This window comes from Polypterus senegalus, chromosome 8 (assembly GCF_016835505.1).
Source record: "Polypterus senegalus isolate Bchr_013 chromosome 8, ASM1683550v1, whole genome shotgun sequence".
Classification (NCBI taxonomy): domain Eukaryota; kingdom Metazoa; phylum Chordata; class Cladistia; order Polypteriformes; family Polypteridae; genus Polypterus; species Polypterus senegalus.
The window spans coordinates 45,492,664-45,636,842 of record NC_053161.1 but is presented as its reverse complement, the minus strand read 5'-3'; the positions used below and the strand labels follow the sequence as shown (position 1 = coordinate 45,636,842).

Sequence of the window (144,179 nt, the reverse complement as noted above, 5' to 3'; positions counted from 1 at the left end):
AGTTAGAAAAAATGTTACAAGCAGAAGCGCAGGCTTAAACAGAGAATCTTTTCATTTCAACTATGAGTGCCACAGAAGAGGTGAGAAATGGCTTTAGGCAAATATAACAAACAGTCAAAATGACTGAACTTGACATTGCAGAATTACTCAAGTCTGCGAAGTTACTGCTTTGTATTCCAAAACTCACAATATGCTTATTGGGGAGCAGCGCATTGCTGCACCCACCACACGAATTATCGGTGGCCTTATTTTAGGATTTTGCTAAAACTTGTATTGCTCTTGATACAATTGTTACTATATTTTAAAGTTAGAAACAAAATAAATAAATTCTCTGAAGCAACACTTCCAACCTTTGAACTGACTTACTCAGCTATGTTTCTTTATGACTATGACAACTCCACCCATGGAGGAATGTGTGAACAGAATTACTGTATGTTAAGCTATATAACCTAATTCCATAAACAAAAAGTATCTTGAGGTGATCCCATGAGGCCTTGTCAGTTATAGCAGTGCTTCAGCTACAACCATCCCATTTTTTTCAATCAGTCCAGTTTTATACTATCATTGCTAACTAAACTGCTCAAAAAATGTAAAGGAAAACTTTGAAAACACATCAGATCTCAATTGGAAAACAAATCCTGCTGGATATCTATACTGGTATGGACTGGGTAATGTGTTAGGAATGAATGGATGCCACATCGTTTGATGGAAATGAAAATTATCAACCTACAGAGTGCTGAATTTAAAGACACCCTGAAAATCAAAGTGAAAAAATGATGTGGCAGGCTAGGACATTTTGCCGAAATTTCATTGTAGCAGCTCCAAATTGTACTCAGTAACTTGAATGGTCCCCACGTGCTTGTGTGCATGCACGACAACGGTGGGGCATGCTCCTAATGAGATGATGGTGTCCTGGGGGTTATCCTCCCAGATCTGGAGCAGGGCATCACTGAGCTCCTGGAAAGTCTGAGGTGCAACCTGGCGGTGTTGGATGGACAGAAACATAATGTCCCAGAGGTGTTCTATTGGATTTAGGTCAGGCGAGCATGGGGGCCAGTCAATGATATCAATTCCTTCATCCTCCAGGAACTGCCTACATACTCTTGTCTCATGAGGCTGGCATTGTTGTACATCAGGAGGAACCTAGGACCCACTGCACCAACATAGGGTCTGACATTGGGTCCAAGGATTTCATCCTGATACCCAATAGCAGTCAAGGTGCTGTTGTCTAGCCTGTAGAGGTCTGTGCGTCCCTCCATGGATATGCCTCCCCAGACCATCATTCACCCACCACCAAACCGGTCATGCTGAACGATGTTACAGGCAGCATAACATTCTCCACGTCTTCTCCAGACCTTTTCACATCTGTCACATGTGCTCAGGGTGAACCTGCTCTCATCTGTGAAAAGCAAAGGGCACCAGTGGTGGACCTGCCAATTCTGGTATTCTATGACAATGCCAATTGTGCTCCGTAGTGCCGGGCAGTGAGCACAGGACCCATTAGAGGACATCAGGTCCTCAGGCCACCCTCATGAATGTTTCTGATTGTTTAGTCAGAGACATTCACAACAGTGGCCTGCAGGAGGTCATTTTGTAGTGCTCTGTCAGAGCTCATCTTGTTTCTCCTTGCCCAAAGGAGCAGGTACCAGTCCTGCTGATGGGTTAAGGACCTTCTACAACCCTGTCCAGCTTTCCTAGAGTAACTGCCTATCTCCTGGAATCTCCTCCATACCCTTGAGACTGTGCTTGGAGACACAGCAAACCTTCTGGCAATGGCATGCATTGATGTGCCATCCTGGAGAAGTTGGACTACCTGTGCAACCTCTGTAGGGTCCCGGTATCATGCTACCAGTAGTGACACTTACCATCGGCAAATGCAAAACTAGTGAAAAAACAGTCACAAAAGATGAAGAGGAAAAATGTCAGTGGCCTCCACCTTTTAAACCATTCCTGTTTTGGGAGTCATCTCATTGTTGCCCTGCCTTGTGCTCTGCGTGGAGTTGAGTCTGTTGATTCTTTTAAAAAACAACTAAAAACATTTCTTTTTAAGCAAGCTTTTAATCAGTGCTGAATAGTTCCAGTTTGTTTATTTATTGTTTTTATTGGTTTTGTTTATGGTTTTGTTTCAACTGTTTGTATTTGTTCTGTATTTGCTGTTCAGCGCTCTGTGACCTTTTGTCTGTGAAGGGCGCTATATAAATAAACTACTACTACTACTACTGACCAGATCATCCCACAGATTTCATTGACTTGGTGCTATACCCTGATTAAAAAGTGTTCCTTTAATTTTTGTGCAGTATGTCTGGGTGTTCTTAGATATTACTTACCTAGAGGACGGACAGGATATCTCAATCAGGCTGTACAACCTGTTGAAATGTCTTAGGGATGCCAAACCTATCCTACAGGCTTGCAGCAGATGCTTGAGAATCTGAATTATGGCATTGGGAAATGATGAAGGGTCCTCTTATGTAACAAACAACAAAACAATCCCAAAATGTGGGCTCATTTTACAAAATTAAGAGTGATGTCAGGGTGATCCCAAATTAAAAAAGATTTACACTTCCTTTCATCTGTTTTCCATTTTGTATCAATGAAATTGAAGCCTTGGAAGTTAAACTGCAGCATTTAAACTGAAACTGCCAGACCAGAAGGACGGGGGTCCTAGATATGTTTATAAACTGTGGGTTTTCTGGAAAACTTAGAAAATAAGATGATACGGTTACTGTAGTGTATAGCCAAGATGGTTTCCGGCATTGAATTCCAACATTTTGGAGACTGAGAGTGAACAAAGAATCTTTTCAAAACAAATTGTTTCAATCAAGGCCCATGCTCCCATTGTGCATTTCTTAAGATATGCAATACAAAACATGTGCTGGTCAAGGCCTATAACATGTCAGAGACTCTAAAGATGATTAGATTAGATAAACATTATTAATCCAATGGGGGAATTCAAAGGAAATTCAAGGGAGTCCATATTAATTTTTCCTGACTACAGCAGAGAAAGTGATATCCCAAAACGAAAATGCAAATAATTTAGATATCAAGAATGTGAAAGAGTGTTGACTGCAACTATTCTTGCCATTCCAGTTGCTCATTTTGTATTGCCCAGGAATTGAGAGGCTCTGTACCAGGAAATCTTGTACTGATGGTACTTTATAATCAGGGCACTCTATTCTGCTCTGGGTTCACAGGTTCAGTCTTTTATCTCCTGATTCATTTGTAATGGCAGAGGCCTTAGTGGAATCACTCTGTTCTATTCTGCTACGGGTATGACCCAGGAGTGTCACTTCCAGATTTGCAAGAGTATAATGAGGTCGAAGAGCTCATCCACTCTGGAACTGGGCAATTGTCTCTGGTGTCTGGATTTTCATCAAGCCTTCCCTGTAAATTAAATGTAATTATTTGTGCCAATGTGAATTAGAAAATCAACAAGCTTCAACTAGGACACATTAAAGTATATGTCATCCTAATTAAATTCAAACAGAAAAAGCAGCTTGGCTCTATTCCCAAACAGCACAGGCATTAATTAATATTTAGTAATAATGCATTAATGATAGGTTGCCATCCAAATATGTTATCAGCCCAGATGTAGTTTGGCACCAAACACAATGGATGATGAACTCAAATCATTTAAAAACCTTCAGTATCACTTTAGTATTCCTTCTTCTTCCTTTTCTTGTATCTGCAACTGTGCTCAGCACTACGCACACCATCAATAGCACATTAGACAAAACAGTACAGACAAACTAGTGCAGTGACAAATGTGTACAGGTAATGGGCTGCTCTTTTTGTCTCTGAAAAAACAGCACAAATTAAGTTTAGTTGACACAACAGATTTCTTATAAGAAGACAAATACAAAATGTCTGCTATGTAGTCCAGTTAAATAACAGAGTGTTAACAATCATTTCAACAGATAAAGAGGTGCACATGTGCGTTATGAATCATTAATACATGTTTTATTTGCTAAAAAGCATATTTTAGTCCAAATTTGTAATTATAATCTAACATGGATTTTTGACCAATCTGCCCACTTTTACATCCAAATCAAAAAATGTTTAGCATATGGGCAGGTGCTTTTTTTAGACTTGTTGCAAAGGACTATATAGTACAGATAATACTTTATTTTGGTGGATTTGTGGCCCCTCTTCATTTGTGTTATGTGTTGTGGTGAATGGCTGGGACATTTGCCCAACCCAGAACACCTCCAGATTAGAAGGACTGGGGGAGCAAGTGTGGCCAGAGCCTTATCTCCCCTGAAGTGCTAGATGGCAGCACCCCTTGATTTTAGCGGTGCCTAAGACTCCTGCAGGGCTTCATGGGATTTGAAGTTTGGTGCAGCCCTGTTGGTATCCGTGGGCGCCAACAGGAGGTGGTACAGCTACTGCTGCTGAGCCCTACAGAGCAGCTCTTCTGCCACAGCTTGAAGTGCTGCCAGAATGATTTTGACGAGCACCTGGAGCACTTCAGGTGCCTTATAAAAGGAGCCAGCAACCACTACTCAGGGAGCCAGAGTCAGGAGGATGGAGATGAAGCTTGCCAGGAGGAGTGGAGGAGAAAAGGAAAAGAAGGAAAGAGGATTGTGTTGTGCTTGGGACTGTGTTGAGCTTCTGGGAATTGGAAGGGCGTTGCCCAAAAGGTAAAAAAGAAAATAAAAAATTAAATGTGCTTAAACTTGTGTCCTAAGCCTGTCTGTGTTGGCCTTTACAGTGGGTATTGTTTCTTCTCGTGTTATACTGTACTGTACATAGATAGATAAATAGTACTGTATTTGTCCTAGGGGGAAATTTAAGTAATTTGTTGGCTGAGCATACTTAATGATAGCATGTCAGAGAAAGAATGCAACATTGTCCATAATGGCACAAACATTTAATTTCTTTCTCTCCTCTACTACTAGGGTTTTAAGCAGAGGCACCAATGGGGAAATTGGAACACTTGCTCTGGGACCTGGGCTTGTGCGGGGTCCAGGATGGTCTGTGCAGAAATAAGTTGTTTTGGTAATAATACCATCAGTAATAATATTGGCAAGAGTAGTGATGACTTGAAGGCAACAATAAATAACGACTTGAACCAAGCAAGTAATTATGCAAATCAGCTCACTAGCTTCTAGTGTCCCTTTGTCCCTCACAGGACAAAAGCAGCCTCCTACCTTAGCCAGATTATTTCACAGTGAATGACTGAACTGTCCTTTGGAAGATAGTGACCTGAAATCCATGAGAAGTTACTTACTCATTCACAATGATGTACCAATAAAGCCTGTACAATCTGTCCATCGAACAGGAGCTTATGCATCAAATGAGTTTTGTGAATGTCATTAATGAGGTAAGATGTACTTAAAAATTAATTTAAGGGAATAACTTTGTCAATGTTCCCTTCCAGCCCCTGAGCACTGGATTGTTTGTATCCAGTAAATATGCCCATTCAGGAGACTTTTTAGATCCTTAATAATCCGTGGTTTGTTGTTTTTAAATTTGCACACCATTTGTAAGGGTTCAATATGTTATGATGTGGAGTCTCAAAAATGACAAAATGGATGTGAGACCTCCTGAAAGGACCATAAAGACAGGACAATAACCTAACCAAGCCTGGTCGAGGAGATTCACCAACCACTCATTGTACTCTTCTGGCAACTCAGGGCAATTCAGGCCACAAACATGAAGAGCTGGATAAAAATTATTAGTAATGTCCCAACATACAGCAAAAAGTCCCATAAGAGGAAGGATGACTGTATACCCCTGCTTTATGCACAGAAGGGCAAACAAGGAATTAGAAATGTGTGCTTTTTCACAAAATATAACTGTGGTCTACTAGACAGATAGTCCATTACCCAGGACACCATAGGATTATCCTCCTGCATATTCATGAGCTTATCCTTTAACAGGGTAGACTGGATGGTATTTAAGGAACTGGAGAAATCAAAAACTATAAACCTCAATGTACTGCCAGTTTTGCCCAGATGGGAATAAGCCTTGTGGTGCAGTTAGATAACTGAATCTTCCACTCCTATCTTTGTCCAAAAGAGAAACTGTAGTGGATCCACTTTTACTTTCATTAGAGGACTCATATAGCACAGAACCAGCTTCTTGTAGGTCTTTATGATGTGGAACAAAAGGGACATTGGTCTGTAATCTTTAGGTGAAGAGGGGTCTTCCTTCTTTGGAATTGTTAACAATAAAAGGTGTTTTCCACAGTGTTTCCGCTGGCTTTCTGGAGCCTTAGGGCCAGACTGAACCGAGAATGAGACAAAGTTGGTCTGCACAGGAATTTAATTTCATTTATATTTATATTATTTATATTTATGTGTGTGTATTTTTTTTGTAAATACAAATAGCTCCTCTGGTTGCTAGCTATTCATATTTGTCACTGCATATATATATATATATTTTCTTTTTGCATGCCTTAATTGCCCTAACAGCTCCAAGAAGGACTTGATGCAGTGAGTAAACAGTTATTAAAAATTCATCCTCCTAAAGCTTATGATTGTGCTGTACATTTACTTTCAGAGGCACCATACATAAGGGCAGGATTAGGCAATCTCAAAACCCAAAAAGAATGGAAGATGAGATATAAGATAACTTGAAATAAGGCCTGATAAGACTTTTTTTATAGATCTATTGGGACTTTTATTTGGTAAAAACAAGGATGGCTGCTTGAAACCATGCATTGAATAGCAGGGAATAAATAAAATTACCATAAACAAGTATTATCCATGTCATTTTATTTAATCAATTTTGAATCAAGTAACATGATCCACTATTTTTATAATTTAAGAAGTACTTACAACCTGACTCAAATAAAAGAGGGGAAGGAGTGGAAAACTGCTTTAATTCATTTTTTTTAAAGAAGTTTAGACAAATTTATGTTGTAGTATATATACATTATATTCTGATACCTGGGGCCTCATGTATAAACGGTGCGTACGCACAGAAATGTTGCGTAAGAACTTTTCCACGTTCAAATCGTGATGTATAAAACCTACACTTGGCGTAAAGCCACGCACTTTTCCACGGTACCTCATGCCTTGTCGTACGCAAGTTCTCCGCTCGGTTTTGCAAACTGGTGGCACCCAGCGTCAAAGCAATGGTACTGTTCTTGTGTGATTACTCATTATTTTCATGACGCGGCTTTATAAATACACAGAAACTAACCGCATATTGTTTATTAGTGTAATGCATCTGATTGTAATTAACTCGTAACAATATAATGGTCCAGGGAACAGCCATAGTATTCCAAATCCCATAACTGCTTTAGCGTTGTTACTCTCACTTCTTCTTCTTCTTCTTTCAGCTCCTCCCGTTAGGAGTTGCCACAGCGGATCATCTTTTTCCATATTACTCTCACTGCACGACTCGGAGTATTTATATCACTGTATCTGAGTGTGAATCACAGCAGCAGCTGATCGGAAAGAGAATTATCGGTATACAGCTTTAAGGACACGCTGTCTCAGCCACTGCAAAATGTTTTAAAGCCTTTCCTGTACGGACCTCATGGTTCAGAAACAGTTTAATCCCAAGAACTTTAAATGCACTCAATCAATTGCTCCTTGTAGAACGGTTTGTACTTATAAGTACAATCACCCCACTGTAAACTTGCACTACAGTTATAATATCACACAACCTGGGCCACTTTATAAAGCGCATATTTACATATGATGGCGATATCATTTTTAAGGTGAAATGCAGCAAAATATGTTTGTTAAATTATACACATAAAACTTTAACTTCATTTAAATAATCTATATTCTTCACTGGGAGTGTCGTGAAGGATCGAATAATTAAACATGTACTACGAAGATATTTCAATGTTCTTTAAACGTTTTGAAGAATCAGCGCTAAGCTTACAGATGGCTTAACTTCTATTACAGAGCTGATTGTGTGGCGATCGGTTACTTGGGGAAAGAAAAGCAAGGACTCTTGGGGTGGCCACGCCAATATATATTGAATATAAAACAGAAAGAGAAAATAACAACACAGCTAAAAAGCAGCGACAAATTTCGACAAAAGATAAATGCTTGTCATGAGCACGAGGCTCATGAAACACATGTTTAATAATGTGCTTTAGCTCCTATCATCATGAAAATGACATCACGTATACATCTCAGTATTTTAGTTATTCAGAGAGCTGTAATATCACGAATGTAATGGGCTCTGTGTCCAGTTGGAGGAAGAGAGCCAGTTTAAGAAGCAAGTAGTGATTCACACACATAGATCACATACGAGTAGAAGATCAAATACAAAACAAAGCATTTAACGTGCTACTTTAATTACGATGTAGTTTTGAGAAACTGGTTAATTAAACGATTTTAAGATGAAGTTTATAATGTTCTACTAAATGACAAAATAAACTACGTGATTAAAGTGGAAAATTCGAGATTAAAGTTGACATTTCGTGCTTTTCCCCACCTTGTGCCTTTTTTCTCTGTACCCTAATAAGCTTTCATATGACACTCAGACAGTGGGCTTACAACTCTTCTTTTCACGGCAACTTTGATATGTGACTTCTTTTTTATTTCCGGCACTGTGCGATTTTGTGAATGTGAGCTTTCAAGTTTCTCCAACACGCTATGTCACTCGATCAACTTCATTTTGTTGATTATACCACGGTTTATTTGAACAAATAGTATGTTTTTCCTTTGCCTCCACTTGGTATTCGCTGAAATTCTTATATTTTCCCCGTGCTTTTCCCATTGTCTTTTCACAGAAGGCTGCGCTTAAGGGCAATTTATATTGATTTGCATATTCAAATAGGCGTAATTCTGGGAGGATTGGGGTGTTACAAAATGCGCGTGCACGAGCGTTAGTTTTCACGCTGATCGGGATTTATGTAACGAAAGAACGTGGAAGTTGGAGTACGCACAGATTCCTGCATCTGGATTTTTCTGTGCGTAAGCACATTTCGGCTTTTGTGCTTACGCTATGTTATAGTGCGAGTTCTACGCACGGCATTATACATGAGGCCCCTGGTCTCTGTAAAAATGCTTATGTGTTAAACTAGGAAAATGTTTATTTCATCAGTTTTTAGTATAAACAAAGCAAAAGTCCAAATCATTTTAAATTAGAAAGCATTTTAGCAGAGCTTTTATTGCCTTAAAAATTTTATTCTCTTCTGCTCGTATTTTTTGACATCCTGATTGTTCTAGGCCTGCAACACTGCCCTGGATAAGCAGGTTAGAAAGACGGGTGAATGTACAGTATGTGTGGAAGGATGGATGATTGTTCTAGGTTATTTCAATTAGAGCTAGATGTGTCATGGTGTTTCATATTTAAACTATTGATGGCAGTATAGGACTAGAGTATTGGAGTAAGGGAAACATCTAATGTGTGAGGCACTAATGTCTCCACTGTTGTGCTATCCACCATTTGAAAAAAAATGTATTTGGACCGTAATTATACATCCTTTTCCTTTCTCAGCCACTTTCTGTTTATGTTTTAATTACAATTTTTATGCATGTATGTATGTATGTGTGGAAGAAATTAAATTAGTAACTTTTAATTTTTTTTTTTTTTTAAAAAAGGAGTCTATTTAAAATCATGCCCTTGGTTTACTGTTAGTTATTATTGTATTAGGGCTTACTATGCTTATCCAGGGCCACTTTTTAACACCAATTCCTGGGTTTACTATCTACTATTTCAAGACTGTTAAAGACTATATTTTATGCTTATAGTATTTGGACTGTATTGGCAATAGATATCTCAATTTTAATCTTCAAACGCCACTACTGGGGGGCTTGTTTTGTTTTGGACATGTTCTGTCTCTAGGTATGTCAGAGGACTGGGACTTTGTGAAATGTGGTCCAGCCACAAGTGAGGAGGCAAAATGGGGAGGGAAGGGGAGGTGGGGTGCGGTGGGGTTGGTTCGGGATTGCGAGAGAGCAAGCTATATCTAATCTATTCTTTTAATCCTTATAATGATACGTGCCAACGTAAAAATAGGCTTCATGGCAATAACTCCTGGAAAGGTCAAAGCTGTCTCACTTTCAGTTAAGACTACAAAATTACATTAAAAATTCAGAATCAATGTTTCCATGACGGGGCAGTTAACTTTGTGAACTAGAATGTTAAAGGCCTGAATCATGAATTAAAGAGAAAGTATTCTCTCACCTAACAGGTCTAAACGTTAAAATAGTATTTTTACAGGAGATAACTTATTAAGTAAGGATCCGTTCCGGCTGCAAAAAGACTGGACTGGCCAAATGTTCCATTCCAGCTTTACAAAGAAAACTAGAGGTGTGGGAATTCTTATACATAGAACAGTCTCATTTGTAGTGTTAGATGTAGTGTCTGATCCTGAAAGGAGATATGTGATTGTCATGGGTAATTTATCTAGCTATAAAGTGATTTTGATTAATGTTTATGCACCCAATGTGGATGCTAGGGAATTCATGCAAAATGTATTTGCATCCATTCCCAATGTGAACACTCATAAAATTATAATGGCTGGGGACTTTAATTGTGTTTTAAATCCTGGCTTAGATAGGTCTCCTGTCACAGGGGTGATGACATCTAACACTGCAAAGACAATTACACAGTTTGTAACTGATCACAACCTATCAGACCCCAGGAGATTTCTAAACCCAAACTCAAGAGCTTATTCCTTCTACTCACCAGTGCATCATTGCTACTAAAGAATTGATTATTTTTTGTAGATAACAATTTTTTGCCTACAATTAAATCTTGTAAGTACGACGCTATTGTTATTTCCGACCATGCCCCTTTGATTTTGGAGCTAAAATCATTATGTCACACATACTCAGCTCGCAGATGGCGTCTTAACCCGTTTTTATTAGCAGACGAGAACTGTACAAAATTTATATCCAAACAAGTTATCTTTTTTCTAGAGACAACTACATCCTCAGGGGTCTCTGCAGGAATATTCTGGGAAACCCTGAAGGCCTACTTAACAGGACAGATTATCTAATATTTTTTCCACATAAATAAATTGGAAACCAAAAAGGTATCAGAGCTAATCAACGAAATTACTAGAATAGACCAAGAACATGCCAGGTTTCCAAGTGAGGCTCTTCATAGGAAAAGCCAGGCTTTGAATTCAGAACTCAACCTCTTGACAACTAAAGAAACAGAACAACAAATTTTGAAATCAAGACATCATTACTATGAAAATGGAGAGAAAGCTAATAAAATCTTAGCTCATCAGATCCACAAGCAAATTAGTTTGCAATGCAATCCTAGCAATCACCAACACAAATGGAGACAAAATCATCTATATATATTAAATTCTTTTTGCGTTTGAAATGGAAATTACATATGACCACAGAACATATTATAATACAGGAACTAATCACTTTGTTTGTAGACGCCATTTTTATATCGTCTTTACAAATTGTTATTATTTGTGTGAGAGTTATTTTACTAATATTGAAAAGAAGTAAACACAAACACGCCGATCTATCCTATAGAAGTGCGCCCCGCGTCGCCCTCTCTCAGCCGTCGTCTCTGGACTCCAGCGCTGAGCCCTCCGCTGCCAGGCACATTCTAACAGAAAAGTTTTATTTATTCGTCCACGTGACTGTTGCAAAAACTGCCACATTATAACTTTTTTTTAATTGGCAGTACTTGATAGTAGAAGAGATGAGGAAAACAGCTTTGCGTCTTTCTACTTTTTAACTGTGCCGCAGCGAGGGGTCGTGAGAACCAAGTGGATGCTGGGAGCCGTGGAATGTCGGGCTGCTTCGTCGGGTCGAGTGCTTCGCAGTTTCAGGTGCTGTCCTCTCTTCTCGTACTGTTTGTAACATTTTGAGTCCCCCTCGGCTCCTGAGAGAGTGGAAATCTTTGCCAATGAGTGTGATCAGTGCCATCGAAGCAAAACTCTCTTTATAAATTACGTTGCACGACTACTTACTGACCCTTAAGGTGAGTTCAGGTCACTAAAACCCTGCAACATTCAAGGTTGCTTTTGTGATGAATTCTTTTAAGAAGATGGAGGGTTTACATCTAAGAAGATGTACTGACCTCTTCATGTTAAGCTTTGGACTTGGGAATTGTTTGGACCTTCTGCCCGTTAAGCACGGAAAAAATCCACATTTCTCAGAATCATTTTTCTCTTAAATCACAGGCATGTAGTGCAAGGTTGTCAGGCAGAAATTTGCAGGATCGCATAGAAAATGTAATTTCTATACCACAGCGGTCGTGTAGCGCCTTTCACAAGGGATCTTCTACCGCAAGATGATCCAAATACATTTCAGCTGCTGTTAGTGCTACTTACTTGTGTTAAAGTGCCTTTAAAGTGTACTTTACCCAAAAGCACTCCAGTACTGCTCAATATGTATCTTTACTTCTTACATGTTAATGTTTTACTGTTTAATAATTTATATACATTTTTTTTCCCTTGCACTCAGTGTGCAAAGCCACTGGGTAATCAGCTAGTTGACCATAAAAATATAATGCACACATTTAGAGACTATTATAAATCCTTATATTCTACTGGGTTTAAAGAAGACAAGATACAATCTAATGCATTTCAGATGCCACAAATAGATACTCAGTGCAGAAGAATTGGATAAACCTCTGGTGCTAATAGAATTACTAGATGCTATAAAGTCACTTCAGAGGGGGAAAGCAGCAGGCCCTGATGGCCAATAAAATTCTACATCAAACTTTTCGCCAAGCATTAATCACCGTCTTTCCAAAACAAAATAAGGACTTATTACAATGTGCATCATACAGACCAATTTCACTTCTGAATAATGATGTTAATATACTCTCCAAAGTCATAGCTAGAAGGATTTAGAAAGTGCTGCCTTCGGTAATATCACAAGATCAAACTGGATTTATTAAAGGCTGACACTTAGCTTTCAGTCTTCGATGCCTGTTTAACCCTAGAATTACCAGAGTCTACGAAAAAACTCGTAGATCCAGACCACCTTAAAACCGGTCACACCTCTCCACCATCGTCTTTTGTCATCTAAATGTGCCGATAAAGACAAGCTGCAAGCAGCCAGCTATTACATCCCCCACCAATTTAGAACGTGCACAAACTTCTCCCATTGATTATCTGGGAGTGAAGTGGAGTTTTAGAGTAGAAATAACAGATCGTTATTTGGAACACACGCATTTCATGTGTGTTCCGTTTCTACGGTAATCTGTGTAAACACATTGTTAAAACAGAAACTTTTTCATATTTTAGTAATAAATGTTAGAAAATGTAGGCATAAACTATAAAATGTGTGAAGCCTGAAGTCCAAAGATCAAATAAAAACTTTCACAAAAGGTTCAAGGATGATACAGCAGCTTCTGTGGTGTACTGTTAAGATTTGCTGTCTCAGAGCATTGCAGGCATGAAATGTGTGTGTTCCAAATAACGATCTATTATTTCCACTCTAAAACTCCACTTCACTTCCAGATAATCAATCAAGGCATGAGGTGGGAGAAGTTTGTGCACGTTCTAAGTCGGTGGGGGGATGGAATAGCCGGCTGCTTTTAGCTTGTCTTTATCGGCACATTTATATTACAAAAGACGCTGGTGGAGAAGTGTGAACAGTTTTAAGGTAAGAGTTTTTTTATAGACTCTGGTAATTCTAGTGTTAATGTAATATATTCACCAGCAAAATCAAACACCCCAGAGATATTATTATTGTTGGATGCAGAAAAAGCATTTGATATGATTGAATGGAACTACCTTTTCACTACATTGGAGAAATTTGGGTTTGGCCCGAACATTTGTGCATTGATCAAACTACTGTATACCAATCCAGAAGCCTTAGTTTGTATTAACAATGTTAATTCAGACTACTTTAAACTAGAACATGGTACCAGACAAGGATGCCCCTTGTCACCACTACTTTTTGCAATCGCGATTGAGCCACTGGCAGTTCACTGTTAAAATGCTTATGAGACGAAGGAGATTATCAGAGAAGGACTGATATTTGGTAAAAAAGAGTGGCATTATCCTCTTTCTAATCCTAATTCCATCCTTTTCCAGTAGACTGCCTAACATGTTTTGAACATGTTGATTCACACTGGATCTTGTTCTGTGGGCTTTTTTTTTTTTTGGATTTTATTGATTTTATTAAAATCAAATAACATTTCATACAAATAAGTCAAGTTTTAAAAAAAATAGGTTAGAAACAAATCAACCCCCACCCATTAGAAAGAGAGCTAGGCCAGCAGATTAGAACTTTAAGGTAGTAAAAATAAGTTAATAGATAAATTATTAAATGAATAAAGATAAATAGAGTGAAAAAAGAGGGGAGAGAATCTGCTTCCTCAATTTAATTGCTTATTCTAAAATGTTATTGATTAGATCCTGCCAGTTTTTGAAAAAGTTTTGTACAGATCCTCTAAGTGCGAATTTGATTTTTTTCAATTTTAAATAGTAGAGAGTTCTTCCAGTTCTATGACCCCATGAACCCACCTCCAGGTTCATGAATACCATAAAAAAGAGGGACCTTCCTTTGATAGATAGATACTTTATTAATCCCAAGGGGAAATTCACATAATCCAGCAACAGTATACTGATACAAAAAAAAAAATATATATATATATATATATATATATATATATATATATATATATATATATATATATATATATATTAAATTAAAGAGTAATAAAATTGCATGTAAAAACAGACAATAACAGATCTCCTCAGTCTGTCAGTGGAGCAAAACAGTGACAAGTCTGTCACTGAAGCTACTCCTCTGCCTGGAGATGACACTGTTCAGTGGATGCAGTAGATTCTTCATGACTGACAGGAGTTTGCTTAATGCCTGTCGCTCTGCTACAGATGTTAAACTGTCCAACTTTACTCCTACAATAGAGCCTGCCTTCTTAACAAGTTTGTCCAGGCGTGAGGCGTCTTTCATCTTTATGCTGCCACCCCAGCACACCACCGCATAGAAGAGGGCACTCGCCACAACCGTCTGGTAGAACATCTGTAGCATCTTACTGCAGATGTTGAAGGATGCTAACCTTCTCAGAAAGTATAGTCTGCTCTGACCTTTCTTACATAGAGCATCAGTATTGGCAGTCCAGTCCAATTTGTCATCCAGCTGCACTCCCAGGTATTTATAGGTCTGTACCCTCTGCACACAGTCACCTCCGATGATCATGGGGTCCATGAGGGGCCTGGGCCTCCTAAAATCCACCACCAGTTCCTTGGTCTTGCTGGTGTTCAGGTGTAAGTGGTTTGAGTCACACCATTTAACAAAGTCTTTGATTAGCTTCCTGTACTCCTTCTCCTGCCCACTCCTGATGCAGCCCACGATAGCAGTGTCATCAGCGAACATTTGCATGTGGCAGGACTCCGAATCATATTGGAAATCTGATGTATATAGTCTGAACACGACTGGAGAAAGTACAGTCCCCTGCAGCGCTCCTGTGTTGCTGACCACAATGTCAGACCTGCAGTTTCCAAGACTCCTGGTGTCCTTGAAGTCTAGAGCCTCAATCTATATTTAAATGTCCAGACAAAGCTGCACAGGCCTGATTATTAGAGCAGGGGGTCACATGTAAGAAAACATGCTTCTCTGCTGTCATCTAACGTTGTGGGATCTGATATTCTATTATGTTCTTTATTCTAATTTTATTACAGTATCTTCCCCAGATTAATTATTTCTGTCTGGTCTTTTCACAGCAACCCAGAGTACATGCTAGTACATATTACTGTTGGTCTCATTCTATAACTATATAGCATATAACTATATGTATTTAGTTGTGATTTTTTTTCACAACCAGAGTTAACTGAGCGGCGTTAACAAAAATAACTTAATTTTTGTTCCGATTACCAATAACACGCATAAAATTCAGCTCTGCCCTTCAGAAACATTAAATATGGCACTATTAAATGTTAGAGCTTTAACTAACAAGACATTTTTTATAAACGATCTTATTAGTGATAGAAAGATTGATTTTATTGCACTAAATGAAACGTGGCTTAGCTCAAATGGCGCGGTTGTTTTAATTTGAATCTGCGCCTCCGGATTACAGTTTTACTCGTGCAGACCGCCAGGGGAAAAAGGGGGCGGATTGGCAAACATTTACTCGAGCCGGTTAAAATGTAAAGATGTTAGTTTTGGTACATTTAAGTCCTTTGAGTATCTCGCCATTGTTATTCATGGAGATTCTCACGTTCTAGTATTATCCGTGTATAGACCTCCTAAATATAACGCGTCTTTCCTTGAGGAATTATCTGACTTAATGTCAATTTTAGTTACAAACTATGACACACTCTTAATAGTTGGCGACTTTAACTTTCACATAAAGCAGGTCATACGTTAGACTTAGTGATTGCTAAAGGACTTAAAGTCGATTTAAAGCATGTCATTGATATTGGTCTATCAGACCATTTCCTTCTACTATTTAATATTGAAATAAAGATAGAAAACACTCATGAGAAGCATTTTGTTAAAAAACGATTCTTTGACTCATCAGCAGCTTTTAATCTTACAACTATTCTAAACAATCAGTCCGTTTATAGTGCCAACTATAATAGCGAGGATAATGTAAATAGTAAAGTGGAAAACTTTAATTCTAAAGTAAGAGCTGCTGTTGACATAGTTGCACCTGAAAAGACAGTTAAAAAATCTTTTAGTATTGTTATTCCATGGAAGACCCAAAGAGTGTCTGATTTAAAAAGAACATGTCGTAGAGCTGAGCGTAAATGGAGGAAAACTAATCTAACTATCCATTATGAGATATTGAAGGCTAAAATAACAGAATACAATAACACAGTCTGCATTGAGAGGCGCTGCTATTTCTCTAATATTATAAATAACAATGCTAGTAATCCCAGAGTCTTATTTTCTACAATTGATCGTCTGTTAAACCCAGGTAACTCAAAGGAATGCCCCCAGAATACTTCCAGTGAAACCTGTGAGAACATTGCTGTATTTTTCAATCAAAAAATTAATGATATTAGAGATAACATAGTATATCTCCCCAACACTGAAGAACCTCCAAAGCACCAGTACTCCATTATAAACAAATTAAATGCTTTTACCAGGATAGATTTACCTGAATTAAATAGTATAATCTCTCAACTGAAACCCTCCACCTGCGTCCTTGACCCAATACCAACCAGGTTTTTCAAAGAAGTATCAGGCGTGCTAATTGACAATATTCTGGACATAGTTAATTCGTCATTAGATACGGGGGTCTTTCCAGACTGTCTTAAGACTGCTGTAGTTAAACCCCTGCTCAAGAAAAATAATCTTGACCCCTCTGCCTTTGAAAATTTTAGACCCATCTCCAACCTGCCCTTCTTAAGTAAAATTCTAGAGAAGGCAGTCATTTTGCAATTAAATGACCACCTCAATAAACATGCTATTCTTGATAAATTTCAGTCCGGTTTCAGAACAAATCACAGCACAGAAACTGCACTCGTTAAACTAGTAAATGACTTGCAGGTAAATGCAGACAGAGGCCATTTATCTGTTCTCATCCTCTTAGATCTGAGTGCTGCATTTGATACCATTGATCATAATATTTTTAGTCTTAGTCAATGGGTGGGCCTCTCTGGCAGTGTCTTAAATTGGTTTGAATCCTACCTGGCAGGGAGAAAATTCTTTGTGAGTTGTGGTAATCACATCTCAAAGACACATGATATCCGATATGGTGTTCCACAAGGCTCTATCCTGGGTCCACTGCTCTTCTCAATCTACATGCTTCCGTTAGGTCAGATTATCTCAGGTTACAACGTGAGTTACCACAGCTATGCTGATGACACACAGCTGTACTTATCAATAGCACCTGATGACTCCGACTCTTTCGATACACTAACACAATGTCTTACTGGTATTTCTGAATGGATGAATAGTAATTTTCTGAAACTAAATAATGAGAAAACTGAAATCTTAGTAATTGGCAATAATGGATTCAATGAGGTTATCAGAAATAAACTTGATGCACTAGGATTAAAAGTTAAGACGGAAGTAAAAAACTTAGGGGTAACCGTTGACTGTAATCTGAATTTTAAATCGCATATTCATCAGACCACTAGGACAGCATTTTTCACTTAGAAACATAGCAAAAGTTAGACCTCTTATATCATTGAAAGATGCTGAGAAATTAATTCACGCTTTTGTTTTCAGTAGACTAGATTACTGTAATGCACTCCTCTCAGGACTACCCAAAAAAGACATCAATCATTTGCAACAAGTGCAGAATGCAGCTGCTAGAATCCTAACTGGGAAAAGAAAATCCGAACACATTTCTCCAGTTTTGATGTCACTACACTGGTTGCCTGTGTCATTCAGGATTGACTTTAAAATACTGCTTATGGTTTATAAAGCCTTAAATAATCGCGCTCCATCTTATATATCGGAATGCCTGACACATTATATCCCAAATCGTAACCTTAGATCCTCAAATGAGAGTCTCCTTATAATTCCAAAAGCTAAACTTAAAAGAAGTGGTGAGGCGGCCTTCTGCTGTTATGCACCTAAAATCTGGAATAGCCTGCCAATAGGAATTCGCCAGGCAAATACAGTAGAGCACTTTAAAACACTGCTGAAAACATATTACTTTAACATGGCCTTCTCATAACTTCACTTTAACTTAATCCTGATACTCTGTATGTTCAATTCATCACAATAACTATTCATGGTGGCTCTAAAATCCGTACTGACCCCTACTCTCTCTTCTGTTTCTTTTTCCGGTTTCTTTGTGGTGGTGGCCTGCACCACCACCACCTACTCAAAGCATCATGATGCACCAACATTGATGGACTGAAAGCCAGAAGTCTACGTGACCATCATCATTAGGTCCTTCCATGAAAACCCTAAATACAAAGAGGACTGTTTGACTTATGTTAGGTAGATTGCCCAGAGGGGACTGGGCGGTCTCATGGTCTGGAACCCCTACAGATTTTATTTTTTTTCTCCAGCTTTTGGAGTTTTTTTTTTTCTGTCCACCCTGGCCATCGGACCTTACTTATTCTATGTTAATTAATGTTGACTTATGTTTATTTTTTATTGTGTCTTCTATTTTTCTATTCATTTTGTAAAGCACTTTGAGCTACATTGTTTTGTATATATATGTGCTATATAAATAAATGCTGATTGATTGATTGATTGATTGATTGAACTTTACAAGATGCATTGAAGCAATGACATCGTACTTTAAATAGAATGGATGGATTATGTAGAATGGATTTTTTTTCTGTTGTCTTCTTAAATCCTATATAATTCCTCTGAGTTTTCCCAAAAACAGTACAGTAGCCAAAACTGAGGTTAACTTGTTAATAGGACCACCAAAACACATTTCCAAAGTACTGAAACGGTCAACGGGACAAATCAAATAAACATTTTGCAATGGATACGTTTTTCCTGCTTACCCAACTCAGAAATCTCAGTTCTGGGATTTTTCCAACCCTCCTCCAACTCAGTACAAGCAAAATCAATTACTTCTCATGCAGGTACTTCTCATTGCAGGTGAGCAACTCAAGACCATTGACGCCTTCTGCTAAACCTTAATTTTTGCATGTGTCCTCTTCACTTGTGATTAGGAGACATACTTAAAAATAGTCTAAACAATAAACTCACATCTCTGCTATAGTGAAACTTTATTTTATCATCTGTGAAATGTTGCTAGAGGCTAACGCTAATTCTCTGGATTGGCTACTGAAGTTCTTTGCCATTTATTTACTTCTTCTCCATTATACTTCTGCAGTTCTCTTTCTTGTTATCTCCTGTGCATGGTATCAACAGGTTTTTACTCTATTAAGTGCTCTGTGACTGGACATACTACTAATAGAACTATATAAAATAATGCTATCTTCTAAGACCATTTCAGTCAAGCAGTATTACCTGCACTTGAAGGTTTTTTTGCTCAATACAGTCTTGACTCTTTTTGTTCCCCAGATAATGCTCTTCACATTATTTCATCATGTGTTCTACTTACAAACTTTGTACATGCAGGTGTGATATACAAATATTTACATTTACATTCACTTATTTAGCTGACGCCTGTATCCAAGGCCACTTACAACATTTATGATATAATTGTTTACATTTCTTTTGGCTTCCCAATTGGACTGCAGGCATGATGGCAATTCAACTACTGAGCTTTCCATCACTACCTATTACAGGGGTTCTTTATGCATTAAACAACTCTTTATCTATGTGGGGCACAACAGTACTCCTGAAATCAAATTAACTTCCATGCATTTCTATTTTATTAGTGATTAACTGAGGATTTCCAGGATACAAATCAAAAAGTACATGATCAATATAAATAAAATTATGCTAAAAGTCCTCATTTAAAACTTTATAGGACCAATTTTATGAAGATGTATAATTAATTGTGTCACCAAATTAGACCATCATAAAATAAATATTTTATAGTAATTATATCAGGCACAAAGTGGGAAAAAATGAGTTTGGACCTCATTAATTAGAATATTTCTTTAAAATGCATATACAGTGTAAACATCGGCATTAAACGAGCAGTTCTGGAATTTGAATTCTAAGAAATACACCACAAATAATGTGCTAAATAAAATCTGCTGCATCCACTGCAGATATTGTCAAGATCTGTTAGTTTAGGAATGTGGGGTTTGGATTTTCCTTGGATTTCTTTTTTCGATTTTTTTTTCTTGTGGTAATTTTGTTGTCAAGGCAATTTTGAAAGCATATCCTGTCTGTACTGCATAAAGTGCCAAGTTTATACATTAATTGCCACAAGGTGTGTATAGACAATTTTCTAAAACCAAAGTACCCAATGTGAATGTTTGCAAATTCATAATAAGCTGCATATATTAGTTTAAAGAATATACTTCTACATTTCATTCTCTTTTATTATCCCTTGTGCAAGTTATCAACAGGGACCAAGCCTGAATGGGGAATTATATTATCACAGGAAGCACTCACCCAGTTAGGCGGTGCTGGTATATTTATGGAATTTGGGAGGATTCAGACAAAAACCAACACAGAGATTAGTACATTAAAATATTAGAAAAATTCAGAGGAGGACAGGCCATTCAGCCCAACAAAGCTTGACAGCCCTATCACCTTAATTATTTCAAAATAATATCCAGTCCAGTTTTGAAGGTCCCTAAAGTCCTACTGTCTACCACAATGCTTAGGTATCTTATTCCATGTTCCTTTGGTTCTCTGTGTGAAGAAAAACCTTTTAATGTTTGTGCTATACTTTCCCTTAACAAGTTTCCAAATGTGTACCTGTGTTCTTGCTAAACTCATTTTAAAGTATACTAACTCCCATCATAATTTTAAACACTTCAATCAGGTCTCCTTTAACACTAGAATTACCAAAGCCTACAAAAAAACTCATAAATATGGTCCACCTTAAATCCCTTCGCACCTTTCCGTCAGTGTCTTTTGTCTTGTAAATGTGCCGATCAAGACAAGCAGCAAGCAGCCTACTATTCCATCCCCCCACCGCCATAGAACGTGCACAATGTTCTCCCAGGTCATGCCTTGATTATCTGGGAGTGAAGTGCTGGAGTTTTGGGGTGGAAATAATAGATCATTATTTGGAATACATGCATTTCATGTGTATTCCGTTTCTACAATAATCTGTGTAAACACATTGTTAAAACAGAAACGTTTTTAATACTTTAGAAATAAATCACAAAATTTAGGCATAAACTATATAATGTGTGAAGCCTGAAGTCCAAAGATCAAATAAACACTTTCACAAAAGGTTCAAGGATGATGTAACAGTTTCTGTGGCACAGCGGTAAGAAATGCTGACTTGTAATCAAGAGTGGCCAATTCGATCCTGACTGTCTCCTATATTTCCTGTTTTGAGTAGTGAGCTGCTCATATTGTTAATATTATACAGTAAACACATACATTTGGTTTGCATCTGTAACAGCCAGTGTACATTTATAGTACTTGTAAAAGTTAGCGTTTTTTGGGTCTCGTCCGTTGCGAGAGATGGATGTCTGAAGCGGAGCTCCATTAGCAACGTTGTTATTTTTTATATTATTTCTTTATTATCCTGAGATATCCTGTATTTATCCAACCCAAAGGTTCTACTCTGGGCCGGTCCTAGACAGACATATAGAAGGGGGCACATGGTGGTGACGGAGGCGGAAAAGGGGTGGGGTGGGGGTGCTCTGGATAACTGTTTTTGTAATGTAATTGGATAGCACTTTGTCAGGCATCTACCCTAAGACCTGTCCAACTTGGGTGTCCCACCTGAAGGCTAAGCTTCTGCTGGTGTAGCTCTAAGGTGGCAATCCCTCATGAGGAAAACTGAAAAATAAAACAACAAAAAATAAAATAAAATATTCCTCATCAGATTATAACAACTAAAAATATGACATTTACCTTAATTGGATGGCCTATAACAAATATATTCAAACCCAACAATAACACTTCTCATTTTTGCCAATATTAACAAAACTAAAAAGGGTAGGCCAAGTTATTAAAAAAAAAACGATTCACCAAGTCTTGCAAAATAAAACTGAAAAATAGAATAAAAAAATAAAATAAAGAATAAAATAAATATCCATCCAGATCTTTACAACCAACAACATAAAATTTATCTTAATTGGATGGCCTAATTCTCAAATAAATTTGCAAAATAAAGTAAGAATAAAATAAGACCTCTCAATATAGCCAATATTTACAAAACTAAAAAGGGTTGGTATATTAATTTAAAAAAAAAACAATTCACCATGTATTTTCCTACAATTCTCAAACTAATTTGTAGAACACAACAGATTTAGAACAGAATATTTTAACTTTTTTCTTCTTTTTTTGTCTTTTTTTAAGCTTGTTTGTTTTGCAAGCAACTGTACTCTGTGTTTGCAACTGAACAGCTCCGCTCTTCTTTCTCCTCAATCCACTCTACAACAACAGTCTCCTGTTTCCCTTTGAAACACTTACAAATTCATCCATATTCAAGTTATTTGTTATGGACTTCTCATGGGCCAAGATCATCAAATTCCTCTTTCTTTTATGTAACATGGTGCGACGATAGGGAGTTAGGACCCGTGACAAAGTGGAGAAGGAACTCTCACACAATGATGAAGACACACCAATTACCAGGGCTGTTACATACAATTTATGCAACTCAGGAAAGGCTTCCTTGTACTCCTGCAGGAGTTTACACACAGTGGACAGGTCTGTTTCCTTTGAACATTTTTTCAGCAGCATCTGTTTTGCCACAAGAACTTCATTTTTCAGACTTACAACATCTGCTACAGTGCCAGCCATCACAGCCATAGGGTGCAACAGGGTGGGATCTAGACATGCGCTAGATTTGGTTGCAAGACTAGATATGGCTCTCATCAGGTCAATATTTTTGTGTTAAAATCTAGTTTCCATTTCTGAAATGGCCCTGTCAAGGATGTTGAGCAGGGATCTTTTCAGAGACTGATGGGGGGTAATGGAAGGGTCACTAGAGTCTGTATGGCCCAAAGTTGTGAGCACAAAACTTTGACCCAGGTGTTTGCTCATTGTTCTCCTTCTCTTTGTTGGATGTGACTCATCTTCAGCAGAAGATGTCACTCCCCAACAGTCATCCTCACCTATGTGTTTAAGGAGTTCAGTGCTGCACTAACAACCTCAGAAGCACTGCACAGATCAACTGACTGAGACTGTAGAATAGCATTTGCTGGTTTCAAGACACCAAGCACCCACACTGGGAACTTTCCAATCTCAAACAAGTGATGCCTATTAATTTGGCATAGCAGGCCTGATGCATCAATGCACAGGTCAACTGCAGCATCATCATCCTCTGTCATTTCAGATAGGATACTAAGGATTTATTCTTGATTGTCCACAGTGCACCTTGTCACCTCACCTCATAGTGACTTGTCCATCTGATCTCAAGCAGCCTTTTTAGACAAGGTGCATCATGTTTATTCAACACATTGTGGTGGTGAAAAAAGTTGTAGAGTGAACTAAATAGGCTAAAAAATCTTTTTTGCACACGACTCACTTTGCATGGCATGCACAACCATTAAGTGCAGTTGGTGGTTGTAGCAGTGGATGTATGGGGCATATCTGTCAAGCCTCTTTTGGAGCAGAGCTTGTACACCACCGCTAACCCTACTCATTACAGAAGCCCCATCATAACACTGGCTAAGTATACTGTCAGCACTGTGGCCAGCATCAGAAAGGTGTAACAGTATCTCAGAGGTGATGTACTCTGCATCAAGTTCTTGCAAGTCAAGCAACACAATAAGATGCTTCTTTGGCATGGAATTTCTGACAAACCGTATTATCACAGACACATTTTCCACATTGCACCTATCCCTGGTCCCATCACTTTTGAGGCAAAACCCTGCAGAATCAGCACTTTCATATTTTTTCCTGACCTCTCCAAGCACCATGTAGGCTTGCTAGCTTCTGATCCTTCTCCTAGGTATATTCCATCAGTTTTAGAAAAATACCTGAAGCAATGTCATCATCATTACCTGCTGCATCATGTATCTAGGTTTCTTAAGTCCCACGGAGCCCCAACTCATTTACACAGAGAAACCTTATAGCACTACCAATACTCTTGACATAGTAATGTTTTTTTTAAAGTTGTGTTTTACCAACCAAAATTGAATCCACAGCCCCCCCTGTGGCCTCTCTGTTTTTATGCTCAGTCCAGATGGTTGGAGCATGCACATGGTTGTGGCTGGACACATGCCTCTGTAGACCCTTGTGCCGCTTTCCAGTTGGTAAAACCAGTTAATGTAAAAACTACATCCCTCTCATTAACAGTGCTGCTATATTTCCAACAGGGGAAACAGATGCATGCATCCCGCACAACAGAGTACTCCATCCATGAGCGTGTGTGGTACCAGGCAGGATAGAACGATCTTAATGTTTTACCACTAAATACACATTTGGGGTAACTACCCAGTATAAGCTGGGATGGTGTATTGCCATTTAAGTCACTGGGTAGCTGCGTGGGTTGCTTTGGGGCAGCAATTGTTGGCAGAGGTACAGGAGAAGCAGTGCCTGTTGATGCCACAGGAGTAGGCATGCTAGTTGCTATCTCTGATGTACCAGCAGCAGCATCAATGCATCTCACAGCATTAACTGGGATGGAAAGTGAATAAGCTTTACTAAAATCACTGTGATTACATTAGTATATGAAACGAGAAAACTGTTGAGTGCCGAGTTGAAAGCTGGGGCGGTGCTTTGTGTCTGGGTCTGACAGACCTAGGTCCTCCAGTCAACTCTATGCAGCAGACAGGCTCACAGTGGTGCTTGTGGGATTGAGAAAGAAACACTTCTCTACCAGACTAAAACTGTCAGAGACTGACCTGGAACAGACGGGCGAAAGCCCAGACTCCTTGCGACCACAGCCCGCTGCATCATCTCCAGTTGAGAGCGAAATGGGGTGCGATTGTGCAAGTGACGCAGGTCATGATTGCTTACCGATTGGACAAGATCATTTGAAACTGGAAAAGGCCTTGCAATACGCGCTTTCAGATACTCCATGCGAGCTGGGTACATCGGCTGTAATAGAGCCCACCGCTTCGCCTGCGGTGCACGAAAGCAGAAATGATCTGTCCGAACTGAAGGTGATGATCGCTGAGCTCAAGCAAGAGATAAAGAAAAGTGAGAAGGCAAGTGAGAAGCTGCTGCAAGAGCTGCGGCAGGATAATAAAGACTCGGAGGAACGCATATATATTTGCTTTGAGGCGGCCTTTAAATGTATGCTGGAAAAAATTGAGGAGCACATTCAGGAAAACGTGTCTAAACTGAGCACACTTGCCGATCAGCTGGAGGATGTTAAGCAGTCATTCACGATTCTCATTGATTTAGCCGAAAATCTAGCATCCATTGCTGATGGAAAAGCAACAGCTGCCAATTCTGAATGCAAAAAACTCGGAGACAGACTTGCTGCTCTGGAAGATGGAAGCAGAAGGAATAATATTAGAATTAAAGGTCTACCAAACCCAGTGAAATTCTCAGTTGAACTATTCTCTAAAATAACTGGAGAGGATTTTAAATTGGATACTGAGATAGCACCAGCTTATCGCATATGTGGATCAAATACCTTTATATCTAGGTATTTTATTTTATTATGTAAGCTAGATGTGATGGCACTCCTCAGACACAAGCAAGAGGTTATATCTGAAAATAACCATATTCCTATTTTCCCTGATTTCTCTCCCGCAACAGCTGCTAAACATGCAGCCTTCTGCAACGTTAAACAGCGGTTATGGCAAGCCAATATCAAATACAGCCTCTTGTATCCTGCCAAACTGAAAGTGGATTTTCAAGGCCAATACTACGTTTTCTCCAGCAAGGAGGTAGCAGAAGAAGAATTAAGAAAGTTGATCCCGACACTATTCTGAAACACAATAGTGAGTCGCATCCTGTCATGGCATGGCAAGGAGATATCACCTGCTGTCTGATCCACTTGTAATGATACGGGTATTATAATTATACATTCTTTTCATTACTCGGACGCTTTCTGTTTATATCTTAATTACAGTTATAGACGTGTATGTGGAAGAAATTACATTTTTTTTTTACTACCCTAAAGGGGATTGTTTGACATCTTACCCTTGGTTTATTGTTATTGTTATTATTGCATTAGGATTTACTATGCTTATCCTGGACCACTTTCTAACACCATTCCCTGGGTTTATTATCTTAATACTTTAAAATTCCTGAAGATTATATATTTTACGCTTATAGTTTGTCAATGATTATATTTTAGGCATATAGTATTTATACTATATTGGCAATAGATATCTCTACTTTTTAATCCTCAAACGCATTGCGTGGGGGCTTGTTTTGCTTTGGACGTGCTCTGTCTTTAGGTATGTCAGAGGACCGGGACTTTGTCAAGTGGGGTCCAGCCTCATGTTGGAAGGCAAAATGAGGGGGTTGGATAAGGGGGGAAGAGAAAGAGAGCAGGCTATATCTAATCTATCCTTTTAATCCTTATAATTATAACTACCAACGTAACAATAGGCTGCATGGCAATAACCCGTGGAGAAATAGGAAATTAAGGTTAAAGCTGTCTCACTTCCAGTTAAGACTATAAAATGACATAAAAAATTCAGAATCAATGTCTCCATGATGGGACAGTTAACTTTGTAAGCTGGAATGTTAAAGGTCTGAATCACGAATTAAAGAGAAAGAAAGTATTCTCTCACCTAACAGGTTTAAATGCTAAAATAGTATTTTTACAGGAGACTCACTTACAAAGCAAGGATCAGTTCCGGCTGCAAAAGGACTGGACTGGCCAAATGTTCCATTCTAGTTTTACAAAGAAAACTAGAGGTGTGGGAGTCCTCATACATAGAACAGTTTCATTTGTAGCATCAGATGTAATATCTGATCCTGAAGGAAGATATGTGATGGTCATGGGGAAACTTATTTAACTGTAAATGATTTTGATAAATGTTTATGCACCTAATGTCGATGATAAGGAATTTATGCAAAATGTATTTGCATCCATTCCAAATGTGAACAGTCATAAAATTATAATGACTGGGGACTTTAATTGTATTTTAAATCCACTCTTAGATAGGACTCCTGTCACAGGGGGGATGACATCTAACATTGCAAAGACAATTACACAGCTTGTAACAGACTACAACTTATCAGATCCCTGGAGATTTCTAAACCCAAACTCAAGAACATATTCTTTCTACTCACCAGTACATCATTGCTACTCAAGAACTGATTATTTCTTTATAGATAATAATTTATTGCTTACGATTAAATCTTGCAAGTACGATGCTATTGTTATTTCCGACCATGCACCTTTGATCTTGGAGCTAAAGTCACTATGCTCCACACACTCACCTCGCAGATGGCGTCTTCACCCGCTTCTATTAGCAGACGAGAACTTTACTGGATTTATATCCAAACAAATTTAGTTTCTTCCTAGAGACAAATACATCCTAAGAGGTTTATGCAGGAATACTGTGGGAAACCTCTGGCACTATCAGAATTACTAGATGCTATGAAGTCACTTTAAGGCAGGAAAGCAGCAGGCCCTGATGGCTACCCTGCAGAATTTTATAATAAATTCTCTGTTCAGCTAGCTCCCCTCCTATTAGCAACATTTACAGAAGCTAGAGACAATCAAATTTTACCTGAAACTTTTCACCAAGCATTAATCACCGTCTTTTCAAAACAAAATAAGGACTTATTGCAATGTGCATCATATACAGTGGTGTGAAAAACTATTTGCCCCCTTCCTGATTTCTTATGCTTTTGCATGTTTGTCACACAAAATGTTTCTGATCATCAAACACATTTAACCATTAGTCAAATATAACACAAGTAAACACAAAGTGCAGGTTTTAAATGATGGTTTTTATTATTTAGGGAGAAAAAAAATCCAAACTTACATGGCCCTGTGTGAAAAAGTGATTGCCCCCTGAACCTAATAACTGGTTGGGCCACCCTTAGCAGCAATAACTGCAATCAAGCATTTGCGATAACTTGCAATGAGTCTTTTACGGCGCTCTGGAGGAATTTTGGCCCACTCATCTTTGCAGAATTGTTGTAATTCAGCTTTATTTGAGGGTTTTCTAGCATGAACCGCCTTTTTAAGGTCATGCCATAGCATCTCAATTGGATTCAGGTCAGGACTTTGACTAGGCCACTCCAAAGTCTTCATTTTGTTTTCTTCAGCCATTCAGAGGTGGATTTGCTGGTGTGTTTTGGATCATTGTCCTGTTGCAGCACCCAAGATCGCTTCAGCTTGAGTTGACGAACAGATGGCCGGACATTCTCCTTCAGGATTTTTTGGTAGACAGTAGAATTCATGGTTCCATCTATCACAGCAAGCCTTCCAGGTCCTGAAGCAGCAAAACAACCCCAGACCATCACACTACCACCACCATATTTTACTGTTGGTATGATGTTCTTTTTCTGAAATGCTGTGTTCCTTTTACGCCAGATGTAACGGGACATTTGCCTTCCAAAAAGTTCAACTTTTGTCTCATCAGTCCACAAAAGTATTTTCCCAAAAGTCTTGGCAATCATTGAGATGTTTCTTAGCAAAATTGAGACGAGTCCTAATGTTCTTTTTGCTTAACAGTGGTTTGCGTCTTGGAAATCTGCCATGCAGGCCGTTTTTACCCAGTCTCTTTCTTATGGTGGAGTCGTGAACACTGACCTTAATTGAGGCAAGTGAGGCCTGCAGTTCTTTATACGTTGTCCTGGGGTCTTTTGTGACCTCTCGGATGAGTCGTCTCTGCGCTCTTGGGGTAATTTTGGTCGGCCGGCCACTCCTGGGAAGGTTCACCACTGTTCCATGTTTTTGCCATTTGTGGATAATGGCTCTCACTGTGGTTCGCTGGAGTCCCAAAGCTTTAGAAATGGCTTTATAACCTTTACCAGACTGATAGATCTTAATTACTTCTGTTCTCATTTGTTCCTGAATTTCTTTGGATCTTGGCATGATGTCTAGCTTTTGAGGTGCTTTTGGTCTACTTCTCTGTGTCAGGCAGCTCCTATTTAAGTGATTTCTTGATTGAAACAGGTGTGGCAGTAATCAGGCCTGGGGGTGGCTACGGAAATTGAACTCAGGTGTGATACACCACAGTTAGGTGATTTTTGAACAAGGGGGCAATTACTTTTTCACACAGGGCCATGTAGGTTTGGATTTTTTTTCTCAATAATTAATAAAAACCATCATTTAAAAACTGCATTTTGTGTTTACTTGTGTTATATTTGACTAATGGTTAAATGTGTTTGATGATCAGAAACATTTTGTGTGACAAACATGCAAAAGAATAAGAAATCAGGAAGGGGGCAAATAGTTTTTCACACCACTGTAGATCAATTTCACTTCTGAATAATGATGTTAAGATACTCTCAAAAATCATAGCTAGAAGGATGGAGAAAGTGTCTTCGGTAATATCACAAGATCAAACTGGATTTATCAAGGGTTGACACTTATCTTCCAATCTTCGATGCCTATTTAATGTAATATACAACAAAGTCAAACATCCCAGAAATATTATTATCATTGAATGCAGAAAAAGCATTTGACATGATTGAATGGAAATAACTTTTCACTACATTAGAGAAATTTGGATTTGGCCCAAACATTTGTGAATGGATCAAACTACTGTATACCAATCCAGAAGCTTCAGTTTGTATTAACAACATTTGTTCAGACTACTTTAAACTAGAATGTGGTTCCAGACAAGGATGTCCCTTGTCACCACTGCTATTTGCAATCGCCATTGAACCACTGGTGGTTCACTATCGAAATTCTTATCAGATAAAGGGGTTTTTAAGAAAAGGACTGGAACAGAAAATTTCTCTATATGCAGATGATATGGTACTGTATATATCAGACCCACAAAATTCTGTGCCTACAGTCTTAACAGCACTTACAGAATTTCAAAAGATCTCTCGCCTCAGAATTAATTAGAATAAAAGTGTACTCTTTCCAGTGAATTCTCAAGCACACAATATTAGATTGGACACCTTCCCTTTTATCATTGCAGATCAGTTTAAATTCCTAGGGGTTAACATCACAAGTAAGCATAAAGATCTTTATCAATAAAGTTTCGCCGTCTGTATAGAAAAAAATTAAGCAAGACTTGCATAGATGGTCAACCCTTCATCTCAGAATTAACGTTATTAGGATGAATATTCTTCCTAAGCTTTTTTATTTCAAAACATTCCAATATACATTGTCACACACGTGCGAGTTGGAGGCAGTCAAAGAGCCCAAAGGTGAGTGAAATCTCGCGAGACAAGAATTTATCACGTGGTACTTACCTGAATCTCTTTCTACCTACAGAAAACTGGAAGAAAAATAAACCCATCCATTTTCAGTTCCAAAATGGCCACGATGACATCACTTCCGGTTCCCATCCAATGACATCACTTCCGGTTCCACACTCAACTACTCCTGTCTGCTCACGATGACGTTGGTTCCGTGGTCCTGCCTCCAATCGTCACTTCCTGCCAACCATTTCCTCTCCCATCATCCCATCTGTTATTTAAACGCCATTTTGTTACCATGTATTCATTCATTCTGTACTGAAAAGTCATTCTGAATCAACCATTTTTCACTTTGTCTGGACGACAATATATGGGGACGATCCCCAAATCTTTTTCTATTTTTGAAAGACTCTTTATTACATTGGCGTAGCCGGCAGGATACTTGTTCAACATGACAGAAGAACAGGACCTCAACGCTGTACTAAGTACAATTGTGGGAGATCTACAAACTCTGAAAATTCAGATGGGGGAAACCAGGACCCAATTGGCGGAAGCCGAGGCTCGTTCCCGTGCTGGTGTACGGACGGAGGTAGCTTGGTCACAGCCAATTCAGTTAACCCCCTTGACTGAATCTGATGACATTGAGTCTTATTTTTGATTTTTGAGCGTACGCTAAGCGGAGCAGCGTGGCGGTCGGAGTGGGCGTACCTACTGGCTCCCTATTTGAAGGAACGCGCAGAGGGCTTACTACGACTTAACTGAGGAGCAGGCGGCCAATTATGATGCGCTAAAATTGGAGGTGTTCAAGCGCTACGGCGTTTCACCAGAACAACAGGCGAGAGTGGAGGGAGTGGCAATTCGATCCAGAAAGGCCGTTAAGATCGCAGGGCTTTGAAGCCTGGGGCAAGGTGTGTGCTGGCTACGGCCCGACATCAACTCCTCCCACAAAATGGCTGAGCTCCTTGCCTGCGAGACATTTGTACATGCCCTCCCTGACCACATCGCCCAACAAGTAAGAAAGCACAGTTACGAAGATATGGACACCTTAATCCAAATAGCGGAACGTCATTGGGCAGCCTGTAAATCAGGGCGGTCGGAAAGGTCCTCTCGCCGAACCCAACAGATACGTGGGGCAGCTCCTGAGCCCCCTCGACAAACTCCCGAACCTGCCGTTCGTAGAAGGGACAGACTAGCCGGTCCCCTCGCTGTTTCAAGTGTGGGGAGATCGGACATCTGTCCCGAACTGTGCCTCGAGCCTATGGATTGCTTTCGGTAGTAAGGGGAGAAAGGTACTGTGCCACAGTGATTAATCCTCTGTCTCTTCCATATACAGGTGCAGTTATTATAAATGGCAGAAAGGTAAGGGCAATGTTTGATTCCGGGAGTAACATTTCGATTGTTGCTACCCGATCGTATTACGCAACAGTGGACTCAAGGGAAAACCAGTCTAAAATGTATACATGGGGATATTAAATATTATAATACAGCCAGGTGTGTAATATCAGTAGCTCATAAATTAACCAGTATGGCTATGGCTGTATTACCCGATCCCCCTTTTCCAGTCATATTAGGAAGAGATTGGAATAAAATTAACAGCGGTAATAACGTAACTGCATCTAATAAGAATTTGGGCTTAGTGATGGAGAATAATGCTCCGACTGCCTCCACGCCGTGTCCCTCAGTAGCACGGATCCATACGGGTACCCAGTGCGAAAGTTTTGATGTCCCATCGTCCTCTGCGGGAGCTGATACAGTCGACGCAGAAGGCGTAGAGACAATAGCCCCTCCCATTGAACTCGAAAGAGATCCTATACAAAACTTAACGTCCCAGTTCCTATTAACTCCATCGTCATTTAAAGAGAACAATGGAATGACGATTCATTAAAAAATGCTAGAAATGCAGTAGTATCTACTGACGGTTATACAAACCTAGATCCCATGCCACCGATGCCGTTCTTTGTAATTAAAAATGATTTATTATATAGAGTGGCAGAACACGAGGGTGAAGTGCGGGCTTTGTTGTTAATTCCACGTACTTTTGTAAAGGTATGTGAATTAGCACATGCCCACCTTCTAGGAGCCCATTTAGGCTCCGAAAAAACTTTGGAGAGGATAAAACTCCGATTTTATTGGCCGGGAGTTAATGAGGAGGTCAGGCGATTTTGCACTTCATGCCGGTGTCAACTTCGCCAGATACCCAGAAGGTCTAAAGCTCCTCTTATTCCCCTTCCCTGATTGACATCCCGTTTGAGCGAGTTGGTATTGATCTCGTTGGTCCATTAGAACCCTCGTTAAAAGGTTTTAAATATATTCTAGTTCTAGTAGATTATGCCACTCGCTTTCCAGAAGCTGTTCCGTTGCGCTCAGCTAATTCAAAAAATATCGCACGGGAATTAGTAGGGATATTCGCGCGTGTTGGGATCCCCAAGGAGGTCTTAACAGATCAAGGGACTCCTTTCACTTCAGAAACGTTCAGGAAGTGGCCAAATTACTCAGGATAAAACATCTGAAAACATCGGTTTATCATCCCCAAACTGATGGATTGGTTGAACGTTTTAATCAGACGTTAAAACAGATGTTACGCATGGTAGTTAACGAGGACGGAAGAAACTGGGATCAGTTGCTTCCTCTCGTTTTGTTTGCCTATCGGGAAGTCCCTCAAACCTCAACAGGATTTTCTCCTTTTGAATTATTATACGGAAGGCAACCCAGGGGGCTTTTGGACATGTTAAAAGAAGGATGGGAGGAGGAGGTACTCCCTACTTCAAATATTCTTGAATATATCGCAATTACGCGATAGACTAGAGAAGATCAGACCTATCCTAAAAGAGAATTTAGAAAAGCACAAGCAGCACAGTCACGTTATTATAATAGAAACACCACCATTCGAATTTGTCCCGGGTGATCGTGTTATGGTATTAGTCCCAACCTCTCATTATAAATTATTAGCTCATTGGCAAGGACCGTATGAAATTAAAGAAAGAAAAGGTCTCGTCGACTATTTAGTTAAACAACCTAATCGTCGACCGACCGAAAGAGTATACCATATCAATTTGCTGAAACCGTGGAAGGAAAGGGAACCCGATCCCTCCTCCGGACAGCCTAGTTCACTTTTTATGTCCTGTGCCAAACTTAATTTTGGTTCCAATTTGACTCCAGAACAGCGACAAGATCTCGAAAAGGCTATCTTGTCTGTACCGAGGTGGTGGATGAATTACCTGGGCGTACTGCGTTGATTGCACGATATTATTACGGACCCTGGAGTGATTGTCAGGAGAGACCTTACAGACTCCGGAGGCAAAGCGGAAGTGGAATTGGAAATTAGGCGAATGCTGGATTTAGGGGTTATCGAAGAAAGCTATAGCCCTTGGTCTAGTCCAATTGTTCTAGTTTCTAAGCCCGATGGGTCTTGGAGGTTCTGTAATGACTTTCGACGACTCAATCGGTCTCCAAATTTGATGCATTATCCGATGCGCGAGTGGATGATCTGCTCGATCGGCTAGGAAGCGCTCAATTCTAACTACCCTTGACATGACAAAGGGTATTGGCAAATTCCTTTAACGGATTCTGCAAAAGAAAAAACCGCATTTAGCACTCCCAGCGGACATTGGCAATACCGGGTCCTTCCTTTTGGTTTGCAGGGCCAGCTACTTTCAGCGTCTGGTAGACCCACTGCTACGGTCCCACAATTCCTATTGTGCGCCTACCTAGATGAGCGTTGTCATCTATTCCAGCACGTGGAAGGATCATGTATGGCAGGTGAAAACGGTACTTTCCACACTGGCAGCTGCAGGACTTCGTATTAACCCAAAGAAATGTTTCTTTGGATTAAGAGAAGCCAAATATTTGGGCTACCTAGTGGGGGTGTCGTGAAACCACAATGTCTTAAAATTGATGCCATCATAAATTGGCCCGTCCGATAAATAAGCGGCAAGTACAGGCATTTTGGGATTAGCTGGTTACTATCGCGCTTTGTGCCACATTTCTCAGAAATTGCTGCCCTTATCTAATTTGACAAAGAAACGGGCACCTATAAAAGTGGTATGGGATGATACAGTAGATAAAGCATTTTGTGACTTGAAATTGGCCCTTACATCAGCACCTTTATTAAAATCCCCTGATTTTTCTCTTCCTTTTATTCTCCAGACCGATGCATCGGCCACAGGATTGGGTGCCGTGTTGAGCCAATGTGTCGAGGGTGCTGAACACCCCGTTATGTATCTGAGCAGAAACTGCTGGACCGTGAGATGAAGTATGCTGCGGTGGAGCGAGAGGCCCTGGCGATTAAGTGGGCTATTACATCGTTGAGGTACTACCTATTGGGGCGGGAATTCACTCTGGTGACAGACCATGCCGCTTTACAGTGGATGTCCCTTCATCGGGAGTCGAATCCTCGTGTCACTAGGTGGTTTTTGGATCTCCAACCATATCGTTTTAGCGTTACTTATCGTAAGGGTTCCTTGCAGGCCAACGCAGATGCTCTCTCCGGATTCACGACCTCTCGGTGCAGGTCGCCCGACCGGATGGGTCTGGGCTGAGGGGGGGGTCATGTCACACACGTGCGAGTTGGAGGCAGTCAAAGAGCCCAAAGGTGAGTGAAATCTCGCGAGACAAGAATTTATCACGTGGTACTTACCTGAATCTCTTTCTACCTACAGAAAACTGGAAGAAAAATAAACCCATCCATTTTCAGTTCCAAAATGGCCGCGATGACATCACTTCCGGTTCCCATCCAATGACATCACTTCCAGTTCCACACTCAACTACTCCTGTCTGCTCACGATGACGTTGGTTCCGTGGTCCCGCCTCCAATCGTCACTTCCTGCCAACCATTTCCTCTCCCATCATCCCATCTGTTATTTAAACGCCATTTTGTTACCATGTATTCATTCATTCTGTACTGAAAAGTCATTCTGAATCAACCATTTTTCACTTTGTCTGGACGACAATATATGGGGACGATCCCCAAATCTTTTTCTATTTTTGAAAGACTCTTTATTTATTACAACATCAATAAATCATTTTTTAAGCAATTAGATTCAACAATAACCTCACTTATTTGGAACTCAAAACATCTATGTATCCAAAGAGCGATCCTACAAAGGCCTAAGGCAGAATGTGGCATGGCTTTACCCAACTTTCACTTTTATTACTGGGCAGCAAACATACAAGCTATAAAAACCTGGACACAAATAGATGAACATACACAGGCTTGGTCCACAATAGAAGTAAAATCCTGCAGTACTTCTTTATATTCCCTACTTTGTGCCACAATAAATGCAAGTTATCTGCAATATACTAATAACTCAATTGTGCTCCACTCACTCAGAATATGGAATCAATGTAGAAAGCATTTTAAGATGGAGAATCTTTTATCTGTGGTACCTCTGCAAGAGAACCACCACTTTCAAGCCTCGCAAACATATACAGTTTTTAATATCTGGAAAAATTTTGGGATTAAATTGCTTACAGATCTTTATATAGACAACATCTTTGTATCCTATGAATGATTACATTCCAAATTTAACATTCCAGCTACACATTTCTTTCACTATCTTCAAATTAGGAACTTTGTTAAACAGAACCTGCCCGATTTACCTCATCTTGCACCCTCCTCCATACCGGAAAAAATATTGCTCAATTTCAAGGACTTAGACTCCATCTCTGCAATATATAAAATTATTTTGAAGTCCTCTCTTTTAAAGGAGGACAATGGGGAAAAAGATCTCTTAATCAATATATCAGAAAAGGAGTGGAAAGTAGCAATGCAGAGACTTCCCTTGAGCTCCATATGAGCAAAGCATACAATTATTCAACTCAAAATTATATATCGAGCACATCGGTCTTGCCTAAAACTCTCTAAAATGTTTCCAGGGCATGATCCAACCTGCGAACGCTGCAATCAAGTCCCAGCCTCACTAGGTCACATGTTCTGGGCCTGCACCAAATTAACATCATTCTAGACCAAAAATTTTAAGTGCCTTTCAGACAGCCTTGGTGTCACAATCCCTCCTAACCCATTAACAGCTGTGTTTGGGGTTCTTCCAGATGGGTTTAAAGTGGAGAAGGACAAACAAACTGTGATTGCATCCACTACACTTTTGGCACGCAGACTTATTTTGCTAAACTGGAAGAATCCTAACTCTCCTCTTTTATGTCAGTGGGAAACCGATGTTTTATACTGTTTGAAATTGAAAAAAATCAAATATAGTGGATCTGTACAGAATTCTTTCAAAACCTGGCAGGATCTAATCAATAATATTTTAGAATAAGCTCTTAATGTACCTAGGAAGCAATTATCTCCGCATTTTTTTTTTTTCTTCTCCATTCATCACTATTGCCCTATTAAACTCATCAATTTAGGTTTGTTTACAAGCCTTAAGTTTTACTCCGTTGGCCATGCTGTCTCTCTCAGGGGTGGGGGGCGACATGTTCTCAATCCTATTTTTTGTAAAAATTGGTCAATTTGTATGGAATGATACCAATAAAACGAATAAAATAAAAAAAAAAAAAGTTAGCTTTTTTTTTTCATTTTTATTGTCTCAGTCACGATCAAGATACATACTACCGCCCCCCCAGGGATCTGACGCTGTTAGTTTTTATTTGAAACTGGGAATAACTGTAGATGTGAGTGGTGTTTTGAGTCAATGGAACTGGACATTCTCTGATCTGGAGGGATAAAAGCTGACACACAAACGCTGGTGAACCTGCCTTCTTTGTATCTCACTGTCACTTTATTTTTTTTTTTATTCAGTTTTATTGACTGTTACTGCTCACACTGAATTAGTATGCATCTTATGGTATATGATGTCAAAGCTGCACTGACAAAAAAAAACAGAGACATACAGCAGGTATGTATGATATTTGGAATTATATATTTTATGACCTGTATAGTACATTTTGGAAAACATTGTGGCACGGATGCAACATTATTCATATTATTCATATTCATTTGCATAACATCTTGTATCTATCTAATATTTTACAATTATTTACAATAAATTTTATCTACCACAAATCTGCCCTAGCTGTCCAAGTCCCTCCATAATGGTTCAATAGATTCTATCTACCATCCACCTAGCTTGGTATCATCTGCAGGCTTAACTAGCTTGTTATAGGGAGAATGGGCTAATACCATCCAATAATGGCAAGCTTAGAATTCAAACGCAAAACTCTAGAGGTGTGAGGTCATTGTAAACGCTGTAATTAGAGAAAACGTCTTTCCTAGAATGCAATGTATGATCCTGCATTTAAGGAGCAACATTATTTATGTTTTTAAGGCAACACAGTGTACAGTAATAGATATGGCCACAGAGTATAGCAAAATATCACATTAGCCGTATTCTTCCATATGTGGGAGGAGGTATGTATGATTGAGCACCTTCTTAGCACATTAGATACATTTAAAGGCTTTATCTAAAGGCTTTGTGTTTGTCTTAAAAGATATTTAGCTCCTTATATAACACAAATAGCTTTTCTCTGAAAATCTGCTGGCCATCTCATAATTGTACTGAGAAGCAAAGAGTTTAACATGCACAAGTGTCACAGACAAGTACATTTTGGTTCAAAAAATATAAATTTACTTGTACATATCCGTTTTGCATAAACTACTAGATTCTTCCTGATGGTTAAATTAGATGATTAAAAAAACTTTAATTATTTATCTATTTATGAATTTATTCATTTAAAGAGATCTATCTATCTACTGACCACTTTGCTACAGTTCTTGACTAAACAAGCCTCATATTTATTCATAAATATTGTGCATGCATATTTTAATGGCATCAGAAGAAGGTTACTTACAGACAAAAAATATTTAGGAAGCTCACAAACATGATACCCACACAAGGAAATATTTTATACATTTTTGCAATGTAAAAATGTAGGAAATGTAGAACATCTGATGGATCTGATGGATTTGTCCTCACAGGTGGCGCAGTGGTAGTGCTGCTGCTTTGTAATAAGGAGACTGTGGAAGATTGTAGGTTTGCTTCCCGGTTCCTCCCTGTGTGGATAGCGCTTTGAGTACTGAGAAAAGCGCTATATAAATGCAATGAATTATTATTAAATTGTGTGTGTGTGTGTGCCCTGCATTGGGCCGGCGCCCTGCCCGGGATTTGTTCCTGCCTTGTGCCCTGTGTTAGGTGGGATTGGCTCCAGCAGACCCCCATGACTCTGTATTAGGATATAGCATTTTGGATAATGAATGGATGGATGGATGTATTTTACACATATACTATAACAGTGAATAGAATTTGTTTAAAAAGTACTAAAGTCATGTTATTTTCTAACCCATTTTATCTAGACCAAGGTGATGGGGGTGCTGGAGCCGTTCCTAGGTAGCATAGGGTGCAAGGCAGTAACAAACCTGGATAGGGTGCCAGTCCATCACAGGGCGAACACACACCCAACACAAATGAGGGCTAGTTTAGCATTGCCAGTCCACCTAACCTGCATCTATTTAGAGAGTGGGGAGGAAGTCCATGCAGACACAAGGTGAACATGCAAACTCCAGGTAGAGAGGATCCAGGGTCACAAAACCTGGTCTCCTTACTGCGAGGCAGCAGCACTACCACTACACCCATAGAGTTGGTAATGGTAATGATAATGTTAATAAAATAGCTTTTAACAAATTAATGAGTATGCTATCCTGTAATTCTGTATTTTTATTTCATAATTGCTGAATAATATATAATATTTATATAGCTTTTATTCCTCATGACACAAGAAACCTGATTATAAGTTATGACCTAAAAATAGTTGTTAAAGGTAAAAAAACATGGCTTTATAGATTGTTATGTTATGCTATGATTCGATTCATATCTCTTGGGTCGGTTTAGCTATTAAATGATTCACATTGTGATTATTAGGTGCTATAAATTATAGCCAAGGTCAGATTTCGTTTGTAGTGAAAAGCAGTGTTTGAAGTGGGCAGAACAGTTGTAAAAACAATTTTGCTACTTCTAAAATTTTACTTTATGTGTTCCCTTATTGTAGTGGTATGTGGCCTACTGGTCAGTCACCTTGCATACCATCATCATAGTATTGTTGTAGAAAATTCTGAAAGCAGCAGCAAAGACAACACCACATCTGAACAGGATGACTGACCCAAATGCTGGATAAAGAAGCAGTTTTAGTTCTAAAAATATCACTGGCTAGTAGTTTGTAATGGTAAACTAAGACACAGTATATTAATCAGTGAATGCGCTCGGCCCACCTACAAGCCAAAGACTTTCAAATGAATGGAAGAATTGTACAGTCTCCTGAGCTAGTCGGCAAACGTCACTAAGAAATATTCGCAAACAATCAAAAAACACGCAAAAAAGCTGTAACAAATCTCCATGATAAAACACAAGTATTATGAATCTGACTTTGTTCTGTTTGCTTCTGGCATTACAATAATGATTGGTTGAGGTTTTTTAGAACTTTCACTCTAAAAAAGAAACAAGGCAGGGAAGTTGTGCAGATAAATTGCAGTGCCCCATGATGACGTTTTGCTTCTTCAAGCACTGGTCAAAAGTCCAAGTGAACACAATAAACAATGACCACACAAAAAGTATATTGCAGCAATACGTGTCAGTTTTTCCAAAAGTCATAAATCCTAAAACATTGTATACCTGCAGCCAAATGTGCAAACATATCATGTTTTTTTTAGTGATAAATAGAATGATTCTGCCAAAAACAATTTTCTTTCTAAGTCTTAATTTCTTGATATTGATTACACAGGTTATACTGCATTATTTGAAATCTTGCAAACATACAACTATAATTGAGTGTAATCTCTGCCTTCAAAAATGATCCGGAGTGTTTTTTTTTAAATATCATAAATATCAAAACTTTGCAAGGAGCTTCCTTTTCCAGGTAAGATATCAATTCTTATATCCATGCAGGGGCTGGGAAAAAAAAAAGTTTGAAGCTTGTATGGAAGCTACAAGCCTCAAACTGACTTGCATAAGTGCATTGTTTGTTTCCATTGGCATTTATGACATTAAAATTCTTCTGGGAATGGAATTTCCTTAATATGTAAGCGGACTACTGTAATATTAACAATATTAACAACAAATAAAACCTCAAGTTTTATTTGACATTCCAGCCATATCTAAAATACAGTGGGATGTAATTGCGTTACTCAAGAGCAGAAAATGTGCAAAAAGGGAAAGAACAAAAAGGTAAACCAAGACAGTGCTAAATTCAAAAAGTCCAACCAATACTTAGCCTACTAATCACTATCTGACTAGAGAAACATGCAAGTTCATGCACCTTTCATGTCAAAAATAAATAAACAGTGGCATTCCTAGTGCCTGGTCTGTTTTTACTGCCATTAGATCATTGTCATATCTTCTGACATCATTATTGTCTGACAAAACACTCTAAATCAAGTGAAAACCTCACAACCAATATTGGGTTTGAACTTTCTAAGTTGAAGCAACAACACCTTAAGTTTAGAATCGAGGGTGTTTGAGGTGTAAAAGGATAAGCAACAATAACATGGGAAAAATGCGCTGAGTCGATATACTGCACAACTCAAACTGCAAACTGTACATTTGGTAGCAGTTTTGAAAAAACATTTCAGCATCGGGATTCTGCACTTCTCTGAGATGAGAATATCACACTTCTTTTCCACAAAGTGGAAGGAACACATGTAGGCTTCCTATGTTAGTGAAAATAAGGATGCAGAATAATGCCTTGTGAATGATGTATTCCTGATATTGACCTATTACAGAGGGAAGTCTGGGCTTCTCTGCTTAAGTTGCTACCCCCGCGACCCGACCTTGGATAAGCGGAAGAGGATGGATGGATGGATGGATGGACCTATTACAGATTTCTTTTCCTTTTTTCCTCTTCCAGACTATTGTGGCTACATTTAAGGGAGTAAATAGTACTAGACTTTTTGTACCTCTTTGCTGATTTGTGCAGCAAGACCTATAGTGGGAGGACTTCAAACCAGAACCAAAGACATGGTTAAAATCGACAAGAAAAATAACAACAGGTGATCCTCAATTTAATAAGGACGATGCCCTTAAAGACCATCACCATCACCAAACTGTTCAGCTTTCATAAGCACACACATCCCCAAAAGTATAGAGAACACTGCAGAGCCAATTGGTTCAGCCATTAAGTGAAAACCAGGCTTGTACCACCTGGAACAAAGATAATTTTTAATACTACAAAAAGTATTATTTTTTTTAAATTATTTTAGTAATTACATTAACAGAGAACAGGGAAAAAATTCTCAGGGAAACTAAGTTGAGGATTGTTATAAACATTTTAATAATACCTTAAGCAATACGCTTCCCGTAGTGATTTATCTTGCGCAACACCTTGTGGGTCCATGTCTCACTGCTCCTTAATGCAGTTTGCATCATATTGCTTTGTGCCAGGACCCCTTCACAATGTGCTGTATCTCTACATATGTCATAAAAAAAACAACCTAGAAAGAAAAAGGAAACAATGATGAGGAAATAGCAAGTAATTCAAATAAATATTTCACAAAGGGTTGTACAGACAGATTGACAAAGAGATGAGTTAAAAGTTATTTGAGTTTATATCTATGTTGAACTTAAAATTCATGAGTTTTAGAGGTTGTGTTAAAAACAGACATTATATATATATACCATTGTCACAAAAACAACACAAACACGACGTGTGCTGACGTGTGCTTTGCAAACGCTAGAGTCTGTTGAGAGTGTTGGTTTGTTCTGTGGTGTGAGATTTACATTAAAAAAATACATTTTGCTCTTAAAAACTTGGGTTTTGGTTGCCTCTAAGGAACCGTGTGGGAATTTTAAAGCTTTTTCCCTTTAGAAGGGTTTTTTGCTTTTTTCGCCCGCACAAGAGCAAAAGTAGCTGGGTGTTTGGAAGTGCGCTTGGAAAAGTTATTTGTACTTGTTCTTTTTCTTGTTATCTGTATTTGAATTAGCATCGAGGCGGCAGGGTAGAAAGCAGCAGTAACTGATATCGGCATTTGTAAATAAATAACCGCGTCGTCGTAACAGCGATTCCTTAGTTTAAAGGAAAGAAAAAAGGCCGCGGCTGACTTCAAAGCAGTAAAAGGTGGAAACTCAGTAGTGCGCAGGTAAGCGGCCTGCGTTAAGACACCGTTCAGGCACAAGGAACAAATAAGGTAGTAAAGTTTGATTTATTTGTTTATTTTAGAATAAACAGTCCTTAGCGTCCAGAGGCAGAACAGTTAAGTGGGCGACAGCGTATTGGTTCATTAATACGGGGGAATACAAACAGTGCGAGTGAAGAGCTTATAAGTAAGAAGAGCGCAAAGCTAGAAGAGACAGAGAAAAGTAAAGTTAACCTCATAGAAAGGCAAACAGCAGGCAGCTGAGAGGGAGAACAGTACAGGAGCTTAAGGGGAAAAGGTGTAAAATATCTGTAGCAGATCTTAGTGTTACCATTTAAGTTAAGAAGAAATTTAATTTTAAGAAAAAAAAAATATATAGTTAAGGCAGCTTAGTAATCCCAAATCAAATTTTAATAATGAGGCCAGTGCAATGCAAGTCCTGTTGGATGTTGGACTTTTAGATGATGGTTTGGAAGAGCCAGTTGTCTATGAGGACTACATCTGCAAGAGATGCCAGCTGATCCAGCACCTCGAGCTCAGGGTCGCTGAACTGGAGGAGGAGTTGGCTGACCTGCGTTGTAATAGAGAATTGGCGGACTTGGCCCAGGTGTCCTTTAGAGATAGTGTGCACCCCTAAGGTGGGCGGGAGGAGATTCCAGACCAGACAGGTAGGAATAGGTGGGTCACGGTCGCAAGGCGTAAGGTAAAGGGTGCACACTGTCCGGGGGCATCAACCCCAGAATTAGAAGTGTCTAACCGTTATCATGTCCTGGCGGAGCTGGACGGTGACTCTGATAATTCTGAGGTGGTAGGCAGGGTTGAGGAGCCCCAACGGGCCACCTCAAAACCAGTTCCCAAAAAGAGAGGTAGTGATAGTTGGGGACTCAATCATTAGGGGGATTGAAGCGCAGGTGTGCTCCAGAGAGAGAGAGTCTCTCACGGTGTGTTGCCTTCCGGGAGCACAGGTGGGAGACCTCCCTGGAAGGGTGGATAGGCTCTTGGCCAGAGCGGGGGTGGATCCAGTTGTCATTGTCCACGTTGGAACAAATGACATACATAAGGGTAGTCTGTCAGTTCTGCGATCCAAATTCAAAGAGTTAGGTACCAAGCTGAGGAGCAGAACTGACAAGGTAGTCTTCTCCGAAGTTCTGCCTGTGCCACGCCAGTCCAGGTAAGATTGAGGAGATTAGAAGGCTTAACGCGTGGCTCAAATCTTGGTGCAGGGTAGAAGGGTATAGGTTTATGGGGCATTGGGACTCCTTTTGGAACAGATGGGACCTGTTCGCCGTGGACGGGTTACATCTGAACCTGGGAGGGGCACCAATGTATTGGGGAGGCGTATGTGTAGGCTAGTCGAGGATTGTTTAAACTAGGGAATGGTGGGCAGGGAGTTTAGGACAGGCCAGATTTAGATCTATACATGGAAGAACAAACAATGGTATAGAAATAAAAATGCATAGTAATGTAAATTTTAAGCAATACACGTAAAGATAGAAGGATTAACACATTAAAAATAGCTTGCCTTAATGCTAGAAGTATCAAAAATAAGGTAAGTGAGATGGAGTTGTATGTAGCAAAGCACAATTATGATATTATAGCAATAACGGAAACCTGGCTAAATAACAAAGATGGGGATGAGTGTAACATAGAGGGATACACATTTTTAGGAAGGATAGACAGAACAGAAAAGGAGGTGGGGTTGCTGTTTATGCCAAACAGGAATTAAATGTAAGTCATCTTCAGTTGGATGATGAGCCCCATCTTAGTGAGGACATGTGGCTTCGCCTGGAAAATATTAGGGAAAAGGTCTCATTTTAGGAGTGTGTTATAGACCACCCAATTCAGACAGTAATTTCAACACACATCTTTTAGTAATATCAAAAGGCAAGTTTACAGGGGATATTATAGTCATGGGGACTTTAATTATCCAAATATTAACTGGGATAACCTTACAGATGGAGGAGCACAAGAGCAGGAGTTTTTAGAAGTAATCGCGACTGTTTTTAACACAGCATGTTAAAGCACCAACAAGGGGTGAAGCCTATCTGGATTTAGTATTCTGTAATAATCAGGATAGAATTGAGGGTGTAGAGGTGATTGAACCACTAGGGTCAAGTGACCATAATGTAATACAATTCTCAGTATTTTGTAAGAGTACAGATGCAAAGACTAAAATTGTTAAGTTGAACTTTAGTAGGGCTAATTTTGAGCAGATGCGACAAAGTCTAAGTAGGATAGACTGGGATAAGCTTTTAAATGTGGAGACAGTCGAGGAGCAGTGGAACAGGTTTAAAATGTTTTACATGTAATGCAGGACAGATACATACCTAAATTTGGAAGTAATAGGAAACTAAAAAATCTCCACGATGGATTAATAAAGATTTAAAAAGAAGTTGCAAAGGAAAAACTGCTGTATAAGGCATATAAGACTAATGACTGCAAAGAGAACCGTAGCGTATGAGAAAATGAGGGCAACCATTAAGAAGGATATCAGAGAGGCTAAAAGACAGTTGGAGAGGAATATAGCAGATAAGGCGAAAGAAGACCCCAAGAGATTCTTTCAGTATTTTAGTAGTAAAAGAACAGTTAAGGAGGAGGTCAAGTTCATCAGGAATAGTAAAGGGAATTAAAAGATACAGACAATGAAATAGCAGATGCCCTAAACTTACATTTTTCTGAGGTGTTTACAAGTGAGCAAGTGGATAACCTGCCAGAGGTAAACACAACTACTAAGGAGGTACTGAGGGATTTGGAAATTGTAGAGGGAGAAGTGCTGCTCAGATTAAATAAGATGAAATCAAACAAATCACCAGGCCCAGATAATATTTATCCTCGTGTTCTTAAGGAGGCTAGTGAGTACATATATAAACCCTTGACACATATTTTTAGGAAGTCACTGTGCACTGGAGAGATTCCAAAGGACTGGAAAATGGCAAATATCATCCCATTATATAAAAAGGGTGACAGGGCAGATCCAAGCAACTATAGGCCAGTAAGCTTAACAAGCATCACAGGAAAATTAATGGAAGGAATTATTAAGGATAAGATTGAGCAACACATGACAAGGACAGGAGTTATTCTGAACAGTCAGCATGGGTTCAGAAGGGGAGGTCGTGTTTTACTAACATGTTGGAATTCTATGAGGAGGCAACAAAAGGATACGATCAAAGTGGAGCTTATGATATTATTTATCTGGACTTTCAGAAAGCATTTGATAAGGTGCCACATGAGAGGTTGGGCATCAAGTTAAAAGAAGTGGGAATTCAGGGTGATGTTTTTAGATGGGTGCAGAATTGGCTCAGACACAGGAAGCAGAGGGTGATGGTGCGAGGAACCTCATCAGAACTGGCGATGTTAAGAGTGGTGTTCCACAGGGGTCAGTGCTAGGGCCGCTGCTATTTTTAATATATATAAATGATTTAGATAGGAATATAAGTAACAAGCTGGTTAAGTTTGCAGATGATACCAAGATAGGTGGATTAGCAGATAATTTGGAATCCGTTATATCATTACAGAAGGACTTGGATAGCATACAGGCTTGGGCAGATTTGTGGCAGATGAAATTTAATGTCAGTAAATGTAAAGTATTACACATAGGAAGTAAAAATATTAGGTTTGAATACACAATGGGCGGTCGAAAAATCGAGAGTACACCTTATGAGAAGGATTTAGGAGTCATAGTGGACTCCAAGCTATCAACTTCCAAACAGTGTTCAGAAGCCATTAAGAAGGCTAACAGAATGTTAGGTTATATAGCACGATCTGTGGAGTACAAGTCCAAGGAGGTTATGCTCAACCTTTATAATGCACTGGTGAGGCCTCATCTTGAGTACTGTGTGCAGTTTTGGTCTCCAGGCTACAAAAAGGACATAGCAGCACTAGAAAAGGTCCAGAGAAGAGCGACTAGGCTGATTCCAGGTCTACAGGGGTTGAATTATGAGGAAAGATTAAAAGAGCTGGGCCTTTACAGTTTAAGCAAAAGAAGATTAAGAGGTGACATGATTGAAGTGTTTAAAATTATGAAGGGAATTAGTACAGTGGATCGAGACTTGTATTTTAAAATGAGCTCATCAAGAACACGGGGACACAGTTGGAAACTTGTTAAGGGTAAATTTCGCACAAACATTAGGAAGTTTTTCTTTACACAAAGAACGATAGACACTTGGAATAAGTTACCAAGTAGTGTGGTAGACAGTAAGACGTTAGGGACTTTCAAAACTCGACTTGATGTTTTCTTGGAGGAAGCAAGTGGATAGGACTGGCGAGCTTTGTTGGGCTGAATGGCCTGTTCTCGTCTAGATTGTTCTAACACAAAGTCATCAAAAAGGTTTGGGGCAGCCACCCATATAATTTGCCTTGGCTACAAAAGGGTTAAATAATTGCAAAATGTTCACAAGTACAAGTCTAAAACAGAACTATTTTTGGTTGCTAAAGATGGCAGCTTTATATACCGAGACTGGAAGTGACGTCATCAGTTGCACAGGAGCCGGAAGTGATGACATCAGTGGCACAAGAAGTGACGTAATTAGTGACATTACCAGTGACACTGGAGCCGGAAGTGACATCCTCAATGGCGTCAGACCCAGAAGTGACATCATCAGTGGTGTCGGTCCCTACGGGATTTACCATGGATGGCCTGCAAGGGACTGAGAAAGTCAGTGCACCTGATCGCCTCCTGGTCTGGCGTGGAATTACTATCATTCAGGCCCTTTAGCTGTCTCCCAATTACACGTGCGTGACACCATGAACTAGTAATGACTTCAAATTCATGTAGTTACTAATTTACAAATGACAGGGAAGTTGAGAATGTTAATAAAAATATCAAACTATTTCCAGATCATAAAGTTTTACATCTGCCCTTTGTAAAATAAATGATACCATGATCCTAATTAAAATAGAAGCCTATTTGTTGAAAAAAATATGACAAATGCCAATTTTGTTATATTTTTGCTCAGTCAAATGGGGTAGTGGATAAAAGTATACAACATAGTTTACTTAACATTTTAAAAGGCCTTTAGTACAAATGTATTCAACTAGAATCGCCATTTTTTGTCTTTATGCTGTCATTCTTTATTGTCCATCAGATACTACCACTAGAGAAAAATAGACTAGACTGTGGTTGGAGATCCTGGTTTAATGCACGATGTGTGTTACCAGACATGCTAATTTTAAACCAGTTGCACTGGTTTAGAATGTTGAATCGCATTTTAAAATGATCGCCTTTGATAATGTCACATCATTGTTTCATTTAATCAAGTGTGCTTTGTGCACCCATTAATCACCCTGCAGGGAAGTTGAAAGTGCAAATTTCAAAGAGCTCAGAAAGTCAACAGTTATCCTCGTTTATATTGACCTGGTAATCCCTATACATAATTATTGCAGCTGTTTAGTTTAATGTTGGCATTTCAAACGCATTTCCGTTTTAGATAAATGCTGAAGTGTTTGCTTTTTGGATGAATCATTTTACAATTGACATAATTTGAACTCCCACTCTTGAAACCCTCTACTCACAGTTAGCAAAGAGCTATCAACCACAGCCTGACTCTAGTGAGTAATAAAGTGTCATCATAAAACATTCAGCTCCTCTAGTTTTTTATAGATCACTAGCCACATTACCTGCCAAAGATCCATCCATCCATCCATTATCCAACCCGCTATATCCTAACTACAGGGTCACGGGGGTCTGCTGGAGCCAATCCCAGCCAACACACGGCACAAGGCCAGCCCAACACAGCCTGCCAAAGATGGAAGATAGAAAAACTTTAAAATATTTGATATTTCTAGTCCTATGCGTACCTTCAGCACCTTTCCGTATCTTTTGTGTCTCGTGTAGGCTGCTTCTCAGACTTTTTCATTTCAAGGCGCCTCACTCACCTCCTGTCCGCTTTTATACTTTCTATCTTTAAAGGCGACTCTCAGTGTGTCCTTTATGTACTGTATTTGATCCTCTTTGTGTGTCTCACACTTGCATTTCCTTGTCTGATCACAACGTAAAGCCAAACTGTTCAATCACATCAAAGCAAAATTGTCTAATCAGATTGCATGTAGGAACTGATCACACACACAGACATCATCACTTTATTATATAGTACACTAGCCAACCCACGGCGTACCATACGCCGCATAATCAGGCCGGTTTTTTAATAATTTTTAAGCACTGGGAGAAAATTAACATTTGAAAAATCGGTATTGTAATAAATCAGCAAGAAAAGCAACATTGTAACAATGCACGGAACGAACCAACACACAATCGTCCGTGACTGAAAACTGGCAGACCGCAATCGCGCCTTCTCTTGCCAGACGGAGGGATGGGGGTGCACGGCGCGGAGTGTGGAACAGGAGGAGAGCAGAAGGACGTCCATTCAGCTCCCTCCGTCATGCTAGTCTGCTGAATTCTCGTTCAGTATGTACTGCCTGCTCATGTGCCCACATCCAACTCGTCACTTGAGTTGTTGGCTGCTTTTCTAAATATAATCCACCAAGACACCCGACCACGATCGTAGCGAGGTGGGAGGGGGGTGTGCACAAAGGGTAGGGACACAAGCAGTGGCAACGTATGAGTCGCACAGTGGGAATCCCACGGTTTGCAGCCCGAATGGGGTTCAACGGCTTACCTACGCCTCTCTGCGCTGGGTAGACACAAGTTTAATGTCAACAACATTATTATTATTGTTAAAAAATAAAATATAATTATTATTATATCATAAATAATTATTTATTAAATGCTAAACACTTCTGGAAAGACACGGTTGTCTAAAACGGGTTGGTGTGAGAATACAACAGTAAGCGAATGAAAAGATGGAACTCTGGAGAGAGCAAAATACAACACAATAGTGAACCCGCGGCGTAACAAACGCGCATAATTATTATTGATGGTTGAACACTTCTGGAAAGACACAGTTGTCTAAAAGGGAGGGTTTGAGGATACAACAGAAAGTGAATGAAAAGATGGAACTCTAGACTTTTCATTGCTCTGTGCGGTTTTGGCTGCCTTTCTATATATAATCCACCAAGACACCTGACCATGGTAGTAGCGAGGTGGGAGGGGGGTGAGTACAAAGTGCACAGAAGAAGACAGAAGAAGACGCATATTTGTCGCAGATGCGAATTGCTGTTTGTAGCGTGTATAACAGTTTGCTATGGTGCATGCGGTCGTGCGTCGTAACCGAATGCTCGGTTTTTAAAGACTGCTTACTTCATTGTGTTTTAACCTCAGTTGTAAAGGAATGTTTTAAGGATCCCATGGGATACCCCTCGGTTTTGGCTGCTTTTCTATATGTAATCCACCAAGACACACGACCACTGTATTAGCGAGGTGGGAGGGGGGTTTGTACAAAGGGTAAGGACATAATGAGTGGGAGCGTATGAGTCACACTTAGTGGGAATTCCACGGCTTGCAGCCTGAATGGGGTTCAACGGCTTACCCACGCCTCTCTGCACTGGGTAGACACGTGGTCAATCTCATGCATAATTATTTATTGAATGCTAAACACTTCTGGAAAGACACGGATATCTAAAACGGGTTGGTGTGAGAATACAACAGTAAGTGAATGAAAAGATGGAACTCTTGAGAGAGCAAAATACAATACAATAGTGAACCCGCGGCATAACAAACGCCGCGTGGCTCAGACGTGCATGTGGACTCTTACCACAGACGAAAGTGACTAACTGGGTGCTCGGTGAGTTTTTGCGTCTGGGCAAATGGGCAGGCATTGTGAATGCCTAGAGAGCGAGGGTAGACACCGGCCAGTGAAAAAGGACTGTTGGTGAGCAGGGAAAGTCTTCCGTGTTCCTGCAGGAGCATCTAAGAAGACGCATGTTTGTCGCGGATGCGAATTTCTGTATGTAGAGTGTAAAACAGTTTGCTATGGTGCACGCGGCTGTGCGTCGTAACCGAAAACTTGGTTTTTAAAGACTGCTTACTTCATTGTGCTTTAACCTCAGTTGTAAAGGATTGTTTTAAAGATCCCATGGGATACCCCTCGCAAAACGTTTCACACGCTGCATATGGCGATACACCCCCACAAGAAACATGCCTCTATGAACAGTCAACGTAGCTCGGAGGTGCATGACATGCACATGACATTAACCTGACCTGCACTGCATGTGGCCTCTACGACAGACGAATATAAATGACGCCATTTTTTCTGTGTCCTCGCGTCCGAGTTGGTGGGCGTGGCCCTGTGAGTTGTCGTCGTATCCAATGGTCTTGGAGTTGGTGGGCGTGGCTCCTTCCTGAGTGCCCCATAGGTATCTCACTTGTTGGCAGCTTAGTGAATCCACGCCCCTTCCAGTGTGCTTTTTATGGTTGTCTTGCCTTTCCATGGGAGTCTTGCCTTAGTGAATTATATATAGATGTTTATGAACTCTTGCATCTGTCATTCAGTCCTGTAAATCAGATTATGAGTATTATGTGAAAACAATACTGTATAAATGTACTAACATATATGCTATAATATAATAGAAGGTGATGTGCTATAGAAAAAGATTGTTTACTCAGACTTGCCTCTTGGTTTAAGGTTTCAAGTGGTTGAAAATCCATATTTAGTTTAAATACTACTTGGAATTTCAAGGTAAAGAAATTTATTTATTTAAGTTATGTTTCTTAGAGCTTGTCTTGTGGTTTGTTTTAATAGTCAGATATGGGTGGAAATCACATATTTTGTTGAGTTACACAAGCCCAGATGCAATTATTTCACACAATTATTGTTCTGAAATAAAGCTTTAAATGATCTCAGTGTTTATGGCTTAAATCACATCAGATTCACGACCAAATAGTTTCAATTTCTTTTTTGAACTGAATATTTTCATTAAAATAAAAACTGGAGTTGTGAAAATATAAAAAATATTAAGTAATAATTTAGCAATGCAGCCAAAGTAATTACAAAAACATAAAGCTAACATTATATTTGAATACAATTTTTATTGTCAAACTTGCTTCAATTATTCTTCTGTTGCTTTCCATTTACTAAGAAAGGAGGTGAGGAGAAGCTGGCAGAGTGAAAGAAAAAAACATTTTTCTTAGGAATCATTTCTTGTTCAACTGACTGTTTGTTGTCTGAGAAGAAGTCCATTGATTAATATTAGTATTGTGAAAATTAGTCACAGACATGGTAAAAGTGTTGTGAGCCTGGCCTCACAAGAAATGGTCTTACCCCTAGCATACAACCTCCAACTACAATAGACAGGCTGCAACCTACACAGGCCCAGAAATGGGGCACTGACTTTAAATTAAAATTGAAATATTCTTTAAATGTTCAAAGTACACAAAATTGTAGGGATGGGCGATACCACTGTTTTTGAAATTGATACAGATACAAATATTTTATATGTCAGATTTCAGATACCGATACTGAGTATTTTTAAAAAAGCATAAGAATGTACCTAATGTATGTAGTAATAACCCTAATACATGTAAAACAGGCAATCACTTCACGAATGTACTTAAACTGATCCCCTTAGAACACTAATATTTACAAAAAAAAAGTATTCCCACATTTGCATGTTATATTATACTAGCCAACCCGCGGCGTACCATACGCCGCATAATCAGGCCGATTTTTAATGATTTTTAAGCACAGGGAGAAAATTAACATTTGAAAAATCGGTAATGTAATAAATCAGCAAGAAAAACAACATTGTAACAATGCACGGAACGAACCAACACACAATTATCCATGACTGAAAACTGGCGGACCCTCATCGTGACTTCTGCTGCCAGACGGAGGGATGCGAGTGCACTGCGCTCAGGCGCAGAGTGTGGAACAGCAGGAGAGGAGAAGGACGTCCACTCAGCTCCCTCCGTCATGCTAGTCTGCTGATCAGTATGCACTGCCCGCTCATGTGCCCACCTCCAACTCGTCACTGGAGTCGCTGTCGTCTTTACACAGTCCAGATGCATCTGTGACTCACGTAGACGTTTCATGGCTCTGTGCAGTTTTGGCTGCTTTTCTATATATAATTCACCAAGACACCCGACCACAGTAATCGCGAGGTGGGAGGGGGGTGTGCACAAAGGGTAGGGACACAACCAGTGGCACTTAGTGGGAATTCCACGGTTTGCAGCCCGAATGGGGTTCAACGGCTTACCCATGCCTCTCTGCGCCTGGTAGACACACGCTCAATCTCATGCATAATTATTTATTGAAAGCTAAACACTTCTGGAAAGACACGGTTGTCTGAAACGGGTTGGTGTGAGAATACAACAGTAAGTGAATGAAAAGATGGAACTCTGGAGAGAGCAAAATACAACACAATAGTGAACCCGCGGCATAACAAACACTGCATAATTATTTATTGATGGTTGAACACTTCTGGAAAGACACAGTTGTCTAAAAAGGGAGGGTTTGAGGAAACAACAGAAAGTGAATGAAAAGATGGAACTCTGGAGAGAGCAACATATAATTGTCCGTGAGTGAAGAAGACGCATGTTTGTCGCGGATGCGATTTGCTGTATGTAGCATGTAAAACAGTTTGCTACGGTGCATGCGGTCGTGCATCGTAACCGAAAACTCAGATTTTAAAGACTGCTTTCTTCATTGTGTTTTAACCTCAGTTGGAAAAGATTGTTTTAAGGATCCCATGGGATACCCCTCGCAAACCGTTTTGCACGCTGCCTATGGCGATTCACCTCTGTGAGAAACTTGCCTCTATGAACAGTCAACGTGGCTCGGGGGTGCGCCATAGGTATCTTACTTGTCGGCGTGCTTTCCATGGTTGTCTTGCCGTAGTGAATTATATATATAGATTCTGCCCTACTGTTTTATCGAGAGAGATTTTGTCATATTAGCTTTACATTTAGTTAAGTTTCAAATTTGTATTTAGAAAAAATAATGCTGACATTTTTATACTTAGTCTTATTTTGCAACTGGTGTAAGGCAGGAATAAACACACACACACACGCATACACACACGTACACACATCAGAGGCCAATTTAAAATTCTCAGTCCACCTAACCTGCATGTCTTTGGACTGTGGGATGAAACAGGAGCACAATACAAATTTAACAATACAAAATTAAGCAGAAAATGATATATCATGACACCAGGTGCTGTTACTAATGCAATTAAAGTATTTTTAAATCCACTTAACTTGCAAAATAATTTACATTTTTAGTTACATTTACATTACAATACATTTACTTAAGCACTTATTTTTCAGAAAGAAAAACTACTTTCGGTGAAAGTTTTCATCTTCATTTTAGGCACAGCTATTAAGTATTTTGCATAGTGGTGAGACTATTTAACATTCTTATTTATGTATATTGGTTGTGCTGTCTGTGGTGGGCTGGCACCCTGCCCGGGGATTGTTTCCTGCCTTGCACCCTGTGTTGGCTGGGATTGGCTCCAGCAGACCCCTGTGACCCTGTAGTTAGGATATAGCGGGTTGGATAATGGATGGATGGATGGATGGTTGTACTGTATCCTTCATTTTAATCAGCAGAAAAAACAAAACGGTCAAAATGCTCTGACAGTTATGGTTCACTATCATGTGTCCTCCGTTATGCTAACAACATACATATCATAAATTCAATGAGTGGTATACGATAAAATGTTTTACTCAACTAAAAAGTCTTCAATAAACCAACTTCTACATAACCCTGCAGTGGCAGTGTTACCTGAATAACGTCTCGTGCCTCTTTGAAAACTCTCCTGCAACATCTTTTATCTGGCACTGATTGCAGCTAAATCGCTGGGTTTCAGATTTGCATCACTTTCATGTTTTACAAACGTCTGTCTATTGAACAGCATGTGTGCTTTTTAAATGTTTAAATGGACTGTTTATTTTGCCACTGGACTACTAATTCTTCTCACAAATATTGCATCAAGCTGCTGTATTCTCCCAGTGTTCTCTCGGTCTGACATTGGCATACAGTCTGCACTTGCGCAAGGGCATGGGTTTATGGCGCAGTTGCGTCACAGCACATCTGCTCATTTCAGTACGTGAGCACAGAAAGTGTGTTAATACATTCTATGCCTTTGCAAGAAACTTGCTACTGTATTTTACAAAAAAAGTAGTAATTGATATTTTTGAATGGTGTTTGATACCAAATGAGTACAGTTTGAGTTTTGAAATATCGATTACTGTGGTATCGATCTGCCCATCCCTACAAAATTGCTTCTGTAGGGAGGGGAATCATAAAAGCTCTGGCTAGAGGAGACAATGTTAAAACAATGAATCTTGCAATCATAGATTATCAGAACCTTTACAGAAATGTTTCATCCACTATAAAGGGCCTGATCCACATAAAGACTGGAGTGGCTCACTTTTGGTGTATGGCTGCTTTGTTGGTAGCCTTGTCTAGATTTCCATCCAGGCGGATAACCATAAAATAGTATGATGAACAAAACAATAAACATGTTACAGTATACAGCTGTGATTTTGTCTCTTTTGTTGAAATTAACAAAAGTTTGCATAATACATACAGTATATCCCACAAAACCATTCATCCACACATCATCTGAACATGTTTAGTCCATTCCACCTAGCTCTAGAGCCTATCATGAATGCATCATTTGCAGGACAGGAACAATTCTTGATCCAAAATACAGCACACATCTGCAATGTACCAGTTCTGGATTTGCTGGTCAAACTGCACTGTATATTTTTGGAATGCAGGAGAAAATATGAATACATGGAATAAATTCACACAAGGTAACATGAAAATTCCAACCAGACAGGGCCAATGAGTCCAGGACTCTGAATGTTTAAGGAAGCTCTACTAATCATTGTGCCATTTTCTCACAAAACACCCATTTACTGTATGTTAAATCCCAGTTAATCCTATTATGGGATCAAAGGCTTCACAAAACAGCTGTCTTAAATATGCTGAAGAAAATAATTACATATATGACAAAGGTTAATATCTGTTTACATTCTTCTATTTTATATTACAAGAAAATTTCAAGGTTATAATCTAATATAATTGTTTAAATTTGTGGTGAAACATCAAACAAATTTTCTTTGAACATCAGTTATACACCATACCTCCAAGCTATAATTTTTTGTTATTGCCAACAAATATGCATGCTCCTTCTCATCAGGAAAATTATGTTTCTATAGTTGGCCTCAGAGATTGTATAGTATATGACTGCATAAAGGTACATAGTTGTTAAATTAGACTTTACATTTGCTTAATTTTTTGTAGCTATATTTACTGCAGAATTTCAGGGCAATATTTGGAAAAGTAATAATGCTACTTCACCAGAAACATTTCTGTCAGATGTATAGTATTTATAATTTGTCATTTATCAGAAAATGTTTCTGTCAATACGTAATTAAATACCTCTTCAAGATATCTTGTAGCGCCAATGAAAGTTAAATCTTTTGATACAATGTAATATTAAAGGTAGTAAAATGGCAAAATTCAGTTATGTTTTTATTGCATAAAGAATCCCATAAATGACAAACTGTAGGTCTGTTTTAAAGATTCTTTACACAGCCACAGCCCAACAGTATCAGTTCCTGAAAATAATTATTCTCACTGAATGTACAGTTCCTTTTAGGAAATTCAAATGGGAAAAATTCAACATATTTTCCATATTCTGTTGTTTTTCTAAAGGTATTTATGATATTTAATAATTATACAATAAAATAAAGTTTTAAATGTATTATGCAATAAACATTTTCTAAAGAGTGGTTTAAATTCCTATTTAGCCTGTTTAATTAAGCTGAAACCTACCTAATAAAAGACTAATAGTTACAGTATTAAACCCCAATTTAATTTTACTGATTGTGCAATATAATTGTCGTACTCTTTGATAGCTAACACTCAGTCCATTATGTACATATACACTTTCTCTTTGCTTCAGATAGGTTAAATGAGCAATCAGTCATACAAATTAATATATCAATCGATCCTGTGCTGATTAGAGGTTCAGTAGCAATATGAATAAAGCAGAAATATTTCAATGTGGAAGATTGCTGTCTGCTACAGAGTAGTTATTTACTAGTAAAGCATAGACCATGTTTAGACATTAAACGGAATCCTAAAAGTCCAATTAATTAAATCCTTAGTACCCGTGACGAAAATTTAATTCCTCTTTCAGAAAGATTAATTTATCCAATTGTGATTTTAGTATTTTTGCTGTTCATCCAAGAACAATGGACTTTCTAGTTATGAAGGTATTTTCATTGTTATGCCAGCTGCACTAGTAGTCTATCTTTTCCACAACTACAGGCAGAATTATCACTTTTGCTTCAAAATTTTAAATGAAAACAGTTGTTAACTATTGAATGGACATGGAACAAAGGGAGACATATCTAAAGCAACTGTTTCCATTGGTGGAAAATCAAGAACCATATTGCAGCTCCCCCAGAAATGTAGCCATTAGAAAATGGCTTTTTATTTAATTTCTTCCAAAAAAAAAAAAAATCAATAAGCTATGCTGATTGAAATGAAACCATAATGAAACAGGTGCATTGTGAGACAGCATATTCCTTAATATAACTGTTTACAAAAGAGTTAAACCTATTGGTATCACATAATCAAGAGTGCTGGAGCTCAATATGCTTTTGCAGTGAAGTAAAGAAAGGTGTCTGCTCAAATAGCCCTTTCATTTCATGATCTTCCTCATTCCAGGAGCTTCCTAAATAATTTCCTTAACTGCAAGTGTTTCTGGGTTAATTGTCTTGACTTCCAGCTGAAATATCCCACACATAGTGTTGTTATAAAAAATAAAAAATAGACAAATACATTTATCTGGTCAGTATCTGCCTGACCAGTATCGCTTGGACTGCTCTCTTCATTATATTGTACTCATATTGTGGAAACTGATGTTTCTGCTTTAAGATTCATTAGAGCAAAGCTCCATCCTGTGGCCTAATTTGCTTTTACCTCATATAATTTTTTTTTGTATTGAGCTGCCTGTTGCAAATATGAGGTTCCCAAGCATAAAAATCCCAAAATATCTCAAAATAGCTCTTGGCAAGTCACAAAAGGGAAAACTAAGAATATTTAGAAATAAAAGATTTAATATGAAAAAAAAATACACCAAAGAACTTGTTAACATAAGAGGCCACAAGAGGTGAACAACAACTTGAACCCAGAACTGTTAATAACATGTCCTAGGATGAGCTGGGCAAATGAAGACACACAGTTAGCAAGAGTGGTGCAAAGTGCTTCAGTGCTTTATTCATAATCAATAAAATGCAAAATAGTGCAGTGCTTCAAAAAATGAATAAATAATCCATAAAATAAAGTAATGTGCATTGGTTAAAAAGTCAGTAATAACCTATTAAAACAAGGTTAAAAATCACGGCAGGAAACTGTCATATAAAAACTTGCAAGCCTTGGTGCATCCTTCTAAAAACTGAGGTCTCCTCTGCTTACTCCAGATGGGATCCTGCAGCCAGAGGAGCTCCTGCCAGTGTGCCATGCTGAGTCCCACTGTTCCAACTTCTGCTGCCACTCCTCTGCCTTACATGGGTATCCACTTGAGCAACAGGTTATTCCAGCTTCTCGAAGAACCTCTTCAGCTCCTTTGAGCGCTGGCCATGCACTCTTCCTTTAGAGCTCTCTACCTGACTGCCTGCTTCCACTCTACTGAATGCTGGCTTCTCATGATCTTGCTGTCTTCATCATTTTTACTTTTCTTTTAACCTCTGTCTCTCTTTCTGCCTTTCATTCCTCCCTCTTTACTCACACATGCGCCCTTTTTATTTTCTGTGGGTGCAACGTCTCAGTTACAGTTGATGGAAAGTCAATAAGGTAATTAGCACTAACCTTGCTCTCATATGAGAACATGGTCAGTCCCAATCCCCCCATCAAAACTTCCTGGGGCTGTAAGCACATGCAGACCCATGGAATTAGAGCCACACAATTTATTTATGTATTTATTTAAAAATGTGTATTGCCATGAACCTCTCCAAATGCAAGCACAGAATAATCACTATTGGAACTCACTAATGCCAGAGCATTTAATGAACCGCAACAGACTGTAGGTTTTCTTCAGTCTTTATAGGGCTTGGGGTAGTCCCTTGAAAATGATGGGCAGGTGGCCCCACAACTTGGGGAACCATCCACAAAACATCATACTTAAAAAAGATACATAAATATCTACAACTAAATGATCAACAATATGAATATTAAAAGTGAACAAAACAGACATAAATATGGCATCTAAATACAGTATATATATATATATATATATATATATATATATATATATATATATATATATATATATATATATATATATATATATATATATATATATACACTGTATATATATATTTATTACTTATGTATACAATTTCAGAAGAAGCATTTTTTTTATTATTAATTTTATTACAATCCATACAAGCAATCAAGTTTTTACAAAAAGAAAAATTGAATTAAGAACAGATCGATCCCCACCCCTGAGAGAGAGCAAGCCAAACGGCGTTAAATTTAAGGCTTGTAAACATACCTAAATTAATAAATTCTCTGTGCTTTATGAACTTATTTTAAAATATTATTGATTAGATCCTGCCATGTTTTGAAAAAAGTCTGTACAGATCCTCTAACTGAGTATTTGATTTTTTCCAACTTCAAATAATATAACACATCGGTTTCCCACTGACTTAAAGAGGAGAGTTTGGGTTCTTCCAGTTTATCAGAATGAGTCTGCGTGCCAACAGTGTAGTGAATGCAATCACAATTTGTTTGTCTTTCTCCACTTTAAGACCCTCTGGAAGAACCCCAAACACAGCTGTTAATGGGTTAGGAGGGATTGTGAGTCCAAGGCTGTCTGAAAGGTAATTAAAAATGTTTGTCCAGAATGATGTTAATTTGGTGCAGGCCCAGAACATGTGACCCAGTGAGGCTGGGACTTGGTTGCAACGTTCACAGGTTGGATCATGTCCTGGAAACATTTTGGAGAGTTTTAGTCGAGACAGATGTGCTCGATATATAATTTTGAGTTGTATAATTGTATGCTTTGCGCATATGGAGCTCGAGTGAATTCTCTGCATTGCTACTTTCCACTCCTTTTCTAATATATTAATTGAGAGGTCATTTTCCCAGTGTCCTCTTGGATCTTTAAAAGGTAGGGATTGTAAAATGATTTTATATATTGTAGAGATTGAGTCTAAGTCCTTGAGATTGAGCAATATTTTTTCCAGCATGGATGAGGGTGCAAGATGAGGAAAATCTGGAAGGTTTTGTTTAACAAAGTTTCTGATTTGAAGTTAGTGAAAGAAATGTGTAGGTGGAATGTTAAATTTGGAATGTAATTGTTCACAGGATGCAAAGACGTTGTATATATAAAGATCTCTAAGCAAGTTAATTCCAAATTTTTTCCAGATATTAAAAACTGCATATGTTTGTGAAGGTTGAAAGAGGTGGTTCTCTTGCAGAGGTGCCACAGATAGAAGCTTCTCCGTCTTAAAATGCTTTCTACATTGGTTCCTGATTCTAAGTGAGTGGAGCACAATTGGGTTATTAGTATATTGCCGATAACGTGTGTTTATTGGAGCAGAGCAAGGAATACAAAGAAGTACTGCAGGATTTTACTTCTATTGCGGTCCATGCCTGTGTATGTTCTTCTATTTGTGTCCAGGTTCTTATCGCCTGTATATTTGCCGCCCAGTAATAAAACTGGAAGTTAGGTAGAGCCATGCCGCCTTCTGCCTTTTGTCTTTGTAGGGTCGCTCTTTTGATGCGTGGATGTTTTAAAGAAGCATTTTATTACATTAGTTAAGCATTAATAAATAATGAAAAGCACACTATTCCTACTTACTGTTTGGATTTTGTTTCAGCTCATATGTAATAAAGTTCTGCTACTTAAAGTGCATTTTGTCTTTCTTTCTTTTCTCAAATGTCTCAATGACATGGACAAAGTCAATCTTCTTAGTCACTGCTCTCTGAATAAACTGTAAGACAGTCTGGAGAAGCGCATCTCATCCATAGAAGGACGTCAGTATTGCAGACTTTTTTTCGTGTTTAAACTGGTCAAATCCTTTATAAAAACAGGAGAAACATTTTCGGGGTTACCCCATATGCCTTCAGTTGCTTTATCTGTGAAAAGCCAATTAGAAGAATAAAACATTTTCCTGCTTTCAGTGAGTATATAAGTTTTTTATGTATCAGTTAGGGTTGAAAATTTCCCTATCATTATGAAATCATAGAAGAAGTTGCTTGAACAGTTCCCTGTCATTATGAAATTATAGAAGTCTTTTTTTTTAAATATATGGAACTTATGTGTATGCCTCTAGGTAAATAAGGTTTGGGCTTTCACTTGCACTGGTGCTTGCTTGTTTTAGCACTGGTAGATAACCACACAGGAAACTATTTGGTTGAGGACAACTTTGTCCTATCTGCCTTTATACTTATAGATTGTAAAAAAAACATTCCTTTATGGCAATGTATACTACTGAACCCACCAGATGTTTATATTGAATTGTGTTAGGTGCTGCAAGACTGTTTATGGCTGTATTGGCCCTGTAGTGATCAGTTTAGTGATGGGGCTAGGCATGCTAGAGACACTTATTCTCACATTAAAATGAGGAGCATCCTTTTTTTAAATCAATTTTCCCAGTTATTCCTAGGCAGTGCCTGCCAGTGAAGAGATATAAATAGTCATGTACCATTTCTAAGCTTAAAGGTAGGCATAGTAATCTGACAAAAATGTAAGCAGGAGGACCACCTGGCTGCACTAAATGTCAAAAGCCAGAGCACAAGAAACCTACTAATTCTAATGCCATACTATTGGTCATGGCAAAAACTCCAAAAGAGAGTCTTGAAATAAGCAAATAAATATAAACTCAAATTGGCTATTTCCAACAAAAAATATCTAGCTGACCTGACCAGTTCAACACTTGTGCAATGGTAATAACAAAATAATATTGAATTTGGTAGTGCTACTGCCTCATGAGCTCAGGTGTGATTTATGCATTGTCTGTGTGGAGTGTGTAGATCCTCCACATCTAAGGCTCTTAGTTTCCTTCCACATCTCAGAAATATACAAGTTAGACTGAATGCTGACCAATTTAGAATTTTAAGTCAACCCTACCTTATATTTGAGAGGAGAGAGAGGTTAGGAGCACGCACTGATACAGTGCATTCAACACAAACCAACTCAGGATCCAGATTAGGAATGCAATGGGTGATACCTCAGCACCACACTAGTTCAGATGGAGTGGAACAGTGTCAGGTTTTTTTATGGCGGCTGGAGTGTCAATTCTGCCACCAACCCCCAAGTTTTTCCCTGCAGGTTGGAGGGCCTACATGCAGGGCTGGATGCAGATTAGCATCAGGACGGAGCAATTGCAGGTTAAGGGACTCTGCTCTGTTGGGCCTAGAGCAGAGTCCCTTTTGGCATTTACGGGATTTGAAGCAGCAACCTTCCGATTGCCAGTGCAAATCCCAAGCCTCAGAGCCACCACTCCGCTATGGCATATATGAGAGGACATCCAGAATATGCAAGCAAAATCCACACACAAACAAAGAGAAAAGTAAACCATCTATATATATAATTCACTAAGGCAAGACAACCATGGAAAGCACACCGGAAGGGGCGTGAATTCACTAAGCTGCCGACAAGTGAGACACCTATGACACACGCAAGAAGGAGCCACACCCACCAACTCCAAGACCATTGGATAAGACAACAACTCACAGAGCCACGCCCACCAACTTGGACACGACGACACAGAAAAACCGGCGTCATTTATATTCGACTGTCGTAGAAGTCACATGCAGCTCCGACCCACGTTGACTGTTCATAGAGGCATGTTTCTCGCGGAGGTGAATCGCCATATGCAGCGTGTAAAACTGTTTGCGAGGGGTATCCCATGGGATCCTTAAAACATTCCTTTACAACTGAGGTTAAAACACAATGAAGTGAGCAGTCTTTAAAAAACGAGTTTTCGGTTACATGTGTTGGTTCATTCCTTGCATTGGTTAAAACCCAATGAAGTAGGCAGTCTTTAAAAACCAATAAGCCCTGTGCTTCTGTTTCATTACCGTCTCACCTGCTTCACCAATGCAGGTTCTGCAGCAGTCGAGACGCTCTCTCGGCAGCTGACCTTCTCTGTGCCTGACCGGTTCACACAGAGGCACCACATGACCAAGCGGTGTGTATGCTTCAAGAACGAGGGTGGACGCGACAGGACTATCTAAGAAGAGGCATGTTTGTCACGGATGTAAATCGCTGTATGCAGCGTGTAAAACAATTTGTCGCAAATGTGAATTGCTGTATGCAGCGTGTAAAACGCTGTATTGTATGTTGCCCTCTACAGAGTTGGATCTTTTCATTCACCTACAGTCGTATACACAATGAAGTGAGCAGTCTTTAAAAACCGTGTTTTCGGTTACGACACACGACTGCGTGCACCATAGCAAACAGTTTTACACGCTACATACTGTACAGCAATTCGCATCCGCAACAAACATGCGTCTTCTTAGATGCTCCTGAACTTTGTACTCACCCCCCTCCCACCTCGCTGCTACCGTGGTCGGGTGTCTTGGTGGATTATATATAGAAAGGCAGCCAAAACCGCACAGAGCAATGAAAAGTCTATGTGAGTCACAGCTGCATCTGGACTGTGCAAACACGACAACGACTCGAGTGACGAGTTGGAGGTGGGCACATGAGCAGGCAGTGCATACTGGACGAGAAATCAGCAGACTAGCATGACGGAGGGAGCGAGTGGATGTCCTTCTCCTCTCCTCCCATTCCACCCTCTGCACCTGGTTCGTTCCGTTTTGCTTTTCTTGCTGATTTATTACATTACCGATTTTCAAATGTTAATTTTCTCTCTGTGCTTAAAAATTATTAAAAAACCGGCCTGATTATGCGACGTATGGTACGCCGCGGGTTGGCTAGTTTAATATAATAAGCTGGGAAGAAAATGTATTTTCCTTTACAATTCAAGATATGATTGAATTTTGATGAAGTTTAAAGTATGTTTTAAATGATGTAAAAATTATGATATTTGCATATATCTGAAATAACAGAATTTACTATCAAAATGTAATATCTACAGTGGAATAAGAGGAGCAAAGCAAATAATCACTGTAGATAAAAACTGGTGAAAGTAGGCTGGGTTTTAAGTAAATTACTGTAAAAATAATTGGTTAACAAGAGAATATATTTATTAATAAGCACCTTTAAGTATGCACTTAGATCAGGGGTGTCCAACTCTGGTGCAGGTGGGCCGCAGTGGCTGCAGATTTTCATTCTAACCATCTTCTTAATTAGTGAGCTGTTTTTGCTGCTGATTAACTTGTTTTGCTTTAGTTTTAATTGAAGTGATTCAGACCCCTTAGTTGTTTCTATTTCCTTATTGAGCAGTCAAATGATAATGAAACGCAAAACAAGCTGCCACCTGACCAACTAACCTGAAAATAAAGATATGTGAAGGTCTTGGTCATGTTGGTCTGCTCAGGTCTCCAAAACATCTTGACAGTGGTCTTAGACAAAAACAGAAAATCAACAGTCTGCTGTGGCAGAATGAGAGCAGCAACAAGTCATAATATTAATTAACGGCAAGAACTGGCTTCTCATTAAGAAACTGGTTGGAGTGAAATTGGCTGGAGTTTGATGTTCCAATTTAGCGGGTCATCTGTTGGCTTGTTTCATATCTCAATTCTTTTTGGCTGCCATTTAATGCAGAAATGAATCAATTCAGAGAACTGAATCCTTAAAAATGGCTATTGAAATGAAGGGAAAAGGAGTTAATTTTTAGTGAAAACTGCTCGCTGATTAGGAAAATGGTTAGAATGAAAACCGGCAATCATTGCGGCCCACCAGGACCATAGTTGCACACCCCTGACATAGATGGTAGAAATCAGGACACTAATTTTTTCAACAATCTCTCTAATTCATTTGCTGGACTTTCAGTTTACAGTCGATGTATAATGTCATAAAAGTCAGCAATCCCAAATTTTGCATAGTTTTCCTGCCTGAAATAGCTGTACTAAATTTGTCATTTACTTCATTCTCAAGATATTGGAATTTTGTAATGCATTGATATTTATTTGATATATTTATTGTTTTCTATTGATAACTCCAAATAATAGAATATATGTCTTCCTTATTAGAAATATTTATCAAGAATACAAGAAAAGAAACAGAATTTCTGTCAGATAGGTCAACACTAAGAAACAGGCATCTGCCTCACAAGCATGGAAATAGAAAAGCTGTTTAAAAATAGAATGAAATTTGATTCTTACTGATACTGGGACAACTTATGGTTGGCAAACAACATAACACTTTCTTCTTTAGGTTGTGAGAGGAAAATCAAAGGTCATGGAGATAAAAACACACACTGATATGAAAATTACATGCAAACATAATGGAGATGTTGAACAGGCCAGGATTCAAATCCACTATTCGAGGAAAGTGAGGAAGTAACACTAAAAAAAGATGCCACCATACACAAAAGCATAAATAGCAAAAGCCCATCTTAAGCAGTGTTCCTGGTCAGAAATGGACTACGAATATTTAAATAAGAAACTAAAATCAGCATATATGAAATTAAAACTGATGAATGATTCAATAAGTAGCCACTTATGCACAAGGTGTCCTGCCAACAGGGCACAGTCGTATTTCAAAGTTGTTTGTGTACGTTGCAGTAAACCCACAGGTCAATCAAGAGAAATAATGGCATTTTTACATACCAGAGGGGGTCTTATTTCAAATAAATCACAAGTTTCCATGTTGTCTGCTCTCTTTTATCAATAAAACATGTGATTTGCTCAAGTATACCCCAAGGTGAGCAGCACATCACAACTACACAATTCTGCTTTTATCTCACCTACTTTAAGCCACATATGGGAAAAGGTTCATTATCATTGAATAACTGAGTTTCAGTAAATTCTATTAATAAATAGTTGCCTATGATTGGTCATTCATATTACATATCACAGCTGTACATTAAAGAGAAGAAATTAAATGCTTCTGCAGCAGCTTATCTTTACGCATGTCATCAAGTTAGATTCTGATCAAAATTTTGACTCTATTGAGAACGACGTCATGGGTTCGGTTACATAAACCTGGATTCTGTCTGCTGCATGATCTCCCTATGTCAGTTTACTCAGCAACGATCTCAGTAAATACAATGTTTCTTAGCATACCTGTGAAAACTGTTGCACTATACTTGTGCCCCTCAAAGTTTCATGTGAAGATCACCCCCCAGTTGATCTAATGTCATTGTATCATGCTGCTTACATCGCTGTGTTGTGAACACTTGACAAAAGAAAAAGCATTTCAGTTAGTGGCTTGTTCACAGTATAACCCCAGCACCACCACCACTTGCACTTGCCCCTGAATGATCCCAGTGGGAGTTAGGGTTGAATGTGATTACAAACACGAAATAAAATTGAGTGTGGTCTTTTGAGGTGGGATCATGAAACGAGCGCAATTAGATAAAAAATCTTAAACAGTGCAAGGCTATATATACTAACTGCTAAGCAACATGGGGCAGATGCAGAAGAATACTTTGCCTTCAGTTTTTGGTTGTTCCATGTCCACTTTATTTAGTCAGCAGCCTATATTGTGCAGCTTTCTTTTTTACTAAAATCCAATTTTATTCAAGTTGAACGGAGCCTTTTCCTTTGTGTTTGGAATAGGTTTAAGGCCGGTCACTAATAAATTCCCTGGGTTTTGTTATGGTCACCAATAACTCCTAAACAATTATCCATCAAAATTGTCCAAGAATGCACCTTTTCTACTTCCTGTCCCACTTAATTTTATATAAGTGGAGAAACCAAGCTGTAGCTGCTGAGCTGTTGGTGAAGACAGGGGGCAAATGTGCAGAAAGGAGGATCAGCTTATGTTTTGTGGTCAGAGCTCTGCATTGTGGTCATAGCAGACCCTGTTTGAATATGGGTCATAGCAGCAAATCATTTAAAAGAATAATGACTTATTTTGAATGTGAATACATTGACAACTGTCCTGATCTACCTTTTAAATTCAGGGTATAAAAAGAGTTATGTGTACTTCCATGCTGACTTTGTGTTAAAACAGATATGAGTTGTATATTGCAAGAATTGTTTAATATACAATACTGCAATAAAGTATAGTAGTGAAAAAGATCACACCTGGATTTTGTTCATATCCTATTTCGAATATGTAGCAGTCCTATTTTTTCAACATCATAGTTGGTTATTGAGGTTGAACTATCTTTGTTATTTAGCAACACCTAATTTCAATATTTCAATATTTCTCTTTATTTTGCTCTTGTATTCTGGCATTTCTTTTAACAAACCTTGTAAGTGTGCTGTTTGTAAAAGGTATAGAAAGGCTACAGTGGTGTGAAAAACTATTTGCCCCCTTCCTGATTTCTTATTCTTTTGCATGTTTGTCACACAAAATGTTTCTGATCATCAAACACATTTAACCATTAGTCAAATATAACAAAAGTAAACACAAAATGCAGTTTTTAAATGATGGTTTTTATTATTTAGGGAGAAAAAAAAATCCAAACCTACATGGCCCTGTGTGAAAAAGTAATTGCCCCCGAACCTAATAACTGGTTGGGCCACCCTTAGCAGCAATAACTGCAATCAAGCATTTGCGATAACTTGCAATGAGTCTTTTACGGCGCTCTGGAGGAATTTTGGCTCACTCATCTTTGCAGAATTGTTGTAATTCAGCTTTATTTGAGGGTTTTCTAGCATGAACCACCTTTTTAAGGTCATGCCATAGCATCTCAATTGGATTCAGGTCAGGACTTTGACTAGGCCACTCCAAAGTCTTCATTTTGTTTTTCTTCTGCTATTCAGAGGTGGATTTGCTGGTGTGTTTTGGGTCATTGTCCTGTTGCAGCACCCAAGATCGCTTCAGCTTGAGTTGAGAACAGATGGCGGACATTCTCCTTCAGGATTTTTGGTAGACAGTAGAATTCATGGTTCCATCTATCACAGCAAGCCTTCCAGGTCCTGAAGCAGCAAAACAACCCCAGACCATCACACTACCACCACCATATTTTACTGTTGGTGTGATCTTTTTCTGAAATGCTGTGCTCCTTTTACGCCAGATGTAACGGGACATTTGCCTACCAAAAAGTTCAACTTTTGTCTCATCAGTCCACAAGGTGTTTTCCCAAAAGTCTTGGCAATCATTGAGATGTTTCTTAGCAAAATTGAGACGAGCCCTAATGTTCTTTTTGCTTAACAGTGGTTTGCGTCTTGGAAATCTGCCATGCAGGCCGTTTTTGCCCAGTCTCTTTCTTATGGTGGAGTCGTGAACACTGACCTTAATTGAGGCAAGTGAGGCCTGCAGTTCTTTAGACGTTGTCCTGGGGTCTTTTGTGACTTCTTGGATAAGTCGTCTCTGCGCTCTTGGGGTAATTTTGGTCGGCCGGCCACTCCTGGGAAGGTTCACCACTGTTCCATGTTCTTGCCATTTGTGGATAATGGCTCTCACTGTGGTTCGCTGGAGTCCCAAAGCTTTAGAAACGGCTTTATAACCTTTACCAGACTGATAGATCTCAATTACTTCTGTTCTCATTTGTTCCTGAATTTCTTTGGATCTTGGCATGATGTCTAGCTTTTGAGGTGCTTTTGGTCTACTTCTCTGTGTCAGGCAGCTCCTATTTAAGTGATTTCTTGATTGAAACAGGTGTGGCAGTAATCAGGCCTGGGGGTGACTACGGAAATTGAACTCAGGTGTGATACACCACAGTTAGGTTATTTTTGAACAAGGGGGCAATTACTTTTTCACACAGGGCCATGTAGGTTTGGATTTGTTTTCTCCCTAAATAATAAAAACCATCATTTAAAAACTGCATTTTGTGTTTACTTGTGTTATATTTGACTAATGGTTAAATGTGTTTGATGATCAGAAACATTTTGTGTGACAAACATGCAAAAGAATAAGAAATCAGGAAGGGGGCAAATAGTTTTTCACACCACTGTATTTGATTTTTCTTTGAAATATTAGCAGTGGTGTTACTTATAATATAAATGTAACTGCTGGTTAAATTTTTAGTAATGTAATATTTATAGGATTTTCCTTTAATATAACCATATGCAGTTGTTAATAAAAGCTTTTCTTTAACAATCAGGGATCCCTAAATTGGATCCGTGTTGTGAACTGTGTCTTTTAAAAGACCTCTGAAGGTGAAGTTTATAAATAAGTTGTGAGTGATTGTTACTGTGAGTATTGTTAGATATGACAGATTTGGACCTCACAAACTACTTCTGAATGTTTTTACTCATCCGATGGCAGTATTTACAGGTATAGTGACTTGGCAAGTCTTGCTTTCTACAGTCAATACTGACCTCTGTTGGCCATAACAAGAAACTGATCAGATTCGATGTGTAAATTGCAAAACAAGGCAAAAAAAAAAAACAGAAGATCTGAAATATAGTTAGAATAATTTGACCATCCTGCTGAATGTCCCTGGTCAAGTTCAATGAGGATCAGAAAACTGGTGATTCTAGAATTTATTTGTTTTATTCAATTTTATTAATTTTACTAATTCATGTAGTCAAGATTTGAAAAATAGGGGCATTAGTTAACATATTGAATTTATTCATTTTGCATATTGCTTTTTAATGCTTTATAAGGACTCTTCTGTGTTTTATTTTTATTTGTTTTTAATTTATTTTGTATTTTTTATCTTTGTAATTGTAATTATTCTCTTACTTTTGTAAAGCACTTTTGAGCTGCTTTCTGGGATAGACTCAAGCTTCCACTGCAACTCTGCTTTGGATAAGCTGATTAGGAAGATGCATGGACAGATATTTAATGAGTTAACTTTTTGAATGTTATTCTGATAATTGAATGTGTTGTCACATGTCCAAAATTAAAGTCTTGTCTTTAATTACGAACCTGTTCATATAAACCAGGGCTGGATTAACCATTAACCATTAGGCAAAATAAGCAAGTGCTTAGTGCATCAAGAGAAGGTGGCAAATGGAAATTTTCCATTGCCAGATTTACCATGGACTATATGGTGCAAAAATGTGAAGAGTGCAGTTGAACCAGGTTCCACAAAAAGGGGCTCTCACATTAAATGAATAAAATTACATACATATATATACAATAATAATAAAATAGTAATAATAGAGGCAGGCTGGATGCCTTATCACCACTAAGTATAGAAGCAGATGTGTTATGTAAGATTAGTTTTGAGGATCTGATCAAAGACTTGGCAATTAGAAAAAGTAAGAGAAAACTATGCAAATATAAATAAAGTGGAAGTATACAAATAAAATCCATTACTTTCCATCTTACTGTAAGTTTAGTTTCATTTACAAAAATATTTTTATTTTACATTTTGTTATTGTTGTTATTTTGAATTAGATATGTATAAGGGCATCAAAATCTTTTAAGTGCTTAGGGCCTCTAAAGGTCTTAATCCATTCCTGATTATAATATAATAAATTGAGGTATTTATGGTCTAGTTCTTTTGGATTAGATTTTATACTACAGTGCAAAACTGAAAAAACATGACAGAGTTTTTGCTGTTATTTGTTTAGTCCTATCCTATTATCTATTTTTTTTCTTATTTGTTCATTTTTTTTTTCTTATTAGTGTGTTACTGCTCCTCAGCTTGACCGACTTCAGTTTGCATACAGGGCAAATAGATCTGTGGACAACTATAAACATGGGTTGTCACTTTTGGACTGTATAGTGTCACAGATGACTGGGGACACTGCCCGGCTGGGATGCCTGGATAGTCCCCGAGTTGGACAATACTTTTCCTTGGCCACTAGAGGGCAGCCGCCCAGGGCTATTTGGGGGCCACAGTGACACAGCTGGGACGCTCTTCATGAGAGGACGTGGCCACCGCCAGGGGGCGCCCGGACAGTGAGAGAAGCTTGGATGACAGCACTTCCGCCCCACCAGGAAGTGCTGTCGGAAGTGATTCGAAGGTCACCCGGAGGGCTTCCAGGTGCTTTCCTGACACTTCCACCACATCAGGAGGTGACGTCAAGGGGAGCACCTGGGGCTCATCCGGGTCATGATAAAAGGGGCCGCCTCCTTACAGTAGATGAGCCAGAGTTGGGAGGAAGGAGACGAAGCTTGTGAGGAGGAGGAAGGAGGTCGAGAGAGAGAGAGAGAGAGAAAGAAGAAGAAGAAGAAGAAGAAAGGAAAGAGAGTTGGTGAGAGAAGGCATTGTGGTGCATTGGAAAAATAAAATAAAGGAGTGTGCTTTGGACATCCTGGTGTCAGTCTGTCTGTGTTTGGGGGTGCGTTTTCCACAATAGGAACTTACGTCAGAATTCTGTTTGTAGGCTTCAGTTCATTATTTAACACCACCATCCCTGAACTGTTAATTAACTGAACTTCTACAAGGTAAACTGAATGTTTCCATCTGTAAGTGGATTTGTAGTTTTTGACAAATAGGAAACAGTATATTTAGAGAAACTCACTGCCTTATAACAGTAGACCCTTAGCGTTCACATACTGTATTTCAAATTATTCACCCTTTGACACTGCTTTGAATGCTGTTGTTAATACAACAAAATGCTCAAGCAAGCATTAGTCTTTTCAGGCTACGTTCAAACAGCAGCTAAAACTGATTCTATTCTGATTTTAGTCCATGTATGACCTTTTTTTTGGACTGCTCAAATTAAGGCTTCGGACACCTGTGATTTAACAATAACACACTTGGTGCTCATGAAAAAGATTAAGAATCTGAAACACTAAAATATATAACAATGATTCCACAAATTAAATTGTATAATTCAGGACTTGTTCAAACTGGATTATTATTAGCAATCCGAAAAATAACTGCAGTTAAAATTAAAAACAGTGAATACATACTTGTACTACTAGAATCCTGATAAATCAGTGACAATATCTGTTATTTAACTTTTTCAGTCCCTTGAAAAACAGTAAATTGGGTTTTACTGTATTAAAAACCCATCTCATTCTTCACAGAAATTATAAACTATACAAATAGAAGTTTTTTCAGTGACCAAATTAAATGAAATCTGTGCTTTGCTTGGCCTATTTGTTGCGATTAATAATAATAATAATGATAATGAATCATTCTGAGACTATTTTTAATCTATGCTCAAATAATGTTATATTTAACAGGGTCTGAGTGTAGTACATCTCTCAGCACATCATTATTAATAAGCTTGTGGTCTTCTGCATAGGGAAGATATGGGCAGGGACTACAAGGAGAAGAAGATTTTTCCATTAAGCATGCCATGATGTAAGACTCACCTGACGCACAGTGATCTGCACTGTTGATGACACTGGTAGCTCTACTCTACCACGGATGATTCGAAAAATTATGTTAACTTTCTTTGTTTGACAATGGCTTGTTTTGCCAACTGCTAGCGCGTATTTTGAACACCACATAGATCATGTTGGAAATTTGTGTTACATTCTAGCTAACATAATGTAGATTTCAAGTACTGTATCATGCCCACTAGTAGAGGCACCAAGACCTCATAAAAGTGTGGGCTTAAAATTGCCACCTTTGGGACTAATGTTATTTGTATGTCTCTCTGTTATAATAAAAAAATCTTGAGGAGAGAGACGAGACGTGATTTTCTCAGAGAGACATTTTCACATCCTGCGAGACGAGACTTTGTGCCAAGAGATTTAACCACACCTGGGGCAAGAAATAAAAGACAAAGAGTAGATGACAAAGTAGAACGTCGTAAAGAATTCAAAAACGTTGGCGTGGTACACATGCAGAGCAGGTTAGAAATAATGGAAGTACGAAAATTCGAAAGTCTCAAAAAATGATAGCAAAGATCGGATTAGCGCAAACAGACAGAAATTATTAATCAGTGAAATAACGAAACAGCGAAAAGAGATTGAATATATTGTTCGGGTTTAAACTTTAAGTCAGAGACTTGTAGATCATGAAAAGTAGTGTTTCTTCCCAATGAAGAGGCGTATCTGTGAGAATTAAAAGTTTTGTTGTTTGGTGAAAGTGAAATCCACATATGCGAGAAGCAGAGACACAAAGTTGCTGGCACGTAGCGCAAGCAGGGGGGTTAGCGAGCGAAGCGAGCAGGGCAAAGCCCCTTACTATAATATACATATTCATACAAACATAAATGGCACTTTTTTTTTGCACATCTTGTTTGAATGATTTTTGTTTAGACAAATATAAAATCCAATTGGAAATGTTGAAGACACATGTTAGAGAGTCAACTTTATGATACGTACAACATGCAAGCTCACTTCAACACACTCCAAATCATATCATAATAATATAATGTTTATAATTTGTATCAGTAGGAGTATATAACAGCAAACAAGCAAATTAACGTTTTGTCATTCCTTGAAAAAAAGTGTATGCATACCTGACGCGTGTGTTTCCAGTATCCAAATACACCAGTTAATTTGACCTCAATAAGATTATTAACATAATCAAATTTTTGGAAAACCTCCCCAAACTCCCGTGGTGTGAGGACTGCAAGAGCGCCCCAAATATACCAGTGTGTGCAAGTATTTTGAAATTTATGTTAAAAAGGAAAATAAAAGTCACAGTCAAACCAGGGTTTCTGTTTGCTTTATGACATGAAGCAGTCAAATAAGTAACAGAGAATATTAAGATACTGTAACTATGGGCTGTTCGTTATCAAGAGGCAGAGCAGTGTATTTCAAAAATATGTGTGAGATGTGAAAGCGAACACTTCACTGTGACTTCACAAGCACAAACATTTATATTGGAGAGCAATTTCAATGGTGTTAATACAGGAAAGTGTAGAGATAAAATATTGGTCTATGATAGTATGCTTGCCTGCCTAGAAGGAGTACTGCACAGATGAAGCACCAAATTCACAACTTTTTTTGAAAAAAATCTTTAAATGCCTATCAGACAGCCTTGGTGTCACAATCCCATTAACAGCTGTGTTTGGTGTAGCCCCAGATGGGCTTAAAGTGGAGAAGGATATACAAACTGTAATTGCCCTTACTACACTACTAGCACGTAGACGTATCCTGCTCAATTGGAAGAGTCCCACCCCACCACTTTCAAGTCAGTGGGTAATTGATGTTCTCTATTATTTGAAATTGGAAAAAATGAAATTCTCACTGAAAGGATCTGTTCCAAATGTTTTTTTTTTAAATATGGCAGAATCTAATGAATAATATTTTAGAATAAGCTTCCATTTTGGGTAAATGGATACTCTTCCTTTCTTGTTGCTCTTAAAGAGTAACTTTGGTTGTTGGCTCTCTTCCCTTTCTCTTGGGTAAGGATTGAATTTTGCATTCTTAAGCTTGACTTGATTAAATGGAATATTATCTGCTTCTAATTAAAATCAATTAAAAAAAAAATCAGTGTTTATATTTAGAGTTTTTGCAGCCTTTCAAAAATTGAAGATAGACCCCTGGAAACATAAGTTCTGCTCCGGCTTTAAAATTCATTCATCCTTAATGGTAGACTTTTTTTATATATATTAGAGAATTATTTCATTTGACAGCTAAGTGACACATTTTTGGTAATGTAATTACTTAATGTTTATACTTAAAAATATGATTGTGTTTGCAGACACACATCATTAGCTACTATAAGAGATGCCCCTTCGGTCTTAGCTTTCAAATCCTGGCTGAAGACTCACTACTCCAGTTTAGCATATCCTGACTAGAGCTGCTGATTAACTGTACAAACTGCATCTCTGTTGTTAGTCATTAGCACTAAAACATAAGTTTATACTTAAAAATATGATTGTGCTTGCAGACACACATCATTAGCTACACTAAGAGATGCCCTTTCAGTCTCAGCTTTCAAATCCTGGCTGAAGACTCACTACTCCAGTTTAGCATATTCTGTCTGGAACTGCTGATTAACTGTACAAACTGCACCTCTGTTGTTAGTCATTAGCACGAAAATATAAATTTAGCCCAGCACTGACTCCACAGTTGTGGAATGACCAATAGGAGGGGCAGTTTGATGGCCAAGGTCTCCAGGACTCTGAACAAATCCAAATCATATTATGTGATATCATCTAGTGTGGAATTCAGCTCTGTACTTGTATATTTTTATTGCATTATTATATTGTATCAAGGATTACTGTACTTGTCTGCGGTGGGCTGGCGCCCTGCCCGGGGATTGTTTCCTGCCTTGCACTCGGTGTTGGCTGGGATTGGCTCCAGCAGACCCCCGTGACCCTGTAGTTAGGATATAGCGGGTTGGATGATGGATGGATGGATGGATGGATTACTTGTGTTCTGTTCTGTGTATTGTATTGTATTTATCCCGTTTTTTGACACCCACCACACGCCCAACCTACCTGGAAAGGGGTCTCTCTTTGAACTGCCTTTTCCAAGGTTTCTTCCATTTTTTTACCTACTAGGGCTTTTTTTGGGGAGTTTTTCCTTGTCTTCTTAGAGAGTCAAGGTTGGGGGGCTGTCAAGAGGCAGGGCCTATTAAAGCCCATTGTGGCATTTCTTGTGTAATTTTGGGCTATTTAAAAATAAACTGCATTGTATTGTATTAGTTGTAACAGGTTTGGAAGGAAGGTACAGCTGGGCATAGAAGTGATTTCAAAAACAGTTTACTCTTAACAATTTAAGAGAAATACATGATTAAAGGATTATGCCGCTAACTATGCTGCCAGATGGTAAGTCTTGTTGGCAGTCACTTGCTATTTGCAGTATGAATAAAGCAGTTCTAAACTGACTTATGGAAACCGACTCAGTGTGGTTGATATGCACAAACATGGTGTCAGAAATTTGAAACACAATGGTGCCAATTTTATGATAATTCTAATACATGACCAGTGGAAAAACCATTTAAGAAATACTTTATATCTAAGCAACCATGTATGCATACACCATACCCCCACCTTCTGAGATGAAGATGCCCGGTGATGTGGCTACAAACTGGGAGATTTTCAGAGTGGAATATCAGCACTTTGTTTTAGCCTCAGGAATACACAAGCACCCTGCAGAGGTACAAGCAGCCACCCTGAGACAAGTAATGGGTAGCAAGTGCCAACACATCTATCAACATAATGTGCACTTGATGGAGGAGACAGCAAAAAGACCCACTGCTATCCTCGAAAGATGTTTTAAGCTGACAAAAAATGTCATATTCGAGTGCTTTGTTTTCGGATCCCTCAAGCTCCCTTGATCACCTCCAATTCTTAAAGTCATGAAGGCGGAAACACCCGTGGCCATTAGGAAGTATTGGGCCTATTGCAATAAAATCAGCCTGCAGGACTACTGTTACAGACCTCTAGCAGGATGGCACTTGAGTTTGCATGTGTGTTATTTATGCCGACTCCATTTTAATGAAGCTTCTTTCTCAGCATTTACTGAGGAATTATTGCATTTGTTCACTTTTGAACTATAATATCTTGCATTGTTTTATTAATTGTTTTATTTGTTACTGAAGTCACTAAATGTAATTCAGGGTTGTGTAAACTACAGTATATTCTGGCAGAATCAGGAGCAAGACAGTATTCAGAGTGTCAGTCCTTCATGTATGACTGATTTAGTTATTAAATGTTTATCTTTCCACCTCACATTTGTTAACTTATAATTCTATGCATCTTTGCTTTTACATGCTAAAATCTTGAAGGTTTCCTGTCTCTACTCTCTTTATCTTAAAAACAGAAAAGATACAATATACCATTAGCAGAAACCATCACATGAAAAGATCATTTGTACTGTATGTAAAAATTATATAATTAAATCTTTTGCACAATGTGGATTTATTAAAGGCTTAGTTTAGGGGAATAAGCATCTTCTTTATCTAATATATCTCACAAAATACAGTACACTGTGAAGAAAGTGACATTTTCATCCAAATGGATGTTATTATCAGTTTTCACCAAAGTTGACATTGTTTGCAGAAGTTGTTTAATTAGATGTTCTCTCTGTTTCTTACATGGAGATAATACAGCATCTATATATATAATTCACTAAGGCAAGACAACCATGGAAAGCACGCCGGAAAGGGTGTGGATTCACTGAGCCGCCGACAAGTAAGACACCTATGGCGCAAGGAGCCACGCCCACAAACTCCAAGACCATTGGATATAACGATAACTCGCAGAGCCACGCCCACCAACTCGGATGCAACGACACAGAAGAAACGGCGTCATTTATATTCGTCTGTCGTAGAGACCACATGCACCTGCACATTGACTGTTCATAGAGGCATGTTTCTCGCAGAGGTGAATCGCCATATGCAGCGTGTGAAACGGTTTGCGAGGGGTATCCCATGGGATCTTTAAAACAATCCTTTACAACTGAAGTTAAAACACAATGAAGTAAGCAGTCTTTAAAAACTGTAGCAAACTGTTTTACACGCTACATGCAGCAATTCGCATCCGCGACAAACATGCGTCTTCTTAGATGCTCCTGCAGAAATATGGAAGACGTTTCCCTGCCCACTAACACTCCTTTTTCACCGGCCCGCTTCTACCCTCGCTCTCTAGGCATTAACACTGCCTGCCCATGTGCCCGGATGCAAAAACTCCAAACCCAGCTGTGAGCCACGTTGAGTATTCTTTTGCCCTCCATGGCTACCGCTTAAAATGTATTTCATGGAAACAACACTTCTTTCAATGTTATAGAAATTCCTGCTTCAGGTAACTGTTTGTTTCTGTCAGTCGGGTTTTTTTGGAGAAATGTCATTGACGAAACTGTTGCTCTCAAACTTCGTAACATGGCTGTTAGCTTTGTTTGGAAACATTGGGATAACTTCGGTAACGTGGTGTCCGTTCTTAGTCACAGAGGCATTGTTATACAGTCTGCTCAACAATACGCTGATTACACGAATACGTCCGGAGTCTATGGTGGCGAGGCAGAAATTGTGGCAATGTCCCGAATCCTTCCAGCTACTATCAGCATTTACTTTCAAGAACGTCCTCATGCCTCACCTCGAGTTTACAATCCGGCCCAGCATCTCTTCATATTCCTGCTCTTTAGCGGTCCTTTGGATCATGGGCATTATGAGGTTCTCATGCCTCTCAAATAACCGTGTGATTACCTTCTGGTGACATCTTTTGACTCTGTCGGTATATGCACACAGCGTGCACACCCACTTGCTCGCCACAGCACACAGCGTGCACACCCACTTGCTCGCCACACTACTGTGACGTCACCTGCCCACTCTCCTCTTCCTGAAAAACATTTAAAGACACCCTCCCCTGAACACACGCATTCCACACAGGACTTTCAATGCACCTTTTGTTCCACAAGCTTCAGAGTGCACAGATATCTGAACGCACATTTGAAAAAACACAACACTAACCGAATGATGCAATGTGAACATTGCCAACAATGCTTCGAGACAACTCGCGCTCTCAAAAAACACTTACAAACTCATTCCACTCTCACCTTCACATTTTGTAATGAGGACTTCACAGGTGAGATGGATCTCCACAACCATATGCAGATCCACTCAACACAAAGATCTGTATGCAAAATTTGCGACAAACACTTTCACGCATGCAGATACCTTACTAACCATCTCAAAACACATTCCCTGATTAATTCTTTTCAGCGTCAACACTGATCCAAAACCTTCACACTTCAGAAATATCTCAAAGCACATTTACACAACCACTCCACTGAACGAACGCATTCCGAAAAGATCTTTGAATGCACGATTTGTTCAAAAACGTTCCGAGTGCAGAGATTTTTGAACATGCATTTAAAAACACACTCCACTGAACGAATTATGCAATGTGAACATTGCCAGCAATGCTTCAACACAACTCATTCCAATTCCCTTCAGTGTCAACACAGCACTAAATCGTTCATGCACAAACATCGCATTCACTTTTCTGCAGCTTTTCAAGATACCGCCATTCACATCCAAGAACAACATTGGCCTACCTACCGCACTATGTGCTTCTTGCAATGCTCTTCATTAGCCAGCAGAGGTCAACAAATCCCGACATTACACTAAGTGTTGTCATGCCGGCAAGGTGTCTTTGCCACCACTATCGAAGCCCCTCTTTTATTAGAAGACCTCTTGACTGGCAAGAACCCGCTGTCCCAAAATTACTGTGATCATATCAGAGAATACAACTCTGCTTTAGCTTTCGCATCAATGGGGGCACACATCGCTCAACCATCTGGACAAGAACCGTATGCTTTCAGAATCCACGGTCAAATTTATCAGCAGGTCTCTCCTTTATATAACAATCCTGACACGTCACCACAATACGGTCAGCTATATATCTTCGATTCTGCTGAGGCTACCAGTCAATGTTTGCAAAAGGAATGTAATAGCACTTGCAGTGACATTTTGTTGCTTCAACTAGACAACATGATACGCCAGGTTAATCCCTTCGCAAAGTCTTACATGCAAATGCATGACATTATCACTCACATTTACTCTGTTACTGCTGTACAAATGGTGTTCATGGAAAATCCAGGTCTGCATATGAGAAGGTATAACGCCCCCTCCTGTCAAACTGATGTTGCTGCTTTGTAGGTGAAGACGGGGAACCTCCTGCACAACGCGACATTTGCATATATCCAAGGGGAGATGCTTGCAAGCGTATCTCTGTTCTCAATATGAACTGTGACCCCATGGTTTTTCCACTGCTATTCCCTTATGGAGATCCAGGCTGGCACATACAATTAACCCATGTTGAGTAAAAGCGAACCGTGAAAAGATTTTATGCTTTCAGGCTTGCCATGAGATCTTCATTTAGTGTCTTGTATTCCAGTGGCAAACTCTTCCAGCATTATATCGTCGACGCATATGTCATAACAGAAGACGCGCGTCTACATTACCTTCGCTCACATCAACAAGATTTGTCCGCCAATTTTCAGTCACGGACGATTGTGTGTTGGTTCGTTCCGTGCATTGTTACAATGTTGCATTTCTTGCTGATTTATTACATTACCGATTTTTCAAATGTTAATTTTCTCCCTGTGATTAAAAATCATTAAAAAACCAGTCCTGATTATGAGGCGTATGGTACGCCGCGGGTTGGCTAGTTTAGTGTTTTGGCTCCCTACAATCCTTTACTGTATCACAGCCTGTTTGTTTCATATGATGGGCCAAACAGGCCATAAATCATATATTTCTGTGTGTAATCTTATTGGTTTACGTGTGAACACTATTGGTTTATGAATATTTACTATCGGTTTGCGTGCATACTTAATTGGTTTGCCTGCGTACAATACTGGTTTCATTCATATGAACTATATTGGTTCGTGTCCATATATTATCCATTTGTACGTGTATGTCACTGGTTTGCATATGAACTATATTGATTTGCGTGTGTATATCACTGGTTCCAGTACGTTTGTTATTGGTTTGTGAGTGAACTGCATTGGTTTACGCTTGCATGTTATCGGTTTGTGTATGAATTATATTGGCTTGCGTTCTGTGTCGGTCTAACAATGGATTTGCGTATGCACGATATTGGTTTCATGTGGGTAACCTGTCGATTTTGCACTTGAACTCTATTGGTTGTATGTGTGCAGTATGTCGGTTTCGCGTATGAAACATATTGGTTATGCGTGCGCACCCTATCGCAACTCTGTGCATGAACTATATCGGTTCTGCGTGTGAACTGTATTGGTTGTTCATGTGATCTTCAGAGGAAATGGGCGGAGCAAGAAACAGGAACTCAAGGGCCGGTAGAGTCATTGAGTGTAAAGAGAAGTGTCTAGGAGAGGCATCTGCATTTAAACGGCACTATATATTTTTTCTGCACCATACGTTTGCGAAAGGACTTGGTGGTAATTATTTCTATTTAACAGAATCTATCCTTGAGTCTGTAATAAACACAAGGCTGAAGTTAGGTATGTATTCGGCCGTCTTCTTATTCGGTTCCATCTACATGATTGCTTGCAACCCGTAGCTGTACTTGTTCACACAGTATTTGCAAAATTGTTACTTATTCTAAAGGCAAAATATTCAACATTTACGATTGACGTCTTTATGCAACATAACATTTAGTTACTACTAGTTAAAGTTATTGTGCCCGGTGACCCTGCACCGCACAGACAGGTGACGTGACTTGCTCAGGGTCACACAGTGTCAGTCCCAGGACTTGAACCCACGAACAAAGGATTGAAAGTGCAAAGCCATAACCGCAATGCTTGCACATCTATAGCGTGTATATTAATTGACTAAACGTGTCCATTCTTTGAAAAGCTAAACATTTAACATTTAAGACCTGCATGGGTCAGTTACATCATATTGGGCCACCTTACTTTTCACAGTTTTGTGAAAAGACAGATGCGTTTTTTAAGATGCAGCGGAGTTTTGCTCCGCCCAGTGGGAGTATCAGGGTGAGACTGACAATGTATTCCCAGTTCAAGATCAGATAAATGGGATTTACTGTGATATTTAATGGGCACTGTAAAGTGTTAAATGGCGTTGGGCCACCTTAATTTTCATAATTTTTTGACATTGGCATATATAAACTTGTCCAGGACAGATTCCTTTGTTAAATTAGAGTTTAACAATTTTGACCTGTGCAGGACCAAAATGTGGAATATTTATTTTTTCAAATAATCAGTCTGTAATGATGCCGATTAATGTACACGCTGTAGAATTATTTTACCTTGCTGTTAGAATAAGAAGCTGCTTTGCAAAAGCTGTGTGAATGAGTAGCTGCCTGCAAGCTTATACTGGAAGTAGCTGGGAATGAATAAAATGCCAGCCGAATGCGTACCTAACTTCAGCCCTGTGATCATTTCAGAATTAAGGGAAAATACTGGTATAAAGAATTACCACCAAGCCCTTTCACAAACATAAAGTGATGTGCAAAAGTATTCAATCCCTTTAAAAGTCATCCTAATTTTCTACATAACAAAAGATTTGTCCACATATTTATCCATTTGGTATTTTTAATGTGAACTCTTGTGTTGTAACAAAACGTTATCAAACTCCAAATAACTTAAGAAAAACTCCAAAGTGATTGTTTGCCTAAGTATTCAAGCCCAACATATTCATACTTTGTCAAGAACCTTTTTGCTGCAGTAACAGCCTTCATTCTTTTGGGGTATGTAAATATGTCCCAGTTCTGCACAGTGCTCAGGTGTGACATTGCACATTGCTCAGGCGTGATTCTTCCCTATTCTTCTTGGCATGATTTCTAGGTACTCTCTATGTTGGTGGGATGGTATCTCTGAACAGCAGTTTTCAAACAGTGCCCCAGATTCTTAACAGGGTTAAGATCAGGGCTTTGACTTGGCCATTCCGAAACATTCACCTGTCTGTTTTTGAGCCATCCCAGTGTCACTTTGGTCTAATGCTTAGGGTCATTGTCATCTTGAAAGATGAATCTTCTCCCAAGCTTTAAATTCACAGTAGACAGGAACAAATTCACTTGCAATATTGTGTGGTATTTGGGCCCATCTATTGTCCCTTCAACTCTGACAAGATTCTCAGTCCCAGCACATGAAAACATCCCCATAGTAAGATGCTGCCACCACCATATTCTACTGTAGGTCTGGTGTTTCCTGTGGCATGGCCAGTGTTTGTTTTACACCACACATTCTGTACCTCTTTGAAGTCTGAGAAAAAAAGTTCTATTTTGGTTTCATTTGACCATAAACTCTTCTCCCCACATTTAACTGGAAAAATGCCATATGTGTTTTTATGTGGACCATCATAAGGATTGGCTTCTTTCTTGCCACCCTCCTGTAGAGGACTGTTTAATGGAGAGCTCTTGAAATTGTGGACCCCTGCACCTTCACTCCAGTTTCAGCCAAAAAGCTTTGCAAACATCTGAGAGTGACAGTTAGATTTCTAGTCTCCTCTCTCACCTGTTGATGTCTAACTCTGATTTTTAGTCATGTGGGACAGCCTGTTCTAGTGAGAGTCAGGGTGCTGTGATGAACCTTCCACTTTCTGATGACGGATCCAGCAGTGCGCAATGGGACATCAGACTCTTGATATTTTTTTAATTATTTCCTGCTACCTTGTGCATTTCAATAACTTTGTTCCTCACATCAGCAGAATGCTCCTCTCTCTTCATTTTTTCAGTGACTGTCCACCAAAGACTGCGGCCCCTACGAAGGGGCTTTTATATCCAGAGAGATAGGAGCACCTCATTATGTTTAATATGACTGTCAAATGTCTGCCACCTTTGTAATTAATTTGTCATTGGTGTAAACCTGGAGCTTCCAAAGCACAGAGGTTTAAACACTTATGTAAACACTAACTTTGGAGATTTTCTTCTTCAATTAAATGTCTACATAAAATAGTTTATTTTGACTTTGGAAATGCTTTGTTACAGCATAAGAAAAAATACGGAATGAATAAATATGTGTACAAATATTTTGTCTTGAATAAAATGATGACAACTTTCATACTGAATACTTTTGCACGTCACAGTATGTTTGTGAAAGGGTTTGGTGGTAATTATTTTTAAGTTAGGTGCACATTCAGCTGCCTTTTTTATTCACTTCTAGCTACATCCAGTATAAGTTTACAGTCAGCTACTTATTCACAAACCTTCTTCTATATTAACAGCAAGGCAAAATATTCTACAGTGTGTACATTAATCCGCAAACTGATCCATTATTTGAAAAAATAAATATTTGAGATTTTTAACCAAAACTTGAACGGGTTGAAAATGTTAAACTCAACTTTAACAATGGAATCTGTCCTGGACAAGTTTATATTATGCCAATTAATATACACGTTGTAGATGTGCAAGCATTTTGGCGTAGTGTTTAAGACTGCACTTTTAAACTGAGTTCGTGGGTTCAAGTCCTGATAATGACACTATGTAACCATAAACAAGTCACTTCACCAGTCTGTGCTGCGCGGTAGGGCACTGGGCGAATCTAACCAGTAGTATCTAAATGTTGTATGTTTGATAAAGGCGTTAGTAAATTTAGAATATTTTGCCTTCAGAATGAATAACTGGTTTCAAAAGTTGTGTGAAAAAGTACTGTGGCTGGGTGCGAGCAAACATGATCCTGGAAGCAAATAAGAAGACGGCGGAATACATACCTAACTTCAGTCTTGTGTTCATTACAGACTCAAGGGTAGATTCTGTTAAATAGTAATAATTGCCACCAAGTCCTTTTGCAGACGTATTGTAAAATATACAGTGCCGTTTAAACACAGATGCGTCTTCTAGACACTTCTCTTTACACTCTATGACTCTACCGGCCCTTGAGTTCCTGTTTCTTGCCCCACCCATTTCCTCTGAAGATCACCTGAACAACCAATATAGATCACACGCAGAACCGACATAGTTCATACACAGAGTTGCGATAGGGTGCGCACGTATAACCAATATGTTTCATACTCAAAACCGACATACTGCACACATACAACCAATAGAGTTCAAACGCAAAATCGACAGGTTACCCACACGAAACCAATATAGTGCATACGCAAATCCATTGTTATACCGTCACAGAACGCAAGCCAATATAATTCATACGCAAACCGATAACAAATTGTACTGGAACCAGTGATATGCACATGCAAATCAATATAGTTACAGTTTTTCTTGATTGCTAAAACACTAAACCCTATTGTCTGAACCAAATTCTCAGTTGCCTTGAACCCACTTATTGAATCAGTCACACTTTTGGCAAAACCATAAGCACTTTTCACCTGTTTAGACACATCTTGTCAACACATTGTCATTGTGATGCACCTGTGTTGCATAATGGTGAGCACAGGTGGCAAAAGTCAAACACAATTAAAGCTCAGTTGTCACCGGTTGAACACAACAACTCAAAATTTATCACACTTGTGGCTAATGATGTGAGGGTACATATAAGCCAGAGCACTGGTTTGTGAGGCACTACAATGGATAGAAATCTAAGAAGAGGAGTTCGTGTGAGAGGAGGTCGAGCGGGTTAAGGTGGTCGAGGTGGAGAGCGAGGACAAAGAATAGTAATATCTGATGAAATCAGAGCTACTGTGATTGACCATGTTCTTGTCCATGGTATGACAATGAAGGAGGCTGGACTAAGGGTACAACCAAACATCAGTAGATTCACTGTGTCCACCATAATCCGAAGATTTAGAGAAGAGAACAGGTAGTTACCTTTTTTGACATTATAGTATGTAAATGTTGACAACAATTACATATGTACAATGACTGTACTATTTACTGTACCACAGTAAACATGTTTCAGTACATCAATGTGCCAGTGTACTGTAGTATTGTAATGGAGGGTTAGTCTGACTGTTTGTAGGCCTATTCCATGTATGTATTTTTGTAAGTGCATGTTCTCTTTTTGTAGAATTGAAAGACTGCCACATGGGGGTGGTAGGACATCTATGTTCTCCCCACACCAAGAGACCCTAATTGTCGACATGGTCTGTGAGAACAACACCATTAAACTGCGTGAAATTCAGCTGAGGATCATTGAGGACCATGTGCATTTTGAGGGTATTGACAGTGTCAGCCTCTCTACTGTTGACCGTGTCCTCATGCGCAACAGACTGCGCATGAAACAACTGTACAGAGTGCCCTTTGAATGCAACTCTGATAGAGTCAAAGAGCAAAGATTCCAGTATGTACAGGTTGGTATATATCCAGACACATAAATGTTGGTTACTATAAGTAGTGATTTACTGTAGTATATATATATCTATTCCTACAGAGAGTTTTTGAACTGGATGCAATGGAAAAACTCCATGAATACATCTACATGGATGAAGCTGGGTTTACAGTAATCTCACCAAAAGGAGAAGGAGAGGCCATAGTGTGATTGGCCAACGGGCCATTGTTGGGAAGTGTGGTGGCAATGTCACACTGTGTGCTGCCATCAGCAATTATGGTGTTGTCCACCATCAGGCCAACCTAGGGCCCTACAACACTCACCAGCTCCTCATTTTCCTCAATCACATGCGAGATGCTCTGTTAGGGCAGCAGGATGAGCAGCCCATCTATGTCGTTGTTTGGGACAATGTGAGTTTTCACAGAGGCCTCCAGGTTAGAGAGTGGTTCAATATGAACCAAGGTTTTATCAATCTTTGCCTTCCACTGTACTCCCCTTTCCTGAACCCCATTGAAGAATTCTTCTCCTCATGGCGGTGGAAGGTATATGAATGTCAACCTTATACCAGGGTAAATCTCCTGCAAGCCACGGGGGTTTTTTCCCCCGTTGCCTGGCCAGAGAAAATGTGGCCTATGATGTAGATGAAGTCCTGTGGCCTGACCCAGTACGGAGAAATGATGCTGTGGCGGAGTAATGCACTTCTTTTCTTTGTACTTCATTTGTATATTTTTACGTACAAGTGCTACATGTAAATGCACAGAATTTCTGGGTTTTTTTTGCAAATTCTTTTTTCTATGTACAAGTGTTAAAAATGCCCAGGTATTTTGTTTTGCAACATGCATTTAGCCTAAATAAACATTTATTTCTACCGCTTCATGTCCTGAGCATCGTGTTTTCCTTTTTTCTATGTAGTGTTTAGTGACTACTCAGTAGAGTATTTAATTTAGATTGACTTGAGGCATGATTTGACAGCATAGTTCAGTTTTGAGCACAGATTGAACTGTTTTGGGGTGAAAGTTTGGTTTTGCAAGAAGAGTCAGAGGTTTTGTGAATGTAGCTTGAAAATTGGGTTTTGTGTTCACAGTTTAGGGAAAAGGAGAGCAGCTTTCCAGGAATGTGTCTTAGCAATCGAGAAAAACTGTGTAATATGCAAACCAGTGCTATGCATATACAAATGGATATAGTTCACACACAAACCGATAATATATGGACACAAACCAATATAGTTCATATGAATGAAACCAGTATTGTACGCACGCAAACCAATTAAGTATGCATGCAAACCGATAGTAAATATTCATAAACCAATAGTGTTCACACGTAAACCAAAAAGATTACACACAGAAATATATGATTTATGGCCTGTTTGGCACCTCATAGTTTCAAATATTGGAGTGGTATGTGACCTACTGCATATTTCAGAACAGGAAGGACAATTTGCTGCTGCCAAATGTTTTTGGTGCCAAAATAATAAAACTGTGAGAATAAAATGCCAGCAGACCGGTTTCATTTGTTTTCATTTCAATATTAATAAAGAGTTTGTTGTAGTAGGGTTGTCATGGTACTTTCTGTTGCAGTTGTGGAACGTGCCTTGGGTCAGGCAGGCTACTCACATGCAAGAGTTTTTTTTAATCACCCAATAAAATTCACATGATATAAAAATGACTTAATTGAAACAGTAATATGAAAATGTAAACAAAAATATTACAGCACAAAAACTATAAAATTAAGGCCTGCTTAAACATAGCAATGGAAAGCTAAATTCATTTTTAGAGATTCTAGTATCTCAAAATGAATTTCAGATCTATTACAGTTTTTGCCCGTTGCTTGAACACATTTTGCAAAACTTCGCTCATTGTGCCAAAACTCTAAACACAAGTAAACATGACACAACACTGGGAAATATACCATTCACATCTGTGCCAAATTGAAACTCTACTCCCAAAACCTAAACTCTGCTATCAAAACCTAACATTCCTTTGTCAAAATGTAACTCTGTTGACAAAATGACACATACTTGCATCATAAGCAAACACTATCAGATCAGGGGGAACACACTAGTCTACTTTATATAAAACACTGCAGTCTTTGATTTTCATTGTTTATTCAGAAGGCATATTTTCAGGAGACACATTTTCAAACAACCAAAAAAGCAAATAGGCCTACTCAATATTGCAGTACCATGAATTCAGATAAAGCTAAAAAAAAAACCATAACACAGTAATAGAAAAAACACTATACTGTAAACACAAAAGATCATGACAATTGTGCATACGTGGACTCATGGATCCCGCCGTCTGTTGGGGTCTCGCCACAGGACCTCATCGACATCGCAAGCAATGTCTTCTCACGCTAGGCACCGGGGAAAATATCCTCTTGCATGTCGAAACCATCCATGGGTTGCTGTCACCTGAATGTCGCCGCAGGCCTGTTCCATTGCCTGCAGAAGAGGCATGCAGGCATGTGGTTGGCGGTCATATACACGCCATCTCCAAGCCGAAAAGAATTCCTCTATAGGGTTTAAAAATGGTGAGTAAGGGGGTAAGTATACCACTTCAAATTGATTGTGGTTGGAGAACCAGGCCTGGACCAGAGCAGCCCGATGGAAACTGACATTATCCCATATCACCACAAACCTGGGCTGATCTGCTCTGTTCTGTACAACTATATTATGGAGAGCATCTAGAAATGTGAGTATATGTTGGCTATTGTATGGACCTAGTTTTGCATAATGATGCAGAAGCCCTCGAAGGCTTATGGCGGCACACAATGTGATATTTCCCCCGCGCTGCCCTGGGACATGCACAATTGCCCTTTGGCCAATTATATTACGACCCTGTCGTCTTGTTTTGCTCAGGTCGAATCCAGCTTCATCAAGGAAAATAAATTCATGAGGCTGTGCAGCTCCATCCATGGCCAAGATTCTCTGTAAAAAAAAAAGAGAACATATTACTGTACTACAGTGCTACACATACAGAACCCTCACCCCAGCACACAGGTACCTGTGTAGCTCTCAGAATGGATCCATGTGGTACTGATATGGTACATATTCAGCTGCTACTGGATTTCACCAATACTGTATTGTAAATGTAAAGGACAGTTACACTTACCCGTACATATTCAGCTCGAAGTCCTTTGACCCTGTCACTGTTCCTCTCAAATGGGACTCTGTAGAGCTGCGTCATGGTGATACTGTGTTTTCCCAAGATGCGTCTGATGGTGGTGATGCTCACATGGTTTATGTTGTTGAACACTTGCCTGTCTGCAAGTATTTTCTTTTGTAGCTGGTGGAGACGGATGGCATTGTCTGCCCTCACTAGGTCCACAACGGCAAGTTCCTGCTGTTGTGTGAACAGGCGTTGGCGTCCTCCCCCAGAAGGTCTTTGAGTCATTCTAGAGAAATACAACCACATATTGTCATTGGTTTGCTTATTTTTCTTACAGTACTTTACTGTATATACTGTATCATCCACTGTACAACACTGTACTTCAATATAAGTAATCATGGTATGTTTCACAAAAACTACCACTTTGGCTGCAAAAGGAGCATTAGCACCCTGCAATACCCTGTACACTTGATATGGCAATGTGATATACTGTAGAACAGTGCTATAAAAACCATCTGAGTAGAGTAGAAGGTAGAGAGGTGAAGACATACCTGTTTTCTAGTCGGAATGTTCTTATTACAGATGCAACTGTGAAGCGGCTTAGATGTGGGTGGACTCTCTGCCCAGCTTCCCTCATAGTCAGGCCATGGTTGATGACATGGTCCACCAAAGTTGCTCTTATATCATCAGAAATATGGGTCCGTGCATGGCCTCTTCGACGTCCTCCTCCTCCTCCTCTTCCTCTTCCTCTCCCTCCATCCATGCTTGCAAAGTTCTTGAAATGGCTGAACTGAGGGCTTTTTGTAGTTGGCTAATTAGTGTTCAGTTTTGCAAGTAAGTGCCTTCAGGTGTGTATTTGAGTGGTTGCAATTACCCGATGAGTTTTGTATTTTGGATACATGTGTTTTCCAAATGGCACCCTGAGATTTCATTTTTGAACGAAGTGTCTTATGTATGAAATAGAGTGTAGTATGCAGGACCATGTGTGTTGCATAAAGGAGTAAGTGTGTTGCATAATTGCAACTAGAGTGCAAAGCAGCGCTTTTGTGTAAGGTATGGGTACATGTGTTTGAGGTATGGTAACAAAAGCTTCAAGTTGTGTTACTTTAGTCTAAGCATGGGTCTATAGTGTTCAAGCAACGGGCAAAAACTGTAAAATGCAGATTACCCTTGTAGATATCTGAAACTTGTTTCAAGAGCTCTTAGAAAATATTCTTATACATTTGAAGATACTTGTATCTGCAATACATTTTAAAACTTCTCAAATACATTTCAAGATATCTTGAATAACTGTGTGAGCATTTTGACATATTTCAAATATGCTTTGTATTTGCGATATCTGAAATGAAATTCCAGAAATCTCAAAATACTGTAACTTCCAACAAAATTGCCAGTTTTATTCTACTGGACTTGCTGGCATTTTACATTTGTAATATCCTAAAATGTATTTGAGATATAATAATAATAATACATTTTATTTATATAGCGCCTTTTCCATGCTCAAGGCACTTACAAAATATAAGAAAGAACGGCAGGGTATACAGTATATAGCATTGTAAAAACCAAATAAATAAAAAAGATTAATTCAGTAAATTCAGAGAAAAGCCTAACAGACCACATAATTGATGGTCTAGCACACACACATACAGGTTACATGAGCATCTTGACAGAGAGGTAAACTGAGAGAAGGGGAGTGAAGTCAAGTAGAGCTAAAAGCCTTCCTGAACAGATGAGTTTCAAGTTGTTTTTTAAAAGAATTCATGGAGTCAGCTGACCTGATTAATTTTGGTAGGTCATTGCAGAGTCTGGGCGCTATACAGCTAAAGGCCCTGTCACCCATGGAGTGTAGATTAGTGTGGGGCACAACAAGATTGCCGGAATCAGAGGACCTTAGTGGGCGGGCAGGCACACAGTGATGGAGAAGGTCACTGATGTAGTTTGGCGCAAGGTCTTTTAAGGCTTTGTAGGTTATTAGTAGGATTTTATATTCGATTCTGTAAGACACAGGGAGCCAGTGAAGACGGAGCAAGATGGGTGTTATGTGCTCGCTGCTGCTGGTTCGAGTAAGGACTCTTGCAGCCAAGTTTTGAATAAGCTGGAGCTGTGATATAAGATTAGAAGGGGCACCTGCCAGCAGCGAGTTACAGTAACTGATGTGGGATGTGATAAAAGCATGGACAAGTTTCTCAGCGTTAGAAAAGTGAGTGAATCTCTTTTAAGATCTAAATGTAACATATCTTGAAGTAAATACTGTATAATTCTAGATATCTCTAATTCTATTTTTAAAATATCTTAAACACATTTCTAGATAGGCATTTTGAAGTATCTGTCAGTGTTAATTTGGCCCAGAGCTGGGACAATGACATGGTGGTTAGTACTACCATCTACAACTTCAAAAGCCTAGGTCTGACTCTACCTGTGTGCAGTTGCTATGCCCCATGTACACATAAGCTTTTCTACAGGTACTGAGGCTTCTTTCCTTAATTTGTGTGTTGTGGGTTATTTTTGTTGGTTTTAAATAATATTTTTTCATGATTGTATGTTATTTCTGTTAATTTTGCTTTGTTGTTTGGTGTTTGTATTCTGCAGCTTTAAATGTGCAGCCATTTTTTATGCTTTCTAGGAGGAGTCTCATGAGGCAGGGTCACCCTGTGATCACTGATGCTTGCTTCTCCTTCTGTCTTTATATGCCTTCAAAAAAGAGAGAGACTCAGCAGTATTTGGAGTTAAATGTGAGTATTATTTTACTTTGTTTTGTCCAGGTTTCTTTAATTTTTGTGGTACTGTTTATTAGATTCTACTTGTGGATTGTACAGTATATTGGAATGTATTCTCCTTAGATTGCCTTTTAGACAACTCATTTTTTCCCTTTTCAGCATTTTTGTTAAAATAGTCTTCATTTAAAAAGACACTTTGTTTGACTTTGCATGTACAAGCCAGAATCTTACTGTTCTCTCCCTTTTGCAACATTTTTATATATTGTGGGACTTTCTTTGGTTTTTGAACTTTTGAAGCCAGTGAGCAGGTAGTAGTTAGCGCCTGGCTCTTTTCAGGTATTCCTTTCATGGGCAGGTTATCGAAGGTCCTGGCTTCTTTTATGGTTGCTTTTTGGTTAGACCTTAACCCATCTTAGTCATGTGTGAGACTCTGCCTTACAATAATACCAAACCCGTGCATGTTTGGTTAATAGATGACTTTAAATCATGAGTGAGCTAGTGTGTATGTGTGCCCTGTTACGGACTGATATGTGACAGGTGTCTGGTCACACTTGCAGGTAATCTAACTTAGACACCATTAAAATATCCGACTACACCACCCAGTTTTATTAAGAGACTGGGAACTCTTGAAATTTACCAATAATAGCACACAGGTTTGTTTAAGTTGGGCAGTGAGTAAACACACAATGAAAGACACAACAGAAATTTTAGGAAAAGCAACATTAACTTCTATTACACAAGACAATATAAAGTACATTTAAAAGATAAACAAACATGACAACATCTAAAAATATCAGGAAAGAATTTCCTTTTTTAAAAGCTAAATACACAGTCCACACTCTAAAAGTCCGTCAGAAACAAGAATTGGAGGATACAACCTTTAGTGGTGCAGAGTCCAGTTTGCGCACTGTTATCCCAACAATTAATCGTCCAACTGTCTACGGATGCACTCTGTTCACCGGACACTCGTTTCCCAACAGACGTTTTGTCAAATCGTTGAATTCCTGTTTGCGTCTTGTTGTTGTTTCTTTTTTTCCACTCTGGGCTCCTTGTGTTGCTGTGATCTAGGCACGCCTCACTTCTCGTCTGCCAGCTTTGCTCGGTCCTTTCATGCGGCTTCCCTCTCTCGCTGGACCCACAACCGGCGTTTCCATGTGGAGCTGTCTCCTCCTCCCTGGAAGTAAGTGTTGCCTTCCTTGTGCATCATGACGTGCCAGCCACGTACCCTTGTCTGCCTGTGAGAACCTGTGCTCTGTCCGTGTGTCTTGGCAGTGTTCTCAGTGGACCATCCCTCCTTTTGCCTTCTCCTGCCCAGTAGTTTAAATCTCCTTCATTCCCTGCCATTATCAGTTCTGGACAATAGGATTAAACAATGGCACATCTAAATTTCCTGGGTTTAACTATTAATGAAAACACAAGTTAACAAAATGTATTGTTACCAACCATTAATGAGTAAAGATCTGCTGATTGAAAACCAATAACGTCAAACATGTTAATTTCCAAGTCAGGTAAATACAGACATCCTCCATGGAGTAAATACAGACATCCTCCATGGAAGGAGCAGTTCTGTTATCACAACTTGGTATTGTTTGTAAAACAGCCAAACACTTCAAAGTGGTGACTCCTTTGCAATACAGCAAATACCTACTGTACATCCTGCAGACAGCCTTTTAACTTTTGACCCCCAGTCCCAACAATGGGTGCCTAATGGAACCACCCAGCGTACAAAAAAAAGTCCCCCTCTGACAGATATCCAACCCAGGGTTGGTTTCTACCTTGCTTTTGAGTCTGCGCTGGATTATATGAATTGAAGGATGGATGGATGTAGGTTAAAACTTGTCAATTAGATTGTAGATTTTTTTTTTTGCTGTTGAGCAGAATGTGCATGATGAAATGCATCATGAGTGTGTCACAGAACATTTGTATAATATATTCTTTTGCCATAGAGTGAAGGGGCTGAGTGAAGGGCTGTTTCAGAATGTATATACAAAAGGAAAATGTAGGTAAAGTTTATTCCCATGCTGAAAAAAATATAAAAGAATGTTAGAAAGACAACATCATGTCTGTATAGCTTTTATCAGATGTACCAAATGTTATACACACAATTAAGAGCACAGTATTAGTAAAGAAGAATGCGATCTCCAGTTTGTGAAAAACTACATAGAATATACAAGAACTGATAGAGTTCAGAAATTAAATGAATAGAGCTTTATTTGACAAAGAAAACATAATTTGCATATGTAAATTACATTTGAATGTTTTATTTGTGTGTACCGAATAGATAAATTAGTGATCCATACTGAATATGTAGCTGTTTCAATATACACCTCCTTAAGTCCACTTTCCTATCCTTTCTCAATGTGTCTATCAGTCCTTCTATGCAAAAACAATAACTGGTTTACTATAAAAATCACCAAAAAAAATCAGTATTGGTTTCTTGTCAGTTATCTTTTCCTCTCATTTGTTGGTCCTTTGCTCCAGTTTAATTAGACGTTCATCTGAGCAGTGAACTCAAGGTTATGAAACAGTGGAAATAACCTGCCAAGAGATGTTTGCTTATGCAAACAGTATGTAAGTACAATGCATAAAAATTGACTTTTAGAACAGCAGGGGTATCAAGGGAAATATACATGTGTGTGTTTTAGGGCTGTCTTTGGAGAATTTCATTTTTATAGTGTGTGTATAGTACATTGTGTCTCATCAGTGAAAATCCGACCCAAAAATGAATTAACTTGAATAATCTTGTCCAGAAATTGTTGGATCACTGATCTTCTTAACATTTTGCCATCACCAGCTGTTGTTGGCAGTCAAGGAAAAGGAGAACATTGGCATGATTTCAGATGATTATTAAGGTAACAGCTGGCATTGAAAATATAACCTTTACTTTGGACAACAGCAATAAGGAGTAAGTTACTCAAGACGTCTTTGCATGTTGTTGGCATCTGAAACATCGTTTCTTAAATAGGCCTTTAGGGATTTACTTCAACACAAAAATCTAAACCAAATTGTAATGTAATGTTAAGCACTGAATGTGCTAATCTCAAAGCTGCATTGGTGATCATCTTGCACAATATTCTCTCTTGTATGATTTTCTTACTTCTTTTTTTAATTTGCTCCTACAATTCACAGACATTATATCGCTCTAAATTGTTCTACTTTGAATGAGTGCTTGTTTCTGTGGGTATGCAAATACAACTGTGCTTGTTGTTGTTGGGGGTCACTAGCCTATTTGGGAAAGCAGATTTAAAAAATAAAAATTTGTTGTTTGGCATTCATGAGGTGTGCACAGTTAAACAGTTTTGGCTCACTGAGAAACGAGTAAAATGCTGTCCCCAATTTTCTTAAATGTGAAAAATGCTGTAGTGCAGCCTTAATAAACTTCTAATAATTTACATGCTTTAATGGGAATTTGAGGTGTTTATGTTAAAAAATTGGGGAGCAGAATAGGACATTTTTGGTAAACCTTGCATTACCATAAGCAGAGGGTCACAAACATCTCGTATTGTTTTGAAACACACAAAGTTCTTATTGGCATTTTTCTCTTTTCTGTGTTGCAGATCAATTGCCAGAAATGGAGACTACCACTATATGCCCCAAAATGACAGTTAAACCAACTCGAGGTCTAGTGGATGAAGATATTGCCATAGTTATTTCAGGACTGTCTCCAAAGCAAGCAATCACCATACGATCTCTACTTAATTCTGAAGACAAAGACTTCTGGCATGCATATGGTCATTATGTCAGTGATGATAACGGAGTGGTAAATGGTACAAGCAAATTTTATTTTTTTCCCCCAAATAATAAATAAACTGAAATTGAATTACTTATAGAAGTGTACTTGGAACATTTAAATTAGGTTTTCTTGTTACACTTTATGTGCCCTGTGTTGGCTGGGATTGGCTCCAGCAGACCCCCGTGACTCTGTATTCGGATTCAGCGGGTTAGAAAATGGATGGATGGATGGATGTTACACTTTATTTGTATTTACTACTTAGTAATTCTTTGGCTAACAACTTTGTATTTGGACATTTTTCTCTTATTCTTACAGTGTGACTCCGGTAATGGTATATACCCCATTAGATATGGAGTAAATATGGGAAAAATGTACTTTACTGAAGGATGCTAAAGAGTGTTAAATTTGACACTGGTTTCTAGTAGTGCTGCTTCAAAGCTCCAGAGCCCAGTGTGAGAATACATGCCGAGGTGCTGTCTGTGTGACTGTACATTCCCTTTGTGTCAATCTGTGTTTCTCACCAGGTAGTTTGTTTTTCCTTCGACATTGCCGAAAATGTGGATGTTATGTCAGTCAGTCATTTTCTAACCCGCTTAGTCCTGAACAGGGGCGTGGGGGTCTGCTGGAGCCTATCCCAGCCAGCACAGGGCACAAGGCAGGAAGAAACAATTAGCCCTGTTTGTGTGAAGTATACACTTTTCCATTCCAGAGTTAGTTGCTCTTGGTGTTGTTAGGTTTAGTAGGTCTGATTAATTGATTTTGCAGAATATAGTCATTAGTTTATTAAATACAATTTTTTTAATGCTTCAATTTCACAAATAGTCACAGCATTATTGTTGTAAGCCCTATGATTGCCTGGTACACTTTTTAAGATTGATCCCCTGCCTTGCAAGCAATGCTGGGATAGGCTCCTGCCTACTAAGGCCCTAGGTTGAATTAAGTGTGTTACAATTTTTTAACAGATTTTTAAGTTAAAATGTGTAGAACATGAAGAAAGGTCAATTGACTAAAAACAACAATGTAATCCACATTGTAGGCAACCTCCCATCCCACTCAATCCCACAAATACCTCAATTTTCGGATAAAATAAAAATAAACTGATGCATGGATTAAGGGAGAGGGAACACTAGAGAAATAGTAAACTAACCACACCATTCAAAAAAGTTAGAAGAATGACAAGAACAGTATCAGTGAAGCTTAAATAAAAAAAGTTTTAACTGAATGACAAGGGGGCCAAGCTTACTATGCACAAAAAAGATGTCTGAATAGGCTAATTTCCACAAAAAAAGTTGGGATTTACAAAGGAAACCGAAAGGGAAAACTTGCGTATATTTCCTCTGACCCATGCGTACACAACATTTTGGAGAAAGTGGGAATAGATGACACCCTTGATGAAGTAGGGAAATGCAGTCAAAACAGATAAATGATGACTCATGTATAATAATTCATATTTCATATTAGTTCATAACTGATGTGACAAGTATTTTAAACATCAAAAGTGATGAATGTGGATGTACTTGGTTGACTTTTAAGGGACCAATGCTACTTATTTGCCCTGAAGAGCTTTTTTGATTTTTTGTCAGTTTATATCAACTAACTGTTGTCACTTCTCATGGTTAGAAACCAAAGCAATCTCTTGTTGTCAGCAATTGCATTAAGTAAAAATGAAAGTGCGATTCACTCCCTGCATACATAAAGCTTTAAATAGCACACCCCATAGCCCATTCATAGCCTAACGATTAGACACTGCATGGCCTGTTTGACATTGTTTGGAGACTGTGCAAGTGGTCATATAAAAAGGGAGTGAGCTTTTAGAGATCAGCAGTTTTTGTCTTTTGCCTCACTTTTCGCATTGTCTTACCTTAAAGGTAAATCTGTTCATAACATATGTACGAGGTCGATTAGAATGCTCCATAAATGGTGGTTTCAAGGCGTATTCACATACACACATTTGCAAGATGACTGTGATTTAAAAAGGGAAAATGGCATTCAAATGGGTGTATGCAAGGTGTTGTAAATCTTATTTGTTGCTGTATGCACTTTCCTGTTTTATGCCGTACGTGCTTTTTCATCCTTGCATCCATGAAAAGTTTTATAAATGAGATCTCAGGTCTCTATAGATTTAATGGACGCCCAGTTAATTCTTAATGAGGATAGTTCAAGATCAATTAAATTAAAGAATGAAGAACTCTAGCTGTTAAAACTGACAAGTTCAGGGGTTTTTCATCAAGAATCATGGAGCAGTTTGGCTGCTAAAGTGCCAACACAAAACTATTTATTTGTTACAAGTGAGAGAGTGTAGAAAGATACAAGAAAGACAGGGTCTGAGGCACTGGTGTAATATTTCCAGAAAGTAATGGAGAAAGAAAAGACAGAGGACAGTGCCAGAATACAGTATGTACAGAAAGGTTCATGACAAACCATGGGAACAAAAGTGGTGAAACCAATTAGGGGTGAGATTCATTAGAAAGTGTTTTAAGGAGAGAGATAATGTATATGAAGTATTTTAAATTGTGTATGGTGACAGTAGGGATATCTGGAGTGAAAATATTGTGCCCGGAAAAAAGGAACATACTACTGAGAAATTCATTGAGTTGAAGTGAAATTAAAAGCAACTTTAGCAGGATGATTTGCAGAGTACATAGTTAAGATTAGAGACATGTGGACTAGTGGATCTGCAGCTGGGAAATTAGTGGTCCGTTTTTAATTAAATATAAACTGCTCAAAAAAATTAAAGGAACACTTTGAAAACACATCAGATCTCAATGGGAAAAAGAAATCCTCCTGGATATCTATACTGATATAGACTGGGTAATGTGTTAGGAACGAAAGGATGCCACATCGTTTGATGGAAATGAAAATGATCAACCTACAGAGCCCTGAATTCAAAGACGCCCCAGAAATCAATGTGAAAAAATTATGTGGCAGGCTAGTCCATTTTGCCAAAATTTAATTGCAGCAACTCAAAATTGTACGCAGCACTTTGTATGGCCCCTGTGTTCTTGTATACATGCCTGACAACATCGGTGCATGCTTCTAATGAGATGACAGATGGTGTTGTGGGGGATCTCCTCCCAGATCTGGACCAGGGCATCACTGAGCTCCTGGACAGTCTGAGGTGCAACCTGGTGGCATTGGATGGACCAAAACATAATGTCCCAGAGGCGTTCTATTGGATTTAGGTCAGGAAAGTGTGGTGGCCAGTCAATGGTATCAATTCCTTCATCCTCCAGGAACTGCTTGCATACTCTCACCACATGAGGCCAGGAATTGTCGTGCACCAGGAGCCACTGTACCAGCATAGGGTCTGACAATGGGTCCAAGGATTTCATCCTGATACCTAATGGCAGCCAAGGTGCCTTTGTCAAGCCTGTAGCGGTCTGTGTGACCCTCCATGGATATGCCTCCCCAGACAATCATTAACCCACCACCAAGTCTGTGAAAGAAGGCTTGGATTGTGAGCCATACTGAGGTCCATGGATTGTAAGGACCCAAGCCTGGGTCTGGGTTGGGAGCCCTGCTAGGAGCCATGGAAACAGCAGGGTTCCAGACCTGCAATCAAAAGGAAGGCTGTGTCTGTCAGAGGGGTGTCTCTTCTGCTGCAAGGCTTCCAGAGAGGTGAGCAGAAGAGGCATCAGTTTTTACAGGGTTGCACCAGGGCCCATTGTTTCATGGAGAGCATTCTAAACTGTTATTTATTTAACCTTGTTTTGGATTTAAACCTCCACAATTCACTCATTTTTATGGATAATTTGTTTATTTATTTTTAATGGAACTTTTCCACTGTACATTTGAACACTGTTTTGGAGTTTTAGATAAAAGCACTGGTGCACTTTCACCTACCCTTTACTATGTGTGTTCTCATACGCTAGCTCATCTTTTGGCTACGTAGCAGGTTCAAGAAGGCTCCCCAGAAGGACCTGGTATCATGGGGCCGAATCGCACTGTAACAAGTCATGCTTCTTCTCAGGTGAATAGTAATGAAAGTGTGAGTAAAGAGGGTAAGAAAGAAGACAGTCAGTTAGAGACATGACACTTGTTCTGAAAACTGACGGGAGCTGCAAATAAAGAAGAAAGATAAACTCAAAAGATGAATTCTGTAAATATTGGTATATCATAATGTCAAAGCAACACAACAGCTTGGTTGTAACACAGAGTCATAAACATGATGAAAAGGGGAGTAAGGTCTCCAAGATAAGCCGTAAGTCCAGCAGAGGCTTACTCCAAGGCCACCAGTCCTTAATTACTACCAGCAGACTTCAACCTATCAGGGCCAAATGGGTAGCTGGCTTAAAAGTTTAATAATTAAACAGATTTACAAGAGCGTATCTCAAAATGACCTAACAAGAGAGATAAAGCTATAAAATGCTGTCTTATATAGACTAATCCTACAATTAATCTTTATACATAAATACCTTTTTCATAAAAGCTGAAAAATATTATCAGAATTCTCAAAAGAGCAACAAAAGATGTGCCTAATAGGCAAATTTATTTCATAATAATTATAATTTAATTTCATTATTACATACTCCATGGCTGAAATCCAGTAAACAGAGCAAGTAAATCATGAAAGCCAATACATTTAAAGAAACGGGAATACTCACAAGGTGACACCTTCACAAACTCAATGATTCATTACTGCATCTCCCTCTTCTGATTGTTATAGCCAAAGAAAGGATCCAGCAGCAGTGACAGGGTCAGGGTGGCGCTGCTTCCCGGGGCTAAACTCACAAAGTACAAGGAATGGACAGTATATAAGAAACCAGAGTTAAAAGAAATAACATAAAACAAGGAAGATTATAATTCAAATAAATAATGCATAATATAAAACAGCTATAGAATAAAAACATGCAACAACAGGTTTGTGTCACGTAAGCCCACTCTCAAGTGCTGCCAAAGGGAAAAAACATGTGACCTGCCATAAACTGAAAAAGTAGGGTTATGAAAGGTAGAAGCAGATATTTGCTATATGTGGACTCAGAAGATGCTTAGGGCTTCCAAAGCTACTAGCCCTAGAATCTTTGCTTCTTGCAATAACTATCTCGTGAACAAATCTCTGTGTCCAAAAAATTTTATTATTTTATTTTATTAAATTATTCTCATACAGTATATATATGCAAAATTGAGGGACCATTCCATTATATATTTATTTGCTCATTTTACATCTTTGATTTCTTTGTTTGCAAAACATTAAGCATGCAAGAGAGAAGCAAAACGAACAGCACAGGCAGCAACTGTGGTGATTTAGACAGTGAAGATATGGTCACACCAATGTAAAGCAACACTGTACTTATTAATCAGATCGAAGATACATGTAGGTCAGAAAAATATGTCCCATACAATGGGCTGGCACAAAAACGAGCCTTGGTGAATGTGTAACTTTTTGTGCACGTCATAAAAACAGAAGGTGATAGCTAGGTAAGGTAATATATACATATTGTCATATAGGAGGCAGACCAATGGTTTAAGTGGGAGTAAGATGCAGACAAGGGTTGATGAATAGTACTAATGCCTTTTCACCATTTTCTACAGACCATCAGAAGGAAAAACCAGTTAAGACTCCGGCCACTTCTGATGTGCCTCTGTACCCTCCGGCAGACCTCATTTTTGCCTGAGATCTCACCCTCCACCTATAAAAACTTGACTCTTTACGCTGCTAGTCAGTCACAATCTGACTCCATCTTATCTGATTATTCACTTTCTTTGTGTAGTATACTGGCATTATATTTTATATATATACAGTATATATATATATATATATATATATATATATATATATATATATATATATATATATATATACACTCACCTAAAGGATTCATCATCGAATCATTTCAAATTGGTTTCTTGAACATTACAATGAGTTCACTGTACAGTATATATACACACACAGACAAATATACAGTATGGGCTAATGTTAATTATAATTTTTTTTTTGTTCCTTATTTTGCCTTATACAATTTGTTGCATTAGGAATTTGTTAGTTTTCACATACCCTTTGGGGTCAGAGTGCAGGGTCAGCCATTGTATAGCGCCCGTGGAGCAGTTGAAGATGTCAGAAATATGAGAAGATAATTAACTGAAATGGGAGCCAAAAAAATAAGATAAATTCAAGCCCAATTAATTTTATTATTAAAATTAAGTTTAATATTAATTAATTCAAGATTAGTTGTCAGATTTATAAGTAATTTAAAGACTTCATGACAGATCTTTGTAACTGAAGCACTTAATGCATGTTTGTTTTCATTGCGTTTTTCATTGTCCTTTCACTTTTACCACTTGAAATAAATAATTGTTTACTAAACAATTACTTTCTTATACCTGATTCTTAATCAGAAGAATTTTCAACTAAAGAAAATTTTTACTTTTATACTCTAAAATACATTTAAGAAAATGTACTTTTATACTTTGACTTGAGTAAATATGATTAACGAATACTTTGACTTTTAACAGAGAATTTTTATAGATAAGGACTTGCACTTTTATGTAAGCAATATATTTCTGTACTTCTGCCACCCCTGTAATGTGTAAATCTTTAAATTGTAAGCTGTGCAGTGCCTTGATACTCACCTCTCTGTCTATCTCTCTATTTCTCTCTCAAACTCCCTGGTTGCTGATCATTACGATCATAGTGATTCTCTCCCTCTATATAAGCCTATCTCATTCATTTACTGTACTCAGTTTTTATTACTTTAAAGAGATAAAAGCAGAAGTCTGAAAAGTGACAACTTTGAAATTGAGTACATGCTTTTAAAGGACATTGTATATTGCAATGTTATATTATATATTTATTTATTATTTAGTTATATTTATTAAAAAATACATTTCTGTATTACTGTGACATAATTGAAAATCTGAGGAAAATGCTGTATCTGGATATTTATGTATATAGAAGAGCCTCATTGTTTACATTTTATTGTAATTTTCTGCAGGCTTAAATTGCTTGGGTCAACTTGAGATCATTAACTTGAATTTTAGATATACAAATCTAGACTGTTTTCTTTTTAAAATATAACAGATTGATGCATTTCCACGTGTCATCGTAAAGGGTTTGAACTCCCCCTATAATAGTCTTACAAAATAGGGGCTCCCAAACAGAATCTTGGATTGGGCTCCCAAAAAGCTAGAAATTGTCCTGGATAGAAGTGCAACAGGGTGCAAAAAGTTTCTCAACAAAATGATTCTTCTCTTGCCTGCCCCCGTTAGAGGTTGCCATAGTGGATCATCTTTTTCCATATCTTTCTGTCCTCTACATCTTGCTGTTACACCCATCACCTTCATGTCCTTTCTCACCACATCCATAAACCTTCTCTTAGGCCTTACCCTTTTCCTCTTGCCTGGTAGCTCTATCCTTAACATCCTTTTCCCAATATACTCAGCATCTCTCCTCTGCAAATGACCAAATCAATGCAATCTCACATATCTCTGACTTTGTCTCCCAACCATCCAACTTGAGCTGACCCTCTAAAGTACTCGTTTCTAATCCTATCCATCCTTATCACACCCAATGCATATCTTAGCATCTTTAACTCTGCTACCTCCAGCTCTGTCCCCTGCTTTCTGGTCATTGCCACCATCTCCAAAGCATATAACATAGCTGGTCTCACTACAGTCCTGTAGACCTTCCCTTTCACTCTTGCTGACACCCATCTGTCACAATTTACTCCTGACACTCTTCTCCCCACCCTGCCTGCACTCTCTTTTTCACCTCTCTTCCACAATCCCCATTACTCTGTACTGTTGATCCCAAATATTTAAACATCCACCTTCGCCAACTCTACTCCCTGTATCCTCACCATTCCTCTGTCCTCCCTCTCATTCACACACATGTATTCTGTCTTGTTCCTACTGACCTTCATTCCTGAGATCAATATGTGGACAACAATAAAAAGTATATGTAACAATAGAATAGGATAAAAATAGGCCCTATAGAGAGCCTGAATGATTTTAAAGACTGTAGACAAGCCTTGCAAATATAGCAGGAAGGCCAGATTGGGTTATCAGAAAAGCAATAAAGGATGATAGTAGATGGGACAAAGCAGACCCTACACAGGCTGAAAGGAGATACTCTTGCACTCTGCCTGAAAGCTTGAAAACTGATGGTTGAATTAAATTTTAGTTAAAAAATGTATATTTTGATTTTCTTTAAAGTGGTTGAAGATGAGTGTTTTGGAGGCACATACAATGGTAGAGAGCCAACAGGACTAATCTGGAGTTTGAAACCTGTACCTGGAAGCAGACCAGCACTAAGGTGACATTTTATAATTTTATACTATCTAACTCTTTAGCTATGCTGTGGGATATATAAACACATTGTTCTTTAGGTTCAAATTGTGTATTGTCAGTCTTTTCCTGTACTTTTATCGAGTTCAGCAGCAATGTGTGAAAGACAAGAAGCAGCCTTAGATATTATACCTACCCTTTCTAGGGCACACGAATAGTCTTGCACATTTGAACACATACAGTATAATGGCTTATGTTCATATAGCCTTTTGTCTTTGGGAGGTTAATGTATTTAATGAAGCCGGTTAGTCCCTTTAGACAAACCAGATGCCCTAGTAGTCTACAATAAGTGAATTAAACTCCTGAATATTTTATCTGCTCAAACCATTACAATCCCCTTTCAATGCCACCCCCTGTGGATTGAAAATAAGTTGTGCATAAATGCAGTGAACTTAATCAGTATTCACACTGATTAAATAATTCTTATGATTTCTCTCTTCTTGCATGAAGAAGTAAATTCCTCATGAAATATGTTATTCTTATAGCCAATTCAAGCAGGAGTAAATATGTTGATTAAAATGTTTGTAACAATGAGTCATATTCAAAAGTAATAGTTATAAAAAAATGCAATTACATGTGTTAGTATACTACATTAAAAAATCTTTTTAAAAAACATCACTCTACAATGAGTTAAAATTTGAGCACAAATTGGCTTGTGGTGGCTCAATAGCTTTCATACATAGTAGATTGCAATTCAAGTTGTGTGAAAATGTCGTTGATTGATGAGTGTTAGTGCTGGAGCATCTGGAAACCAATTGTTCAATTTTCTGCATACCATTTTTGAAAGCAGGCCAAATACAGTATTATCCAAATAATTAGCAATTGAAAAATAACTATTAATACAAAATGACCGAATCAAGCATAAAATTTGCATCAATATTACCCCATTAAAAAAACAAATCTAACTGAAATAAGTTGGCCATCTAGCTATTTATATTAGTTAAAATTTGTGAAAATTATATGAATAAATAAGAACTTAGAAAGTAACTGCTTTATTATATAAGGGTAATAAAAAAAGTTACAATAATCTTAAAGTTTTTAATCTCATCTGAAGATGCATGGAAGCAAAAACGGCCCTTTGGATACAGATAAACCGTAACACGTGCTCAGTCTGTTGTGTGATGTACTGGTTGGTAATCAGCACCAAGCAAACTGTAATCCTGCTCCGCCCTTCCTGTTACTGACCATCGTGGCTGGATCTTCTGTCAGCAGATCGCCTGCAGTTCCATTTCCATGAGTATCTCTAGGATGTACAGGGACCAGGGTCTTAGCCCTCTGTGTGATTGTCGCATGGTGTTACACATTGATAAAAATCTGAAGAACGCGACTTGTACATGTATCAAAAATTAAAGAGCAGAGATCTGCCCCCCGTGGTGTTTTGAGCAAGTAATGTGTTTATAATAAATAAATTGACCAGGGGCTATTTTGTATATAATAGACACTGAAGAGATCAGAGGGCTGGGCGTCAATGGTCAGGGGCTTAAGCCCTGAAGACCTCCCAAAGCTACTCTCCCTTTCTACACCAAATCTATTTTTTATTAGTTATGGCAGCTGCATCTTTCCTGTGTAATTAATTAGTTCAATATGAACTATTAATGTGACTCAAAGCCAATGTTGTTAGCATTTTGAATAAAGTGTTTTACACATGCAACACAAAACAATAATAATAAAAAGAAATCAAAAAACTAACCACGAATTACTATTTTTTTAATCAAATCTATTTAGTAGCATTATTGTTAGAACCACTGAGATACGCACTAAAATTTCTTCAATTAACATTTAAAAATACACTGTTTTAACTAGAGATGTAGGGCTGCTTGTTTTCTGTATGAGAGTTGCAAATCAAAGTGATCCTTCACAAGGTGCATACATGCCTAAAGCTACCTGTTGATCTGAGTAAAATGCTGTTTTTCAGTCACTGAACTTTATAAGCACAGAATCTAGTTGATGATTAAACACAGTTCATCAGTGCACTTGGAAAGGAGCATTATGTACAATGGATTATTGACTTACATTGCAGCACTGCAAAATGAGTCAAATGTAATATATAATACATATGTAAAACATATATACTGTATATATGCAGTATATATATATATATATATATATATATATATATATATATATATATATTTTTTTTTAATAATAATTTGATCCACCTAAACTGGTATTTATACGTCATACTATCCCAGAAATAACTGGATGCCTGGTTACACTAAATAAGAAGCTAAAGTGTAATTATGCAAAAAGAACTAATAATGAATGCATACTTTAAAATATTTCTGAATGATAAAAACTTGCAGAAAGTTTTCCTGAAATCAAAGATAATTCATTGAACTGAACAGGAAATATAGCTGTATCTGTTGTGATCCCCGGACGGGACGCCCAGGAGGACGAGACGAGGGCTTGTGCCTCCTCCAGACCGCGAGGGGGTGTCCGTCCTGGTTATGTTGGGGGCCTCAGGTAAAGGGCTTGGAAGCCCAGCCCTGTAGGGACCCGTGGCCACTGCCAGGTGGCGCCCCGATGCTGGTATATCCCGTGTGGTCCCCAGCCAGGGCTGGAGCCCGGCCAGGATGCCAGGGAGGACCAGAGGAGGGCTTGTGCCTCCTCCAGACCGAGAGGGGGCGTCCGTCCTGGTTATGCTGGAGGCCTCGGGTAGAGGGCTTGGAAGCCCAGCCCTGTAGGGACCCGTGGCCACCGCCAGGCGGCACCCCAGTGCCTGATTATCCCGGGAGCCCGGCACTTCCGCCACACCAGGAAGTGCCGGGGGGAAGACGACAGGGGACACCCGGACGGCTTCCGGGTGCGCAGCCGGCACTTCCGCCACATGGGGGTGTGTCCGCGGGAGATTGCCGGGAAGCAGTCATTAGCGGAAGTCGGGTGGAAGAGGACGGAGCTGGAGTGAGGACTGGAGGCGGCCAGGAGGAAAAGAGGCACAGGACTGTGTGGCCTGGACATTGGGGGAATCGGTGAGAAGGCACTGGGGTTTGTGAGTGCACTAATTGTAAATATTGTACAAATAAACGTGTGTTGGGTGGAACTATGTTGTCCGTCTGTGTGTGTCCGGGCCAGCGTTCACACTGTACATACAGTATTAAATAAATAATCCATAATAAAAGTTATAGTGAATTACAGCAGCATAGTAGAATTTACTCTACCTTTATTATCCCCAAGAACACTTTGTACCTGACTGGTAAACATGTCGCTTTTAATAACCAGGTACACTATATACTGTTTATAACACCATACAAAATACTATAGAAAAATATGAAGTGAACACAAAAAACATGTCACCAGCTGAACTTCTAGGAAAATACCTAGAATAAATTAGAAAGAGGATAAAAAGAGTAAATAAAAAAACTAATTCTGTGAATACAGTCTTTCACCTGTTTGATTTGGCTCTTACTCAAAATCATCTGAGATTGGAAAATATTTGGTTATTGTCGTCTGTGTTCTGCCAATTTCTGTTTGTTTAGCTTTTTTAAATATGGATGATTAATTTTTGCTATTGCCTGGTTTCTTTAAAACCCTTTGGATTTAACTTACAACATTGCAACCGTACATAATGTTATTAACTCTTTCAGGGCTAATGTCGACTTTTGCCAAAAGGAGGAGTTAACGATGGTAATCGACTGTCAACTGTGACAAAAGCCACCATTATGTTTTAGTTGGACTCTCATTGCTAGAAGGAAAGTTAGATTCATTGGTTTCACCAAGATTTCCTGCGCTCACGTGAGTAGCAAGGCGCAAACAATGGCAAAAATGGAACTGACATCTGGCGAGAGATCAAAGCAAAATACTCCGTGGACGACGTTTTGCCTATTATTATCTCCGAACTGGACTATGACTTGTCGGAATCAGAATTTGATACAAGTGATTGAAAACGAATGTGAGGTTCCAGCTTCAGCTGATTGGTCCCCAAGCTAATTGTTGTACTGACAATGTTCGCCAGGGAGGACTGCCACTTAACAATGATAAGAGGTAGAAACCAGATTGCAATGCACTTCAACCGTGTCCCAGCTATGCAAAGACACCCTAGCCGCAAGCCTGCTGCACCTTCTTGGCAAACTGGCAGCCACAGCATGCAGCATCACACATTTTATATTGATTTCTGTGTGAAGCCATTGCTTGGAAAAAATATTCAACCCTCAAAGAGTTAAAATCTGGACAACCTCTGACATTTGTCCTTCTTTCTGTTTTAATTTATTTTTCCTAACCTCTAAACCAAATTTCTTCTGCATCCAACCTATGTCAAACATATATTTCGAAATATACACAGATTTAAATTCCCTGCAAAGTACTGGCTGTTGCCTGTTTCTTGTAGGAACTAAAGTTAGAATAATGGTTTATTTGCTGGGGCCTTAGGTAAAGATCACATGTACTTTGGCTTCAGCTGAGAATCTGAAACTGACATGCTTGAACTGGTTTATCTTGAAGAAAAACACATGGATCCTTTTTGGGTGTAAGTTAGTAATGGTTTTAGCAACAATATTACATTCCTAAATTATTTTAAGGCAGGGGTGAGCAGACTACAGCCCTCAGACAGAATCTGACCAATGGCACAGGGGCAAGGGATATGCTAGTTTCTTGTTGAAATATTTAATAATCCACCTCTCGTCTGGAGTTTTTTTTTTTTCTGTATTCCCTGGCCATCGGACCTTACTTTTATTCTATGTAATTTAGTGTTCCCAAATTCTATTTTCTTATTTATTTTGTCTTTTTTCTCTTTCTTCATTGTGTAAAGCATTTTGAGCTACATCATATGTATGAAAATGTGCTATATAAAAAAATGTTGTTGTCATCAGGTGTTCTTAACAAGATGATGCTGCAGTTGGCTGATGTTAAGCATACTCGTAATTCGTTGCCAATGCAGTGTCATCCAAAAAAAATAAATAAATAGATAAACCATGGTTTTACCATATGAATAGGAACAGTCTGTACCACTGAAGTGTTTATACTTTAAGCTGATTGCTTGCCTTTGCCATGCATGTGTGTTTTTAAAGGATATGAGTTTGCACTTGGTTGGCATTTGGGACTGTGCACAAATCAATAAAAAGAGTGCCGTTTATATACAGTATGTGAAAGAAGAATTTTAGAAGTTTTCTGGTAACTGATCAAAGAAAATGGATTATTTAGTGAGATAAGGATTAAAATGCATTTTTTGATGGCAACAACTATCCCAATTTTCTTGAGGAAATTTGTGTGCTTGTTAGATGCTTTACCACTGAGTCAGAGAAGATTGACAGGTATGGTTTTCCACGTGAGTTCATTTCAACTTTGATACAGCACTGTTAATTTAGGTCTAAAAATCACTTGGAGCCTCATGTATAAACGATGGGTACAAACAAAAATGTTGCATACTCCCATTTCCACGCTCAAATCGCAATGTATAAAACCTAAAAATGGCATAAAGCCAAGTACATTTTCACGCTAGCTCATATCCTGGCGTACGCAAGTTCTCTGCTCGGTTTTGCAAACTGGCGGCACCCAGCGCCAAAGCAGTGCTTTTGTTCAAGTGTGGTTTCCCTTTCTTTTTTAGATCCATATCCCTGACACGGCTTTATCATATATCACTGAAATTAACTGCATATTGTTTATTAGTTTAAGGTATCTGATTGTAATTAACCTGGTCCACTGAATGGCCAAACCATTTCAAATACCATACCTACTTTAGCATTGTTACTCTCACTGCACCTTCTTCTTCTTCTTTCAGCTGCTCCCATTTGGGGTTGCCACAGCGGTTAAACTTTTTCCATATTACTCTCACTGCACCACTCGGAGTATTTATATCGCAGTATCTGAGTGTGAATCACAGCTATACAGCAGCTGATTGGAAACAGAATTATCGGTATACAGCATCAAGCACATGCTGCCCCAGCCATGCACACTGCCCATGGAACTGCTCCCAAAAGGCAAACGCTTCAGAGCCTTTCCTGTGCTGACCTCGCGGTTCAGAAACAGTTTCATCCCAAGAACTATAAACACAATCAAACAGTCCATCAAGTGCTCCTTGTGGAACTGCTTATACTTATAAGTACAATTACCTCACTGTAAACTTGCGATACAGTTATAATATTGGAAAAACTGCGCCACTTTATAAAGAGCGTATTTACATATGATGATATCATTTTTAAGAAGAAATGCAGCAAAATATGTTTATTACATTATACAGATAAAATGTTAACATCCTTTAAATAATCTGTATTTTTAATAATTAAACATCTGAGAACAAGGTGTCGCAGCACTAGCTGTATTCTTGCTGGGGCTGGTGCGACACTGGAAGAATAGATGGATAGAATAAAAAAGTTTTGAAGAATCGGAGTTCTAAGCTTACACATGGCTTAACTTTATTACTGAGCTGATTGTATGTCGATTGGAAAAGGAAGGGCAGGAATTGGGGGTAAATACGTTTGAAAGAGATAGTACTGCTGCAATAAATTATTTCATCGAAGGTTGCACATGCCACAGGAACAATCTCTGGATGGGGCGCGAGTTCATCACTATCACTGCGCCACTGTGTTTCCATGTTTAATACATGCTTTAATTGATATGATATAAATACTGAAATGATATCAGGTATACATCTCAGTATTTAAATTATTCAGAGAACTGTAATATCACACATGTAATGGATTCTGTCTCCTGTCAAAGGAAGAGAAAGCCCGTTTAAGAACCACGTAATGATTCACACACATAGAAGAACACATACAAAACAAAGCATTTAACATGCTGCTTTAGTTATGATGGGATGTGAGAAACTGGTAAATTAAACAATTTTAAGATGAAGTTTATGATGTTCTACTTTAAGGACAAAATAAACAATGCTGTTAAAGTGGAAATTTCGAGATTAAAGTTGACATTTTGAGCTTTTGTCCCACTGTGTTTTTGTTTTCTATGTACCCTAATGAGCTTTCATATGACACTCAGATGGTGGGCTACAACTCGCCTTTTCACGGGGACTTTGATATCTGACAACTTCTTTTTTATTTAGGCACTTTGCGGCTTTGTGAATTTGAGTTTTCGAGTTTCTCCGACACTCTATGTTACTCAATCAACTTCCTTTTGTTGTTTATGCCACTGTCATGGTCATATCCAAAGTGAACCCACGGCCAAGCAGGTAGTTCCAACTGAGGGAATCTCAACTTCCCTTACTCTCTAAGGAAATATCAGTGAACAGCACAGGAATCAGAGGAGCACTGTCCTTCCAAGGAATCTGCTTCAATTTAAATTGTGGATGTGTTGCACAAAAACAGCGGACCTCCTCATTTATTCCAGGCCAAAAAAATCTGAGTTTAATCTGCTCTAATGTCTTCTTGGCATTGAAATGAGCACCTAGGAGGTGGGCATGTGCCAATTTTCAGACCTGACATCTGTAGGTGCTGGGAACTAGCAGTTGTCTCCTCATCTCACCATCATGTTCTACTACAAGATATAATAAATCAGTATTTAATACAAAGCGAGGACCCGGCAGCATAGGACATGAGACATGTATTGGCTGTCAACCAGAACAGCCACAATTTAGGCAGGCTTTAGCGAATCATTATTTCACTGCTCCTTTTTAAAGGTCACTGAAGTTTGCTGAAACTGTAAAATGTAAATTAGAGAAAGGATTAGTGGTGACCTCAGTAGGCAAGTCGACAGGCTGTGATGGCTTGACTTCTGTCTCCCTAGAGGCATCAGCATGAGTCGATGCTACGCTGCCAACATTCTCCTGATTAAACACACCCTTTTGTGTAATTGGTTGGGAAAGTGTGAAGGCAGCTTGAGACAGATTTTTCCAGTTTATAATTATGCCCAGTGTTTTTTCTAGAGTGGAGTTTTAGGTTGGGCTGTGCATAACATCCACCCTGATCATATGAATTACTTCTGGTAGGTGATTATACTAGAGGTGGACCTGCACCAGTGAGTTTCTCCATGAATGCAGGTCAGACTGGTCATCCCTGTTTCCCACTGTCATAGGATCATGAAAAGACAAGCAACATTGGAAATGTTACTGCCGAAATCTATCATTGCTATCCCTTTGTTAAGGGAAGGGACAAGGGATGGAGGGTGAAACAACACCTCTCTGCTCACTCCCAGCTACAATTCATTTGCTCACTGAAGTGAGGACATGATGATGTGGTTTGGCCCTCCTCCTCACACCCAAAACATTGGGGAAGAGGTGTGAAGTTTTCCTTGGGTCCAAATGGTGGTTCCATCTTACGACAGATAGGCTTAGGCATGGCAATGTGTTTTGTCTACGGCTGATGGTGATCATCAGAATATTTTGAGCGCTCAATTTGCAAGGCCGCTTGGTGTCGTTCAGGGGCTGCTATGAGGCTGTCCATAGTCTGAATGTTAAGTTGCCTGACCAACTCACGACGAATTTGAAAAAGGTTTTTATGAGGAAGTCACAAGCTTCAGTCTCTATGACTCTTTTGGTGCCATAGTTCCTTGGTTTGGCAGTATGTTTGCCCATTCCGCTTGCTCCCAGTGATAATGGATAGCAGTATGCATAGTTGTCACAATACTTGGGGACATGCTCATCTTGTAAATCATTGTCATCTTGCAGACTATACCACTGTATATAAGGACAAGACAAAAGTCAAACATTTGGTCCATTTTATATTCAACTGCACTTAGAGTGTTATGTTTTCATAATTATTTAATGTAACTATATAAAACATATATAAAATATATGTGACACTATCATTTACTAATTCAAGTGTTATTTGATAGGGTTGGGTATCCGGCTGGAAGATAAGTTAACTTTGCCTTATTTCTGGCTGTTTAATAATTAATGAAGTGTTTGAAATAGTTCACAAGCAGTCAGGTAAAGAACACATAATACCAACTGTTTAAATCTACTTAATCATTACAAAAAGTAAAATATTTGAGACATTTTCAGATTATTCTGATTATTTTGGAATAGATCAGGGAATGCAAGTGTGTTACATTAAAATGTTTGAAGTTTTTGGGATCAGTTCTTGACTTAGAATCCCTGCCTAATACATATGAGAGTGGAATTTGCATTGATTTTTCAGTAATTAAATTGAGTTTTTCAGGAACTATGTCTTTGTTCTCATAGTGTTAAATTTATCTTAGTATGGGAGAGTGAGAGTTTGTGAGAATGTGCCTGGTAATAAATTGAAACGCTCTGTAAATGGCAACAGAGATATACACAACATTCAGCTGAGATTGTAAAGGATATGTGAATACATTTTAAAAAGTATTCTCGTTTACACATTCCCATCTCAATGTTTTATTTTGTAGTTTTCTTTGCCTAAAATCAGGTGCAATGAAACTATTGAAAAAAGATACCAAATATAATTTCTCACTTCAGCAGAGGAAGACTTGCATTTTCTATAAGATGCATGTTCCTACATTATCAAATAAAGCAAAAACCTTTTCTTTAATTATGATTAGAAACCCATATTGCTTCTCTATAGCTGGAAACAATTCAATGAAATCAAAAGATAACAGTGTTTGTTTTCTAAAACTTACTAGGAATAATGAAAGGAATGGACAGACAAAACAATTTAGGACCTCAATCTAGGTCTTGCTAAAATGTGTTTAACCATTCTGTAAGAGATAATCTTAGAAAGTTAATGTTTAAACTTAAATTAATATAGTGTTTGCTTGACTCCTGTAGAAGAATAACTATTAGAATATGGTTTAGTCTTTTACCCTCTGCAAGTTAATATGAGATGGAACGTTCTTGCTATATCTACACTACAGTGTGTTAATTGAGTCAGTTGTTGTTTAGAAAAGGTGCCAGTGCTAGCAGGAACTGAAAGACCCTTTACTGTATGAAAATGGGATAGACATACAGTTTTCTGACCGTTTAGAAATGGTTCAACTGTAGGAAAACTTAAGGAATGAAACAAGATATATAAGCTTTAAGCAGAACTTTTCTTAAACAAAAACTTTTCTTTTTTTTGCTGCATCATTTTTTCTCTATTTTCTGTATTAAATATTTATTTAATAAGTACTTATTTTTACTTATTATTTATCCTTTATTTTGTTTGTGGAATCATTTCAACATGTCAAGCTTAGCCTGAATCCCATTAATTATATTGCAGCTGCAGAACTTTGGTAATTTTGGGTAAACACAGCTACACAATCCTTTGAGCATAAAGACAACAACAACAACATTAAGTTATATAGCATGTTTTCATGAAAATGATAGCTCAAAGTGCTTTACAAGATAAAGAAAGTAAAAAGAAAAAATATAAAAGTCTTTTCTCCCATCCCCCACATAAAGCCAGGTTAGCTTAATATATGGTCTTGGGGGGGTTGCAGTTGTTAAGGTGTACTATTTCCACCCATTGGTCTGAGATATGGCTGTTTGGAATTGGCTTGTCTCAGAGGCCTTTAAGTACCATGATATCCTATTGGCTGTAGGGAGTTGGACAGAAAACCTATAAATTTGCTTCCTCAACAACATTTTCTCTCTCTAACCAATATATGATGAAGAAGCATCTCTCTTGCTAACCTGTGATGATGTAGAAATATCTTTCTCTTGCTAACAACTGAAGAAGACCATCACACCATGAACTGAAGACAACACAATCAAGAGCACAGCTTCAGCCATTTTGAACAGACATGTGGCTGAAAGCTGAGCACCAATGATGCCTTAACTAGAGACATTTTAAATAACTACAAGTCTGTGTGCCACCTGAATTATACATCACCATTATATCAGGTTGTATGGTTGTCAATATTCAAATGTACTTTGCATTTTGTTATTATTTATGAATATTATCAATAATACATTATTTTATGTGTAACTTAACTCCTGCTTGTCTTTTTACTACATCTAATTGCATGAGGTTATAGATATAGAAGGGAAGGTGGGGATAAGTTATATACAATAATACCTTATAAACAGTGGTAAGTCTGTGAGATTAGGCATTCTAAGGCTACATAATAGTAATACAATAGGGGAAAGTAGAGCAATATATATATATTACTCTACCAAGATAAAACAGAGTACAGGCAGCATTTTACAAAACATAGATTCAGCTTTGTTATTGGCATGTTCATATCCTTGGCTGAACAGACAACTTCTGAAACATGTTGTGATTATTTAATCAGAGCACAACTGTTTACCATTAATTTGAGTTTTAGTAGTAATGCATGCAAGTCCATCAATTTAAATTTTATTTATTTACTAGCAACATACCTGCGCTTCGCAGTGGAGAAGTAGTGTGTTAAAGAAGTTATGAAAAAGAAAAGGAAACATTTTAAAAATAACGTAACATGATTGTCAATGTAATTGTTTTGTCACTGTTATAAGTTTTGCTGCCATATATATATATATATATACACACACACACACAGACAGACACACATATAAACATATATATTGTGAACGCTGGCCCGGACGCAGACAGACAGACATCTTAGGTTCACCCAACACACCCTTTATTTACAATATTTACAAGAATTTACTTCATGTGCACCCCCAGTGCCTCCAGCTCTGATCCCCCAAAGTCCAGGCCACACAGTCCTTCGTGCCTCTCTCTTGGCCGCCTCCAGTCCTCTCTCCAGCTCTGTCCACTTCCTCCCGACTTCCGCTCTCGACTGAAGGGAGACGGCCCCTTAAATAGGAACCTGGATGGGCTCCAGCTGCTTCCCGGCACTCCTCCGCAGACACGCCCCAGTGTGGCGGAAGTGCCAGCTGCGCACCCGGAAGCCCTCCGGGTGTCCCCTGTCTTCTTCCCCCCAGCACTTCCTGGTGTGGCGGAAGTGCTAGGCTCCAAGGTTGTTCAGGCACCGTGGTGCCGCCTGGTGGTGGCCACGGTTCCCTACAGGGCTGGGCTTCCAAGCTCTTTACCCGTGGCCCCCAACATAACCAGGGCAATCGCCCCCTCGTGGTCTGGAGGAGGTACAAGCCACACAATATACATATACATATATACAAATATCTACATATACACATTGTGGTATAGCGGGTCCGCGGCTTACAAAAAAAGTCAGGTTTTTTTTATCCTCCGTATAGCCATGTCGTTCTCCGTGGGCACGATTGCACAACCGCGGGGAGTTAATGGGGTGATTGGAGCGAGTCGCACCTGCACGCGAGGGTGCGGTCGTTTTTGTTTGCCTCATTGGCTTCCTGCGGTGTGTAATTAAGACGCTGTGCCCATGGAGGCAGAGGTGTGTATATATAAATGAAGGTACACCAGAAGGGGGTGGGGGAAATCGTAGAAAAAGATAAGAGAAATCGGAGATGAGAAATCGTAGAAAAAGATAAGAGAAATCGGAGAAAAAGATAAGAGAAATCGGAGAGGAAGAGAGAAAGGCGAAAGGTTGATGGAGAGAGAAAAGCAGATGCAGTAAGAGGTCGTAAAACAGCAGTCAGGTGGTGACGATCCGGCCACCTGGAAGGTGGAAACGCCATGTGCTGGGGTCCCGCGAAGGAGTGTTATTCTGTTGCGCTCTAAGGGCTAGTTCGCCCCACTGAATGAACCAGTGAGTGGGGTGAGCAGGAGAGGTGCTGTCCCGCAGGATCTGAGGAGCGACTGCGGGTGCGCGAAGGATCGAGGGTGGAGAGTTGACCTCGGCAGTCTGGCAGTGACTTCCTGATGGAGGCCAAGACGGAGGTTAACTGAAGGAGCTCGTGGTTTTTGGTCTCCGCTGGCCGCGAGTAATAGAGAGGCGGGGAGAAAGAGACAGAGGTGGGCTGGAGAGTAAACGGAGAGAAAGACACTGCGTTTTAAGTGCTGCATATATTAACCTTGCATTTTAAAGGATTTATTAATTTTTGAATTTAACCCCACTGGACAATGGATTTTATGGGTTTATTTATTGAACTTTGACTCTGCACTTTTGCACTTTTTGTTTTCGATTGTTTTAAATAAAAGCACTTTATGGAATATCCCCTGGCCATGAGAGATTTGTCCCTATGTGTCAGCTCATCTCGGTGACATTATCGACGGTGGTGGGTTCAAGGGCTCCTGAACAGCCATAGGAGCATGGAGTCGAACCCGCATCGTCAGATTTTGGTGGCAGCGGTGGGATGAGCTGGCAGTGGGGACCGAAGAAGAGACAGAAATGAGCCAGAGGGATTGATACCAGATTTAATGAAGAACCCACAGACCCAAGCCGGAGGAGGACATTTTTAAAGGACTGAGCTTTTATAATTGACATTTATTTATTGTTTGCTTTTATGGTCTTTTTAAAAGTTCTTATTCTTTTAAATGTCCTGGTTTTACAAACGGAGTTTGGGTTGGTTTTATAATGGGATTGTTTTTAGTGCTTTTGTTTGTTTTAGTGCAGTAGTAGAGTGGCCGAGCTGCGGACCTGGACCGCCAGTTGCACTGGGTTGGGAAGATGTGGAGCCTACCCGAGCAACTGGGGCTTTAAGAGGGGAGGTATGTGGTATAGCGGGTCCGCGGCTTACAAAAAAAGTCAGGTTTTTTTTATCCTCCGTATAGCCATGTCGTTCTCCGTGGGCGCGATTGCACAACCATGGGGAGTTAATGGGATGATTGGAGCGAGTCGCATCTGCATGTGAGGGTGCGGCCGTTCTTGTTTGCCTCATTGGCTTCCTGCAGTGTGTAATTAAGACGCTGTGCCCATGGAGGCAGAGGTGTGTATATATAAATGAAGGTACACCAGAAGGGGGTGGGGGAAATCGTAGAAAAAGATAAGAGAAATCGGAGATGAGAAATCGTAGAAAAAGATAAGAGAAATTGGAGAAAAAGATAAGAGAAATCGGAGAGGAAGAGAGAAAGGCGAAAGGTTGATGGAGAGAGAAAAGCGGAAAAGAGGTCGTAAAACAGCAGTCAGGTGGTGACGATCCGGCCACCTGGAAGGTGGAAACGCCATGTGCTGGGGTCCCGCGAAGGAGTGTTATTCTGTTGCGCTCTAGGGGCTAGTTCGCCCCATTGAATGAACCAGTGAGTGGGGTGAGCAGGAGAGGTGTCGTCCCGAAGGATCTGAGGAGCGACTGCGGGTGCGCGAAGGATCGAGGGCGGAGAGTTGACCTCGACAGTCTGGCAGTGACTTCCTGATGGAGGCCAAGACAGAGGTTAACTGAAGGAGCTCGTGGTTGTTGGTCTCTGCTGGCTGCGAGTAATGGAGAGCCGGGGAGAAAGAGACAGAGGTGGGCTGGAGAGTAAACGGAGAGAAAGATACTGCGTTTTAAGTGCTGCATATATTAACCTTGCGTTTTAAAGGATTTATTAATTGTTGATTTTAACCCCACTGGACAATGGATTTTATGGATTTATTTATTGAACTTTGACTCTGCACTTATTTTTTTTCGATTGTTTTAAATAAAAGCACTTTATGGAATATCCCCTGGCCATGAGAGATTTGTCCCTATGTGTCAGCTCATCTCGGTGACATTATCGACGGTGGTGGGTTCAAGGGCTCCTGAACAGCCATAGGAGCATGGAGTCGAACCCGCATCGTCACACACATATCTACATATACACATGTATACATATATATATATATACATATCAACATATATATATACACATACATATACACACATACATACACACACACACACATGTACATATATACATATACTGTACACATACATAAATACACATAAACATACATATATATTTATATATACACACATACACACATACATACACACATATATATATACTAGCAAAATACAGCGGAGAAGTAGTGTGTTAAAGAAGTTATGAAAAAGAAAAGGAAACATTTTAAAAATAACATAACATTATTGTCAATGTCATTGTTTTGTCACTGTTATGAGTGTTGCTGTCATATATATATATATATATACATAGCAAAATACCCGCGCTTCCCAGCGGCAAAGTACTGCATTAAAACTTTTATTAAGAAGAAAATTAAACCTTTTTAAACTGAGGGAAAATATACCAATAATTATTAGTTAAGGATCTCTTTGTATACCATGTTGTCAGTTCAGCCCTCCGGTTGTAACATGACCAAGCTGTGTGCTGAGCTTACTCTTGAGCATGCAACGTACAGTTGGCCATGTGAACAGTAATCTTGTTTCAAATCTCACAGCTTGGATTGCTGCTGTCATAATCGGTTTGAGTTTCATGGTTTGTTTCAATTACGACAGTATTTGTAGGACTGGTGTTGAAGAGACATTCGGCATCTGTCAAGAGTTGTAAGTATACAACCGGTTTCATCGATAACTTCACATCCAGCTTTTAAGAGTTTAAACATTCATAAACATCAAAGTGTCCACTACTGAAATCGTCACCTGTCAATCTAAGATGTTTAAGAGGCATTGGCAGTTGTCGAAAGGTGTTGTCAGGGATGCCAGGGGCAACGACTCGGCCGGGACTCCGTGAGGGACTGGAAGAGGGTCAAGGCCCACCCTGGATCATGTGGGGGCCACCTTCCTGGTTGCTCTGGGGGCCACGGGTTGAGGGAATAGAAGCCCCACCCTGTAGGGGCCCGTGGTCACTGCCAGGAGGTGCCCCAATGCCTTGGGGGAAGAATTAAGAGGACACCCGGGGAACTGCCAGGAGAGCAGTCAACACTTCCGCCACACGTAGGCGTGGCCAACAGGGGTGTGTCAGAAGCACCTGGAACTCATCCGGGGAGTGTATAAAAGGGGCCGTCTCCCTTCATTCGAGGCTAGAGTCGGGTGGAAGAGGACGAGGCAAGAGAGGTGTGCGGCCTGAAAAAAGGCATTGTGAGGCCAGGACTATGTGTTGGGGTTTGTTTGTGTCTGAGTGACACTGGACTTTTGTAAACATTGTAAATAAACACTTGACGAAGTTGCTTCCGCAAGACCACGTTAGCTGTGGAGCTCAGCTTGGAGCATATTCTTTTCCTACCTGGTCAATTGTGTAATGGGTCTTTTGAACAGATTTGATTCATGGAAGTGATCACTCGTACTGCGTTCAGTCTGTTCACGTGAGCTGCTCTCTTGTGTGATGTTGCGATGTCCATAGCTTTATTTAATGTTAGCTAAGAGTCAGCACTTAAAAGTTTCTAGCTACAGCAATTTTACCTCCGTTACAAAGTGATCCAATGTCTCGTTTATACCCCGTGTCCATAAACTTAATTTAAACTTATGGTTTACACCGTGCTTTGTTTTCGCAGTAGCTGCACTTATGTATATGCTTGTATGCGTTTTTTCTTCAGCGCCCTTTGGCGCTCTTACTTGTTTTCTACGTACTGCGCTCACAGTCAGTTGATGTGATTACGTGAGAGGCGTGATGATGCGACATGCAACTCCGCTCCCCACGGCCATCGAGCTGCAGTCTATTACAGTATATGAATAAAAATAGCTTCCAGTTATGACCATTACACGTAGAATTTCGAAATGAAACCTGCCCAACTTTTGTAAGTAAGCTGTAAGGAATGAGCCTGCCAAATTTCAGCCTTCCACCTACACTGGAAATTGGAGAATTAGTGATGAGTGAGTGAGTGAGCCAGTGAGGGCTTTTCCTTTTATTAGTATAGATTTATTAAAACACAGCTAATCCTGAATTAATTTAAATTATTGTGAACTAATACAGACATTATTATACTCTGTTGGTACATGAAACACTACATGTTTCTGCATGTTAGACAAAGAGTTTTTTATCTTGACTAGCTAAATTAAGATGACTTATAGTGTTTTGTCTAGTTCACACCAGTGGCTATTAAACTACTGCAATAAAATTATGGTAACTTTGTGGTATATGTAAAGGCTCCATACTAAATGATTTTTCCAGATTTCCTGTTGCAGACTTCATTTACATAATCTTAGCGAGTTAGGGGTAGTTGTAAAGCAATACTCTTGTGATCATGGTTGTGTAGGTTTGCAATTTCCATTTTCTCACTAACTCTTGGAAACTCAGATCAAATCTGATTTAGTCTTAAGTCATAAGGACAGGCTCAGTACAATACATGTGATGCTGCCATAAAGAATAACTAATGCAGGTGTATTTTTACCATACAAACTAAAGAGAATTGTATCTGTCTGATGAGAGAAGAAAGGGGAAAAAAGGACTAAACTCACCATACCTGGAAAGCATTCATATAAGTACCAGTGTTGTTAGGCTGCGTTAATTGGCTGTTAGCATGTGGTGAGCTCATTATATTTTGGAAATTTTAAACTTTATCATAATAAAATAGTGTAATTTGATATCCACTGCTGCTCTTATACATATTCTCTGAAATCCCCAAAAATGATGAAATCCAGCATCTTCAGTTCTCATTTCTGATGAGTAGAAGCTATGTAATGGTTTAAAAAATTATTAACATGCTTTTGAAAGTCTTTTTTTCCTGAGCGTGTTTGTAATTTTCTGTGCTTTTTATAAAATTTAATGACACAAAATCTTTTTGGTCCCAAACGGTTTTGTATACTGTATATGCATTTTTTCTGTTTCTGGCTTTATCAAAATCACACTAATGTGTAAGTGTGAAAAGGATCTGAATTACAGATCTACTATATAACAAAACACTTAGGTCAGTGTGTGTATGTTTGATCCCTTTGAGCATTTTGATTGGTCAGTTTGGCTTTGGTGATGCGATCGAAAGAGGAAGCGTGTGTGTGAAACGCACAAGGATGAGTAAAGGCTTAAGAAGCAAGTGAAGAGTCAAAAAGTTCACAGAAAGTGCGCAAGGTGCCTTGAAATGACAAAGCCTGAGAAGCAGGCTTTATGGGAATGCACTTAACAGAAGAAGTGCAAGAGACTAGACAAGAGAGTTTCAAACACACAAGGATACAGAGGAAGGCACACTTCGGCAAGAGATAACAAATAGTTTAAAAAATATCCTATTACCTGTCTTTGACAGGTAACATAGCTAATACTTAACATATTACATAGTTTTCATCTCCATAGCTTAACATAGCATTTGATAAAAATTGCAATAAAACATGTGCATGGCAGAACAACCAAGTCCAACAATTGTTTTTCTTTTCATTTCAGATTAAGAAAAGTAGATGTTCTTACTCCATTTATATTAAACATATCAGTTTACAAAGGGCACATCAGCAAATGTTTCGAAGAACCTCCACTGGCACGTGCCATAATAGAGCGCTGGTATATTGCTCCAGGAGTTTCTAGAGTAGATGTTAAAGAGAAAGGCATTCGTGGAACTCTTTTTATTCCACCAGGTAAAATTATACGATTGTTTGTTCTTTAATGTGCAAATTAGACAGTAGTTACAAAAAGGAAATAAATATATTACTCTCTTCTTAGGTCCTGGACCATTTCCTGGAATTCTAGACATGTGGGGAGGAGGAGGCAGTGGAATAACAGAGTATCGATCTTCTCTGCTAGCATCTCATGGTTATGCTGTGCTTGCTTTGGATTTTTTATCAAGCCAGGCAAAATCAATGCATTCTGGAAATATTACAGAAAAATATTTTGAGGTAAAACATACAGGAGATTGTTTTTGCATGGGGAGAAAATATAGATATTTTTAAGAAAACTTAATGTATGTACATTCTTATGACTATATTTCAGTACTACTTTTCATTTAGTGTATATATATATTGTCAAATATGTGTGACTAGGAGCGAGCTGAATGGACCAAGTGGAGGTAATTACCCGCCGGGCCAGGGGGTGGCAGGGTGCTCTAAACCTATTTCTGTTATCTCTGCGGGCCAAATACGGGAAAACTTGCCTGATTTAATGTCACTTCCTGTTCCTGCACCCAGACTGATGTAATTTCCTGTTCTGGTCAAATGCCATCACTTCTGGTTTACAGCCTATAAAATATCCATCTCTCCAACCTAGTTCAGCTCATTCTAGGAACTCAACCAAACAACTATCCTTGTGTTGGCTTTAAACCTTTTGCAGCCAGGAACAATATATGGATGGGTGCCCCAAACCTTTTTCAGTGTGTTGATATTCTTTTACAATATATAGATGGATCAGGTGGCTAGATCTTGGGTTTGCTCTGAATATTTTCATGTTATGCAATTTCAGTCTCAGTTTCACACCCGGTACCCACTCAAGCCTGATGGCTGTGTCCAAAGACCTTATCTTAGGAAGGGGCTCTGCTGGGTCTTTTGATCGTTTCCTGTAATGTTTCTGCACCATTTCTGCATTTTTTTTGTTATATTCACAGAAGAATCCAATTTTACCTTTTAAAGACACTTTATGAGTGTCTTTAAAGACGATGAAAATATTTATGTCTCAGTGCTCCATTTCGTGAGACTTTTGTTTATAGTTGGTTTAGTTCTGTTATGTACAGAGAATTGGAGATGTAGAGTATACTCTGAAGAGTCATGAGCCCAAGGACATCTCTTGGTCCTAATCAAAAACTTCAAATCTGTCTTGGTTGTTCTGCTGGCAAAAAGCACAAAAGTAAAGCTAATTTGTAAGTAATAGGACCTGCTTTTCACGCTTTCTGCCTAATTTTATAATTTGTTATTACTGAAATTTTACAGGTGTGGGGGTTATTGTTTTTGATCCTGTTTTTGTAAAAATTTATTTATTTGTATGGAATGTTGTGTGATTTTAATAAAATCAATAAAGTAAAAAAAGAGAAATTTTTACCAGAGGTTCCACTTATTTAGTGCTATCTCATTTGGTTACAATTGCCGTACAAATTTATCAAGTAATCCGAAAGACTAGGTAGCACTGAATTAGAAGTACTAACCATTAAAATAGAAGATGTAAATTTTGAGCATTCAGAATTTATAAGCAATAGATCACTCCAGCTACTGTATAGTGAGAAATGTTTCAAGTTCCTGATATACTCTTTGCATTAGCCCATTTGACTGTGAATGATTTAAAAAGAGACAGAATGTAGACATGAATTGATCAAAGATAATTGGTTTGGGGGAATTTGTGTAATCTAATATATACTTTAATTAAAAATATCAATAAGTTCCTATGAGAGTTTCTGTAGATGAATGAATTGTGTGATTTGGAAATTAGAAAAAAGACAGTAGATTCTGATTAACATTTTACTGAGCAATAAAAAGCGTTAACGTGGTATTAAAATATGCTTCTGGTGATTTTTTTCACCTGATTCTTGTTGTACTCTTTTTACCAAAAAGTGAAGGCAAATCGTTGATCTTTTGATCTAACAGAAATTTAATTTATTTTGCTGATGAGAAAGCATTCCAGAATGTAAATATTGGCCCCATAATGAGAAAATAAAATTAGCTCAACTAGTAGTGCGTGCGCTGTTAAATTTGACAAAACAGGTTATGAAAATAAAATGAACAGACATTTTCCCATACACCATAAATATACTGTATGTGTTGACATATGAAAAAATATGAAGCTACAAAATATTTTTCCCACCAGGTGCATTTTGCTAAAAATAAGAAAGATAAACCCGTGCTGAACTAGATTGTTCGTAGTTATTTAAAATAAGTATTTTAAATGCATTATGAAACTTCTATTCACAGCATTTAATTTGCATTTTAAATTAGGCAGCATTTGAATTCCTTCAGAGCCATCCTAGGATATGCAGTGACCGAATAAGTATTTGTGGATTCTCTTTTGGAGCATCAGTAGCTGTTGCACTTGTAGCAAATGAAAACTCAATCAATGTGAGTAGAGTACCATTTTATATTTAATATGTGAAAAAATGTAGTTAATTTACATCTGAATTCTCTTTAAATAAAAATGTGTTTTGCTTGTCTTAAATAATCTTGCACTGTATCATTTTGACTATGGTAGTGTAATGGCATAGATTGCACTTTTGTGATTTCATTTCCCCCCCCTAAAGAGCCAAGTCTCCAAAGTAGCTCTCCTGCATGTGAAGGATCCGCTGTATACTGTAGCCATTGTCATCCTCTCTGTCTCAAGAGGTTTTGGTGCTAAACCCTATCCTGTGCCCTGCTCTGGTGGTGGTGCCCTTACTATTGACAACCTACTTTCAACCCAACACCACATCACAAAATTTGTTAGAATTTATGTGCAAACTAATTTTTACTAGGTGTTACATGTACAAATTTTAATTCAAGACAAAGTGGTTTTGTATCTTGTTTTCTGTGTGTTTGCATGAAATAAGATCACATTTACATATTTGGCTGATGCCTTTATCCAAGTTCACTAACTGGTTACATTTCTTTTTCGTTTTCCAACAGGCAGGTCAAGTGACCCGCTTATGGTCGCGCAGTTGTCAGTAGTGGGATTTGAACCCACAACCTCAGAGTTTGACGTCCAAACCTTTTACCACTACACCACGCTACCTAATTAATGCCTGAAAATTAATGAGTTGCCTGTAGTAATAGCCTAAAGAAACAAAATGTGCATATTACATTACAGGGTTAAATAAAGTTAAAAAAGGAACAGTACAAAGTAATGACTGTAAATATTTGTTAGGTTGCTATTTTAAAAAGCTTATTTACTGCATTATTTTATTTTACTTATTACAGATACGGTTTATGTAGCATTTTGCATGGAGAAACAAAATGAATAGTACTGCTGTATGTAAGTGCACATTAGTAATCTTAAATGTAGTGAACTGTTTATTAAGTGATGAACAGAACTAGAGTTAATAAAAGACTGTTTTTTTTTTGTTTTTTTTACTGTTTTTGCTATTACTTTTGTTTTGTTTTTCTTTTTTCAAACTCAAGCATTATGCATTACTTACTTTGTCATTATCTTGTAACTAAGCGGATACACCCATGTACTGTAACTGCTGTCTGTTTTCATTTAGCTGGAACAGACCTCAACTCCTCATTGTTCCTCACTTGAGAAATTATGCTCAAAGAGTTAATGGTTTGATGACCTTATCGTAAGATGTGTTTGGGGCAAGACTGCATACAAATACAGTCTGAGCAGTGTGAACAGTGAAAAGTGAACCGGCACATCTCGTTTTGTTTTAAGCCTAGATGTTTGGTGTGTGTTAGTGGATGTCACATTATACAAGTCAAGAATACCATTGATGATGCACTTGAGGGATTTTTCAGGTGAGTTTGATCAAAATTTTGATTGATGCCAAATTGTTTTAAAATGATACATAAAATTATCTGAGGCATAACCTATATATATAATTCACTAAGGCAAGACAACCATGGAAAGCACGCTGGAAGGGGCGGCGATTCACTGAGCCGCCGACAAGTAAGACACCTATGGCGCACGCAGGAAGGAGCCACGCCCACCAACTCCTGGCACCTCCGAGCCACGTTGACTGTTCATAGAGGCGTGTTTCTCGCGGAGGTGAATCGCCATATGCAGCGTGTAAAACGGTTTGCGAGGGGTATCCCATGGAATCCTTAAAACAATCCTTTACAACTGAGGTTAAAACACAATGAAGTAAGCAGTCTTTAAAAAATGAGTTTTCGTTTACAACGCACGACCGCGTGCACCATAGCAAACTGTTTTACACGCTACATACAGCAATTCGCATCCGCGACAAACATGCGTCTTCTTCACTCACGGACAATTATATGTTGCTCTCTCCAGAGTTCCATCTTTTCATTCACTTTCTGTTGTATCCTCAAACCCTCCCTTTTAGACAACTGTGTCTTTCCAGAAGTGTTCAACTATCAATAAATAATTATGCGGCATTTGTTATGCCGCGGGTTCACTATTGTGTTGTATTTTGCTCTCTCCAGGGTTCCATCTTTTCATTCACTTACTGTTGTATTCTCACACCAACCCGTTTCAGACAACCGTGTCTTTCCAGAAGTGTTTAGCATTCAATAAATAATTATGCATGATATTGCGCGTGTGTCTACCCGGCGTGGGTAAGCCGTTGAACCCCATTTGGGCTGCAAACCATGGAATTCCCACTAAGTGCGACTCATACGGTCCCACTGGTTTAGTCCCAACCCTTTGTACACACCCCCTCCCATCTCGCTCCTACCGTGGTCGGGTGTCTTGGTGGATTATATATAGAAAAGCAGCCCAAACCACACAGAGCAATGAAACGTCTACGTCAGTCACAGGTACATCTGGACTGTGTAAAGACGACGACTCAGGTGACGAGTTGGAGGTGGGCACATGAGCGGGCAGTGCATACTGAACGAGATATCAGCAGACTGGCATAACGGAGGGAGCGGAATGGACACCCTTCTCCTCTCCTCCTGTTCCACACACGCCTGAGCGCAGTGCACTTGCATCCCTCCATCTGGCAGGACAAGGCACGATGGCGGTCTGCCAGTTTTCAGTCATGGACGATTGTGTGTTGGTTCATTCCGTGCATTGTTACAATGTTGCTTTTCTTGCTGATTTATTACATTACCGATTTTTCAAATGTTAATTTTCTCCCTGTGCTTAAAAATCATAAAAAAAATCGGCATGATTATGCGGCGTATGGTACACTGCGGGTTGGCTAGTGTATTTATAATGCAGAAAATTAAAAACCTGAAAACTACTATTTTGCATTCTTAAAATCTTCTTATTCTCAGTTTTTCAAATTACTGAATAATACTTCAAGTCCTTAAACTACTCAATACACCTTTGAGAACTCATGTACAGTTTAATATTATGAAAAGGTATAACTGTAGAGAAGCACTACCACACTTAATTTAAGAAGTTGAACCTTTCTGGATTAAGCAAACAGAGATGAAGAGATGGCACAATAAAAGTGCTAACAATTAGAAACATCAGTAGGTTGGATGCTAGTAGTTACTTTGGGTCTTTAACTAGAATACCATGGTTCTGATAGTAGTTAGTTAGCGGAAACCTTTACACAATCATTAAAAGTCTCTATTTATAGAGAGAATGACAGATGCAAGGAAAGAATTAACAGCGAGTATAGTAGACAGTAGTTGTTTGGTGACTTTCGATCATTATTTGTAAACATTTTACAAAAAATTAGATCTCTAGGGATTGACACACTAAGTGTGCTAAATCGCCTATATGTGTTTTTTTTTTGTAAATGAATACGTCATTTTATCATAATTATACTTCCAATCTGCCATTTAGGTCCTGGAGGGCTATTCTGGCTGCAGGGTTTTGATCTTAATTGATTTATTAACTGAAAATGAATTATTTTCATTTATGAAACATTTCATCAAATTCGATGTTCTATTTCCATGTAGCTGCTAACATTCTAATGTGCCATAAATTCCTTTCGGCTTTGACTTTTCTTAAATAATTAACAAAATGGATAGCAAAGATTTAGAACCCCTCGATTCTTCAAAACTTTTTAAGCAGCTACTAAATGATGAAAAAATATAGAGGTGAGAAATCAGTTTCACTGATTGGAAGCTAAACTCATTGTTAATTATCTTCTACTTCATAAATGAAGAGTAAAGAGCATTTTAAAAAAGAAACGTTTGTGGTATTTATTCAAATGAGGTATTTATTTCTGATTTAATAACCAGCTTCTTTTGCAGTGAATCAGAAAAGAGTTCCTGAAGGTTTATCAGAAACTATTCCGTCATTTCCTGTTAAAATGTGAGCCTTTTGGGTGTTGGTGCAGTGCAGAGATGTTCAGATGTTCAATGATAAAAATATAAGTTGTGCTTTGGATTTGCAGAATGCTACTTCGGTGGTGGGAAGGAGCTCAGCCTTGCACTGGAATTTAAAAATATTGGCTACATGTGGTTAGATGATCTGTTTGCCCAGCAACGGCACTGTTTCTGGTGTGGCTTCAGTTCTACTCAGGCATTGCTTCACAAGAGTCCACAGGCAAATGTAGGCATACTCATTAGCCCACAGCTGAATGTTAAACTCTTAGCATTTTTACCAAAGGGCAAAAGGTTTTCCTTAGAGTAACTTTGAACTGCCGAGAGGTAAACACTGACGACTGTCTAGAACAAATAGCAACTGACAATAGTGTGCAACGAGGGTGCTTTAATGTCTTTCTTTTGAAGAGTTACAGTCAAAATAAAATTAACAAAACATTACTTATTCTTATAGCTTGTGGAATAAAGGCGCTATATCAGCGCCGACCCGACACACATTGACACCAGAGGCACATGAAAATTAAAAAAAAAAAAATTTCTTCACCCGTGGGGCACGTCTTCCCCATGTACCACAGGCACTAAACAGTCTCCAAAACATACAAAAAGAAAACACCAAACCACACTCTTCTTCCTCCACTTCTCCCAGGCAGCTTTGTCCTCCTCCCGACTCTGGCACCTCCAGTATTGGCTGTTGGCTCCTCTTATCACCCACCCGGAAGTGCTCCAGGTGATGATTGATGCATCACAGCCTACACGGGCTCAGGAAGCTTTGCACCAAGTGTTACGGGGACGTAGTGTGCAGCCCATGGCTGTTCTTCTGGATTCAGTGCCAAAGGGGCACCCCACTACACAAGGAGTGCCAGAATTTTTGTCATTTTTTTTCTGTAGTCAGTTCTTCAGCATTTATCTGTTTCAATGTCCGTTTTGCATCTAGGTTTATGATTAACACTGATACATGTCACTAGCCAGTCATACACATCACTAATTATAGTGGCAGAAATCAACATCGTAATTAAAGAAAGAAATTTATCCTCTTCAAAAACACAGGACAAATCAGTAATCAGGCAGGAGAATCAGGCATTGTATCTTTAAATCACTCCTCAGCAAAATACCTTAGAGGGAGCATTCTTCAAAAGCATTCTATTACAGCCTTAAAGGAATGATCACAGAAACAAAGAATAGAGGTACATTTTATAAACTATTGAATTTACATACAGTGTCAATCAATGCACACATTTTACTCTGGTTGGTTTGTTGGTTTAGACCCAAATGACTTATATAAAATAAAAGTCTGTTATATTCTGGTTCTTCTTATACCTTTGAGTTATGCCACCACCCTTGACATTTCTGTGTATATAACAGCTGTCCATTCTGGTTGTTTTACAGGACATCTGCTGATTTCTTAGTCATCAAAGGTTTCTCACATTTATTAACTCTTTATACTATTTCTCTAAGATGAATACTATGCTACCCTAAAATGATTCTTCCACATTATACCGCTCCAAAAATACTTTCCATGTTATTATGTTAAAAAAAAAATATTTTCAAATGCTTACATATTTTTTTAAAATAATGTGTAATCATAGGGCATGAGAGCTTATCTTTTTTTGTTGCTAAAAATTATAAAAGTGTACCATGACTTTTACTTATCATTATGTATTTGCAGACATCCTGGAAAACTAAAGTATGATGAAAGTAATCATGTTATCTGGCATGGTCTGTGTCTTCCAATACCTACTGATGAAAGTGAGAAAGTTAAAGTAAGCTGAATCATTTATTGATTTGTGTTTCTGATTTAAGTCATGTCATTACTATAACAGTTAGATAAATGAAAAACACACAGTTGATTGAAACTGTTGTGCTGTATACTACGTTCAATAAAAATGTCCTGTAATGCAACATGTATGAATCCAGTGTCCATGGTAACATAGACCTGTTACATCTGTAATTAATGCAAATATGATACAATACATGGTGGTCATCTCAAACCTTGGAGAACTATTCTGTTTAATTTGTAACTATGAATTTCTTGACATTAATCTGTCATACATGCATTTCTAACGTCAAAGAAAGTTTGTATTCTAAGTACCACTCTAAGCACCACCCTATAGCTTTGGCCCACATGTCAGTTTTTCCTTATTTTACTCATGTAGACTGAATGCACTGCTTATTCCTGAATCAAATGAACTTCTTACATGTTTACATTTTTAAATGCTTAATTTGGTTGTTTTTGAGTACTTCACTATCAATACTGAAAACCCAGTGTGCTAAAGTGGTGCCATCATAGGCAAAGGTAAAGAAAAGTCCATACTCATTCCAGTTATCATCAGTTATATATTGAACCTAATTGAGCGTTTCAGTTAATGACTTTGATTCATCTGAACATATGGCTATATCATAAGATTTAGTATTTCTCATATATGTAGACCCAAATATGTTTTGAATTAGAATATAATCTCTTCACTCTTTCAGAGAAGACTACCTCACGTTTAAGAACCCTTAACTGTGGATAAAAATCAAATGTGTGCAGGCTTGAATATCTGTTTAGGAAGTCATACCAAACAATCAAACTGGCCTTGTAAGATCACATGAGCTCTCACCTCTCAAGATCTTATCAATAAAGATAGTGTTAATTAATGTAATCTCTTCCAATAATCATTTTGTCCCAAACCTATTTTGCAATGAAATGGTTTTATGTTTTCATGTACAGTAAGTCTAAAGCAACAAATTTCATGTCATCTTTGTGTCAAAACACAACCGTGCAGCGTTTACACAGGTAAATTGGCATCGTTTCCCACACAGGCTGTCTATAATTTTTTTTAAGCAGTCACCCAAAAATATTGAATATCATCTGTAAAGTGAGAACATCATCTTGTTCTTTTCATTCAGTTTCTGTGTCTATTTTCAAAGTATTTGAGGCTGAGAGTAACCATTCATTGCTCACATTGTACATCAGTCCCTTTGAGCAGGCCAGAGTCCTTCAGTTTGTGGTGGTCTTAAAGGAATACTTCAACCACAAATGATAATGTTTTTATATATTACTCACATCATGTAGTATGTAGTGATGGCCAAGAAAAATGTTTAATCTTGTGTTTTAATGCAGCATGAGAGGATAAAGTGTATGATATAATAGATGAGAATAGTAAACAATGCTGGATAACTGCATTGCACACTGCAAAAAATTCTCATGGAAATATGTTACATAATCCATATGAAAATCATCCATTCATATGCTTACAATGCATTCATTGTTTGCTAAAATATTATTAATACTTTCAGTGTACAACAACAACAGGAAATAAATCCCATAATACAGTACTTCTGAATTAAATATGCGGCTCTCCACTTTCATTAATTGGTCAAGAATCCTGTGTTCAGTTTTAAAAGGTAATATGATTACACAATGCTTCATTAAAATATATAGGTAAGAACACAAAAATTAATTTATGGAATACATAAAAGGTTAAGATAGTGTGGCACATATATGATCATCTTTGGGCATTTATTCAAAGACAAAGGCTGCACAACTGCACCCTAGAACAGTTACAGTTTATTTAAAGCACTTAACAGACCATGTGAGTAAAAGAGTCCAAAATGGCAGAGTATTGCAAAACAGACTTCTCCTAGAATACCTGCCAAGTAGCCCCTATGACTAGAGTACATATAGAAAAGTGATGCCAGAGTCCAAATCAGAGTGCAAATGAAGATTACATCTTTTGTTGATAAATGTAATGTTGTACTTGGAATTAAACAATTAATTACTTTGTAATTGTGGATCACTCTAAAGAATTATTAAATATGCCATGTTTTAGTGGATTGCCAGCTTTGGTAATTATTTCTTCTTTTTTTCCAGGTAAGAAACTTGAAGTGTCCTTTTTTGTTAGTTGCTGGCAGTGATGATCAAAACATGGCTGCTGCTGAATCAGCTGAAGATGTTAGCATCTTTTTAAAATTGCTATATGAAAGAAAGATGATTATATGAAGTTGATTAGTTTATTTGCCTACTTATTTTTATTGATGTTGGTAATTCTAAAATTATTGGGAAATATCAAGTCATTAACTGCATTTCCCTGCAGCTTTTTTAAACAAAAACTGTTAAGCTTACAAAATACGTCTACTTTGAGGCAGAGAATGTGCAGTATATTGTCTTGCATCTTGTGATTTCAAACATAATAAATGAGTATCAAATCTGTTTTTACAATGGTAACCTCCAAGGCCAGTCTTTCTAATAGTTTGCTTTCTAAAGGCTAAATTTGCATACTAAAGTCTGTAACAGTTTTAGTGCATATTTTGTTAACCATTTAGACCAGTAGTTCCCAAACTTGATCCTGGGGTTAGGGTTTTTGTTCCAACCAGATTCACAATTGGTGGTAGTAATCGAAACAACTGATCTCATTTAATTAGCTTGTCTTTTTTACTCTTCTCTTATTATGCATTCAGAAAAACACAATAGTAAGTTTTTTATATTTATAAGACATTTAGAAATATTTTTTTAAAGATATAAATACTTACATCTCTTTTGTTGTTTTCCTATTGTAGTTAGCTCCCTTCATTTAACCCTAATAGTGACAGTTAACAACGAGCACAGCAGACACCCAGGATGATGAAAGCAGAAGTGACTTCAGTGTCAGACCTGCTAATTAGTAAATAGTCAATTAAATAACCAAAACAACTGGAAAAGCAGAATGAGAATTAGGTTGAGAATACTGTTAACGACTTAAAAAAAACCCAACATATTCCCCAAATAACTACTTACTACATTTTAATAAAAATCTACCAAACTTAGTTTGTAATTTCTACATCGACTCCAAAACACAACTGGGAAATAATGACTCACTTAATTAGGCTAAGAGCCCAACGAAAAATGGAAGTTGGTTGGAACAAAAACCTGCAGCTACAGTGGGTCCCCAGGATCGAGTTTGGGAACCACTGATTTAGACAAATGTGTTCTCAGTGTTACACCAATATGTGTGTAATGCTAGGGTGTTGTACCGTGTTAGCCATTATGAATGTAGTGAGAAGTCAAGCAAAATGACACATTTTATTGGCTAACTAAAAAGATTAGAATATGCAAGCTTTCGAGGCAACTCAGGCCTGATACCAATATGTGTGAAATTAAGGTTGGCAAAAAATTCAAAGTCATTGCTCAGCTTTTCTTAAGAGAGCCAAAATACTTCCATATTTGTTTTATCATACCTCGGACATGTATTATTAAACTGAGGTTTGGCTGTTTTGAAGTGCACATATTTTTTAACTGCTTTGCTATTGTTCAATATAAAGTGATTTTTTTATTTATTTATAAAATTATATAATATTGCTACTCGACAAAGCAAGTGTTTTTATTGACCTTTTTTGTATAAGCATTTAAGTCCCATACTACAGATTTTTAAATAGGCTTTTATAAAAAATAATTTTTATCAGTCAAGTTTGGTTACTGGTATTTTTTTTACAATCATGGTATACAATATTTACTGTAACAAACTGTGTTCTTAAATGAAGCATTTTTAAAATAATTTTTCAAAAAATACAACGCTCTTTGTAATTTTTAACAGAGTCTGTGGGGTACTGGTGCAAATGGGGAAAAAAGATTACTTATAATGAATACAACCACTTTATAGTGGCAAAGGCTTTAATTTCAGAAAACATGCCATCCATGTTTCTGAGGTAATCCAAATTAGTAAATTGAGGTGTGGATGGGCGTATGTCAATAAATTTAAAACAATTACTTATTTGTATAAATCCTGAAAAGAAAGGGTTGGTGCCAAAGCTAATTTAGCAAGTGAGTTTTGGGTTTTCACAGGGAGTGACGCCTGATTACAATTCAAATAAAATTCACAATAACAAATATGCCCACTTGAGCCTATGCAAAAGATGACAGCGAAGAGAATTTCACCCTACAAAATACAATGGTAAACGTCAGCACTGTTACTCATTGAGGTTAAAGCCAAGAGGAGATTGTGTATATCAAACACATATAAGGTGGCACTCTAAACGCAGTAGCTCATGCATGCAGAAAAGCTAATGTACAGCACTAAATACAGTACTGTAAGCTGGTAACTGCAATGGAAGTTCATAAAAACAAACAAAATCAAAAAATAAATATAGCAGTACAAATTCATTTAGGCAACCTCTACATACATCTAACAAATTTCCTAAAACAACACTATTAATGCATTTTTAGTTACCAGAATTTTGAACTGTGGATTTAGTTGAACTACAGTAAGGCTCATTTAAGATATTGTTAAGAGAAATCACACACACACAAAGGCAAATGTTAAACCACTGAACTTACCAGCAGGAGTCCAAAAGTCTGAGAACTGAATGTTAATGGCAGTCTGCTATTCAAAATTAACAAAAATTACCATCCAGTACATCTGTCATATTCTACATTTTTCACCAAACACCAATTTTGCTTCAACAAACTTTTAATATGTAAAACACCTGATTTGAAAATGTATGTACTATGCATATATACAGTAAAAATATGTTTCTTAAGACTTTTTGTGGCGGGCAAATATCCGAATAGAGAGACTAATCAGGAAAACATTCATTAAACAAGCTCAAGAAACCCCTCATGGGTTTGCTGAGTCTCACACAACTTTACAGATTGTTTTTTTTAAACAACATGGATATGCTGTTTTACAATATGTGTGAAATCTAAAGATGGGGTTCAGTACTTCAGTATGCATATATTCAGTAAGATTAACATTTTCATTTTCAGTTTTGGATTTGCTGGTTTAGCCACCTATTTAAAAAATGCTTCACTTAAGAACAGTGTTTGCTATGGCAAATTAATGTACACCAAGATTGTGAAAAAATAACTTAGATTAAAAAATAACAATAGGCAAATAGAAAATAACAACAAAAATATTTATATTCTTTGACAGTTACCACATTTCTCAGAATCAATATGATTAAAAACAGAATGAGAAAAAGATAAACATGAAAAAGGTTCAAATTCATATATCAGGAGCTATTTTTCAAAAATCACTGCATATTGAGGAAATTACAATATCTTCTAGAAGTTCATTAAAGGCAAGATTGGCCAAATAATATCAAGTACAAGGGTAATACCGAACAGGCAGCATTGGTCCTGTTTCAGTAATTTGATGGAATTTTCTTAGGAAACAGCAAAGATAATTGATCAGAGTGGGGTATACAATATCATTCACCTTGGATTATTATGCAGACTAATGGACATAGCGAAAAGGGTGTGAGAATTCCAAAATAAGCCCCAGAAGCCAGGCTAGGCCTTTCCTAGCCTACTTAGAATAGACCTCACCCCAGGCAACTTGACCCAAAAATCTACTAGTCTGCTTCAGCCTACACAGGCCTGAAGATAAGTGTTGACTTCAAAATGCTTTAAATATCCCAAAATATCTTAAAGTGCCTCTCAAACGAAAGAGAAATGGTACAAAAAATTTTGGGGTGAAAAGACACTCTACGTAAGGAAACTTTATAAACGTAGATAATTCCCACTGAGGACAAATAAAGTCATATCTATCTATCTATCTATCTAAAAAAATAGCAAAATATAACAAAGGTCTCAAAAAAGACAAAACAAATTGCTTAACAACAACAACATTTATTTATATACCACATTTTCATACAATGTAGCTCAAAGTGCTTTACATGATGAAGAAAGAGAAAAAATACAATATAAATAATTAAAATTAGGGAACACTGATTAACATAGAATAAAAGTAAGGTCTGATAGCCAGGGAAGACAGAAAAAACAAAAAAAACTCCAGACGGCTGGAGAAAAAAGTAAAATCTGCAGGGGTTCCAGGTCATGAGAACGCCCAGCCCCCTCTGGGCATTCTACCTAACATAAATTACCTCATTGTCCATCAGTCCTCATTGTATTCAGAGTTCTAATTGAAGAATTTCTTGATGATGGTTATGTGGACTACAGGCCTTTAAAATGCAATCTCAAGTGAATAAATCCCAAAACACTATCCAAAGCCAAAACCCAATACACAGACCAAAGGGAATGAAAAAACAATGCTCACAATTAAGTCCATTAAACTTCAGTGCATCACTCCTGAGATTGTCGTCTCAAAGCCTTAAAATAGCCAGAGGGAGGTCTGAAGCATGGTAATGTCAGGGTGGCTTCTTCAGGTACTCCCTTACGAAATGAGAAATAAGAAATGGATTCCCATTTAAAGAAATAGCACACATTTAATAAAACACAAACAAAAACCACAGAAATAACCAAGAAACGTGAAACATTTAAACAAATTTAAATTTATTTTAATTTAAATTAAATTTAGTTAAATTTAAATTTAACAAAAACAGCTGAGATAGAGAAAATTCTTATGAAGGTATATTACAGCATGGGATGCTTTAGCGATGTTGCATGTTGTGTAACGATGTTGTGTACGTTGTATGCCTCTGTCCTTTCCTGTTACTGGTGTGCACAGGGGATGCATCTTCTGTCAAAGCCTTAAATCAGAGTGTCTTTGTGCGGCATCTTTAAATCTTGTGTCACAGTTGTGTCAGACTAGGGGTGTGACTGGTTGGCTTTACTTATTGTATCAGCAATGTGGTATGTTGCATGGCACTGGCATTTCCTGGAGTGTGCATATCTTGTCAGATATGTTGCATGTCAGGGGGGCATGCTGCCATGCATATCTTATCAGACCACGCCTGCAAAGATGTGCTGCCACATCTGTGCCAGCCTTGAGGTGGAATCAAAGACCAATATTTGTTCCTGATGTGTATTTATCATCCAAATCATGGTTTGGGTTGTGTGTCTCATAGCATAATCTGTCGATTTGGGGTGCGTGAGTTTTTGCATGACAGACTGACAATCCTTACAATTTTATATATATAGATATTTACCACAGCTGGAGGTCTGAAACTTTATTGTTAATCCTTTTGTGTATGTTATTTTAAAAAAAAGTTAAGTACTTGCAACAAGTAACCCAATTTTCAACTTAAATATCTGGGTCCTCATGTATAAACAGTGCGTACGCACAAAAATGTTGCGTAAGCCTGTTTCCACGCTCAAATAGCAATGTATAAAATCTAAACTTGGCGTAAAGCCACACACATTTTCACGGTAGCTAAATGCTTGGAGTACGTAAGTTCTCCGCTTGATTTTGCAAACTGGCAGCACCCAACATCAAAGCAGTGCTACTGTCACAGTGTGGTATCCCTTTCTTTTTTAGATCCACATCCCTTTATAAATACACTGAAATTAACCGCATATTGTTTATTAGTTTAATGCATCTGATTGTAATTAACCAGTAACAATATAATGATCCACAGAATGCTCAAACTATTCTAAATACCATAGATGCTTTAGCACTGTTACTATCACTGCACCTTCTTGTTCTTTCAGCTGCTCCTATTATTGATTGCCACAGTGGATCATCATTTTCCATATTGCTCTCACTGCACCACTTGGAGTATTTATATCACTGTATCTGAGTGGGGAATCACAGCTCCACAGCAGCTGATTGGAAAGAGAATTATCAGTATACAGCATCAAGCACATGCTGCCTCAGCCATGTTGTCTATTGAACTGCTCTCATATGGCAAACGCTTCAGAGCCTTTCCTTGCGGTTCAGAAACAGTTTCATCCCAATAACTATAAACACACTCAATCAGTCCATCAATTGCTCCTTGTAAAACTGTTTGTACCTATAAGTATGGTCACCTCACTGTGAACTTGCGATACAGTTATAATATTGCACAACCTGAGCCATTTCATAAAGTGCATATTTACATATGATGACAATATCATTTTTAAGATGAGATGCAGCAAAATATGTTTATTATATTATACAGATAAAACTTTAACTTCATTTAAGTAATCTATATTTTTAATAATTAAACATGTGAGAACACACTCTGTTTACAGATCGTTCCTGCCTCGCGCTGGGGCTGGCGTGACACTGGAAGGATAGATGAAAAGAATAATTAAACATGTACTATGAAGATATTTTAATGTTCCTTAAAAGTTTTGAAGAATCTGCATTCTAAGCTTACAAATGGCTTAACGTCTATTACAGATCTGATTGTGTGGCGATTGGGTATTTGGAGAAAGAAAAGTAAGGACAGGAATTGGGTGTTAGTACGCTTGAAAGAGACAGTATTGCTGCAATAAATTATTTCATTGAAGCTCACGCATGGCACAGCAAGCATCTTGAGTGAGGCATGAACAATCACTGCACCACTGTGTTCCCATGTTTAATAACATGCTTTAACTCCTATCTTCATGAAAATATCAAGTATACATCTCAGTATTTTAATCATTTAGAGAGCTGTAATATCACGAATGTAATGGATTCTGTGTCCTGTTGGAGGAAGAGAAAGCCCATTTAAGAAGCATGTAGTGATTCACACACATAGAGCACATGGAAGATCAAATACAAAACAAAGCATTTAACGTGCTACTTTAGTTATGACGGGATTTGAGAAACTAGTAAATTAAGCGATTTTAAGATGAATATATTATGATGTTCTACTTTAATGACAAAATAAACTACGCGATTAAAGTGGAAATTTCTAGATTAAAGTTGACATTTCATGCTTTTTTCCCACTGTGTGCCTATTTTTTTTTCTCAGTACCCTAATAAGCTTTCATATGACACTCAGACAGTGGGCTGTGACTCGCCTTTTCACGGAGACGTTGATATCTGACAACTTCTTTTTTATTTCAGGCAATGTACGACTTTGTGAACTTGAGCTTTCGAGTTTCTCCGACACTCTATGTCACTCGATTAATTTCCTTTTGTTGTTTATATCACTGTTTAAACCAACAAATCGTACATTTTTCTTTGCCTCCACTTGGTATTTGCTGAAATTCTTTTATTTCCCCCCGTGCTTTTGCCATTGCCTTTTCACAGAACACTGAGCTTAAGGGCTATTTATATTGATTTGCATATTCAAAGAGGCATAATTCTTGGAGGAGTTTGAGGAGTGACAGCAGGCGCGTGCACGTGCGTTACTTTTCACGCTGACTGGGATTTATGGAGCAGAAGAACGTGGAAGTTGGCGTACGCACATATTTATGCATCTGGATTTTTTTGTACTTACGTACATTTCTGCTTTTGTCCTTACAACATGTTTTAGTGTGAATTCTATGCACAGCATTATGCATGAGGTCCCTGGTGTTCTGATAATATTTGAAGTTACTACAATTTGAGTTCATGCTCTGTATTACGCTTTGAATGTGTTTTCAGTAGTTTATTTTTTTTTTATTTCTAGATTGAGAACATGATGAAGGCAGCAGGAAATGAACATCTTTTGACTAAACTTGTCTATCCTATGGCAGGACATCTTATCGATCCTCCTTATAGCCCCCACATTCGTTCTAGCAATTTTTTTGATTCAATAAAAAAGCAAAGAGGTAAGGCAAAGATATGTAATGCAAAGCAGCATGTTAAGAGTTTTTAAATGAAAATTCATAAACAATAATAACTCATAGTAAATGTATGCGTTTAACATGAAACACACCATTTCAATTGATTACAATTAGAATTACCTTAATCAAACATCATGCATAGTATATATAAATGTCCAAATTTCTTAATTATGTAGTAAACTAGAAAAATAATTTAAACTGTCATTAAGGATGCTGATGCGTTTTGATCCTGGCAATGGCTGATATTATTTTTTTCCTTCTCCTTTTATGATGATTTGAAGGTAGTACTCAAGACACATTTTACTTTTTTACTTTTAACTTTTTTGACACTTTCCAGATTTTAACTACAGTAAATGATTTTACTATATGTAATGCCTGTTTTTCTATAGAAGGATACATTGATTATGAGTGTTCATACCCTGGCATAATCACTGTCTGTATGTAATTTGATTAACGTCTCCATGTTTACCTAACAACATGCTGTTGGTATTCTAAAGTGTCTTGGTTTGGGGTGTTTGGTTTTGGGCATAAACGTGCTGCCTTATTTGACTCCTATTCAGTATCGTTTTCCTCTCACATACAGTGCAACCCACAACCCTGTAGTGAAAAAAAATGTTTGAATGATTTTGATGTGATATACTACATGCTACACTGAGTGTCCATAATTTGAGTATTACACTTAACAATTTGACATTTTTTTCAGTATTATTACCAAGCATATGTATATATAGTATGTACAGTAATTGTCAAGAAGAAAGCACTAAATGTTAGAATGCTTTTGTGAATCAAGCCACTCTGATCTCACCAAATTAATCTAAAACCATTCCATTTTTCACATTTCTCATACTAACTACCTTTGAAGTTCTGATCTTCTAATGTCCTTTAGTTTTCCCATATATTTGTTTTCAGGAGGTTTGGCTTTAATCTTTGTGCTGTTATGTTAAACCTACAAAATAAAACCCTTGTAAAGCTATTAAATCACAGGCTAAAAGAAGTAAAGAGTAACATACAAAAAATGTGAACTCTTTTAAAATCACTGATATTGTGAGAAAGCAATTGATTTATGTTATACGTAACCATAAAAGTCTGCTACTAGCTTAATATAAATAATAATTTACATTTCAACATGCTTCAGTCATTCATATTCAGAGTATCTAAGTTATTTTTCCATCCTGCCACCCAATCCATGTGCTTCTTTTCAATAGCCTTCCATCTGGGTAATGGAGCATCCTCCAATCCCTCTCTTCCTATACTAGATGCTTAACTATACTGGCAAAAATAAGCCATCCTTCCAAAATTTGATAACCACTACTTGAATTAATAATGAATTAAATTAAACAATTAGGTATTAATTGAAATAAAGTAGATCAACACCTTTTGAGGAAGATTGTTGTTAGTAGGAGTGATCCCAAAACCAAGAATACCCATTGTACCCATTCTTAGATGAAATGACACATTTGACGCATTCTGAATGTAACAGCTTTGTGCTGCTCCCACCTCAGGTCAGGTTCCTAATAGAATTAAACTAGTGACTTAACACGTCACAACCCTGAGGTGAAGCAGATGTTTGGCTCATCAAAGCAAGCAGATAGCAGACAGGCGTATCTGCAGCAGTAATAGATCTAATAGTGTTTTAAGAAAATAATACCTTAAATAGTAAGAAAATTCTGCATACAATAATATTGTCTAACTGGCCTATCCAGTTTAGGGCTATGGGGATATGAGTTCTATTTTTTATGTAAATCTTTGACACTGCAGTTTTTTATTTTTTTGCTACTTTTGTCACCATTCATTTTCACCATTCATCTTATGCTACTGGATTTTCTGTAAAGCATGTTGCAAACAAAGCATGGATCAAAATGGGGGTAAACAGTGTAATCTTAAAATAGCCCAGTTAAAATTTGTATAATATATGTTTAAGTGTAGCAATTCTTTTTTCTATATCTGTTAAGTTTTATTAGAATAAATATGCTTTTATATTGTTTTTCTTTCCTGAACAAGTTGTTCTATTATATGGAGGATCAACAAAAGAACATTGTTTCGCTCAAGAAGATTCCTGGAAAAAGATCTTGGATTTTTTACACCATCATCTTTACGATGCTGAAATCATTTCACCCAAATTATGATGTTCTGAGAAGACAAAAGCAAATGAAAATATAATCAAACTTTTGTTGTACATAGTAATGAACTATTAATACACTTAACATTTTAATTAAAATAACCTCAATATTGTAACTCAACAATTCAACACTTTTTAGCAAAAGATAGGAAAGCGTTCGTATTGTGGAAAAAAAGTTGATCAGTATTGATCAATCTGGTGTACGTGACAAAAGCCACACAGGCCTGTCTTGTCTATAAGTGCATATGACAAGTGCAACTTCCTGTTTTTCCTAATAGACAAAAAACCACAAGTGACCAACTGATGAACTTTAAAAATGTTGATCCAAGCAAATTGTTGTAAAGATGTAATGTCTCAAAATTCTTGTGCAACTAAAGTCATAAGACAAAGCTTTGCTCTATAAAAGATTTAGGACACCGATTTCTCGGGGCAGATGAAGGGCAGGTGTCCTAGGACTGTGCTTCTCTGTCATTTTACCTTTGCCTGGTGTGTATTAATAAAAGATTTTTTACTAACTTTAATTATATCTCTCTGTCTTCAGTCACGAGAAACGACACTAGAGAAAAAGTGTCCACAGTATTCTACCAGAAATGTTTTTAGAAGGCCTTTTACATGTTTTGTTTGCAAAATTCTGTTTACTTAGATGCTACACTTTACAGTATGTCTAAATAATGTACATATATATACAGTATATATTGTAACAAAGGCGCTATATAGGCGCCTGACCTGACACAGATGGACATGGAGGCACGTATAAAAATAAACAAACTTTTATTTTTCTTCACCCGTGGGCACACGTCTTCCCCGTGACCCACAGGCAATACACAGTCAAAAATACCACACACTGAACCACAACACACTCTTCTTCCTCTACCACCACTCCTCCTCAAGCTTCGTCTCCTTTCTCCCAACTCTGGCTCCCTGAGTGGTGTTGGCTGGCCCTTTTTATAACCCACCCAGAAGTGTTCTAGGTGCTTGACCACCTGGTCCTAATTGCACCTCCGGATGGGGCTGTAGATTCATCCAGCCAGGGTGCATGCAGCTCCCCCTAGTGGCCATCCGAGACCCCAACCAGGCTGTGGAGGACTCCATCTCCCATGGAGCCCTGCGGGTGGTTGGGGAATCACCGTCAGCCAGGGAGGCTGCCACCAAGCGTCCCGGGGGAAGTACTGGACTGCCCATGGTGGCTCCACCGGAACATAAGCAGCAGGGGCGTCCCTGCTGGGCACGGGACCCGGCTGTCCTTCACAATATATATCGTAATTACACATCTGTTCCTCAGAAACCCCATATAGTGTTTGTAATGGTTTGGAATTTTTTTTTTGCACTCTGTCAAAATGAATTAGATAAGTCAAATGTAACACTGGAAAATTGGGACTATTAAGAGAACCCTTCCAAAGCATGTTCTCAAAACCTTAATAACATAATGAGTTCCTTTTGATGACTGTATAGTATGAATGATGTATGCATATAATGCTTTAGCTTCGCATAAATATGTTGTCATCGCCTGGCATGTAGTGTTGCATCATGAACAAAACAAGAAGTGTTTGTCATATATGACTATCTGTGGGACATTATACAGAAATTATGGTTCCAGGTTAGGTTGGTTGGGAGCATGCGCTGATTACAGTGGGTTGCCGCACCCACCACACGGTGAACCACTCATATTGAGATCTGAGTGCAGCCATGCAACGGGTGACACCTCAGCACCACACTGAACAGTGTGAGGGTTTGTTCTAGGTTAGAATGCAAAAAAAATATATATGTATAAAAGAAAAGTTTGAGACACAACACATTAGATAGATAGATATTTAGATAGATAGATAAATAGATACTTTATTAATCCCAAGGGGAAATTCACATACTCCGGCAGCAGCATACTGATAAAAAACAATATTAAATTAAAGAGTGAGAAAATTACAGGTAAAACAGACAATAACTTTGTATGATGTTAACGTTTGACCCCGGGTGGAATTGAAGAGCCGCATAGTGTGGGGGAGGAATGATCTCCTCAGTCTGTCAGTGGAGCAGGACAGTGACAGCAGTCTGTAGCTGAAGCTGCTCCTCTGTCTGGAGATGATCCTGTTCAGTGGATGCAGTGGATTTTCCATTATTGACAGCGAGCCTGCACAGCACCTGTCTCTCTGCCACAGATGTCAAACTGTCCAGCTCCATGCCTACAATAGAGCCTGCCTTCCTCACCAGTTTGTCCAGGCAGGAGGCGTCCCTCTTCTTTATGCTGCCTCCCCAGCACACCACCACGTTGAAGAGGGCACTCGCCACAACTGTCTGATAGAACATCTGCAGCATCTTATTGCAGATGTTGAAGGACGCCAGTCTTCTAAGGAAGTATAGTCAGCTCTGTCCTCTCTTGCACAAAGCATCAGTATTGGCAGTGCAGTCCAGTTTATCATCCAGCTACACTCTCAGGTATTTATAGGTCCGCACCCAATGCACACAGTCACCTCTGATATGAACCACAATGTCGATATTTTATAAAAAATAAAAAATGGTAAAATATTGCCTCTGTAGCCTTTCTAATGTTTCTGCAAGACAGTAAAAAATTTCCAAATTAGAAAACCTTGTTACAAGAATGCATACTTTAGATTACAAAAAACAGCGAAAATAAAAAGTACAAAAAAAGTGAGATGCATTTGTTACCCTGTCCTTGAAGGCAGAACCCTCTAACATCGTTGGTTGGTTGCAGCGAAGCAAAGTTTCTAGTAGAATTGTTGATTTGAAGATGATGGATGATCATCAACACTAAACCTGTACTGAGGCATTTGCTGCCATAGGTGAGAACATACAAAATATTATCAATCACCCCCTCACATTACATGGGTGTAAGCTGTACTCACTAATGCTGTTACAATATGCTAGTAGCAGTTGTTTTTGTTTTGTTTTTTTGCAAGAAATTCTTTCAGAACAAAAGCAATTGCAAAATGCAAGGTGGATGCTCCCAAATATTTAAATAACTGCATGTAAATTATTATAAACCTACTCTTTTCTACTGACTTACTTGTTTCTGCCTGCAATTAATTTATTCCAAAATGGCACCATGTAGGCATGTGAATATGGATACAGAATTAGAGCTAAATTTATATGCCTATAGACGTCAAAATGAAAACTGCTGATTCCTTATACTGTATCAAAAACTGTCAAATTAAAATAAAATTCACTTACTTTATAGCTTTTTTTTTTTTTTTTTTTTGCTGCAGCCTGGTGACAATGTTTTAAAAGAAAGTTAAGATTGGTTATACAGTATGTCAAAGGATCTTTAGATAAATTAGCTGGTCTTATTACTCTTGCTAATCCAAAAATCTAACATACTGTAAGACTGTTTATGAAGATGTGACTTCTGCTCTCTTCTCCACTTTCTTGCCAGATGGCTTTGGCACTTCATAATCAATTATGATGGTGTTTACTGTTCGATAAACCTTTTTTTCAACTACTACAAAGGATATGCCCAACAAATGGCTAGAGACTAAACCAACTCAATGTGCTAGAAATGCAGTTTTCATTATTTAATTTAATTATTTAACTATTTAAATGGCAGCTTTTGTCACTGTGCATCACTTGTTATGATTGGGGTGAGTTGAAAGAAACAGTGCA

The 144,179-nt window shown here is 38.4% G+C and overlaps 2 protein-coding genes across 3 annotated transcripts; one reads left to right on the top strand and one right to left on the bottom strand.

Moving 5' to 3' along the window:
- Positions 1–87,026: 87,026 nt before the first annotated feature.
- LOC120533934 (insertion element IS630 uncharacterized 39 kDa protein-like) lies at positions 87,027–91,695 on the bottom strand. Its single transcript, XM_039761064.1, has 3 exons — positions 91,669–91,695; positions 88,077–88,359; positions 87,027–87,892 (listed from the first exon to the last, which is right to left on the bottom strand). Exons 2-3 carry the CDS (start codon positions 88,356–88,358, stop codon positions 87,314–87,316), a joined length of 861 nt encoding a protein of 286 aa, XP_039616998.1. The 5' UTR covers position 88,359; positions 91,669–91,695; the 3' UTR covers positions 87,027–87,313.
- Positions 90,697–140,890, top strand: LOC120533933 (acyl-coenzyme A thioesterase 5-like). Of its 2 annotated transcripts, none has more exons than XM_039761061.1 (11): positions 90,697–90,805; positions 94,348–94,557; positions 102,675–102,774; positions 120,674–120,861; positions 120,947–121,119; positions 123,139–123,258; positions 124,544–124,626; positions 128,741–128,834; positions 130,928–131,008; positions 138,292–138,433; positions 140,450–140,890. In XM_039761061.1, the coding sequence occupies exons 2-11, from the start codon at positions 94,362–94,364 to the stop codon at positions 140,572–140,574; spliced, it is 1,302 nt and encodes a 433-aa protein (XP_039616995.1). In that variant the 5' UTR covers positions 90,697–90,805; positions 94,348–94,361; the 3' UTR covers positions 140,575–140,890. The 2 variants fall into 2 exon arrangements, with proteins under 2 accessions (XP_039616995.1, XP_039616996.1); XM_039761062.1 differs by lacking the exon at positions 90,697–90,805 and adding an exon at positions 93,570–93,642.
- The last annotated feature ends 3,289 nt before the right edge of the window (positions 140,891–144,179 follow it).

What these genes read in the sequence shown, in the direction of transcription:
- LOC120533934 (XM_039761064.1), bottom strand. Translation starts at nt 88,358, where the DNA reads ATGACTCAAAGACCTTCTGGGGGAGGACGCCAACGCCTGTTCACACAA. An exon ending in TTCGAGCTGAATATGTACGG is followed by an intron (nt 87,893 to 88,076) that starts GTAAGTGTAACT and finishes TTTTTTTTACAG; the next exon opens with AGAATCTTGGCCATGGATGG.
- LOC120533933 (XM_039761061.1), top strand. Translation starts at nt 94,362, where the DNA reads ATGGAGACTACCACTATATGCCCCAAAATGACAGTTAAACCAACTCGA. An exon ending in AACTCTTTTTATTCCACCAG is followed by an intron (nt 120,862 to 120,946) that starts GTAAAATTATAC and finishes CTCTCTTCTTAG; the next exon opens with GTCCTGGACCATTTCCTGGA. An exon ending in GCACTTGAGGGATTTTTCAG is followed by an intron (nt 124,627 to 128,740) that starts GTGAGTTTGATC and finishes ATGTATTTGCAG; the next exon opens with ACATCCTGGAAAACTAAAGT.